Source organism: Sturnus vulgaris, chromosome 4 (assembly GCF_052056855.1).
Source record: "Sturnus vulgaris isolate bStuVul1 chromosome 4, bStuVul1.hap1, whole genome shotgun sequence".
Classification (NCBI taxonomy): Eukaryota; Metazoa; Chordata; class Aves; order Passeriformes; family Sturnidae; genus Sturnus; species Sturnus vulgaris.
The window spans coordinates 72,024,932-72,146,827 of NC_142246.1; the positions used below are offsets into that span (position 1 = coordinate 72,024,932).

General features: G+C 42.0%; 1 protein-coding gene across 2 annotated transcripts; it reads left to right on the forward strand.

The window, feature by feature from the left end:
• Nucleotides 1-52,586: 52,586 nt before the first annotated feature.
• On the forward strand, nucleotides 52,587-120,434 carry NDST4 (N-deacetylase and N-sulfotransferase 4). Of its 2 annotated transcripts, XM_088164241.1 has the most exons (16): nucleotides 52,587-53,209; nucleotides 57,067-57,159; nucleotides 66,387-67,618; nucleotides 86,576-86,663; nucleotides 91,239-91,393; nucleotides 97,115-97,300; nucleotides 98,217-98,345; nucleotides 109,081-109,263; nucleotides 110,143-110,239; nucleotides 110,342-110,465; nucleotides 111,341-111,515; nucleotides 112,541-112,711; nucleotides 114,014-114,123; nucleotides 116,930-117,032; nucleotides 117,252-117,759; nucleotides 119,943-120,434. In XM_088164241.1, the coding sequence occupies exons 3-15, from the start codon at nucleotides 66,638-66,640 to the stop codon at nucleotides 117,369-117,371; spliced, it is 2,622 nt and encodes an 873-aa protein (XP_088020367.1). In that variant the 5' UTR covers nucleotides 52,587-53,209; nucleotides 57,067-57,159; nucleotides 66,387-66,637; the 3' UTR covers nucleotides 117,372-117,759; nucleotides 119,943-120,434. The 2 variants fall into 2 exon arrangements, with proteins under 2 accessions (XP_088020367.1, XP_014743424.2); XM_014887938.2 differs by lacking the exon at nucleotides 57,067-57,159.
• Nucleotides 120,435-121,896: the final 1,462 nt, after the last annotated feature.

Here is a 121,896-nt window from a genome sequence, read left to right on the forward strand (position 1 = left end):
TGGAGGAATCTCATCATGAAGATCATAATTGCAAATTGCCCACCACACACATTAGGCAGAAGTTGGATTTATTTTAAATTAAGAAGTAGCATTTCTTCTACCCCACCAGCATACTAGAAGGGTCATTAAAACATTTTGGAAAGCTCTAGTTTTCGTTTGCCTTCAACTTTTCGCAGTAGAAAAATAAGTTACTTATTTGAATTAACATTCTTGATACATTATGTTAACTCTTTTCTGGCTTGTCTTTTCTTGGGTTATCAGAAACACTTAAATTTATCCTTCTACCATAGAATAACAAAATAAATTTAAGACCCTACTGTTAAACACAGATTTGAAAAAAAAGAAATATTTTGATCAGGTTAGGCTTCATTAAATTTTATGCTGCAAGGAAAGGAACATATGCATCCAAACAGGTTCATAAATTCATAAAAAAGACACTAATAGCACTGACCAAGTGTAAACTATTTGATAATCTGAATTGTGTCAAGACAGGTAGAACTTTTCCACAAGACTTGGCAAAAACACAGAATACTTCAGAGAACAAAATATTGCAGTTGGAAGGGACCCACAACCATCATCTAGTCCAACTGCAATATATATCACCTGCAATTTTTATCCCAAGAGCTTAAAACGTTTGTCTGACTTCATGCATAAGAATCACTTAATCCACTGAAATACAGCAGCTAAATTAATTAGGGCTAGAATTGAAGAATAGGGATAAAAATTTGAGAGAACGTTGTCATTGTTTAGAGTCTATAACATTTGTTAAAGCACACAAAAAATAACTATGGAAGAGCACTTAAAAAAAACCAAACAGGAAAATAAGCACTAAAAATTAGATATGAAACTGAAGCAATATACTCTGGAATTCAGTTTCAAAGCATTGGAAGCGAATCAGTGCCTAACATGTTCTGTGGATCATATGTTTAATTTTTAGCAATCCAGTGAGACATTCTTCCAAGCATGCATATAAAAAGATCAGAGCAAAAACTTATTTTTTAACATTTAAATTTCCAGGAAATTTTTTACCATCTCTGTTTGGCTAAAACCGGAAAACATCTCTGTGACACAGCAGTTTGACCCTCAGAGTGTGTAGGGTGTGATCAATTTGTCTAATGCCATCTTAACAATTTTTCTTTTAACTTAGTGCTACAAGTGTCAAGGAAACATCATAACCTTGTCTAAGTTCTCATGGTGTAAAATGAGACGAGGTACGAAAAAATTCAACATAAATCATAAATACTGAAACATCAGCCAAGTTCAACTCTATGGATGAAATTCTGCTCTCAAAGTACCAGGTAATTCTGAACAAATGCTAATGGAAAATGAACCACCACAAACTGTTAGCTCAATCCCTTTCTGGACAGGGATTTTTTTGTGAATTGTCCCTGTGCTGCCTTGGACAAAGGTAGAGAAGAGATTTCTCACTTTGAGCAGTCAGCCTTTAAAGTGAAGGGATAGCAAGAGGAACAGAAATCAAACCCCTCTGCACACAGCAAACACTGTCCTGAATGTCACTGCAGCAGCCCTTTGCCAGCAAAGCACAGCTTACAGACTCACTGAACAACAGCCATTAGGGAAAAGCAGAACCAGACAGAGCTAATTAACAGGGACAAACTGGAGTGGCACTGGAAAATAAAGAGAGACACGGATCATCATGATGGACAGCTGACATGGACACAGGAGAGTCACTGTCAGGATTAGTTCAGTTTAAAAAACGTGCCTGAAAGGATGAAGTACAGATGTTTCTAGAAGCTTTGTCACATATAATGTGGGGTCAAGATGCTGAAAAAGTACACAGAAGGGTATTTGAGGGAAATGGGCCTAGGCAGAATCCAACCTATGGGTAAATGACAGTGTGGAAAGTGGAAAGGGAAGTAAGGTTCTCTGAAGGTCGAGTTAAAATGTTTGATGCCAAAGAAAAATGGGAGCCTGCAGAGGAACAAAAGCAAAGTTAAAAATGATCAGAACCACCAGCAGTACACAATCTTTTGGCAGTGTTCTCAAATCATACACGAATTTGTTATAAAAATTGAGACATTATACTTTGAAAGTCTGTTCAGGGAGCAACAGAGCAAAGCAACATCTTAAAGATGCTTTGGAGAAACAATCTGTAATGGTTTGAGGTACCTGAAGAGACTAAGCTAAAGCAACCAAAAAAAAAACCCTGATAATGGAATGGCAAAGCACAAGAGAAACAAACCAGTGCCAGTGTTCCTCAGAGGAAAGGGCAAAGACACAGGAACCTGTCCTACTCACTCTGAGCTGGATCTCATGGCAAAGGGATGGGCAGTGGGGTACACAGACTGAGAACAGTTCTGAAAGAGAGCTGTATCTAAGGGGAGTTCACATGAAGGAAATCATGTGCACATGTTCACAGCAAGGTTTTCCCAGAGCTATGATTCCAACTTTGCTCATAGACAGCAACACCTGCCTACAAAAGATCTTACTTTGAGACACTGAAACGATCTGAGTTCTGCATTTCCTTTTCAGATGGCTCACACACCTCATCTGCCTCTCTGCCTACAACAGCACCAAGGAAGGAAGGACATGGATATCTAATTTCTGGGCCTTCTGCATAAAACTCCCCAGAGCTACAGCACACAATGGCACAAGGTCTTTTTTCTTGTCCAAATTCGGTAAAAACCAAGCACCCTGCAGATTGCAGTAGTTTCACCTGAAAGATGAAATTCTGCATAAGTTTTGAAAGGTTTTGTTGACCTCAGAAGCTGTGTTTTCATGTGGATGTCAAACCAGCACAAATACCCTCCACTCAGCAAGTTCAAGATTCTCAAGGATGTATTTTCAAGAGCTCAAACCATCCTGATAACCACAGTGTTGATTATGGTGATCTGTTTTCTTGTTTAATTTCCTGTACTCTGAAACCATTGCACAAACCTTGCCCGTAAATCTGAATTTCCTTGGGTTTTAACCTTGAAGATCTTTTGATGATTTTAGGTAAAGCTTGAAGCCAACAGAATGCTCTGCTCAAGCCTATTTTCAAGTATATAAAAGACATTTATCACTTACCACTGCTCTACAAAGACACTTATATCACTGCTTTACAGAAGCACCAGAAAACCACACACCCTCCTCCTACCAAAGCACAACACCACACATGCACAAACTACCACAAGTCACAGGAATAATGTTCCCTTTGAGTATTTACCAGTGTCACAGTTGAAAAAAAAAAAAAACACAAAGCAAATCACAGTATTTAGCCTGCTTTGTCCCTAAGAACACTCAAATTCTTTCTCACCAGATTTTGTTCCCATCTCAGCTGGAAGCATCCTTTCCCCTTTTTATTTTCCTCCAGTTTTATCACTGGATGACAACAGGATTACAGAAGGCTCTGATCTCTGCTAAAGTACCAGGCAGACAAGTACTCAAAGTCTACAGGTGAAACATAATTCTTCCAGTGCTTAGGGTTGGGTTGATGGTTGTTTTTTTTCTTTGGGGGGTTGCTGGGTTTTGGCGTGGGTTTTTTAAAATTGTTTCAATTTTGCTCTTCTTTTTAAATTCATTTTTTCACATGTCTGAGGTAGTGATTATTAGGAAACTGCAGTGAGCTGTCTGAATTTTTCCAAAGTTACCTAGTTAGCTAAGTAAGCACCCAAATGCAGGTTTCAGCAAGGCAAATGCTTTAGCTGAACACAAGACAAGATTTCCTAAGCGTGTTTCCTGTGCAAATACTCAACAGAAGGAAACCCACACAGAGCAAATTGGTTTCTCTCCAGGCTTTATCCACACTGAATGAGTGCACTGTGGATAGCTGAGGTGGACCTTCAGGAGTGCAAGATAACACTCAGAATTATTCTATTTTGCTGCCTATTTGCTTTTCATCATTTCCATTGTTGAACCAGTTAGACTGCTAACCTAGAGAACAATCTTGTTTGGCTGCATATAACCAAATATTTGGGTTTCTGTTTTTATGCAGCAATATTTTCCAGTTTACAACCAACACAGCAGGCTGGAGAGGCTCAATTAGTACAAATGTTATGGCCAAAGATTATCAATAAAGTCAATGCTTCAGAGTTCTGCAGATTTCTGTTGTTTGTATCAATATTCACCGAGCAACACGAAGTTCACACTAAGAACAACTAAGAAAACTCAGATATTAGGTATTTTGCTGTTTATAACCTAGTCTAATGATTTAAATGGAACTTTAACTGTTTTCATGATGAAATGTCTTGTCACTAACAACCAGGGCATCAAATTCAGTTTTATTTTCTCTAGAGGAGTGGCAGTGAGCTGTTTCAATTATAGTGAAATTGTTTTGTCAGCACACTGTTTAAAAGAGCAATAGGGCTGTGCTGTACAAAAATACAGATGCTGCTTACTGTGACTTACTAAAAAAGAGAAATTGCATAACCTACCAATCTCTTCAGAGTGCTCAGTACTATAAATATGTCAAAACTCTTGAAATCTCCATATTAAAGTATTTGAGAAGGTAGAATGTGAGTAAAAGACACTCACTCGGATCAAATTACCACAAAGAGTCTTTGGAGCTACTTTTTACAATGTCATTCAATGAAAAGCTAATAGAGATTTTTATCTTTCCATGATTACTAGATCATTACATTTAATAAATGTAATGGTGTTTAACCCTATTGTAAATGAAATGTACTCTTCCAATGGCCTGAGTCACCTTTTGCCTTCAGCTTCCTCTTCAAAACACCACTTGCTTTGGACTGACCGTTGTGATTTCATCTATAAATAATTGAGAGGAAAAAAGCTCTGTTCCCAGTCAGAAATATAAGCAAGTTTTTACACTGAAAAAAAGGCAAACCAATCTGGTAATGCTCCCTAATCTATAAATAATTAGATCTCAAGTGCTTTCTAAAGGTCAGTGATATTATCTTTTCCCTCCTGAGAGGCAAACCAAGGATGGAGCAGAGCAATGTGGCTTCTCCAGATCCACCCAGTCAGTGGCAGACAAAAACAAAATCAAGTCTCCAGAGGTCTGATGGACTGCTCCACTTGTAATCATTTTCATACACCAGATGTACCTCAGGTATGTCTGTGGCTTTGGAGATGAAAGGAGCCAGCTCTGACTCATGTAACTTTCAGATTAAATGGAGCATGTGAATTAAATGGAAAACCTAAAACATTTTGAACATGTAATAGGAAGCAGTGATTTTAACCTCTCAGAGATGGCAGGTAAATTTTTATGCTCACAGTTAGGCACAGACCTAGCTAAAGAAATTAAGTTTGTAATTGAACAAGGCACAATGATGCATACTCTTAAACATCTCTTGAAAACACCTGATTTCATTTAAATCGACACTCTTTATCCCTCCTGGTTTTGGCTTCTTTTCATTATTCAGAAGCAAACCACCTTTCCAGTTCCCTGCACTTACCCTGACTCTCCCAAACCTGACTGGAAATGTCACTTAGAGCAGGCCAGGTCCTCAGAGCATGCAATTTTCACTCACTGCTTGAATTGAAGACCAGCCTTCTCATTTGCAAATTTTTAATTAGATTAGCACTTTTTGTTTCCTTTGGATGCAGAACTCTTAATGAATTAGCTTGGTTACAGCCTCGTTTCTAAATTTAACAATTGATCAGGGTGGTTGGAACTGGATGATCTCTAAGGTTCCAATACTAGCCAAGTCCACTTCCTCTCCCCAAATTGTGCCACCTAAAGTGATACACGGTGCTCTAAAACACATTTACCTGTGGTTTGGAGACCTCTGAACTCCTGAGACAGCTCAAAAGAAGCAAGACCCAGAGCAAACATGGATTATCTAAAAATAAGGTCTGAAATCAGCTGTCAAACAATATGACAGAATTCCAGCAGAAATCTATTTCAAGTATTTCATCAAGTAGGAAAACAAATAAAATTTCCCAGCAGGTCATCTGCAGAAACTGTTGTTATATTAGTACCAGAATATGCTGATTGAAACGAATTCTTTCTTTTAAAAACAGGAAAATTCCAAATGCAGAACTCAGACTGTTTTTATCTCATCTTAAGCTTTCCTTTTGCTCATTTCAAATTCCCTTGTTCCATTTATCTTTAATCCTCCTGTATGCATTGATATGAATTATTCAATTGCAGTGAAAAATAATGTTTTCCAAAGTTCATTTGATTATTTCAGTCTTTCCTTGAAATATTTTGAGACTTTGATTTTTCACTTATTTCAGAGTGAAACCACTAAATTGCTTGAAAATTTCCCTGTTATTTTTCCAGCTCATGAAATAAGAAAATTATCACTGGGGAAAAAGAAAGAATATTCCTTCAACCTGTTAGCAATCAAAGCAACAACGTGGAAACAAACCATTTCAAAATAAAACCTACATGGCTTTCTAGCATGATGAAAACCTCAGACTGCCAAGGTCTAGTTCTCCTATGAGGTCGTGTTAGCTGAAGTTAAAATAAAAACCAATAACGTTTTGTTCACGTGTGATCTTCAAGACCTAATAGCCCCTCATGTTGTGTCAGGTTAGGAGGTTCAACCAAAAAGAATTGCTTGATGAAATGCTGTGAGGAACTCTACTACAGGGGCTGACCTCACATAGCTTAAGGGCAGATGCCAGTGAAGCACTGTCACCACCTGAGGTGAAAATTCACCTCATTTCCTTAACAAACCACCCTGATTTAAATCTTTTTTTTCCTGGAGCTGTGTAAGAATGTCAGGACCTGACCTACTCTGAACCTGCTGGCTGAGGGACAGAGTGCCATTTTTTCTTACTGCAACTTTCATCTCTTGACATGAGGAAACAACCACTAGGGATGTCAGTTTTATGGCACGTCCTGGAATGATGTGAGACAGGAAGCTCTTTTCTGAGATGAAAAGGCAGTTTTCTACTCAGTGTCCGAGGCCAGCTACAGGAAAAGGGTTATTAATACAATAAAAATCATGAATGGTTCACAACCATATTCCAAAGTCAGAAACGGCATCTGGATTTATGAGCTATAAATGCTCTTGGAGTCAAAGGAAACCCAGCATCCTCTGACTCAGTCCCCATCAGTCTACCTTTTCTCCTGGGGAAACATGTAATAGAAATAAAATGCATAACTGGGTATGGAAAGGCTTTCTTTTCACATAGGCCTTGCAGCTGGGTGTCATAGGCAAGTGTCATCTTTAATTATTATGAGCCAGTACAGGTGCCACCATATTCTGGCAATTTCTCACACCCCCAAGTCCCTCGGTTCACCCCAAGAAAAGCTCTTGACAGGAACACCCAGCTTATGCTAAGAAAATTGGCATATGCAGGCTCACTCCTCTGGAAGTTTAGCTCAAGCTGATTTAGGGCCACCTGGATATCCTGTCAGATCCCTCACTGATGAGAATTGCCAAATTAAGCTCTTCCCTTCAATTGTCACGAGTGCCTTATTTCATCTGCAGCCTTGATTGCCCCCTTAAAGTACAACCAGGGAAGTACTTGCTGTGCACATCAAGCAGGAAGATGGAAGAGTGCAAAACACAGATCTAGGGTGATTATCCAAAAATCAGACTGCTGAGAAATGAAGCATAATATCAGTTAAAATGTCACTAAAACAGAGTTATGAGTATAGTCAGGTAAAATACTTGATAATTGCTTATAATTTTCAGTGTTTGGAAAACAATTTCCTGGCCAGATGTTTTCACATTGTATTAGATGTTTCACTCCCTGTCAAGTGTTGTACATTTTCCCTAGTTTATGATTCAAGGTGTTAATCATATTCAGTCTTTCAAGATGATTACCTGGTAGCATTAACATACAAATGTACAGTGATTATCTCTTCTTTTCAGAATTCTTTGCATTTTGCACAAGGAAAACAAATAATAAAAGAAATAAATCAGTCTCCTTCAACTTGCATGATGCCTATTACAAAATGAAATTACTCTGAATTCAGAATCTATGAAAATTAGCTATTAATCAACTTCAAAGTACAGCAAACTTTCACCTAAGCTTGAAAGTAACAACACAGAGTTAGTCTTTCAATAGGCTGGAGCTGACAGGCATTGCTGTCTCATAAAACAAAGACATTCCTAACCTCCAGGAATCATACCTTTCATATCCTATTGATCAGACTTAGCAAGTGCTGAGTATCTGCAGCCATTTCTCAGGAATATACACCAATTTACAGTATTCAATCATACAAAATTAGGACACTATTTCAGAGTATAGAGGAAAATACTATCAAATGTCCAGGCTTCTATCATGAAACACTAAAAATTATACAGTTAAATTGGGTCATGTTCAACAACACCTGAATCTAAAAAAAAAAGAGGTTATTTACAAAGGAATTTGTTAAAGGCAGTATGATGGGAATACATGTCCAGTTTCCACTGATTTCACATGAAGTATGGAAATTTGTTCCTAGTGTATTAATACAGTCATTTTTCTATGCCTGAATTCATTATGTCCTGCTGCTTAAAGGAAACAGGGACCATCAGAGTACCACTTCTGTGCAGAGTCATGGCAAGACACATTTATGCAAGATTTGCATTTTGAACCCTTGTCTTGTTCCATTTCTTAATGAGTTCATAAAATAAACGTTCATGTCCATAGTGTATTGTCCTGTAACCATGAGATATCCAAATGGCTCAGGACAGGTATTCAGAGGGATAGAGCACAAGTCTCCTTCACTCCCAGCAGGATTCAGTGGTGGATCCAAGTGACCACAGCCCAGGCAGGAACAGCAGATCCAGATTTACACACACCCCCCCACTGACATGGACTAATGCCTTGGCTAATTCCCAGTGTTGTGCTCTGCTCATTGCTCTTGCTTCTGCTTTTCTGTTGGGCCTTTCATCTTAAAGCATCAGAGCTGAGTGATTTAAAATGAAATAAATCCGATTAATCTCTCAATCACTTCAGTTCATTTTTATTTCTTTATCCTTTGCTCTGATACTCCCCCAGTCCTTTTGACCCCTCCACAGTTCACAGCTCTGGTACTGAAAGATATTATTTTCAAAGAATATGGGAGAAAACCCCAGAGGGAAACATCAATGCATCCACATTTCCCTTTGTTTTTCTTCACTAAACTCATACATATTGGTACTGCAGACTAGCAAACAGCTTCTCTTATCAGGCAGGAGCCAGGATCACCTATTTTGGAGTTTTTTCACTATTATCAAAACACCTGGACTCAAAACTAGAACTGATAAATCATCAAAAGCAGCAAATGAAGGCAAATGTTTCTCTAGGTTCAGAAGAAAAAATATAAATGGGAAAGTTTGTATCAAATCCATTACAAATGAGTTGCAGCATTTTGCCAATAATTTATTAGTCCTGATTTCACTATAATGACAGTGCATCTGCTCCTGCTCATTTCTAGTGCTATTAGACAGTTTGCTTCTTCACACTGAACAGGATCTTTCTTTGCAAGCAATGCCAACTTGACTTCCAAGCCAGATTTCAAGCTCCAATGGCACTGATGACTCCAGGATTTTTGGGGTGAGGTGCCACCAGTATCACCTATAAGTTTCAAAAGCTGTGCTTAAATCCCTCTCTTATTCTTGTGTTCCAGGCTGCTTCTCTGAAGTTAAGGTAAATTCCTGGTACTTTGGGCCATTTGCCAGTAATTTGCATGAAGACAGGATGTCACTTTAAATTTTGCACCTCAGCCTCATTAAACATAGAATATGCTACTGAAAGAAAAGCCATAAGGACAGTAGGAGCCAAAAGAACGAATCCTGCATTTTATTCAAGCCACAGGCAAAAGGATTACAAACTTCATGATGTGAAATGATGTCTGCACAGAGTAGGAATGACAATTAAGAGCTGGGCAAGGGATTTATATCCAACAGGCACAGTGATGACTGCCTAATGTCTTCAAGCCTACATTCTTAATACATTTCTGCATTTAATTTTGTCTTCTTTCTATATCAATTCTATAACTTATCTATACACATTTGATTTTATTTTTCTTCAATTTTTTCAAGTCTAGCTAAAAAATAAAACCTATGCAGAAATTGCACCAAGCTTTTCCCCTGGTGACTCACCAAAATCCCTCAACCGTTTCAGAAAACCTGCTCAAGCTTATCAGTCCACAGCATGTTCTTTTCTTGACATATGGGCTTTTAAACTTCTTCTGGTGCACACCAGTGTGGTCTACTGAGTTATTACCTTAAAGGCTGCTTTTTCAATGAAGGAGACTAACTTTTGCTTGGCTGTAAGGCTTGTTGATTGACAAGGGTGAAAAAAACCTCACACAGTGCTTTAAGGGCACAAGCCCCCATCACTACCTTTGCTAAACCTTGTTAACTCTTCCTCTGTGAGTTCCTAGAGGTAAATTAGCATCCAAGGAAAAGATCGAAAGAAGTTTTTATAAAGGTACCGCAAAAGAACAACCACTGGCCCAGCATGTATTCTTCATCTTCCACCTTATGTTCTGAATGATGCATCTTTGATTCTGTATGACCTTGATTTAGTTCTAAGAGTGGTATCATGTAATGAAATCGGAGGCAAACAACCTTTAACTAGCTCCATTTTAAAGGAATAATTACTTCAGCACAGAATTTGACTTAGAATTGCAAGCACATTAATCTATATTTACCCATGTTGTTATTCAAAATATTTTTCTGTTAAAACTTTACTGATTAGTAAGAAAAAATGAAGGAAAGTCAGTGTTATTTCTGGAAAATCAACCATCTTTCAACACCAGCTAAGAGAAAGTCCCAACAAATGTAACTGTTTGAGGAGTAATTAATGCACTTGATGTCTATTTTTATTGCAGGACTACGTGATTAATGAGCTGTCATATTCTTAAGGCATTCCCTGGCATGTTTCTGTAAGCTTGTTCAGATAATAAGCCTTAAGAGATGAATGAAGCATGTCCTGCCAGATCTGCTGGGATGAGTCCCTTGTACAATAACCGGGGGACATGAAGAATCTCAGCTATTCCTAAAAAAATAATGTCTGCTCATTAATCAATCCTGTCTCCCACTGTGTGAGAGCCATGATGAAGAAGAGAAGCACGTGACAATGATGCACACACAGGATCAAACAATCTGGACTCCTCAGTTGTGTGGGCTTCTCCAGGTGAAGGAAAGGTGTATACAGGATGTTGTCAGCCCTGAGAGATCTGGTCCACAGGGCACAGTGTGCATGACCATCACACCACAGCTAATCCCAGAGAAAGCAAACAAAACTTACCTCAACCTGATGAACCATTTTCTAGGAGCTTTGAGAGCAGGACTTCTGTTGGGACGTAACACAGGGCTCCAATGGTCATCCTTTCCTGTGGGCTTACCTCACAAAGAGTAGGGGCAGACAGGACTTGGTGGCATCACTGCCCAAGGACTTCCTCACCAGTACATTTTGCTCTGTAAAGCAGGATCAGGATGGTCAGCTGGGTACTCTTGGCAGATTCTTCTGTAGAGACAAAGTCAGGAGGTCATGAATAAGTATTTTTAAAATAGAGGTATTCTACAGCAAATACAGCATACTTTTAAAGCCTCTTTGTCTAATCTGTGGGAGTTAGTGTAGTCTTTAGGCTGTTTTTTCTGTTTGTCTTTCTTCAAAACACAATCTGAACTATGACTTCCCTGACTTTGATATTGCATCTAAAGCCACATGGACAGAAGGCACTGCCCAATAGTCTTTGCTGTCTTAAGTTATTTGGCAAATTCCTGAAATGCACCTGCTGATATTATTGTTATTATTTGGATAGCTTTAAACAAGTGTGGAGCTAGACATATTGAGAGGTAAAACTTGTATCCTGAAGGTCCCTCTGTATCTACTGACTGAAGGAGAAAGAGTGCAGCAAAGAAGCCATCCCAGCATCTATAATAATAGCTCTGGGTTATTCATCACTAACACCAGCAACAAATGCAAAATTACCAATTAGAAGTGAAGCCCTATCACCCCCTGGGTTTCTTTTCCGTGCTGTCATGAGCAGAGCTTTAGATTGTCTGAACAAAAAGGATAGCTTGCAATACAAGCTGTAAAATTTCACATCACTGTCACATCGAATGAATTTAGAGAGAAGCTTGTCTGGACTGCAGTGTATTGCGAGAAAGTTGCCAGGAAACAAAGTATTCCTCCTTTTTTCTCTTATGTTTCTGTAACCTGGTTTTCCTTTCCCTGTTCCTATTCATCAGATGCAATGGCTTGTCCATCTTATTTTGTACTGCAATATTTTGACAGACTGCAGGTTTTTGATAGTCAGATGGTAACTAGGTTTACTAGTTTTCAATTGCAAAAGAAAATAAATCCCAGACCAGTCAGCATTTCTAATAACTTGTCTCTTTTTGTTCTATTTCTTTAATTTGCCAAGCATAAAACAAAGACGGAAACTACATTAAGAGAATTTTCAGTTTGTTCCAGCAGAGGACCAGCAAGTTATGATGCATTCTCTCAGTTCCTAAATACCTAGAAGACAGGATTTGTTTTTTGTGATTTGTTGGTGTTGTTCAGGGTTTTTTTAGAACGAGAATTAAAATCTGAAGGATTCATTTAAACAGTTATTGTTAGGTTAGCTGCAGACAGTCCTGATAAAGATCAGGGAAACTGGATGCAATGATTACAGCTCATCTCTCTACAGAAACCTAGGCCAGAAACAGAAAAATGGAATCTTCAAATTAGACTGCTACTTTGGCAACAAAACCATCCTATACTGGTGCTTATTAAACAGTCCATCCACACCAACTGAAATAAATTTCTAATACCTGAGGTAATAAATAGAGGACAGGGGAAATCTCTTCCTATTCATTTTTCAGCTAATTGGGGGGATAAGCTTTACTAGAAACATTTTTGCAGTAAGAGGTATGGCTTAGTACATTGATTTATTATGATGCAAGGGAATGCACATCTAAGTTTACAACAAGAATTAAGTCCAATATTATGGGATAATTAATGTGACATTGACAAAGCAGTTTGCTGTATGCATACATTACTTAGCAAGCCTGAAATATATTTGTCCTTTCCCGATAACCAGCTGTGTAATAAATCACAGAAGCATTTTTGTACAATTCTGCCAGCTACAGCTTAAGGACTGACAGCATTAAATCAGGCAACTTCTAGCTCCCAGGATCCATGCAGTTTTTCTCAACTGGGCAGGGCCCTTATTGGAATTTAACCATGGTAGGCACCTAATCCTAAACACAGCAAAACATGGCACCATACAGGCTACCACAAAGAAAATTCCCTCCCTGCAGCCCAAAACAGTACAACTCCACACACGCACGATGGCAACACCTATCATACAAGGTGGTTTCAGCTCTGAAACCTCAATAGCAAACATCTCCCAGAACAAGAGAGACAGGCTCAAGAAAACCAACCTCTTCTTTGTTCAAATGACAAGGGGATTTTTTTGTCTGTGTGTGAGAAATAATGCCCTGTAGTCTGAAAAAGAAAACATTAAAACAAATTACATGGAAACATTGCTTTCTTTTTGGAATTTACGGATGGCTTTTCCGTAGGTCGCCTTTCAGCATCAAATTCTTTGTTAGACTGAAAAAATAGAGAGGTACTAGAGTCTTAGGAAGTTTTTTAGAAAAATAAAACCAACAAAATAAACCAAAACATTTGCTAAAAAACCCCAAGCTGCATCAGTTCAAGAGGGTAAAATAAGGCAAATCTGTCTGGGGTGGACACAGAGAGAATACTGTTTCTGTCACTCCTTAGAGCAGGGTTAATCAGGACTTGTCACCAGAATCACTTCCCAATCAGTACTAACATACTGCATGCAACTCAGACCATTAGGAGGGGAATATACAAATGCTGGAGAATATCAGAGCTCCTGTGTGAAGCTGCCTGGAAGGCTCACGTCTTGTTCTGCTTTGAGCAAGATCATATAAAGTCTGCTCCTAAGAAAGCAGAAGTTTGAGCGCACTTGTGGTTGCAGCGCTCCGCTCGCGTTCAGCTCTGCCGTACACAACCTCGCGCTGTGCAGAAGGTAAAACTGAGTTTATCACTCCTGTACCTCCCTGAACTACCCCAGAGAAACCACTGCCACCACAGGGTTTGTTTCTGTGCCGTGTGCCCGAGCACAGGAAGCCCAGGTGGGGCCGAGCAGGAAGCGGTGGCCTGCAGCAGGCCGGGAGCCGCGCGGCGCCGCAGGCACGGCGGGCAATGCAGGAGCCGGCAGGAACTGCCAAGAGCCCCGCAGCTCCACAGTAAGTACCCGGCATTACTGCCTGATGGATTGCAGCTACTGACAGGTGACACAAGCATTTGTCTCTTATTCAACTCCAGCGCTGAATTATTGCAAGTCGGAGTTGTCTGTGGCCTAGAGGGAGACATTGTGCCGGAGTTTCATTTGCTGTTATTGAAGGCAAGAGGTTTATAAAAGTTAATGAAATACAGCCAGCAAAGAGACTGCAGAGGGTCTCAATCTCAGCAGCAGCAGCATACGGATGCCTCTTGCTGTTACACAGGGCAGCAAAAAGGCACCAGTCTTTTTCCACACTCTGGTGCCATAGAAAATATTTAATGCTTTCACTGGAACTGCTATTTTTCTATCATTTGACTAACTGCTAGAGCTGTTAATTTTCCTGTCATTTTTCAGTATTTTAAGTCATGCACAGCAAGCTTATAGAACAGACACTGAAATGGAGACAACAGTCCAGTGCTATTGAATATTTTCATGCCTTAAGAGACTGTCTCAAGCAGTCCACAACTATAATTAGCACGCTTCAAGATCTGCAATTAAAGATGCGTCCTGCACCAGCCTTTGTTAGGGAGATGGTCTTTACCTAATGGACAAGTCACGTGTGGACTCTGACTACCAAAAGTGCAAATCATTTCCAAAAAACTTTCTGACAGTTAAAAATTTAATCCTATATGAAGCACAGAAAGTCATATAATCCTAGTGTAAGATGAAAAGCACTTTGACAGGAAAAAAAATTAACATTACTTTAGAGCCATCACCAAAGGACTTAGCACCTGTTTACACTGCTTGGTTGTGTGGGTTTAAAATAAATCTCACTAATACTTTGGGAAAAATCATGATGCTATTTGCTTTCTGGGATATAAAAAGAGATTAAAATGTCAGGAAAAGCATCAAGTTTTCTAAGATGCACTATTTACTGATAATGGCTAAATAATTTTCTCTCATTACAAAGGAAAATGATTCTGTAGCAAAATATCCATGGATATCCAGTCTGATGAACTCTATCTTTAAAGCAGCAGTGCTTTTCCACTAGAACAACCTGAGGAAAAGAATTGCTTGCACTTTTCTCTTTTAAACAAAACAAAGTCAAAAAGATTGACCTTGAGTGTGACTTGTATCACAGCAGCTCCTTCAGCTTTGTCATAAAGCTGCAAGGTTAGCAGTGCTCAGGCACCCAATGACACTGTACATCACCACCTGCTGAACCATTCCTGAGCTGGGCACGGAAACATCAGGCAGCCTCCAAGAGCTTCTCACTGCCTTGCCTGTAAAAACTCAAAGCCTGTCTCTAGGATATCAAAGCTGCTGCCTGCACAACTGAGCAGTGTCTCAAGGGAAGATCCTCCCCTGAACTGCACTGAGATACTTTTCCTCACCTCAACTCTCCCTAAATCTTCACACTCTGCCCCTTCCACAAGCACCACAGCAGAGCTCCTGCTGGAACACCACCTAACCCCCTTCCCATGCCCCTGCAGCTCATTTCCTAGGGAAGCTGAAAGCTGCAGTAATTCTCGTTCTGCTTTTGATCATGTCAGTTAGAGAGGCAAATGAATCAACAGAAAAAAGTAGTGAAAACACAGGGACAGGTGTGTAGGAGGCCAAAGGGGACCACAGAGGAACAACTGCTTGAAAGAAGAGAGGTGAGAGGAGGGGAGAGTGAGAGTGTCGGAGGGAGGGGAAGGAAGTGGCTGAGCAGCACCTCAGGTAAAGCTTTCCTGTTGCTTTTCATTTCTGCTGTGAGCAAAGCTTCTCTCCAGTTAAAAAATTAGTTTTTTCAAACTACTACAGAATAAAGCCATACCCACATAACCCTCTGAACTTCTCATTTGTCCCTGGGTGAGCTCTTAATTCTACTGCAGCCAAGTACTGCTGTACAGCACCCTCCAGTCAAAACCCCTTATTCGTATACATATATAAAAATATAAAAACAGTCCCATACTTCCAAATTTATTTACAGGTCCCTTCAGTTTTCCTTCAGCGTTAGTAGCAGTGAGCTATCAAGCATTATGGTTTTTAACTTGAAGGCTTCTGTATGTCTGAGTAAACACACTCTTACCTTTAAAAAAATTGGAGGCTGTTCCTCACCTGATAACATTAGGCCTTAAGCCAGGACGAAAATTTCCTTTGCAAAGAAGTTCCGAGGCAAACAAATTTTATGTAACTTGCAAGACTTGCAGAAAGTTAACAGCGTATTAAGAGCAGAGAAAAGTGAAAATTTTTCTACTGAAAACTGATGTAAAAACAAAAAAAAACCTTGAAGAATAACTTTGATGTTCTAGGAACTATTTTCTTTCATCATTATGCTGTGTTGCAGATTCATTTAGTACATACCAGCTACTCTTTGCTCTGTGGAAATGTAATCCTATTCCCTCCAAGTAAAACAGAATTTTTTCCCCAAGAATAAGCAGGATTGCACCCTTGCAATTACATCCCCAAGAGTTACCAGTGTACATTAAGCACTCTTGTTAGAAGTAGTTTTATCAGTATGTCATTTCATAAAAGACTAAATGTTATATAAATCCCTGGAAATGATTGTGCTAAACATTTTAATACTCTCTGTACTCCATTTTCACTGCACTGAAGAATGCTGCATGCATATTTGCCCACAGTGTTCTGCCTGAAGATACTCACTAGTTCTGCACTGGTGGAGAAATATGCTCAGCTTTCTGAAAAAAAAAAATGTTTCTCCCTAAAGTTTAAAGCATTTTTTTCTTCATTCTTGTTCATTCTTTGATATATCATCTCTATAAACTACCTGCTTTTATGCTGCTCTCTAATCTTGTTCAGGCACTTGAATAAGTTTGATTTTGGGAAGTTTAGGGGGTTTTTTTGTTTCTTTCTTTCTTTGATCAGTTTTTTTGTATTTTTTTAGAAAATCTGTTTAGTTGGTGTGGGGGGGTTTTGGTGTGTTTTTCTTTGTTTATTTGATTTTCCTTCTACTATCCCAAACTTGGATTATTTATATCTTTATTCCAAATTATCTAGGTTCTCTTTTCTCAAATTTCCCCCTTTTCTTATGCCACAATAGAAGCTCTGAAATCATAGGAGACTCCCCTGGAAGCTTTTATACAATTGTACAGAATTGTGTTTGCCCTCAAGACTACTTTGTTAAAAATTCTGAAGGTTAGAATGTGCTCAAAGCTGATGTGATGTTCAATTTTTTTTTTCTGCTAAGCCAAGCACAAAAACATTGAAATGCTTTTCAGATTATTGAGAAAATTGATAGTCTTCAACAAGCAAGACTCACCTTTCAGAACCTCACCATGAAAAACAGCCCTACAGGATTCCTATCCATTTAACTTTGTTTCAAAAGCAGGAAAAACAAGTTTCTATAGCAGAAACAGAGAACACAGCTTTTCTGTCCTAAAAATGACATAGGAAAACATGATATGCACACAAATTTGAATACATGTCATCAACCAGACACTATACACTGAACCAGCCATGCACAAGGACTAAGGTTAATCCTATGTTCCTCATTTAATCTCATTCCAAACACTGTGCTGATGTGTAACTGTGGACATCAATAGGAAAACCAGAAGAAACCTTGCAGGAAAGACAGCAAAACAGGTAGTAATAATAATAATAATAATAAAATGCTTTCCTTTAATAACCCCAGCTTTTAGGACTGCCCAGCAGTTTGTCCATTTCCACCTCTGCCCTGTGCCTGAGGGAGCTGTTTAAGGGCAATGTTTGCTGTGCCATCCTTGTGCAGGAGGATGGGAGTGCAAGGTTTCAGCTGGAGCACTCGCTGCTCCCTGTGGCTAATACTGACTGACACTTCTCAGTGCTTGCTGCTGATGATAGTTTTGCAAAAGCTAAACTGGTTGGAGTGTAATAGTCCATGCTCGACAAGTGCCTCAGGCCAGTATTTCAGCTGGAAGTTCCTGCTAAAACAGCCTGTCATTTTCAAGAAACATTATATTTTTCTCTTCACCTTCTTTGCCTTTCTCCCCACCCTGGAAGACTTTGTTTCATCCATAGTGAAATACAGCTATTTTTATTCAGCTATCATCAGATTTCCATACACATGCTCAAGGCACTGGAGTTTGATGGTGTATGCTAAAGGTCATCCAGCTACACATTCAACTAGTTTTTATGTCTATAAGCATTCCCTTATATACAGAAAAGCCAAGTGTTTTTGGATTTTTTTATTAGTTTTATGTCTACTGTCACTGATTTCCCAAAGCACTAAGCTTTTTTAAAAAATTCATATGCACTGAACATACAATACCTTGAGGTTAATCAACATTATTTGCACTTGATTCTCCCAGGAAATGAGGGAAGGTCTTACAGAAAAAACTTCTGCATGATCAACAGAATCAAGCAGAGCTGCACTTACATTGCCCAGGTAACATACTAGTTCATAGTTCCCACCTAGACATGTGTCCATGTTTCAGTTCAACATCTGTGTGACTTGATGAGTCCTGAAAAACCTCAGCTGTGGCTGCAGCCTGTGTAATGCTGCAGAGCAGTGGGTGCTCACAGCTTTGTTTCTCTTTTCTCTCATTTCTTTCGTCTCTCTGCCTTTCTCTGCCCTCACACCGCTGCTCATTTCACCCTCCCACACCGTACCCAAGTGCAGGAACAGACACACCTGGTAATTCTGCACTAGGAACATGGTGACTCCATACAGCCTCAGTGCCTCTCTGCCCATTTTTACAAGACGGAGGAACTGCAGGATCCCTGAAGGAAAAGAAGTTGAGAGCTAAGTCAGAAATCAAACAGGAGCAATACTGTTTTCTTTTTCGGCTGCTATTCAGCCTGTCTAGAAGTTCCCACACTGCACTGGGTTTTTGACTCTTCCACACCTACTGGCTGAAGCAGACACTGGCCTTGTGAAAGAAGGTTTTTCTGCAGTCCACACATTCATTAATTATGAGAAAAATTTCAGACTTTTATTCACATTTTCTCAGAGCAACTGAATGAAGAGTACCTGAAGAATTTTATTAAAACGTTGCCACAAGGGAAAAAGACAAGTGACATTTCATATTCCACCAAAAAACGTGCTGGATTTCTCTTCTGTGGCACGCAAAGAGAAATCACAGAACGGTTTGGGTTGAAAGGGACCTTAAAGACCATCTAAAGTTCACTCCTCTGCCATGGGCAGGGACACCTTCCACTAGACCAGCTCCAAGCTCCATCCAGCCTGGCCTCCAATACATCCAGGAATGGGGCAGCCACAGCTTCTCGGAGCAAAAAAATGGAGAACACCAAGAGAATTGCAAAGTATTCCATATGCATTTGCAGAAAAGTCATGAAGGAAACTCTCTCCCTTTAAACTTTGCATTAAGTGCTACACCTAGCTCAATTGAAAGCCAATCTCCCACACTATAATGGACATTAAATTTTCAGCTGCTGTAGCTTTTAGACTCCTGGTCACAGGTGGGAACTCTCATGACAGACATTCTGTGTGGCGTTGCATGCGTTGATTTTTTACATTCAGCCATTTACAAACACCAGTGTAAGAGTTTCTCAAGTGGATGTCCCTGCACAACAGAAACCACTGTCACTGTGGCAATTAAGAAAAGTCTTTAGCTTCAGGCTTGTTTAAGATGGGAAATACTCAAAATTATATGGCATGCCTTTCCCTGTTATGGGTACTGTTTAGGGAATGTGGTCAAAGAGCTGTCAGCTCCCATTACAGGAGTATTTCTGCTGCAGTCTGCTTGGACCATCTCCTTTCAGCAGGACAGAAAAGGAAAGGGTCAGACGCAGACACAAGTTTCTTCTAGCAGCTTTCCCATGCAGGGATTTGAAGCATTTTATCACCACCCATGACTGGTTGGGTTCAGTCAATACTTTGTACTCTAGCTCTCAAAACTGTATCCAAAAGAGAGAAATGTGCTTTCTTCAGATAAAGATTCATTTTGCTGTGTCAAACCCAAGGCCTTGTCCCTGCTGTGCACAGATCTGAGACCCAGCACAAAGTGGGATTTGTAACAGGTCCTGACCACGGGGAAGCCAAGCTGCTTTCAGAGAGACCCTCAGATTTGGGAGGCTGTGAGCCGAGCAGCCAAAATCTTAAAGGCTCCTCCCCAACATCTTCTGAACTGTTTTACAAGTCTGACTTGAAAAGTCCCCAACATGCATTTACAAAGGCACTAATAACCCTTTATGGGATCTGAAATGGTGTTACAAAACCCAGGGCCCAGATATTTCAAGGCCCCAAGATAGAGGCAGGCTGGCATAAAATTTCTTGTACAAAAAGCTTTACAGACTTTCAAAGCTTGCAGGAAACATTTGCTTTTATTTCTTTCCCTACACCTTACACACTCCAGTGACTCCTGCTGTTATCTTGTGCTTTAACTACTCTATCAACAACTTGTTTCAGAAAGAAAAACAGTTTCACAGTCATCACAGAAAATACTGTGTCTTCTGCTACCAACACCGAAGTTTTGTCTATGCTTACACCTTTCATTTCCTTTTCTCCTCATTTTTTGTAGTTACAGAGTCGGGCCTAATCCTCATGCCTTTTGCTTGAGGAAACATTAAAACTAAGGTATTTCTAAGCAGATGTTTGCCAGTTTACAGAAAACACAGAACCTCCCAAAGAACTTAAAAGTATTTGTATCCATTAGAGGTAAGTCTGTATTTCAGAGCAAGGACTAGGCAAAAATGTAACTCAGTTAAGATACATGCAAGTCGGTAGGTTTTTGATGAAAAAACAAGCATGGATTTTATACAGTAACCCTGAAGTCAGTTGAAAAAAAATAACAGTTCGAAGATGCTTCAGAATTACCCAAAAGAGCGGTAAAAGCTCAAAAGCAACATAGCTGAAATGCCATATTTATTTTACACAGTAAGCCTCTCTCAAAAACATTTTAGTTTTTACTTCAGGAACTATAGGCTCTCTAAGAAAAGATGTCAATGCAACTGTGCAAGTTTAGCTGATAAGAACCAAGACAATGGTAATAAAGAAGCCAGGATAAAGGAATTCTTAATTAGCCCTGTGCCCTTAGAGCTGGAAAGGGCAGCAGAGTGAATACATGGACGTGCTTTTATCTTGGATTCACCTGGAACACCTGGTTGGCACTCAAAGGCATTTCATCCCCTGCCTTCACAGCAGCACAAGCACTTCAGTATTGAAGATGAAGATGCCAAACTAGGACATATACCCCAGAATTCACATAGTACTGCAGGCTTCAAATAAATCAAGACGTAAATAATGCTTTGTCACTGTTTTCAAATACATATACAGTGACACATAACACGTATACTTCAGGGAGCACAGATATTTTGGAAGAGAAGTGTCAGGCTGCCCCATGGCTGGAAGACATACCAGTGTCTGTGTTAACTGGGAAGTGGAAGGAGAACCAACCAGGCTGTTCAAATAAGTGAATTAATGGCATCCTCTCAATACATTTTACATCTCACGCACACAGCCACATTTCTGCCACAGCTACTCTGCCGTTAAGACATGTTCAAGTGGGAAGGAGGGAACCAAAAATTTCAGTACGAAGCCAAAAAGCTCACTTTAGCCCGCAGGGAAGGAGACAGAAACCGCATTCAGCCCAGACAGCCCCAAGAGACCCTGGGGTCCCTGGCAGCCCTGAGCGCTCCCGCACTGTGGCACCACAAGGCTGTACCCACGGGAGAGGCTCCAGAGCCCTCAGCACCGAGCCAAAATGGCCTCCCCACAGCAACCCTCCTCCTTCCCTGAAACGCCGACAAAACTCACCTACCACGCTAATCAAACACCCGCACCTTCAACACTGCAGAAAAATGCCGTCCATCCTTGTCTCTCCTCTGACCAGCTCCCCTTCCCCGCCCCAGGAGACCCCGGTCCCCCGACGCTGCCCGCACCGAGCGCCTCCGCCTCAGCGCCCGGCCCCGCCGCCTTCGCACCTCGCCCCGCCCTCAGGCCCCCTCACGCCGCCGGGTTGAAGAGCCCGAGCTCGCTACGACCTGCTGAAGCTAATTGAGGTATTTTAATACTTGCCTGCCCCGAGCCGCTTTGTGTCCGTCTCTTACTTTGGAGGTTTTTACAAGGAAATAATACGAATTTACACAGCTCCTCCCGCTCGCCCCTCGTCCCAGCCCTCAGGCGCCCTCACGCGCGGATCCGCCATTTCCCGCCCTCAGGCGCCCGCGCGCGGGATCCGCCATTTCGCACCCTCAGGGGCCCGCGCGCGGGATCCGCCATTTCGCACCCTCAGGCGCTCCGGGCCGGGGGCTCCCCCTCAGCCCAGGGCTCCCCTTCAGCCGCCGCTCCCGGCCCGGCCGTCCCGGTTCTCCTCCCCTACCATGAAGTGTCCAAGCAGGCAGATCAGTGAGAAGGGCCGTGGGAAGGAGAGCGATTAAACACCAGAGGCAACAGTGGCGACCGACTGGAGATGGCGGAGCTGTGTCTCCCACCCCTTGCTGTGGCTGTACCTACTGAGGAGTTGCACAGCCCTGGCCAGCTGCTTGTTCAGGTTATTTTCCAAGAGTGCTGTCTCTGTGACTTACCTGGTTTGGTGGACAGGCTGCCACTAGATTTTGGAGATCCTAATTGTAGGCAATGTCACCAAACTATTTTATTAAATCCTAGTTAGGTTTTTAAAACCCTTTTTCCTAGACTGTTATACCACGTGGTCATTAGTAATAATATTCTCAATCTTACTAGCTGTAACCTCACCCATTTAACCTGGAAGTATGAGTGATCTCCAATTAAAGTTTGCTAAGTGGCAGCTGACTGTAAAATGATGGATAACCCACTCAAAATCCAAAAATTCGCCATGCAATGAAAGGGTTCTTAGCTTTAGCAGAGAAAGTTTGGGGAATTGAGAACTCGAGTTTTGCACCAGGGCTAAACCTAGTAGATTTTCTACTCTATTTTGCAGCGCTTTGCACAGTGAAGAAGAGCAAACTTATTACCAATTTCCAAAAGTTCCATCTTGGAAATCAGTAGTAGAAAAGCTAAACAGGATTACATAGGCCACAATAAACCCAAGAAAAACGTGTTATATGAAGATTAGAAAAATTGGGCCCAGTTTTGAGGGAAAGCTTTACCAACCCTTCAATCTATGCTTTTCATGGCAATTACCACCATAGTTTTTGTGAACATCTTGAAGATTAGTTTCCCTCAAAAGGCCCATCCCATTTCTTTGGCGATAAAGCTGATGGGATTAAGAATAAATCCATTACTGTGAATAATGCATCATATGATGAGTTATATTGGTTGAGTCTGAGTAACCTCTCTGTCAGAGGTAAATTTAGCGCAGGAAACGCTGCCTACCCACTTTGCAGAATCCAGTTCAGTCACATTAAGCCTAATGTGTTACAGCAGAAGACATGAGGCATGGCTTTTCCAGCAAAACACCGAACAGGAGGCTGCAGGTTATGAATGTTTCACAGAAGTCAGGTTAACTGTAGCATGAAGAATCGGCTTTTTGTTGGTACCATGTGCCACAGCCAGACTTCAGCCTGCGCTGCCCTGGGTGTTGAGATGTGCAAGGAAACACTCCATTAGTCAGCTCCCAGTAGGCTTCTGCCTTTTCCCTGTGTTAAAGAATTTTTAGCAGCCTATTTCTAAGCACAGCTTTCTCCCAGCCTTCAGAGCAATCCAAATTTGCAAGCCAAGCAGGAGTTGAGAGGTTAACAATAACTGGAAGAAAAAGTTTATCCATTGCAGTTGCTAAACGTGGGTTTGTTTCACTTTAGTTACCCATTAGTGTTGAAACATTATTTGTGGGCCTCTATATAATTTATAATGTATAGCTCTATACTTAACACCTGTATTTAAAGCAGATGTATAAAAATAATTCATAATATATAATGGTACAATCAAGTTTAGCTTCTGAAATGAACAGTTCATTTACATTTCTACCAGGTACCTGACAGATATTTGGAAATGCTATAGATTAGCCTGATCCACTTTGACTCATCTTATTTATGGGATGAGTAGATGGCAGCCTGCATCCCCAGTGATGTGAAGTACAGGGAAGGATCTAGCACACCTCAGAGTGCTTTTGTTTAATTCATGCAAGTCCATGGGTCTCAAGAATTGGTTTAAGGCTTTCTTCATCTAATTTTATGTAGCTTCCTCCTGTTTTATTGTGTTACTGTGCTCATGGGGCCACAGCTGAGGGAAAAGTGGTTCTGTTCTGTTCGTGGCATTTCAGGCTTAAGGCCAAGTGGAGCTACACAGGTGTAAATAAAGAGCAGATCCTGTTCCCAACGCCCCTTGTGCATGACTTGAAGCCTAACTCTGAAGAGAAAGGAAAAAGTGAGTTCCTGCCTTATTTAATTCCCCTAATAACTACTCCGTTCTTTAATTACATTTATGTAATTGCAGAACCCAAGAAAAGATTTAAATTTAGTCCATGTGACTGGAGTTTGTGCTTTTAAATTTAGATCACTGACTCGTTAAATATGTCCTGTAGTTGTATGGCCAGGAATTGACTTACTGTTAATCTGTTTGACATTATAATTATTCCTGTCATTGAGTTTACAGCCTCTCCTTCAAACAGGGCACTTCAGAACAATCCCTGCTCAGAGACCTTTCTGCTAGACAGGGCTATAGTTTAGAAGGTCTGAATTAGTGCTGATAAATGAACTAGCAATTAAGGTCTGATAATACACGTACTGGAAGCCATTGGTTCATCTTCAGCAGCACAGGGTGTAAGTCTGTACTTAGCACACATGATGATCCTTTTTCATGGATGGGCAGAGTAGCAAATGTCCATTTATTTTTCCCAAATGGAAAAAAGGATATCAGGAGAAAGAGGCTTTTTTAGGTTTTGCCTCCCAACTACGTTTGACTTTTCAGTTTCAGAGAACTGATCCTGTTTTTCCTGAGGAAGGGAAGTTTAAGAGCAATCATTCTACGCCTCCATGCAACTTATCCTTGTGCCAGTTTCTGGTTCCACTAAAGAAGGAAAATGTTCTTGTATTTTCGAATTTGCTCATTAACCACAATTATGAGATAGAGGACTCTGAACTTGAGCTGTAAAGGAAGCAGAAATGGCTTTGACAACACCCACTGCAGCAATTTTGCTCTGTGGGTATTAATTAGACAACATGAAAAAAATGCTTAAAAGTTCAGGGCTGAACTTTTCTTGCCCAAAGAAGAAATTTAACTGTGAGAGCAATTAATCACATTTTCAAAGCTGGCTCCTGGTCGGTACAGTGGAAAAACACCATCAGTGTGTTCTTTAGCCAAAAGGATGTAGTCAGATTTTCTAAATGTGAATTCCTGCAGTCTCTATTGAGCAGGTACCTGGGCTGCCTGGCATGAGAGCACATGAATTGGTTGTAATGCAAGACATCTTCATCCTCATGCACACTGTTAATATTTAATTTAGGCATGCCCGGTGAGCAAATACATGAGTGTATTAATTCCTTTGCAGTCTCCTGATGTATACAGCAGCTCTGTGATTTGATTTGAATTGATTTTGCTGCTAACTCTGGTGACCTCCAATAAAAAATTGTTGCATTCGCCACAAAGTGATTTATGATGGCAGAACTCTCTATTATATAAATACTTTCCAATGCATTAGTCAGAAATCCACTATCTTACTTCATTAAACCAACAAATACAATCAATTCTTATCTGATTTACAGTTTTTATGCATGGAAAAATGATTTTACCTTTATGCCAAATGGAGTTGAAATGTAGATCATATAATAAGAAATGTCTCTGCCTCAGTGTGGAAGTGCCACTAATCAAAATCAGAGCCCGCAGTTGAGGATTTAAGCTCTGATCACTCTCTGGCTCGCACATTACAGGAATGAAATGCATATGCATGTTTTGATAAACAGTGCTGAGCATTAGCACTGTGCCTTTTTGTAGCTAAACACCCACCTAGTTTTAATCACAATGGGAAATGAAAGGCATGGCTTGAATACCAGCATGGAACAAATGACATTAGGAGACAAAGTGTTTACCAGCAATACATTAGTTATGTGCCTCTCCTGGCAAAACATCCCCCAGTGCTTTAATAGCTGTCTTGTGTATGCTGATGTGTGTATCCAAAAAATATTGCACACAGGACTCACTTCAGTGGGACTTGAAATGCAGACCCAGGACTTGCTTCCTATACGTATGTATGCAGAAGAGCACATTTTCAGAAGTAATGCATCTTCTAATTTAAAAGGATGGATGTACTACTGAATCTATGGCTCCTTATTACAACACAGAGTCAATAAAAAGAGCTCTCATCCAACTGCTCTGCAGTCCATCCATAATTCTGCCAGAACCACTAAACACTACATTCCCCATAAAGTCTCTCTGTCCCAGTTATTTGCATCATAATTTTGAAGTCAAACTAGTTGGGGCAAGGTTTTTGGTCATTTTTCCCACACTGACCCTGGCCCCTTGTGTTTACAGTGAGGGGAACAAAGACGGTTTTAAAAACCTAAAGCAGAAAATGAAAACAGTTGAACATACTGTGTGTGTGAGTGATTTAGTTATTGAGATAAGTACTGCAGAGATAAGTAGCAGAGGGAGAGTTCTGTGTGGTGTCCTCTTCCTTTGGAAGTTCACCAAGAACTGGGTGAAAGCCCCTCTGCCCTCTGGAGATGATCTCCAGGCTCAGCCAAGGGAAGCTGGCACTTCCTAGAGGAGTACCTTCAGCACAGCTAAGCTCACCATGTCCTGTACTTGTGATGGCTCCCAGTGAGTGTGCATGGCCAGCCTGATTCCAGGGGGCTTCCCTGGTGTGTTGGCTGTGCTGAGCCCCTGCAGCAGTCACAGCCAAATGCAGTGCTTGGCTCCCATGGCCGTGGGAGCTTTGCTGTAACCTTGCACTGTCTGGAAAGCCGAGACAACCTGCATGGGCTCTGCATGCTAATGCCCGGGCCTGCTACCCAAACACGAGGCACGCTGGAGCCTCAGCCCTTGTTAAGATTCTATGCAAAGATGAATGATTAATAGCAAATCCAAGTCATGCTCGAGGTTCTGCTGATGCACAGCCCTCCCACCCTCCCACACTGATGGAGGCAAGGGCCCTGCCCGTGGCTGCTGCTGCGAGGGCTCTGCATTTCTATAACATTTCTGTAACATCTGCAGAGACACATCTCAGCTGCATGTGGCAACTTGTGTGAGTCCAGGAGAGTGAGCAGCTGCTGCCTGCACACACACACACCTGCTCCAGGCTCAGCAGGAGTCACCTGTGTGACTTTCAGCAACAAAAAAATCCATTCAGCCCCAAGATCTGGACTAAAGGAACAGCTCACACACCCATCCATTGCTAGCATTCCTGTTCTTTGTGGGCACAGGTTAGACGTCAGTGGGGGACTCTTATCAACACACCTCGCATTACATCATTTGCTAAGCAAATTATTTTTGAGCTTTTAGGACCCAACACTTCCAGTTCCACAGTAGGCTTTTTTTTCTGTAAGGACCCTGTATAGATGCCTGGAATGTCATGGGACACATGCAGAGGAATTAATCTCTCTATGAGCCCCTCAAGCTAGAGCAGTAACTCTGCTAGCTGTCAGGAAATAACAGCTCCCTGTCTCTCTCTGAAGCAAAACATCTGATCTTGATCATAAAGTCTGTGCCCTACATCGTTAATAGAGAAAAAAAATCCAGGAAATACTTGATAGCTGGGAAGGAACAGAACCACAACTCTTTGTGGCATCTAAGAATAGTTTCTGTTCTCTCTGTGATGCAAGAACAAGAGGGAAAGGATAAAAAAACACTGGTATCAAAGGATTTTTCTTGTCAGAAAGGGTGCATTATTGTCCTTACTGAAGGAATTCAAAGTGTGTTTGATTCATCTAGACAGTTCAGTGATATCTATACCTGTCATATCTATGGACTTTTTCCAGCTAATACATTTTTTATCAATCAGCAGGTAAAATGTTGGTCTGTCTTCCAGGAGTTCCTAAACAGTAAACTGCTGTTTCTGGAATCAGAGATTCTTTTATATGTGATACAAGAGGCTGGATTTCCACAAGTTCTAAGAAACCTGCACAATTACACTGCAATATACTATGGAACCATCTTCATAAAGATGGAATTAAGAAAGACATCACATGAATACATAGACAAAGCCTGACTTTCAAAACCAAAGTCCATTTAAGAAGATATTTCTCCTAAGCAAGGAGATTTCTCAGCCTGATGTGCTGTCAGAGCATTTCCCTGTAAGACTGCATTATTTTTATGTTAACTTCATGCACAACTGAGTGCATAATTCATAGGTCAAAGCTATTTGTTTCATGTTTTGTTGTGTGCTCCTTTTTCCCTTTGCCCCCTGTTACACGGTGGCACTACAGAATCTGCATGCAGCAATGTCACACGGTGTGTGCTGGGGTGGGACAGAGACCAGTGACACACTCTTGATTACAAGGTACCTGAGGAGTGGGCCAGGTGTAAGTGCAGCTTTTTAAAGGCTGACATTTGGAAAAAGGTCAAAACAGAAACTTACTTTGAACTTGGCATCTCCAAGTGTGCTGAATGGTAAGAATGAACAGCAATGACATAAATAGCCCCCAAGGCTCTTTAAGGTGAGGCTGACCAGCCGTTTCAGACATAGCTGCTCACAGGCAGAGGGGAATGAAGAAAAGGAGAGTTTTATAACTGCCACAAAACAGCCTTGATGGTTGTTCATGTGGCTTTACTTTTCATCTGTGCTTGGGAGTAACAAGCAGTGCCTGAGCTCAGAGCCTGACACCTGGCTGGCTGTGTAATGGCACTGATGGAAGGGAATTACCCAGGGTTAATTAATAAACCCTGTTTGGACAGAGTGCTTTTCTGGCTGTGCATGTGCTCCAAAATGGAACTTGGAATAAAGAAATGTTTGGAAGGTCTTCTTGGTTATGACAAAAATAAGAGCTTGCATGTGTTTTCACTAAGATGAAAGCTTAAATCTTGCCCATCTCCCCACTGAGAGCCCAGTTTTAGGGATGTCTGCCCCTGCCCAATCTTTCCAGAGTGGGAAAGCCACTTAGCTTGTATACTTAAAACACCATAGCAAAATATTGAAAGAAAAAAAAAAAAGTGGTATAAAATAAGTTTCATGTCAGTTGCAAAACCCCCAAGTATTCATTCTGTGACTAGGTGAGAAGCTTGCATTAGCAGGTACAGTGCTCTTACAGAGAAAAATGGTATTTTGAAATTACAAGCCACCTGCTTTCTTCAAAGCAAATAGTCAAGGGCACAAAGAAAACATCTCAATGAATAATGAACCTCCTGTTAGTGCAGTGTGCCTTGTGTTTAGATATTTGGCTGGAAGGGTGAAAAAATCACCTCCTTTGGTGGAGCTTTCTTAGCTCAGTGCCAAAAAAGTCAGACAGAACAAACTTCTTGGTGGCCTAACAGTAGGCAAGCCTTGCTTAAATGATATTTAGCTATGTGAAATATATGTTTTTAGGTATTACCTGTAGATATTTCTTTCAAATGTGTTTTCTGGAGGAAGGATTTTGTCCTCAGAATGATGTGAGACCATTTATCTATGAGTTTCAGGCCTATCACACAGAATTAAGCACCAGAATGCTCAGTAATTAGAGACCTCACCCTGAAAAATGGATAATGACAGAGTCCTTGAAATCAATGAAGGTTAAAGCTGCCTGTTTATAACAACACTTCTACAAACCCAAGATAAGATGTTGATTAGGATATTATGTCAGCCACATAACAATTATATTTAATGCTGTAGGGAGAGTTTATTTTGAGCATTGCATGACCTCACAGATTTATCCAGCAAATAACTCCCCTACTCGACAAAGACAACAAATATTGTGCTTTGTTCAAACTTGTTCCATTTCCATAGATTCTTCACAAATAATAATTTAGGGACATAAAGTACATGTGAGGGGTTCTTGAAAAGAAATGTCTGCAGAAAATCAACAAATCCATTTTTTTTTTTCCAATAGGAGTGTGTAAATGAGCCATATGTCAGCCAAAGCTCAGACAAAAGTTCCTAATAAAACAGGTACAAATTGTATTTAGATGAGTTTGGGATCTGCTGATAGTTAAAACAAATTGATGTGTTTTCCTCTAGTCCTGCCTGCCTGAGAGGCTGCCTAGCAGGTGGCAGATGTCCCAGCCCTGGAAACACTGAAGGCTGGGCAGAGCTCTGAGCACCCTGATCTGGGTGAAGATGTCCCTGTTCAGTGCAGGGCAGCTGCACTGGGTGGTCTTTAATGGTCCCTTCCAACCCAAACCATTCTGTGATTCTGTGACCTTCCCAAGGGACTCACATGGGTAAACAGAAACTATTCTTGACCTTTTTCTCATGAATTCTCATTATTAAGTAATTACAGCTTTTGGAAATATGTTGTTTTTTAAGTTCTGCTTTTAACAGAAGTTTTATAAATATTTTATGATTTTTCTTTCATATAAGAATTTTAATCTCACAGGCAATAAGGTTCTCCAAAAGGATCTGTACAACCTCATATTTACCCCTGAAGAAGTCTCACCCAGGCACTACCTAATGCAAGGTAAGCCTACATTCTAATTTCTCTGTTTATGTTCCTGCAGTGCCCTTAAAATGTTAGGAAAGATCAGGCTTCCTTCAAATGTGATGCACGCTATTGATAAGGAGTTAAAGGTTTCAGGGGAGGTGGAGTTGTTTTAGTCCTCTTCAGGACTTACAAACATTTGGGTGTTTGCAACAAGATGTGTTTTGTTTTTCTGGTCAAGAACTGAAAAATAAAATTAGGAGGAAGGAGAAGAAAATATCTGACCTTCTCTAAACACTGCAATTTTTGTCACCTGAAATCAGATCTGCCTTCCATTACATCCACACAGCACTGTCAGCATGTACATGACTGGAAAGATGAGCTCTAAATCCTTCTGAAAAGTTCAAGTCTGCAGGTTTCAAGTAGATCTTCCTCTGTGCTCTTTTGTCTTTAAATTTGCTCTCATAACGAATCCATGAACTATAGAATTTGATATATTCTTTCTCACTTCTGGCTGTATTCAGCTTTTAAAGTCGAGGCCCTGATCTAATTTTAGTGGTTGTGAATCGTTTCTTTGAGTGAAAAGAAAATCACCAGAGAATTTTATTGTATTGCCCTGTCTCCTAATGAACAAAGCTAGTGCTGCTCTAAAAAGTTCCAGATTTCCAAGGGCCGAGGTTTTGAGTTTAAAAAGTCTATATTGGCCAGTGAAAGACTTCTTTCTGGCAGGGTCAATAACCTTAAATTCTGCACATCTCTAAGTTATGGAACCTGTTAGAGGGGAACTTACTATAGACTAATTGTTGTGAAAAGTACTGGATGATAACACTTTCCAGCTCAGCCTGACTCTCTTATTATGCCTTGTTTATGGTTTTAAAGCCAAGGCTCATCTGAGATTCTAAAGTGAATGAAACTCAACACTTGCAGCTAGACAAAAGGGGAAACTTTCTACACTGAGCCTTGTTTCTGTGCCAGAGACTAAATAACCAAGGATTTCTTTCTCAAACATCTCATGTGGAAGGTTATATTATTTAAATAACAGCTTTAGACCCAGACAGATAAAATAAGGCACATCTGTTATTTTTGCTTCTTAGCCTTAGTACCTGGGTAATCATAAGATTCATTCTTTCAACTGAGTCAAAGCAGCAGGCTTGTTTCTGGTGATTTTTCTGCTTTTGTTGGAAGGTAAGTTAGCAGCATCAATTGTATTAGTGTTCCTGTCAACACCCACATTAAATATGTTTCTTTATGGGAGACATCACATTGCAGCCTACTCTGGACATCTAAATTTATATCTTTCATCACATCCATATTGAAATCCAGCTACCACCTGGATTCCTGTAGGGTTTACTTAGTGAAATGCTCAGAATATTTCTGTTCCAAATATCAAATTAAAAATTAACTGAAGTTTATATTTAGGCAGGACAGCCAGTAAACCACAGACACACTCTCTTTTGCTTCTATCTTTCTGCTTTTCTGTAGTGTCAGAGCAAATTCCCATAATCCAAATCAGAATTTGGTACATGCTGTACTTTTTTGGTATTCCTTTAAGCTGCATTTATTTTCCCTTCTTTTACAAGTTCAGAATGCCTTAGTGGCACTGCAGCCCTTGGCACTCTTTTCCACGTCCTGTGAAATTTAGAAATGGATATGTGATTCTCAACAGGGTTTTCTGGGATTTTCCTGGCTGGAGAGCTTAGGGCAGCTGTTTCAGCTGAGGGCTAAATTCCCTGATGTCCATGCAGTCTCTGGTCTGCCTTACAGCCTTATTGGAGGGAAAAATACACTGGTTTTAGGAGCTTCTTGCTAAGACTGAACTCAATACCCACATTTCCAGAATTTTTTTTTCTCTCCAAGTTATTCACATGCTTCAGAGTGATTCTTGTTTCTAATTTTACTCAGAAGGTCTCACAGGTTGCATTTTTCTCATCTTCCATTATTACAAACTAGAACACAAACATCACAACACTTATTTCAAGGGGCATTTTCATATGGGCAGGGCACTTTCCTCTGGCAAATAATCACAGTTTCTACTGAAACAACCTCGTGTAATCACTGAAAAATACTCTGTGCCTTCCTTTGGATTACAGCTGCATTTATGGATCTACAAGCAACAGGAACCATTAGAACAAAATTGCATTAACCCCTGCATAACGTGTTAATTTGGCACTGAGATCAGCCAAGTGCTCCCCTTGGCAAAGACAATGAGAGACATGAACCAGTGAGGGAGTTACTTTATCATCCTCCAAGTGAGGAAAAACCAATATATAAACAATATATAACAAGTGTATTTGCATGTGAGTTTTGTGAGCTCCAGATTTGAGCTGTATTTTTTCCTTGGCTTTGTGTCCTTTTTTAAAGAACACTGTGGGATCAGATTTCTTCTCTTTCTACAGGTACCCAGTTATGTTCAGACCCTGCTCTTTGGACTTTAGGGAGAAAATGTGTACCCTCCACCCCCCTACAGCCAGCTGGGGTCTATTCTTTGCATTTCACATGAGGCTGTTACCACTTCTGTTCTATTTCACTGCAGGTGCCATTTATTCTTCAACTCGAACCAAGTTATCTCATTCATCTGATACAGCCCCAGTTGTTAACCACATTTATGCACAGACTCCAAAACCAGCTCCAAAATGAAAATATTGCTGCATATAGTTTTGTTTGCTGATTCCTTCTAGTTATTTGTAAGACAAGACACTGATTCAGGCCAGGGAAAGCCATGACAGGATTGAAACTCAGGTGTAAATTCTATAAACCTATTAAAATCCTAGCTGAATGCAAAATTTAGCACATGCTCAGCTTTAAACATTTAAGCAGACTTGTTTTGCTGAACTGAGGTCTAATGCTCCCTACTTATAATGGACAACATAATTTAACTTTAAACTCAGGATCACTGTGAATGAGCTAATGCAGAAATCAATGGTAAAACCTAATGGAAAGTGAGAAGATTTGAAGTTTCACTTTTTCTTTTCTTTCCTTTGAATAGAACTATGCCCTTTTGGTGCTGTTTTTCCCTCAGTCCTCCTCACTTACTATGGCATACCTATAAATGCACATTTAAGAAAGCTAATTAAGAACATATTCAAAGCAAGAACAGTAGAAGGGCGGACACAGAAAAAGGGTTCAAGCACCAAAGAGCAAATTAATACCCATAAAAAAGAAACAAAAACAGGAGAGAGAAAATGAAAAGGAGAGAAAAGAAGATAGTTTGCTCTGTGCCAGTAAATAAGCTGAAAATTACATTCCCAGATGGATACCAATAGCCTTTTCTGTCAGCAGTACACCAGTATTACTGCTACATGATTGAACATTATATATATTTCCTGAAGTTTACAGGACTTTATGTAAGCATCTAGCAAAATAATTAAGGAGCCGCTCTGAGCTTCACCCATAAAAGTGCTGTGGTATCTGGTTTTGCAGAATAATAGGGTATTAAAACATCCATGGAAATGCCTATTTACCTGCTAAATGGATGTGTGCAGCTCTAAGTGTGGATACAAATTCTCCAGGAGCAGCTTTTCAGCTGTCATTTCAGGTGATGTTTGATAACAGCACAGTGTGGCTGGGCAGAAGCACAATTGCCTTGAGTAGGCTGAACAGATTTGGGACACTGACAACAATTTTCCTTTTGTTAAGGTCAAGTACCAAAACTTCTAGTGTAAAAAAAAAACAACCTCATTGCAGGTAGTCAAAACATCTTAATCATTGTAAACAGCACAGCTAATGCTCAGAAATTCAGATGAAAAAAAGTAGCCTTTCAATTATCTTTGAATACTTGCTCTGAAGTTTTGTTCATGTACACAGGTATTTGTATCCAGGTATGTTGATTTTGCTAACATGGGATTAGACTGCTGCATCATGTGGTTATTAGCATTTGGTTAATGGAAAAATAAAAATATGATGGGAAGAAAGCACAACCTGTTTGATCCTATTTGATTTCAACTTGTTTTTCAACAAGCCTGTCCAAAAGTATGACGTGCCATATCTTAGCTGCTCATGTAATCCAAGGGATTTCAGCTCAGTCTTTGTTTCACACAAGATTTGGAGGTGCAAAGTGGCATTTTGTTATGAGTGCCTGGCAAAATGCCTAGAAGCAAAGAATAATATGTAATGTACAAAGAGTGACTCCTTCACGCTCACCCAAGTCGGTAACGGGCACTTTCAAAACATTATTGTTAATTGTAATGCCTCTGTAGTCTCCAAAACAATTTCATAGTAACCATCAAAAATTCATTAGCTATAACAAGATAAAACGGAAGGTCAAAAATTAATGGATTACCTCTAACAGATTATGAGTATGACCAAGGTAATTTTTACACACTTTTAGGGATCTATTCAAGAGAGACTAATTATGAGAGGCACTGCCACCGGAAAACGCACGAGCAAAAGAACAGCATGCTGTAAAAGGTTTTAAAATGTGTCCAAGAAAACACTGAAGGGTTGGATTAGCATTTGCCTAATGGCTAGAGCTGTGAGCTGTCAGGAACCCCTTCCCCCTAACTCCCTGTGCCTAAAGTTCCTTTAAGATACTGGTCCAGCCAAAAGAACAGCATTGGCTGAGTTGAAGCTGTGTCCTCAGCTGGAATTAAAACTGGAGGTCCTCCTACACCTAAGGAGTTTTACTTTAATCCCAGTTTCTCTGGGAAAAATAGATGAGGAAATTGCCTTTAGGGCAAGGACACCTATAGGCTGAGCAGAGTAACAGATCTTACTGCATCCTATTGCAGCTAACTGATCCAGGAATGAGCTTCCTCAGGAAGGCCAAGGCAAAGCAAAGAGACCCTGGCAATGAAAGTACAGCCCTCCTTACTGACACTCGGCACTTCCCCCACTGCTGTGATACATTGTAGCTCATTTTACAGGAACTGACACTGTCTGCAGCAAGTGATGGCTTTGAGTCTCAGAAGTATTGATGTTGTGGAAGCCATTCCAAAGTGCTAAGTGTTCATTTCTTGAAAACCAGCTGCTTTGAATATGCTCCAAGTTGAGGAGCCAAAACCACAACTGTCTTATAACTTCAGATTTGTCTTGGTGAATGCCAAACACAAAGCTTTTCCAATCTTTACAAGGATTTTGTTTCCCTGTTATATTGGATGCTAAGCCTGGCTTTGGAGAGCCTGTAGAACATAGAAAAGCCATAGCTAAAAACCAAACCCTGATTTACTCCACGTGTAAGCTGTGCTAAGTCAGACACAGAGAAAACACAGCATCTCTACTATTTCCAGGCTCTTTGCAGGAGATACCAAGCAGCTCAGTTTAAAGTTAGATATTTAGTATTCTGTCTTATTTGTTGGATAAAAGGTTTAAATTTCTTGGCTTGAGATTATTCATGAGCAACCAACATTCGACATGAAGAACATTTTGATGGAACATTTGGTGCTCTCAATATAGGTTGCTTCTTGATTGTATGCAAGTTCTTGGAAAATCAGAGGCATGATGCTTGCATTGACAATTCCAAATTTAATTGCTGTAACTGTTCTGCAATTGTTTCTTTAAAAGCTCTGGTTTGACTAATGCTCATAATCTCATAAGATGAAGTAACATGGTTCAAATACAAAAGAACTTGGTGATGGAGGATGAGGAACAAAAAGCTCTCTCCATCAATTTTCGTGACAGGTTTCTACAATGAGCCCAAGGGTCATAGGCACGAGGGCTGGCACAGGAATCCCATCCCACAGCTCCAAGGACAGGCTCCTCTCACCTGCACTGCACTCCCTGCACTTTCCCTGTTACTCTGTTTCCCACTTGGGAGCACCTTTTGCTCACACAGGGAAGGTTCCCAGCTCATCTGTCCTTCTGCACTGGAAGCTGCTCTGTCTCATGTCTGGGACAGCAGCAGCATAATTTTGCTGGATGGCAATCTACTACACTTCTCTCACCTGTACCATTCAAACATGCAAGTAAAGAGGAATAATTTGGAATAGAGATCCTTTATTTTTATTTTCTTTTCCCCCCCTCTCTTCATTGTGCTTTATTGATAGGTGAAAGGCTAATTTAGTCTCAAGAGTGTTCTGTGTCCACCCCAACTATTTCATTTCAATAAACAACCCTGCTGTGAATACATTTTAATTAGTGATTTCATACTTGGAATTGTGCAATTGTAATACAGTAGGCGTGAGGACCTATTGAAATAGTATAAAAAAGGCATAATTATTTTCAAAAGCTCCGTTGGAATAACGCAGGTAAAAAATTCCCCTGCTGGCATCTGTTTTCTGTGTCCAATGTATCATTAGCACTTCACATTCTCTCTGTATTTATGAAAGGGTAGACTACAGGTTGTGCAGGATGCTCCCACAGTGCTGGAGATTTTTCATTCTTTGTTTGCTGTTCCTTGCTGAGGTCATTATATTGAAGACAAGATTTTTACTTCATTTGACAATTCCAGTCTAATTGAAAGATATTACAAAGAAAAATGGGAACAAAACCCAGAGATTCAGAAGGACTTTCCTGACTCTATGGGCCTGGCCTGGGATTCTTTCATACAATGTGGAATAAGTAAAGTAGGGCCTAAGAATAAAAAATCAAAACCTTGTCATATGTGTTACTGCTGAAGGAAGGCTGACGAAGAAGGGCTTTCAGGAGTGAGCAGAAGAAAAAATCTTAAAAGAAGCATAAGCTCATTTCAGACCTGAATTCAGACTTGCAAACAAGATGCTGGGCTAGAGGAACTTGGTACAAAATGAAGGGTAATCAGGCACTAGTTACCTTTACTAGGGTGCAGCTCAGTTCATTTGGCCATTGCTCTCAGGACACACACTGTGGCACAGAAGAAAAAGAGTGATAAAGGCCAATTGGATTTTTAAAACAGGCTGCATTTGATTTACACACTCCCTTGAAGGCCCTTTTTGTCTTTTCTGCAAAATTATCATGTTTAAGAAAAATGCCAGAACTTCACTGGCATGTCAGTGAAAACAAGAAAGTTGTTCTTAAAATGTAGGCAATTTACACCTACTTGGAGTGACTATAGTTAAGGAACACGTCCGTGTAAGCTGTCATATCTGCTCCCTTCAACTCCCCCATCATGTTGCTGTGGACATTTTGGCAGGATTCCTGACCTGCACACAGTCTGAGGGAGTGGGCTGCCTTCAGCTGTCATGTGTGCTGGCATCTGAGCCAGCTCTGCCAGCCCTGGGAAGAGCAGGGGCTCAGCAGCACTCAGTCCCTCTGCAAAGAAGGGAGCAACGGGATGTTCCCAGGCTGCCTCTCATTTCTGGGAAAACTACCATGCTGGTTATTCCCACCCTACCTTTGTGTTCCCATGTCCCTTTGGTTTTTGACTGTAAATCTCAGAATTAAGAGAGGAAGTAGCTGCAAAACTTGCATACAGTCCGTGTCTAGGCTCAGCCCTGTCTCTGACACAGGCACCAAAGGCTCAGTGGGTTCTTGAGCAGGATGGCATTTCCAGGAAGGAAATTGGCTGCCACATTTGCCTCTGCAGAGGGAGCGTGGCAGTCCTTAGCTCTGCTTTCCCATGGGCCTGGAAATGGCAGCTGCCACTTAATGGAGTGTGGTGGCATAATTAAAATGCAGCTGACTCCACTCGTGTTTTAGCCAGTGGCATGGCTGCTTTGTCAGAGAACTGTGTTCACAGCTCTGCTGAAGTACCTAACAATAGTTAATAGGGAGAGAAAAGCTGGTGGTCTTAAAGCCAAATTCCTAGGAAAAGCAGTGAAATGAGAGTATTGATATTCCATTTGAAACTTTAATAATTCAGAAAATAAGACTTTTTAAATCTTGTAAAATTAACAGATTACAAAGGCAATTCACTGAACCTGCCATGCCTTTGAATGTGCATCTCGCTGAAAAGGCTGACAGTGTCTACTTTTCCTCTTGCAATGCAGACCTGGCCACTGCTTTTTCATCCCTCATTTGTGTTCAATTGTTTCACAATTTCTCCTGACTAGCTCTTAAATTTCTCAAATCTTAAATATCAAACGAGAGGAGCAGGACTGACAGATAAAAACTTTCTTGTGTGTGGCCTCCTGAGCACAGCACAGCAGCATCTCTCCCTGTGGCAGCAGACTGCTGCTAATTAATTACCTGTACATGGCTCTAGGCAGGAAGGTGCTGTCATCAAGAGCACCAAACAATAGGAGTCCTGTTTCCAGAGAAACCTCAGGGTAAATTATGTACAGGTGTCATGAGATCGCCTGAATTCATCAATATTAAGGGCTTTGGAAGAGGAGGAGGAGGTTGAAAGATGGGGACTGGGAGTTCAGAAAGCAGTCAGGTCATCTGAAATGCAGTATAGCCTTAAAACCTAGAGTCAAAAACAGGGGAAAAGCCAAAAATTAAAGAAGAGTCTAAGTATGAATGTTTAGTCAGTGATGCAAGAAATTAAAGACTGAGGTGTATTTGCCTGTGCTTTTCCATAGAATGCTTGAGAAGTCTGAGCAACCTGCATCAACTTGAAAGGAACATACAGTAAAGCAACTCAAGAGTAGAGAGTTTAAAAACTAGAAAGGGTGGATGAAGAGTTAAGATATAAAGGTCACTGTGCAAGGACCTTGCAAACTCTGTGTTGTGTGCTTTCTTGGCTGAGTTTTAAAAGGGGAGAGAAGCACACTGAAGTTGCAAGTGGGATCGTTTTGTACAGAGTAAGCTCCCAAGATGTTGTGTATCACTGAGGAAATCAAGGCAAAAAAAACAAGTCCTTCTGGGAAAAATAAAGACTGAAATCAAGAAATAAACAGAAAAAAAATTATCCCCACCTGCTGCCTTGCAGTTGGTGAAAATTGAACATCTTGGATGCATCTGTCTGCACTGGACAAATAATTGCTGTTTACCATCCTAGAGGAAAGCCAGGAAAGCATATGGAGATCATAATCCTCAGAGCATACCCCTCCTTTTGATAAAGTGTATTCAACAAAGCTGTGATTACTTAGAACACCTGATGAGATGCCTCCCCTGGTGACCAAAGCTCAGCTTTTCCAGATATGGCAATCTTAGAGAGAGAAGAGGAAGGAAATTGTCCACTCCATTGATATTGCTGAAATCTGAGTTAGAACAGGGACTTGAAGCTGCTCAAGGAAAGGCAGAGGGATGCACTCCGTGTTTTCCACCTCCCTCTCTGCTGCATTGGGCTCACTGTGCACATTAGTAGGAAAAGAGGCTGAGTTCTATTCCTTCCTGATGTTCCAGAGATCCAGAGAGGAGCAAGTACCCAAGGCTGCACACCAGTCCTGCAGAGATTGCACTCTGGTCCTACAGAACAAGTGCCCCCTTCTCCTTGTACTTTATGAATGGAAGAGTGAGATGTTGGCACTGTGTGGTTGAACAGAGGGAAAACAGACTGCTGAGACACTCGATATTAGCACTACACTTTTTGGGTCTCCAAATTAGGATGCAAAAGAAGAATGCAGTCCTTGCCTTAGCCAAATGTAAAGGGAACATTTTTGCATATTTTTGATATGTGATCTTATCAGCAGACAGCTTTTTCTTTTCAGTAAAATAAATCCTTGTAATTCCACAGTACAGAAATCTGACAGTACAGAAAGTAATCTTTATGATGGCTAAAAGTCTTTGCACAGCACATATTGCAGCTTACGATAATTATTTATTACTGGTGTTACCATTACTGAGCCTTTAATGCTCTTGTGGCCAGTGGGCAGAAAATGAGCAATCCCTGGTGACAACAGCAAGAATGCACTTCTTCCCATGGCAAGTAACTTTTTAAAGTTCCTGTCAGGCTGTAATATTTTTCCCCTCCATGCAGGGGTATTAAAATAAAAACTTTGGATATATAAATCAGAGCAGGGTGAGTTCACTCCTGTGCCAGGAGGGAGCTGAATGAATCCTGTGGATGTTAAAGCTGAGAGGGGCCTCCTAGATCATCTTGTTGTGCCTCCTTTCCCCTGGCGATTAACAGCTGCTGCTGTCACTGGAGCAGAATCCTAAACAGCACAAGGATGGGCAAGGAATGCTGGGCTCTCCCCTCAGGCTGCTCATTAGTGCATTAACATTTTCTACAAACTATTTACGATTTATTTTTCTATACCTCTCTTATTTTCTCATGTACCTTATCAATTACTCATATCATGCCTCTACAGTCATGGTGAAGTTTCTCTACCTAAGTTATTGTAAGACTGACCTTCCCTCAAGAAGGCCTTTTTCTCCTAAAGCATAAAAAGAACTTTCCTTGTTCTGGTTTCCATCCATTACATCTTTTAAATACTCAGTAATTCCTGAGCATCTTTATAGTCACTACAGTTAATATATTTATAGACAAGCACATCCCTCCCTCTCTGCTTGAGTATGGAGGCACAGAAGTGACAGCCATATGATAAACAGCCAAACTGAGGAACCACGAGGGAGCCTTTCAGAGCCATAAAGAGGAATTATCAATCCCAAGTGCAAGCATGTGTGTACACACACGGGTGTGCAAAGGCAGAAGCAAAGAGAGCAGGGATTTGCTGCATGACTAATATCCCTCCTCCAGGAATGATTCTTCTAAGGTGCTTTCAGAGCAGTGAGATGGATCTCTTGCTATGCAATTTTTTCTATTTCCACTTCATAGAAACAATCACTCTGGAGGTGAAATAAGTCACATGAGGTGATGCTGTCCATCTCTTTGCCATTAGGCACTGCAGAATAATGCCTCATGTTTTCTGCATTTAGCTGCCCAAGCCTTAAACAATAGGCTCTCCTTGCTTGCCTGCATTAGGAGCTGAGGTGTAGCTATGCCACTCTTCCTTAGCTGGCTGAACCAGGACCAGAGACCTGCCAGTGCTCAGTAGGAGCTTCATCCCCTTTCCCTCTAGGTCTTCTCCAGCCACAGCACCCAAGTTAGTGACCACCATTCCCCTTACATGGAACTCATCATTCACCCTCCTTCCTTCTGCTTCAATGGTACCTGTATTTGCACTAAAAGGGCTATTGCAGATGTGATCTTGAAAGAAATCTGTCTCAACAATTTCACACTCACAGCTGACTGCATTTTCTGGTTTTCCAAAGGGTGCTCTCTCTTTGCCATATTTCTTCTGTCACCAATATGCCTGTTACAGCTTTTGAATATCTCTAGACCATTTACCTGGTAGCACCTTTCTGCCTCCTGAACACCAGAGTACTCGCCTAGCACTCCTGTGATGGATCATCTGAATGCAGGCTGGTTTTTCCCATTATGCAAATATTTATTACTGAGAATTTGATCCATTTCCATATATATTAAAGACCATAACAATTATTGCTGTTATCAGTAGCTGCAACTTGCATATATCCTGAAACAAATAGTGTAAATGCTGGTAGTGTAAGCTTAGTAAAAGATAAAACTTAGTAAAAAGCTCTGGAAAACCAAAAAAAAGTCCAGTAAGTTCAGAAGACAAGGCTAGCTGAATCCTCAGAGTAACCAATTTAAATTTGCTAAATATAAAGTTTTATCCACTATAAAAACTTTACAGGATGGTCTCACATTGGATTTCAGTTTAGTTCAGGCCTGTCATTTTCAAAAAGACTTCTTTTGCTATAGTTCAAAGCTCCATAAAGTAGGTGCAGAGATGGTAGCATAGCAACCACAAGAAAGTGAGTTTAAACACTGAGAAAATGAGCTTTTAGCTTTCTAATAGCAGAGCTTTCATATTCATATCTTCTTGCTGGGTTTGAAACACCTGTTTCTATTTCAGCTGACTTTGCTTCATTCTATCAGTACAGAAAGCTGCATGACATTATTGAACTACAATTAAATGAACCTGTTTTATGTGAATATTCTTTGGTCATGGACAAACAGAAAACTGAATTGTGAATGGTGAGGAATTAATTTCGTTTTTAAATTAAATTAGCATATCTGAAACAGAAGAAGCAGGTTTTTTTGTATGAAGCAGAACTGGTTCCCACAGTGGGGACAATAATAAACCTACTTTTTCCTGCTGACTTAGGAAAATCAAATAAATCCAAACATTCACCAGTGTGATTTTAAAAATCAGTTTTGAGGTTAAATATGCCCTGTCTGCACAATAATGTGAACTATCAGAACAGCTGAGGGACCGGGAGTTCAGTGTTTTGGCACCTTGGTGACTTTTCCTGTTCACTTGAACTGAGTTTAAAACTGTGACTGGTCTTGGATTTGCATCTTTGTTTGAAAAGCTCTTGGTTACTTGGAGAAGCAGATGTGAAATGCTGATTTAAATAGCATCTCCAGCTGGTAACATCTGCATGTCCGTGTAGGCACATAGCAAGAAAAGCAGTGGATAATAATCAATGAACACTCCTAAACCCTAATTTTGAGTCTTTGTTAGTCTTGAAGCCTTTTGCCTTCTCCATTACATTTTTAATGAGGGTGTTTTTTGCTGCAGACACATTAACTGCAAGGGACACAGAAGATCTGATGGGAGGTATATCACACCAGGCACACCCTCCAGCTTTGATTTATCCTGAAATGATTTCTATCCTACTGGAATCTCACTATCCCCACACTGCACTTAATGACACGGGATCTTTGGTCAGTGCATTTTCACCTGATCTCTCTGCTGAGCAGTCAGCCTCACAGGCACACACTGGAACACATCTAAACCTCTAATAGACAAAATTAGTTCCAAATACACACTGCAGATTCTGCAGTTGTGGGTGATCCTTGTTAACGTGGGAATGCACGAGGTGGAGGAGACATGTCTGGGGAATCTGGATCCCTGTCAGTCCTACTGCAGTACCCTAGAAAGGCAAGGGTTGGGATGAAGGGGCAGGAAATGACTGAGCAGCCCTGGCTGGTAATATGATGGCTCTGCTTGTGAGTGGCCTGGAGGGCTTCCATCCCCGGGGCTGTGTGAGAGGCTGAAGAGCCCACAGCTTGCTGCACTCATCCCCTCCATTTCCCCACTGCCAAGGGTGCTCAGAGCCCCCCGGGGTGCTCACACACCCACAGCCCCTGTGCCAGCAGAGCCCCAGCACAGCTGGCTTTCTTGTGGCAGGATGGAGAGCTTCTGGAGTGCCCTCAAACAGGCTTCCACCTCCAGGCTTGCACAGAATGAAAATAATTCTCTATTCTTACACCCTACATGCAAATATTAACTTCTTCTCCCACTTGTTCCATTCCCAGTTTTCCACAAACAGTCAAAATGAGAAGTTCTTGAAGATAACACCACCACTGAGAAGCAGCAAGCTGCTAGCACTTAGGCACAAAACCTCAAAACTTATATCTTCAGTCCATCTTTTGCATGACTAAACTTCTAGGACGCACTTTACTATGGAGTTTTCCATTTCTAACCCAAACATTAAGTTTTCCTCTTCCAACAATAATTCTGCTGGCAGCATTTCAATAGTTCTGGAAGGGGTGTTGTCATTCTTCTCACCAACGTGTGCAAAGCCTCTCAAATTATGGAGCTTTACAAGGAACCTGAATTCTTGCACTCAGGTTACGGGGGGATTATCCAAACCCCGGAGGTTATGCAAATGGGCTGCAGTTATGCAGAGCAGAGCTCTGAAGAACATACTAATGTCCTTACCCCACACCTCATTCCTGTCTGATGGAAGGCAGATCCACTGCCATAATCAGTACTCCTATTTATGACTTACATCAGTTTTCAATATATGCTACTGACTCATCTTCATTTTCCATAAACATTTTGCATTGGAATGTCATTGCCAATGACTTATTAGCAGCAAAATAACAGCAATACAAAGAACAGCTGGGTTGGATAGTTATTATTGAAAAATGTGTTATTTAAAATTTCAAGTGTTCATGTCATTCTAGAAAGCCTCAAATAAATTTACCAGAGCTCCTTTCTAACTGTTCTTATGGGTCTAATGTATGTATTCTTGTATTTACCAATATAGAGGTGTGCTGGGAAGTGTTTATTTTCCCCACTGTGTTTATAGAGTCTGGAAATGTTTAATTATTTAACCAGTGTTAAACAATATATCTATTGAGAGCATACAAATATTGAAATCCAAGAAATGGTTGTGGAGAAACAATCCACCATGTGCTCCATGTTAAATAAGGATAATATAGATTGATGGATACAAATGCAGTGAGGTGTCATTAACTCACTTTTAAATAACCACTGAATGTGCAAATTAATGGGACGCGAACTCCACAGAAGTGCAGAAAAACTCACTCTGCCAAATATCACATTAGTTAAGAGCTGAAAATTGTCATTTACAGAGCACAGACCCTTACATTAACTGTGACTTTCTTGTAATTCTTCTCTTACATTGAATCTACCTATTTTGGGACCCTGACTGTACAGCCAGCCACAACGTGCTCTTTCCCACTCTTTGCAGATTCCTGAAGTAGCAGAGAGCAGAAAATGAGACATATGGCTCCAGAGAGAAGGCACTGGCTGCCAGCACACACTTCCACATCAGCAACAGGAGAGCCCCATGGGATGCATCAGGAGGGGACCTGGCTTCAGGTACAAGACCTGGATGGAAAATTCAATTCAGAGTGAAAAAAACCCAAACCACTCATACACCAAAATGTTTGATAGTCCATATTCAAATCCTGGACAAAGGGGTTTGGTTTTTTTACTCCTTTTTTGTATTCCTGGTTTCTGTTGCTTACTTTTCTTTACTATTCTATGAAGGATTCCAGGATGCCAGCAACAAGAAACTGCTGTAAGGCCCCCTGGATCACTTCTGTTGGGAAAGAGACAGTGAAACAAATAGTGCCATGGATTTAAGCCTTGCTGACTGAGCTCCAGGGTTGAGTACAACATTTACAGTGGGGCTTGTCATTAGTGTCACTACTGGAATAGAGAGCTAATAAAAATAATTTAACACTTTCTCTACTTCCACAACTTAGGCAGCATGGCATAGGAGAGATTTCAGGCAGTAAATAAATATTGGAGAGAAATTCAGGGTATGAACTTGTTTTAAAGGGGCACAGATCTTTCAGTGTTCCAAGTACTGGGCGGCTGGGACAGATGGAAGTCAGAGCCTTATGCTGACAACACAATAAAACCAGAAGAGCACAAAAGTAGAGGAAAGCATTATAAAACTTTGCCCACGTGTCCCACAGGAAAGAAGCACAGGATACACTCAGAAATGCAGAGGATTTCATGTACCCCAGACATAACTCTCTACAAACCTCTTTCCAGGACAGACAACACCAACTTGGGTCCTTTCTCTTACGGGGTTGTTCAGGCACACTTGCTGTGACTTGGTGACTGAACAGTACATTGTAAGCGAAAATGAGACGTTTTCCCCCTACAACCTACAATTAGGTAATGTACAAAATTAATTTCCTTTCACATTTAACGAGGCTCTGTTATGTGGTTTGGCGTGCATTATCGTGTGTATTAGTCACAGCCTGACTGAAGGGAAATGCGCCATCAAATTTACTGTAACAGCAATTTTCCTTAAGGTACATCAACACAGATGAATTGGCAGACCCCAATACATGGCTTAAAACGATCTTTTATACAATATTGCCCTCTATGGGAGCCCAAGATGTAACAGATTTACAAGAGAAATATGCACGCTGCTGCTCTGTGGACGGATTAATTTTTTTTTTAGCATAGTATCTACTTTCCTAAAATGCTTCTCTTTAATATAAAAGCTTTATACCATCAGGAGAAATCAGCTTCCTATCATCTCATCAGTTAATTTATTTATTTCAAGCCTACACTTCAAATTGTAACAGATATCTCTCTTCCTAGTATTTAGCTTTTACGTGATAATTTCAGTTCACAGAAGCCCTGCTCCAAGTGTGTCAGAATTTCTGTCATGCTTAGAAACAACAAATAAACAAAACTTAAACCAAATGCACACAGGACAGGAGCCACTTCACTGGTATGAACAGGCAAACGACATTGGAATATTATTTCTAAAGTGCCCAAAGTCTTCAGAGAGCAAAGATGCTGCTCCAAAATATCATTACAGATGTTTTCTAATGTACTGCTGAACGTTAGTGCCACGAGTAAAGTAGCGATGGGCATGATAAAGTACAATGGGTAAGTAACAAGTTCTAATTCACTTGGAGTGCTTTCTCAATTTTTCCATCCATGTTTTTCTTTGCTCATTTTAATTAAGTCACCTCTGTATTCTTTCCATGAGAAAAAGACATTTTACAAAGAAACCTCAGCCAAAAGACGATTGGAGAGCAATGATCACCGGGCATTATTCACATTGAATTGTATTGCATATTCAAAACAAAAAACCCAGCCATTCCTTCTGCTACTCTCCTAATATTCTAAGGTTAGGGCTGCAAGTCTGTAAGCAATTCCTACCTCAAGGAAAGGGAATCAATAGCAGTTAGACATTAAAAGCATTTCTTCAGCTTATTAAATGTGTTCTAGCAGATGCTGCAGAGAGATTTCACATCTCCAAAGAAGGGCAGTTCAAAGTAAATATAACATTATAATCTTGATTTCCTTTGTCAGACTACAGCATTTTCAAGTCTTTAGCCTCCCTTTTGCTGAACCCAGGTTTGTGTGGGGTTTTTTTTATATTTTATTTTGAAGCACAGCCTAGCCACATCAGTCTAAAAATAAACCTTAGGGCATACTTCCATTTCCCATTTCAGGATTTCCCACCCTACTGGAGCATTAGCATGAGGCCTCCTCCTATAGCACCAGATACATTGGAAAACCAATTATAATAGGATGACCTAAACCTTTTTTTTAAATTGCTAGGAGGTGAAACAAAACACTGTAGAACAGGATCCATTTATTACAGAACTTCTAGAAAACCAGTTTGGAAGTGCGTTGGTAACGGATTTTTCACTTTGAGGGTTTTTCAAGTTTTAAATTATGGTATATAAAAACCTCTGCTTGTGCATGCTAACCTAGAAAAAAAGTCATCCTTAGAATGCAATGGAAGCTTGATATCTAGATGGCAAGGACAGAAGAGCAAAAAGAGAAAGATAAATGTTCTTTGTAGTTCCTCCTTTGAAACTACAATTCCTGGTTTCACCTTTTATTCAGAAGTGGATTAGAGTATTAAAAGAATCTCTGCAGACATGTTAAAGGGGACTCCCATTGGAGCTCTGGGCTAATTAAGCTACTTTATGAATCATTCCAGTTTGACTAACTCAAAATTTCTTAAACAAAAAAATCACTTAATACATCAAACCAAGAGTTCAAGCCCCTTTGTTTTGTTAATAATCAAAGAAGAAATGCTTGGGCTTGAGAATTGTAAGCTATCACTTCATTTTATGGATGATACTCTTTATGATAATTGCTTTGCCAGCAGCTGGCCTGCATTGCTCTTTATTAGAAGCTCCCTTTCCCCTGCCCATCTTAGCAGCCCTGCTACAGCTCAGACGTGCAGCTGACATGACAGGAGAATGCTGCTGCTACACGGAGACAAATGTTCCAATTCATGGAAATCATCAGTCAGCATTTTGGTGGTGGTTTTGCTGGAGATCGTCAGGAGCTGGTGAACGGCTCTGCTGAAGCTCATGCAGGGAATAGCAGAGCAGTGCCCTGGAAGGAGCCCCTTGCAGGTGCTGTCAAGCAGTGCTGTACAAAATGTGTTAGCACTCCAATGCGTCCCTCACCCAGCCTGCACTCGGGCTGGGAGCAGGGATACCACGTGTGACACCACTTCTGTCTGCAGCGCTGGGACCAGACAAGCCCCAGGATGGTCTCTGATGAAACACAGCCTTTGTGAGTCACACAGCAAATCATTCTCTATGCTTTCACAGAACGGGGAAATGGGGGCACAACCAAAGTTCCTACATCTGGATTTGTGACAATTTGCAATGCAGGGGGGCAGCAGTCGGCTTTTCTGGGTGAGGCAGTCGGATGAATGGGACCTGCACCTGCTTTTAGCGCTGTTTTTGCAAGGATTTACAAAACTAGACCGACTTGCTTATCAGCAGGGAGGTCACAAGCAGAGTCATCATGAAAACAGACCGAAGGGGACACAGCTCTTACACAGTGTCACATGCTACAGGTGCAAATAACAACTCACAAGGGGGCTGAGCAGAGTTTAAATCTACTTGCTGCTTTAGCCTCTCCTGCTACATTGAAGTGTGGCCTGGGTAAAAGCTCTTCTTTCTCTAAGCTCCAGTCCTACCCTCTTCTACTTCCCAGGAGCTGTCTGCTGCTTCAGGCCAAAGCAGAACCTGGGAAGGATTCTGTTAGGAAAATTGTGGGACAGAGACCAAAAGGCTTTGTGGATACACAAAGACATCCATCTCTCACACGTCACAAACCCTTGTCTCAGTGTCACACGGTGACAAAGATCAGCCTGTGGATTAAGCACAAACTCTTTTTTTGCTTTGATGCTATCTCGATAAGAGTACTTAAAACACTGCAGTTTATATTTTCATAGTTGAGTAAGCACTTAAGACATAAAACAGTAATGTAATTAGAAATATGTGGAGCAGCTCTAATGCTAGATGTAAATGAATGTGTGTTGGTTTAACAGATATTTCCACATTAGTTTCTATCAGCACACTCTCTGAAACTAATACATCCAAAGCCGTGCAGGAACAAAGCCACACTAGGATATCAAAGTAATCTTACAGAGGAATAAAAGTATAAGATAAAGGTCATTACAGAACTGGGATGCACTGATTTGCCTTTATCATCTGTACAAGTGTGTCCAGACATAAAGAGGGGATAATAGAAGCTGCAAAAGAGACTGTAGAGCTGGAGAAAGTCAGCAGTCAGGGAATCTAGTTATTTTTTACATTTTGTAAATTTATTTGAGGACTGAGCAGCATTTTTGCAGTTGATGTTGTTGCAAATCAGCACTTCATGCCTAAATGGACCACTAGCAGCATATTCTCCCCTGACATCTGAGAAATAAGAATAACTCACAACAAGGGAGGCACTGGCAGAAGACATGAGTGCCTTAACTGAGTTCTAATGCATCAAATTCAGCTCCAAGTATATCCATATTTGATCCCTACATTTCTGATTCTGTAAATCCTCTAACACATTTTGAGCCAGAGCCAAAATACTCAGATGAAAAACCCTAACAATTCATTGAGAAATCAAGACAACAAAATAGACTTTTCTTAATGAAATATATGAATACTCAAAGAAACCCAAACCACATTCTGGTATGCCTTTATGTTTCTTGCACTTTTGATGTGAGTATAATTAAGTTCTGCATATCTCAAGTTGCTGCTGGAGAATTAAGACTAATCTATAACTCTTATAAGTTGTCATAATTTCTCTGAAATCAATGGATGTTTTGACAGTTTACACCATGTGAAGAATTGCTCTGTGTGTCTAATAAGACACACTGCTGTTTAATTACAGGGAGGTTCAGAAGGAGTCTCCACAGCTCAAGAAAAAGCTGATTCTTCCAGGAATAGTCATTTTTTTGTTCTCTTGGACTCATTATGAGCTTCAGTGTCAAAAGCCATCTTTCTTTTGGTAAAGACCATAAATGTGTCTTTAGCTGAAAGAAAAGGTTCTGTGTATTACAATATCAATTTTGAAGCATGACCCTGGTGCTGCAAGGGGTTTTTTGAGAGGAGAAGTAGGGAGTGCCTATTCCAATGTCATCAGAGTGCTGAAATTACAGGTGGGGAAACTGGGAGCAGCCAGACAACAGCAACTCAACACAGGAGCAACAGAACATTGATCCAGATACTGCAGTGAAAGTTTGCAGTGAAAGGGGGGAAAAATGAACCAGGGGGATACCAGGGGGTTTACACACTAATATCTGAGAGGATTTACTTGCTCTTCATCATATTTAGGAACGTGATTTAGTGCTAGGCTTGGCAGTGCTGGGTTAATCGTTGGGCTCTATAATCTTAAAGGTCTATTCCAACCTAAATGGTTCCAGGATTCTGTGTTTCTAACCACAGAACTGCAGTAATTAGTGTTTTCCACATCTGGTGATGTGAACATGAATATTTTTAAAATGTGTACAGACATTGTAGTGATAGGTCTGTAAGCTGCAAGATTTGGACAGAACAGAGCAACACACAGTTTCACCAAACCAACAAAGAACAACAACAACCAGCCACCTCAAAAACTCCACAAACCTAACCACCATCAAATCCACATTTCCAAAACTCCAAGTCCAGAAAGTCATGTTTTTCAGAAAGTTTTGGCCAAAGTAATGGCAGGTTTCATCTGTAGGTTTTGCACTACCAAAATAAGTAGAATAAGCGATTGTGATTGGGAGGAAATAAACCACATGAGGATTAACAGGTACAGAATAATGTACAACACCTAGTGCAAAATCTGTGCTGCAGGTTAAGAGCCAGAAAAACATATCCTGTGGCAAGGATCTCAGCATAAGTGTGCTGCCTCATTAATACAGTATTTAATTACTAGAATTTATCTTATTTTCTTGTTTCTCTCCAACCACTTAATTTCTGTTTCTTGCTGTCTTGTTTTCTTTCTTGTCTATTTTTCCCTCAAGCAGAGCTTGAGAATTACACCATGATCAGAAAGACATTGTAGGGAACTCGAGTGCATTTGTGACCGAGCTGAAGAGTTCAATTCTATCTAGTACCCAAAGGAGAGGGAAGTGAAAATTCCAACTGTACTCTTTCCTCCCAAGGGTTGGTGTGCTCTTTCTGTTACACAGAGTTGGAGCAATTCTGCCAACAGATTCCCACACGTTTCTCATGAGGGCAGACCCTGGCACAGTCATTCCCCTGATCCTGCACTTAAAATGAATCACCAGCAGAGCAAACAGCTCCAGAAGCAGCGTGAATCCACAGCCCTGCTCCTTCATGTGGAGTTCACCCAGCACGGTAGGGCTTAAGCCAAGGATTTCAGTTCAAAGAGCGACTTCAGCAGCTGAATTAAAACACACTCAACAGTTTGTGCAACCACTTGGCCTGCCCGGGAGCATCTGCAGCAGTGACTTCCAAGGGGCAGAGCGCTGCTCCCACCACATCTGGAGCAGCACAGCTGTCCCACAGCCAAACCCTCCCCTCACAGGCACCTCTCCAGTGCTCAAATGCAGCCAGGAGCCAAGGATGGCAGTACAAAGAGCAACAAACAACTGGACTTTTCACACCATCACATCAGCAATAGGAAGCTCTGGCAGTTTTTGGACAAACTGCACCAGAAGGTTTCTTTGTGTTGGGAAGAGGCTCCCTAAGTTAATTTGGCTATTTTAGTTTACAGCCTGACTGAAGCTCTGACAGTCACACAGGATGCAAGGAGGCACCTGCTCACCACCCAGTTGCAGTGGGATCCCTGTGCTCAGCATTTACAACAGTCTGGAAAACAAATCCCAAATCCAGAGCCAGGCCATAGGTGCAAAGCATTTTTTAAAAGATCTCCCAGCAAGTGCTTTCTAATTAGAAGTTGCAGGAAATTACTCAGACATAGTTTGAATTTTAATTTTCCCTCAGTTTCTAATTTAGCCAGAAGGAATCAATTAGTCCCCAGTTCAGAATCTCTACAGTCTTTGAAACTTGGATATTCACAGAGAGAAAACAGCTCTTCATGTAGAAGGTGCCAGCTGAAGGATGTAAATGGTGAACTGCATGGAACACCATTTATTTACACTGTTTTGGAAACACGAAAGGTTGAGCTGACCCTCCTATGATTCAAATCTGAGTTTACAGCGTCATTCATCATCTCAGAATGGGTTTGTTCCAGTCTCCTTGAGCAAAACTATTTTCTCCTCACATTTGCTGCACAGAATTGGCTGAATTTCAATTCCAAGGTGTATTGTACAAAGAACAGTTTTGGAGTGAAAGATGTCAAGCTGGCAAAAATTGAAAATTAGATTGGAATAAAATCTAATTCTTTTAATATAGAAAGTGTTTAGTTTTGCCTCTGTAATATAATTTGAAGTCACATAGCAATCATGTTTCTTGGCTGCAGAGGTAGGTTTCATCTCTAGCTGGATGAAATAGAGGATTTTAATAAGAAATTATGCAACAAATAGGTGGAACTTGTGTCACATACAGCAAGAAAATACTTTTCGCCTCCAAGCACCGAATATTTGCTGGTGCCAAGGAGGTCATTTAACAAGTAACAAACTTGCTGGGTGACCCCTGCTAGATTTTGGTTATACTAAAACCCACCTTTTATTGTACCAGGTGATCTAATCACTGACCTAACAAGAGTAGGAACCAAAAAGTCTTCCAGTGCTGGGATTCTGTTAAACCTCTGTTAGCATCTGGAGACGGTGAGGGGTGATAGGGGGTACTGGGGGCACAAGCATCCTCCTGTCAGAAAAATGATTCTTCCAACTTTTCCTTTCTCCTAGGCTTTCGGCTGCAGGCTCCAGGTGTAAAATCGGGAGCTGGAAGAGGCGCTTCCCTCCCGCATTTGGGGCGGGCAGGAGGGGAGGTGGTCCAGCCGCACAATGACAGATTATGCAAATCCTGGCGGAGCACGGAATCCAGCAGGGCGCCGGGAGAGGAATGCAGCTCATCTCCGAATTAGCCTCCGCCGTGGCGTCCTCGCCAAGCATCCCCCCCTCGCCTGAATGACATCAGAGCAGCTCCGAGTCCTTGAAAGTCTGCGGCTCCATCGGCGGCAGCAATCGGCCGCTCCTGCCAATCACAGCCCTGCCAAGCCGCCTCGCTACTCCTGGAGATCCGCGGGAGACGGAGGCTGACTCGGGCACACGGGAGCGGCGCCGGCGGCAGGACCGCCAGAGGAGCAGCTGCTCCTTGGGTGATTCCCGAGTTCTCGCAGCCTTGCTGCTGGAGCCTGGCGGCTCCCCGCCGTAATCCCCGTGTCCAAGAAGGAAGCTGCGTTTTGAACGGCGTGCCGAGCAGAGGTTTCAATCATTCCAGCCGGCTGCTCGCTCTGAAAAGGACAGGCTGGGTACAAATGAGATGTGACTGTGCCGGTAGAGTTCGGTGACCGGGACTGGAGCAAGAGGAGCCTTCCTGGGATGCTGCTCAGACAGCTGCTGGCAACTAAAAACTCTCTGTAGTTTACCTGGAGCCCTGTGAAGAGCCTTGAATAGCAGATGTCTCTTTGCTGCACGCTAGGAAGAGAAATTCTTCTCTAGGTAAGCGATTGTTCAGCTTCTCAATCTCTGCTTCTGGGTATATATTCATACAACCACATAGACAGTGCCTATACTCAGAGCAGGTATAAATATCCAGAGCATGTGTCAAATGATCTGCCTAGAACCTATGCATAGTAAGTGCTTCCAAAAGCTGCCTAGAGCCTGGCATTCCAAGGATTATTTGGAAGTTTGAGATAGTCTTTGCCACGTTTGCATGCAAGTGCCCCTGATGTAAAAGGATGTTGTTTCCGAGGGAAACAGCTGTCTGCCTAAATATATGAAAGACCACAGAAGGGAGAGCATGGGAAGTTATGTGAGGAGGAAAAGAGGATACAGTTGCTTCTGTAGTCTACTCCACATCTTTTGCTTTTATTTGCTACCACCTAGCAAAGTTCAGCAGAACTACTGTATAAAAATGACATGGTAGAAGCTTTCCATGGATATATATTAAATATACACCAAAATTAGAGTAATTGTACTGTGAGGAAGCCAAAACCTACAGATCTACTCTCTTCCAGTAGTTCGATAGCAAACAACATCTGTCAGCAACATTTTTTTTTAAACAGCATCATCATTTATAGAGTGGAAGCAAGGATTGTTAGAGGTAGTAAGAGGAAAACTGAAGAAATCAGTATGGGCTCGTCAGATCCTACAGAGCCCGAGTCCAGCAGCAGCCCAGCGTTTTTATCCTACAGCTGGCACACAGGCTCCAAGTCCCTGCTGCTGGGAATGAGCACTCACAGGAAAATGCTTAGAGGTGAACAAGTCTCTTCCTACAAGCACTGCACTGTTGTGACCACATACCTATGAAACCCACTCTCATGAAATTCTCTTTTCCCCAAGGAATTTACCAGGTCATTTTTTACTAACTCCTGCAGGTCTCATTCACATTGCTGAAGCCTCTCTCTTTTCCTCCGTGTGAATAAATGCTGCAGAATCTGGCCTATCCCCTGTAGCAGGTTACTCTACCTTTGCTAGCTTTGAATGCTCTCAGAGAACAAGACAAAAAGAGAAGTAACTCATTGTCACCCCATTTCTTCAGTAGTTTGAATCACGATCCTCCTGCCATAAATGTTCAGTCTGTGGAAGGACAGCAGGATCTCCTTGTTCATAAAGTTTCAATAGTTGGCAACATTTCCAGGTGCTCCCTGTCTTGCCCCATCCTGTCTGTACACTTTTCCCATGGACCTTTACCCCTCCACCAAGCTGCACTGTGTGCCTTGCTTTTGGAAATGCTGCTCTAAAGGAGGGGCTGGGGATGGGGTGTGAACTGCCAAGGCACATTTAACTAAGGAAATTCTTGGCTTCGAGTTTTCTCCTGAATTGTATCAGTCAGATACTATGATCTGCTCAATTGGATTAGATGTTCCTAATGACATTGCTCTGTGCAGAAGTTTAAGACTGTCTATTAGGTTTTGTGCCATTTCCCCAGAACATTGCCATTTTTTTTTGATTCATAATAGATGCCTAATGTCTGAAAGCCTCAGAATTGAAAGCAGGAGTATCTTAATGTCTTGTTGACACCACTCACTCCTGCAAGGCTGGGAAAATGCTCCTCTAACATGCATTTTATCAGAGCAAATCAAATTCGAAGGGTTACATTTAAGCAGAGAGCAGGATGCTTCAGTGACTGACCCCTTGCACACACACACACACATATATACCCCCACACATAAATCCTGTTCAGCCTGAACAGCCTGTTAACTCACACTATCAAGTTCTGGAAGTCCTATTAAAACTTTATGGGTGTTTAGAGACTGTGCTATCTGCTGTGTCACTCTTTGTAATGGCCATGATCAGACTTAGCACCATGCAGGAATCATGAGCTGCTCTAGAGTTCAACTGTCATATTCACTATGAGCAGGATAAAAATATGCTAATAGTAAAGATGGCTTTTTTAAAGGTTGCAGTACAGGAATTATCCCAGCAGTATAATGAGATACTTTAAGGAAAATGTGGCCATATATTGCAAACCCATGGCAATACTGAGCAGAGAAAATGCTGATGAGTTACTATTAGTTCTGACTATGAGTTTTCAGTTAGATAAACAAAAAATTGCATTTAACTCTATGTCTCCAGAAAAAGATTCATCATCTTTCTACAAACAGTAAAGGAAACCATATAATGAACTTTTTCTTAAAAAAAAAAAGTATTATTTCTGTTCCAAATCATTCTGATTTAGCCCACAAACAGTTTTGCTTTGATTGCCTCTATGACCATAGGGCTGGCTGAGCTTCACCTGCATGTATACAATGCTGTTTGCTCCCATCCAGTGTTTGCCTTGCAAAGCTTCCATAATCACAGAATCTAAGAATGGTTTGGGTGGGGAGGGACCTTAAAAAGTATCTTAATTCCAGCCCTTTTTCTGCAGTTTCATAGGTGCATCCAAGAACTTGCTTTCCATACCCACAAAATTGGCTTTTCTGAACAAAGCAACCCCTGGGCTAAGAGCTGCAAGGCATTGCAAGCAGGGGCCTGGATGGCTGAAGGAGAGGTTGACTTGGAATTGTGCAGAAAGCTGCACTTTGCCCAGCCTGGGGAATCATTTCAGGAGCAGGGCATTGAGCTTAGGGTGAGCCAAGGGCTCTCCACACTTTCCAAGGTGAAGGGAGCCTGGGTTGAAACCATTTGCAAGTGTTCAGCAGTACAGGGAAAGGTGGCAGTTAATCAGATCCCTTGTTCTCAGGCCTGGGATGCAGTTGAGGACCATCAGAGCAGGTGGAAAGGCTGGACTCTCAGGGAGGAGGAGGATCTCTGTTGAAAATTGGATGGAATGTCCAAGAGTCCTGTCTCCCATTTTGAGATGGGCAGAGGAATGCACATCTCACAGCAACAAGTCTCTTTCTCCTATTGAGATGTTAAAGCAATGCCCCTCAGGAAGGTAAGCCACCCAGAAGAGCACCAGATAGAAATTCTGAATCAATTCTCCATCTATGTCAACATCTAAATTAGAAAAATTGAGCTATTAAAAGCATCGGGTGCTGGAAGAAAATGAAAATCATGCACGTCAATCCCAAATATTTATTACAACTACTGTCAGGAATAATTACAATGGAATCAGAATTTCTACTGAAATTAACAGTTGCTATAGAAAAATAATAATATTTTACCTAAACAGCAATGCCACCAGAATTACATGGCAACAGCACACCAGCATAGAAACCATGTTAGTACTTGATGAGGGAAACACATTGGCCCCAGAAGTCATGGATGGCCATTTAGGCTCAATTCTGCAAGGAACACGAAGCTATCTAAACCTATTTCCTTCCCTCTGGCGACAGGAGGGGTCGCAACTGCTCTCCCCAAGTGGAGGCAAAGGGAGCAAATCAATCCTCCCTCCTGTGCTGCAGGGATGGGTTTTACAGAGCCAGAGCAAACACAGAAGTAGAAGCCAGGGCAGGGTGGCCTTCCTTCATGAGGAAGGAAGCAAAAAGGAAGAGATTCCCTGTTCTTCCTTGGATGCTGGTGACATAAGAGCTGTCCTTGGCTTACTTAGCCTGGCCAAGGGAGATCAGGCTGACACCCCCACGGTACAGACTCTTACCAATGGCTGGGTTTTCATCCCCCATATGTAAATACCATTACCAGGCACAAGCAGAGAGAATAATGTGGACAGGCTCTTCCCTGAGCAGAGCTCTGCACGAAACCTCCCCTCCTGAAGGACTATCCCAGCTACTTATTCCAGCCCCTGCTCTGCCAGGCTCCACTGAAAGGATTGCATTTAGCTTTTAGTGTATAAATAAGTGTTCTGATAAATAATTAATAGTAGCTGCTGGCCATAAAAGAGGCGGCTGTTTGGAAAGTTAAAACAGTCTGTCATGAAATATGCACCCACCTCCTCTGTGTTCTACTTTCAGGGGCTGTTTTACAGCACCAAGAACATCTTGTCCTTTTCCATGGGACCATATTGTGCAAGGAGGAGGCCAGAGCTCAAGTTCCAGACCCTCAGGGTATTCTTGAATTTCTTTTCTCTCATGGGGATATAGATCACCCCCTAAACCACCAGAGGGGAGGGCAGGTGGTCAGTGATTCACAGAGGAATTTTTGGAAATTAGAGGAAAATGCACTGTTCTAGGCTTCTGGGTAAGATACAGAAATTAGACTTATTGATCACTTTTGATTTTAAAGCCCTCATGGCTTTTTGGGTTTTTTTATTTTAAACCAAAAAAAGCAGGGTCCTCTGGCTTGATATTTTGCCAGACTACTTGCCCTCTACCCACCTAAATAGCTGGTATAACTATAGGGTATTTTTATTCATTACTACTCAGTAGACTGTATTTGGGGTGCAATTTTAAATGGCTTCACTATTCTGCCCCCATACAGTCCTGCTGTTTAGGGTGGAACTGTACATTAGAACACTGGTGAATTAATCACCTGCACAAGGGCATGGTAGTATTACTTGTACCTCAAAAATCAGAGAATTCTGTGATATGCAATGTCCACATGGCAAGCAAAGTGAGCCATGCATGCCTCCAAACACCTGACAGACCCATCAGACTAACCCTCCATCAGCCTTGGTGCAAGCTCCATGTGCCTGCATCAATCACAGGCAGTCATTCTGCATACTCACATTTTTAATTGAAGGGCCTCCTAAAAGGCTTTCTCCTCCATTAAAAAAAATATTTGTGTTCAAGCAGAAAATAAAGCCTCTATGTATATGTTAACTAAACCTGAGCTTTATGGATTAAGAGATATTGTGTCAAATGATGAGACAATTTTGTAAGCCCCTTCCATAAGCCAGAAAGGCCAGGCTGGATTTGCTTGTCCACAATGCACCCTGGAGATTCTTACTGAAAACCAAGTAGAGTTATGCAGTGAGGCCCCAGGAGAGGACAGGAATGTAAAGACAATTCCAGCCTGATTCAGGGGCAGTATGTTCAGAACGACTGACAACCATTTGGTTTTGGTTTTTTATTCCACATTCTCCCCCCCAACAATAAGTTAATGCCTCAGTAGTTCAATAAACAGAGATTTTTCACGAAAGCAAGAGGTTAATCAAAGCCTCTCTATTCCATCACAGAGCTCTAATGGTATTAGTTCTAGTTCCAGTCTCTGAGCTCAGCGTGACTCAACAAAAAAATCCCTTGAATTCCCAAGTAGGACCCTTATCCTACTAGTGGCACTTCCAAATGGAACTTTATCTCCACAAAACAAAGAATAGATCTTTCAGAAGGAAACATTTGTTTTTATTTTGAACCAAGAGCAAAACAGTATCTATAGGTCACAGATGACACACCAGAAACCTCTGAAGACATCTTTCATTTGCCTGACAAAGTGGCTCCTTTTGGAGAAACCCCATAAAGCAGTGGCAGGAATAAACACAAAGGACTTGAACCAGGGTACAACAAAAAAGAAGAAAAAAGAAGCAAGCACAGCAAACACATTTGCCTACATATGAAAGTATGAATTTTGCACTGGCTTTCCCAAAAGCACACTTTGCAGTATCTGTGCTATACACATCTGAACCATCAAACATGAATCATCTTAGAGCATTTTACAGATAATGCCCATATAAAGGTAGAAAAGACTAGTATTCCCTCAACAAAGACAGGGAAAATGAAATACTGAAAAAAAAAAAAAATCAGTGGCCTCCAGAGGGCAAAACATGATGGTGGCAGAGACAGAAATCAAAGGGTCTACTCCCTGCCTAATTTTTTCACCATAAAGCATTTTTCCTCTTGATAGGCAAACAGTATCCCTCCAGTCATTTCAAGGTAAGAATTTCAATTTATGTTAATAATCTTGGATAAAGCTTTCTCTGACTGTCTTGTCTGCAATACTTAAGTACATTAAAGGGAAAGTCTCTTGGATATTGTAGTATTTTTGTTACATGACCAAATATCTCTGCCTAGGTTAGTTTTACTGACAGCAGTCATATGTGCAGCCCTAAGTGGTCCCCACAAAAAGCTCATCTTGCCTGTAAACAACTGGTACTAAGACTCCAAATTTTCTTGAAGGACTGCCTAGAACCTAGTCTAGAACTAAGACTAGGAAGAGAGAGGAGAGATATTATAAGCTCAACTTCCTGCTCCCCAAACTGCCATGCAATAGAAGCAGTGATATGTTCAAGTATTTATGAGCAAAGTGGAAGTGAGTGAATTTTCCCCTTTAGAAGCTGTTTGGAAGTCCAAGAAACACACACACACACACACACACACACACACAAAGAAAAGGCACACATGGAGGGCCTCCCTGGCTTCATTGACTCTCCTTGCTTCATTTTGTTTCAAAGACACTTACTGCTTGCCAAGCCCTGCCAGGTTGTCACCAGCACTGGTGGCTTGCATGATGCTCCAGCCCACACATCTGCTCTGATCAGAGACTGGTGGGACCAATCTCTGTGTATTCTCCTCCTTTTTCTGTCAAACCCTCTCAATGATAACAAAATCCTTCAGCCAGTGAGGCCAAAGATGGGGAAAGGAGACTCCAGCAGAAATTACTTAAAAGAGTAAATAAAGGGAAGCTTTTAAAATGAGAATTAATGTATACAGAGCTTGGGAACTGTGTCTGACTGGCTGGAACCAGGCTTGAGCAAACTCAGAACAAACCTCTGTTTAAATTTCATGTGGCAAACGTGCTGTACTAAAGATTTAAGTTACAAAGTCTTTGTTATCTGGGTTTAAATAGACTTCTTCTGCAGTAGCAATAGATCATTACTATGTGACAGCAGTAGTCCCTCTGAAATAAGTTAGTGGCCTCCTTTTAATTCCTAGCACAGATGTGACCACATCTGACTTGCTCACAAATAGTCCCTGTGACAGGATACAGACACCACACAACATGTTATTCAGTGAAATATATTGGCATTGGTATAAGAGTGGACACATTTTAATTATCTCACATGGTGGCAAACATTTTTAGCTCCCAGAAAAGCTATAGGACAACAGAAAGTGTGGGAAACAATTATCTACTGAAAAAAAAGCATAAAGACCAAATAGTTTAGCTTCTAACAGGCTGTTCCAGAGCCTGGGACTATATCTATTTTTTGTGTATAAAAAAATGTCCAGAAAGTAAAGTTTTAGTAATCACCCACAAATCTGTAATCCTTGGTAAATTTTCAGAATCAATACAGACAATCTGCAGTTATTTGGTTGCTAATAGAACTATTAAAAAGGGTTTTAGCAATTTTTTTTTAATGGCTTAGCTTGTCTGCCCGATCAAACAACACGTACAGAGTTTGGCTACTGCATTGATTGACTTGAAGGAGTCCTAGTTAGGCAGCCATTCTATTGCACAAATGTTGTCTCTCAGCTGAGTTCACAACACAAATCATTCTGTTGGAACTGGATAGCTAATTGACAGCCTCATCAAAGTGGAAAACAGTACCAGAATAGATGGACTGTAATAAAACATCTGATACAGCATCTCACAAAAGTTTTATTTGAAGAGTTAAATGAATTCAAATTGGCTTCCATTGAAGCATTAAACTATGAATTGAAAAGTGATGAAGAGCCATTAACCAAGCGAGAGCAGGAGATTTGTTGCAGCAAGTCAGGGGGAATGTTCTGTAGGCTGCCTCTGAGCACCGTGCAGAGGCTGCTGTTATTCCCCACCTCCATGCACAGGGGCTGGGGCACTGCCAGCACGGACATTTCACCTGCACTCTCCATGACTGCCACCGGGAAAGCAGAGCAGGGATCAGTCCTGCAGGGCACACACATCCCTGTGATCACAGGCCCAGCTCCCTGCCATGACATTTTGGCTCTGTCATCATGGCTTTGGCAGTGAGCTGCTGACCTTCAGATCATCTCTCAGCACCACCTTTTCAGCCTTTTCACTTTGCTACCCACGTCATGAGGGTTGCAAACAGCTGCTGAAGGACATTATGCAAGGACAAGGGGCTGTTGCTTCCAGCTCAGCCACGGGTGTCTGAGTGACCTTGGCAAAGTCAGGCTTGTACCCTTTAATGCTATTTTAGTCTTTTGCATTTTTGGTGAGTTACTGCTGAGAAGTGGTAGATCTTAATACCATCACTCATGCTAGATGGACACATTTATTAGAAACTGCATTGGCAAGGTACATTTTAAATTATCATTAAATCATTTCAAGTATGGCCTCAGAGTTAAGATGTTTTGCCTGGTGACATCAAAATATGTGTATTGTGATAATTTTGCTATCACCACACAACATCTGGCACAGCTCAGAGGGTGAGTGTGGTCACTAACACTTATCTGTTGTGATGATCACTAGAGCCACTCTGTCAAGAAACAAAAAATACATATATAGCTTCTCTCTTCATGCATCAAGAGAGACTTCATGCACTCCTCAGACTATACCTAAATTACTGATTTCTAGGAGCTTGCACTCCAGAGAAAGCACGAATCAGAAGTTTCTGAGGAAATATTACAACTACTCATTATATTCAGAAGTACTGATGCATTAGAGATCCATAAATTGTGCCATTTGGAAGAAGCCTCACTGAAACATCCCAGATGGGATATTTATGGGATTTTCTGGGTGGTCCAAATGACCGTGGGACTGCTGGGAGTTAATGGGTCAGAATAAGGAAGCAGTGAGGCTGAACATCAGGCAACACTCACCAGAAATGTGGTCTGGCTAAGTCTTAAAACACATTTCTGCTAGGAGCTAAGCCACAGGAAACGTCACATTTGGGCTGGGGAACCAAAGGATGTGCATGTGCATAGGTGTGCACATGTGTGAGAACATCCCTGTGAGCAAAACTCATCTCCAAATCACGCTCCAGCAGGGAGCCTTTTCACCACTTGCTGAAACCATCTGGGAAAGTTTAAAGCCAAAGAGAAATAGAAGTCAGAAGAGGCAAACAGCTCCCTTCCAAGTATTGTTTCATGCTAAAATCACACCAGCTTTCATCAAGTGCACAAGTTGAAGTATTTCGAACTCTTTGCTTTATATTCATTGATTATTGACTTCACCCTTTGGCATCATTTAACTTTCTGAAATCACACAAGATTACACGTGCACTATAGACTTGATCAAATGGCTGAAAATACTAAAAAATTGGGGGTTTAACTTGCACATGATTATGCTTTGAAAAGAAACAAAAGAGGTGAAAGTACTGAGCAGCCTCTCCACTCAGAAATGATAAAATAGAAGTCACAAGGTCTGCAACAGCCTTTATCAGCTGAGAAGCTGACCTTATCCTAGGTAAAAAGAGTTTTCTAATATCTTGTGATGAGCTAGGAGAAGCTGGTACCAACACCCCTCTCAACACCCCACATTTACAAACACAAAACACGTTGCAGCTTTGTTAAGTTTGAAAAAATATAATTACTTTTAAAGAGGATGTAAGTTTTGTAAGCTCAGTCAGAAAATCTCCTGGAAACTTTTCTGAGAGAAGGAAAAGAAGAGCACTCTTTTTTTCTTCTGCAGTGAACAGAAATGCTGAATTTTTGCTACTGGTCACCAGGAGTCATTTATCACTCAAATCAGGTTGCTTGTTTCTGTAATGAATGAGGAGTCCCATGCAAGGAGCAGCAAGGCAGGTACCATGATTCATTGGGCTGCTGGTAAGTGACAGGAGTCATACAAGCTTAGAAAAGAAAGAAAAGAGGCAAGGCTTTACATTAGGTTTTTAGCCCTAAAGGGAAGTTTTATACATAGACAATAAAGACATTGTGACTTGTGATTGATGCTGGAATAAGGAGGGGAAAGCTCTGGCCTGCCTCCAGGTGAATTGCTGCCAGCAGTGCACTCCGGTGCAGACAGATCATCAGCAATGGCCACACTGCAGTGGAACAACGAGGGTCCAGCTCCTCTGCTCGGCCCTGTCAGCACTGACACTCTTCTAAACCCACTGCAGATGTGAAGTCCATTAGCTCCATCCTCAGGGCAAATGAACACAGCTGATGGATTAATACCAATATTTCTACTTCCCATAAGCTCAAGCAGCTCAGAGATCCTTCCTACCCATGATCCGAGGTAAGAGGAGCTCCCCAGCCCACACCAAGTCTGCTTGTTCAGGCACCAGGAGCCCTGGGGGAAGCTGTGCCCGTGGGAACTGGCCCGTGGGGGAGTCAGCTTTAATTCCTGATGCACACTTAACACATGGCATTAATAAGGGGCTGTTTCTCTTGGCTGTCGTGCTATCGGTTTTAAATAGTCAAATCCTGATCTCCCAATCAATCATCTTCAAAATCAGTACACTTTAGTCATCAATCAAATGCATTTTTGCAGGCAAGCAGGAAGTGCTATTTAGCAAGGAGGCAGCAATTTTTAAACCTACATTTTTCTTCAGCTGCCTGAATTAAAGAAAAATTAGAGTCCCTGCAGATGTCTCTGACATCACAACAGAGTTGTACTGCTCTTGCTGGGGAAAGGCCCCACATTGAGGAAACTGGCTGAATGGACAAGATCTACTGAAGGACCAGCTCTGAATGACTGGAACCTTGATTCCTTGACCAAACATGCCCAGCTTTGGGCTTTACCTCCCTGAAGAGTCAGTGAATGCTCATCAGTGACCACAGGACCTCAAATACCAGTTACCAAAATGCAACTCCATTAGTAACACTAATTATGAAATATGGCCTATTTTCATGTTTTTCAAATTAATCTAGCACAGGAACTCTCCGAAGATAGTAGAATTCTGGAGCGAATATAAAGCTGTTGAACTTTAAGGGGGAGAATTTCAAAGGCACAAATGGCACTTAACTTCCAATTATGCCTCAGAGAAAGTTCCACTAATGGCTAATATAGCTGATTTATTTTCATAACCTTTAATTACTTCACACCATTCTTTTTTTTACTGAACAGTATAATCACTTCAACAGAGCAGTTCAGAAACAATGTGCAGACTAAAAAAGGTCTGCTCCAATGCCAGGTTTCCTTACACAAGTTTAAATTCTTTATCAATTGTATATAATTATACATCTCAGTAAGTGGGAATACTTGCACTTAATTATAACATCTACATACAACAGGCAGTAGCTGACATAAAATCTGATTATTAGTATTTTATCTTCATGAGATTTTACCAGTGTTATTGGGAGGAAATAGAGATGAAGACCATAGTTTTGTTCTGACTAGTATAAAGTCAAGGGCTTCTCCTATTTTACTAATACAAGCTATAATATTCGTGAAGTTTATTGTTTTGGCAGCTTGCAATACCAGTACCCAGGAGATGCAGCAGGGCCAAACACTGAGGGAAAAATGTGCAATTTTAGGTCTTGTCACAAGCTATTCCCTTGTGCCACAGGTGGAGGCTGAAACATTTGCAAAGCATCCAGGGTGATCTAGCGGCACGTTTCTTAGAGCAGAAGCCCTGGTTTTGATTTAATTTTAAACACAGGAGTCTTAATGAAAGTGTTTGACGTGCCCTGGGGATTTCCGAAGCCTTGTGGCCGCAGGCAGGGCTGTGCTCTCGGGAGCCCGGGCACAGCAGGGGCTGCCTCGCAAAAGCGAGAAGCGATTGCCCTCTAGTGCCCAGAGCAAGCCGAGGATGCACAGTCCGGGGAGGGGGAGTTGACGATTTTTTCCAGGTTACCTGCCTGTGTCGTGCTGCCCGACCAGGCTTTTTGCAATCAGCTGTTTGTGGGGGGACACATCACCCGGCCCTGCAGGCTGCCCCTCCCACGGAGAGCGGGAGTCCTGATCTGAGACACCCTGGGCTCAGTGACTCATCAATGTCACCCAAACTCCTGCGCCGTCTGGCACAGGATGCTGGCTACATCCAGTCTTATCTTTTAAGGAAATCTTAATTGGAGGTTTAATAAGAAGTGAAATCCCGCCAAGCAGACAATTGCAGAACAAGGGAAGCACCAAAGCAGGGCAAATACTCTTAAGCTTATCAGGATGACTTCAATTTCCTAATGGTAGCTGTGATTTATTTTTTATTTCTTCTCTCGCATGTAAGAAAGGAGTAAACGCTTATTTCTGTCCCTACCTCACTCCCCTCTTGGCCAGCTGTGTGACACAGCAGGGTCACTGCTGGAATAGCCCACAGTCCAGGGGTATCAATCTGCTTGCAACCTTCCAAGTGAGGAAGGTAAATCAGATAAGAGCTTGAACCTGCCAGAGCCACAAATGGTCTCAGAAAACAACTCCTTCTCTCTAAATGCTTCTTACAAGCATTTTCCTGTTTTAGGTGCAAGCCTTAAGATGAATGAATAGTTTTCAGAACACAAGTCAGAAGTGTAATCTGAGTTAATGGAAGAGGACACATCAACTGATAAGTATCTGCCTGGAAAAATCATTTCTTCCCCGCAGTTCCAAAATCATTCATTGTTTACTGTCTCACATTGTTCCAATAGACAAACAGTATAAATAATTCAGAAAGATGTTAATTCCTACTTAAATCCATAGAGCAGCATAGGCTATTTATTTAGTTAGCTTTAACTGCTTCTGAATCATACACTTTACTGTTACCAATGGCAGTTTTTCTTGAATTTGGGCAGAACTGCCAGGAATTGCACGAGGGCTTCAGAGCAATGAGGTTGAAGCACCTCGTACTTCATCTATACAGGGACAGACCAGAGACCAAGGGCTTTAGCTGGAAGTGTCATGGACCAGCACACACACCTACTTGCCCACCTGGCACTGAAACAGCTCCCTTGAGCTACTTCTCCTGCTACATAGCACTTCCCATTGATGGAGACAGAGCCGTGCACAGCTGCACCCTGCAGTTGTAGCAGCCTGCTCATTCACTTGGAAAATCCCCATAGAACCTTTAGAGATCCTAAACTGGACCATGAAGTACTGACTGCTCTGAGTGCAGAATGCAAACTGGAGAGAAAGGCCTACAAATCTTTCCTCAGACTCTTGTCATGTCTTTCACTTTGGTCACATTAATTTTTCAATCCCACACACAGTTTATCCCTCACGCAGTTTGAATTTGACATGGAGAACGATCTCATATTTAACAAAGATTCACTTGGTCCTCATTTTGCCCCTAAAATCTTCCATTGTTCCTATTTGCAATAGCAACAACACATTTTAGATAAGAAAAGCTGATAAGTAGATGCACATGCTCAAAACGTTATGTTCAGAGTTCTTTTCTGTATCCTAAGAACACCGGAGAGCTGTTTAATGCAGCTTATCTTAATGCACCAGGAAAGCAAGTGACACTGAGTGCTCCTTGAACTACTCAGAAACTTCCCTCTTTACTCACATTACCAGTACCAATCACCGGCCTTATTAATGTGTGTTTTTAATTGCTTTATGGATTTTGTTTTACTTACTCTCCTTTTACTTCATGTTGCAGATAATGTTAAGAGTCCTCTTCATTGATTATTGGCAGCTGCTGCGTTCTGAAAAAACCACTTTATCTTTCCGGATCCTTTGACTCCCCACCCCAGCAGCTTTACAGCCTCCCCGAATGTTTCATCAATGCACTGCAATGGTCACATGAACACGTTGGAAGGGGAACCTCCACAAGTCCTCGTTCCTATGGCACTTTAGGAAGAGCAACCCGAAGAGCAGCAAGTCCAGCAGGAGCTGGAAGCCCTGCGAAAGATGAATCTCATCGGGAAGCTCCGCAGAAGCTTCCGAACGCTGGTCATTCTCCTGGCCACCTTCTGCTTGGCAAGCATTGTCATCTCTGCCTATTTCCTCTACACTGGCTACAAGCAGGAAATGGCCCTGGTGGAAACCACTGGACAAGCAGAGTGCGAGGACCTTAAGCTTCTGCCCTACAGGTCTGCAGAGCTGAGAACACCTAAGCCAATTGATCCCTCTAGGACTGATCCCACTGTGCTCCTGTTTGTGGAAAGCCAGTACTCCCAGCTGGGGCAAGACATCATAGCCATCCTCGAGTCCAGCAAGTTTCAGTACCACATGGTCATTGCACCAGCCAAGGGGGACATTCCCCCTCTCACAGACAATGGGAGAGGGAAGTACACAATTGTTATATATGAGAATATTTTAAAGTACGTGTCCATGGACTCGTGGAATAGAGAACTTCTGGAAAAATACTGTGTGGAATACAGTGTTAGCATAATTGGTTTTCATAAAGCCAACGAGAACAGCTCCCCCACTGTCAGGCTGAAGGGGCTGCCATTACAGCTGTACAACAACGTGGCCCTCAGAGACTGCACGGTGAACCCTCAGTCGCCCCTGCTGCGCATCACCAGAGCGCCCAGGGTGGAGAAGGGCGCCCTGCCCGGCGAGGACTGGACAGTGTTCCAGTTCAACCATTCCACCTACCAGCCCGTGCTGCTGGCTGAGCTGCAGCCTGCCAGGCCCACCCCTGCCACGCTGCCCAGGGCTGCTCTCTATGCAACCGTCATCCAGGACCTGGGCCTGCATGACGGCATCCAGAGAGTCCTGTTTGGGAACAACCTGACCTTCTGGCTCCACAAGCTCATCTTCATCGATGCCATCTCCTTCCTGTCAGGAAAGAAGCTCACACTCTCCTTGGAGAGGTACATCCTGGTGGACATAGACGACATCTTTGTCGGGAAGGAGGGGACGAGGATGAACATCAACGATGTGAAGGTAAGGCAAGAACTGGGGGATACCATCCCAGACACGTGTATGTGCTAACGGGTGTTCAAAAAGAGACAAAGCCTCAAAGAGATGAGAAGCTGCTTTTCCTGGTAGGGGCTGGAAGTGCACAAGCGTAGCCAGCAGATACATAAACCACAACCTGAGATGAAAAGCCATTTTTCCCACATACATACAGAGATGCACTTAGGGATGTGTATATGTAGGGGCATACACATGTATGTTGCACATATATATATATAATATTTTCTAGAAGCTTTTTCTGTATAATTTCTCTCACTACTGCTGTAAAGTAGACAGAACGATACAAGATGGTTTCCTTCTTAAACCTCACCACCACTGAATTAAAAAAGAACAAAAAGACAAAAGGAACAAAAGAACCTGAAGAAGCTACATCCCCGATGTGATGTCTAAGAGTTAACAGGATAATTTTCATTACCAGGCTAGCAGGTAAGCATTTAAAGTTACCCGTGACAAGGTGGAAGCACAGCACGCACTTGAGCAAGTGACATAACTATCTGATAGAGTGAAAGGCCCACAGACTACTCACTGGGGGCTCTTCTGCACTTATTTTCCTGATCTGTGGTATCCAGGGACACCATTAAATTTGTTCAGAGTAATTTTCAAAGATGTGTTCAACTTGGAAAGAATAGACAGAGCTCAACAGCATGACAGTTATTTCTTGTCATTTTCCACATGTGGGAATCATAGACAGAGATTAATTGAATCCCTAAGCATGCAATATCACATTCTCCAGCCTTTATTCTGGAGGGTTTTTGCTGTAAATACCCAATGCTTTCAAGGACAACAAGCAAGCCTTTTGTTTTTAAAAGCAGACTTCTATTTAATTTCTAAACCCTTATTTTCGTTTCTACAGTTTCTACATTCATTTGCCTCCTCATCCAGACCATTGAGATATCCAAATACCCAGCAAGAGCAGTAGTCTCCCATACAATTGGAACAATTTTGCACATCAGAGCACTTGGGGTAATTCTATTAGCCAAACCAGGCATATGAATGCTCATCAGGGCTGATTCTGAGCACCAGGCACTTGGAGTGCCTGGTGCCTTTGAGATGTGAGTACTGCACACAAGCTCCGTGATCAAGTGCTCTCTCTCTGGAAATATATGGGGAAATGCTCTGAGCAAGGGCTCCTATACAAGAGGAAATGAACTCAGAAGGCAATTGTGAAAGCAGTTTTTCAGCAATAGCTTCCCGCCTGCGCCTTTTTGCGAGCATCTTTCTGACGTGGTTTGCTCCACTAAGGAAGCAAATTCAACAATTCCACAGCGGTTCAAGAGCCCCCAGTGCCAGCAGAGCAGTGTCCACACAGAGACACTTGGAGATTCAGAGCAGAGGTCTCACTGCAACCATCTCATTATGCAGGAAAAAGCCCAAATCACCCCCATTACCATCCAGCAGTCAGTAACATGGCTGGGCAAACCTTTCCAGCTGTGCCTGGCACAGCAACCATGCTTCCATGCTCATTCTGGGAGACACAGCAGAAAACTCCACATCCAGGGGCTGCAGTAGGAGCTGGATGCTGTTAAAAGCATTCAGAATTATATTTATGTGCTGCACACATTTATCCATCTGAAAACCAACCAGTCCACACTGCTGAATAGCTAGACAATAACATCTGCTAGGATTCAGAGATTTTAAATTTATTTTTTTTCAAGCATGGTGAGCTTGCTTTCATTCATTATGTTTGAGCCAGGGCAAAAAGGGAAGCTTTCGTTCTTCCCACATTTCTCCAGTGCCAAATTAGCAGCCCACTTTCCTCACAAAAACACCAAAAGTGCCACTCACAGGATAAATCCCCTGCTCACCTCACACAAGAAGTCATGTAACACACACAAACCACAAGGAGAAATCTTCTGCAGGCACAGGCTCACAACCTTCCCCCCAAGCTCTCTTTCCGGGACAATAAAAAGTTTATCTCCCCTTTTTGGGTGAATGTTTCACACATAAATCCACCCTGCAACTTGAGCACCCATAGATACTCTGTCCTCAACATCATGGATTCCATTTTGAAGCAGTTACCCGGCACAGGTTTGTTCCTCAGGGTATTTCACAAACACTTGCTACACAAATCAGTCTGTTCTTACAGACTGGACATTCCCAGAATACATTAACCCACAGAACCCTGTTAATGAACATAACACCGAAAGCAGAGTGCACTTTGGTTAGTTTACAGAAAAGGATAATTACAGCCAGTTAGAGAACAATCTCCCAAGTCACTGGGGAAGGAGGCAATTAAGAAGCAGCAGAGCTGCCTTCACCCCAAAAGGATAAGCTTCACAGCTTTGCCTGAGAGGCAAAAGCAACAACTACTTAGGAGGCTGATATTTCAGTGGTGGCAAAGCATTGCCCTGCCTTTGGGAGGAGTGGCTGTGGCTGCTCACAGAGGGGTCACTGCAGAGTTAGGGACTCTCTGCTAGGCTCTCCAGAGGTGCCATGCCCACCTAAATATCTTGGGAATGCTTCAATACACGGTGAGTCCTCTGATAACAATATTGGCATGCAGCAGTAATGAAACAAGTAAACCTGTGCCTATGTAATTACTTCCTGCAACCTGAATGGTTTTGTTCCCTCACAAAGCCCTTTCTCAATTAGGTGTCTCAGGGAGAGATATAAATACACATACACTTTTATAAAGAGTGGCATCAGCTACAGACACAGAGATTAGAGAACAGGGTTATTATGGACTCTGTTTACCACGGAACATCTCCTAGTCCCTGGTGGTGAAGAAGTTGTGCAAGGTCATGTCTGGCTAAGTAATTAACAGGAACTCAGCAGAGCCACAGAAAGCTGTTTTTCCAAGCTTTGTGGAGTTCTGTCGTGAGCCCAGCGAGCCTCTGCAAATGAATTTGTCCCTTTCCTGCCTGCCAATATATTATCTCAGTGCTTGATTTTAGAAAGTGAAAGAATTCATCAGTTAATTCACAGAAACAGTGAATTTGTGTACTTGTAAATGATGCTGGTTCCCAGCCACACGAGTCCAGTATCACTGGCATCTATGATTAAGCAAAAAAATCCTGGAAATGTCTTTTTATGCTATGACTGAGAGAGCCACACAGAACAAATATAAGCTTTCACCTCTAAAGTTTCCTTTTAACTGAGCACAAAGAGGGCTACATAACCCAAACAAGGAGTAAGAACTTTTTGAAGTATTTCTATTTTTTCTGTTGCCATAGTATGAGCTAGTACAATATTTACTCACCCAGGAAGAGCTCAACGCAGCCACCACGTCCTATTATTAACTCAAAAGCCCTGCAAGAGCACAGTGCCAGCTAAGGCATTTACTCTTTAATAAATAAAACAAATAAAAAAACTCCTCCAAATGAAACAAAAAGCTTTAGCCTTCCTACCTTCCTCTTAGCTCTACAATTTAGACTGCAGCACACCTTCATGTGGGTGGACTCAGGCACCACCTGTTCCACTCTCTTCTCCCACTCTCCCAGCTGGAGCTGATAAGATTATCAAGGAGAAATTGCTTGTCCCAGCACCATCTTATCCCACAGCTCCCTTCTCTAAAACCTTTATTTCTCCTTTCTGTAATCCCTCTAATTGTCACTATAGGGATGGGAGCATCCTTGGACTTTCTGAGCTGCAATAAAATTTTGGAGCCATGTTTGGCCATGTCCTTTGTGTTAGGTACTGCAGGCCTTCCTTCTCCTAGCAGCCTGTCTGCCTTCTCCTGCTGCCTCCCCCTCTGAGCTCCAGTCCACTTCCTTCCCTGGAAATAAGAACTGCATTAGTCTGACACCTCCTCACTGCCACAGTCTGCACTTTGTCTTTGACCTTCACCGTCATTAAAATTCCTGGAACACTTAAAGCCTGTGATTTCTGGCTCATTTTAATGTTTTAAAGACAACAATTCATGTTGGAGTTGCATCCTTCCTGGCAATTCTGAATTAAAAAGTATTGGCACAGCAGGGAGGTGAGCTCACCCACTCCATCTCTCCAGCATATGATTATCCGTGATTTTTGTGCAAGGACAACTGCTTTCAGGTGGAAGTAGTGGAAATGCCTGGGCCACATCACCAGGCATGGCAGAGTGGTCAGTCCTGAGATAAAACAGTCACCCTGATACCTTTTTAATAATAATAAGCCCCAGCCAGTAAAGTAACCACACCCATGGCCAGCCCAGGAGGTGTGTGAGCACAGGAACCAGAGCAGACAGGCAAGCATTGCTCACTGCAGGCTGGGTGGCACCTGTGTCACCTTTTAAAGCACCTGAGAAGGACAATGAAGAGCACAATCAAGTGGAGTTCTGGAGCTCCCACTTTTGGATGGTCTTAAAGTCTTTAAAAATGAGTTTTAAACAGAGCTGAGAGGCATTACATGAAAACTTTAATAATCTCCTTTAAAAATGGGAGAGCCTGCTCCATTCTGCTTCATCAGAGATGACAGTTCATTCAATATTTTCCTTGTTCAGGTCTCTTGAATCACCCAATTCTTTCTGTAATAATTTGAGTGTTGAGGCACTGCTCAAGTGCCTTGTCAAGACACATCAGACAAAATGTTTCATACTTCTTTTGTTTCAATAAGGTCTGTTCTTTCATTCAGAATTTCAGTTCCAGTGTAGTTAAAAACCACAATTCCCTTGCCACCAGCAGAACCTGTATTCTTCTCCTTGGCAGCCTGATGGATTGACTGTCTATCCAGGTACTCTCTCTGAATTATAATAGATTTGGGATTCTCTCATCTGCCAGGTTCCCACTCAAGATTAGGTGGTCTTAACTGTGTTTTATACAGTCTTGCCAGAAAACATTCTGGTGGCTCAAATTTTCTACCTCTTGAGTTTATTAAACAGTTACATCCCTAGCAAGATTTTCCTGAGTGTTTGAAAACTCACTTGGTATTCTTTTGTCCCAGAGAACACACTGATTTTTGGTCTGTAGGGTTACATGACTCCAAGGAGTTCAATTTGGTATACTGTTTGTACATGCACCACAGAATTATTTCAGATGTTTGGGGGTTTTTCCCCAAGGAAAAAAAAAGAGAAATCATCCTTCATTCTGGCTATAAGAACTCAAGATAAATTGATCTTGAAAAATATTTTTAAAATTTGATGTTTTAAAAAATGTCACAATATATTTTAAAATCTAGAAATGGCAGGTTTTCCAGGTCAAATTCAGAAATTTCTAGTGCTCACATCCTGTGCCAAGCACCACTGACTTGTGACACATTCCTCTTCTACGCTTGCACTGATTTCCTGGATTTCTTTTTATTTCTGGAATCCTTTCTCCAAAATAATTCTGAAGTCATAGGTTGTATCAAACTGGAGTATATTTCCAGGATACACGTGGTACTCTATTTAATTTAGCTTCACTTAGGGAATCCATAGGAGCCAAAAAACACTTCTGCTTTATGCCAACCCCTCAAGAGACCTGCATTAACCTGAGCTTTAAAACAACGCATATTAGTTAAAAAGGAGCACTAACAGTTGCTTCCTGCACAGAAAACAACACTCTGAAATGATGGAATAGCCTTGTAGAAGGGCCAGGCAGTGCAGACTGCAAGAGCAGTCATAATTATTGCCTTAAAAGCACTTGAAGCAGCAATAAACACATTACTAGGAACCCATCTATAATGCAGCTCCTTCAGGAGCAGCGTTACTTAAGTGACTTTAAATATGCCTTTGTCATCCAAATGGGAGCAGGAGGAACACTTAGAGCAAAAGCTCAATTCAGCACTGTTGGCATTATTCAAATGATGTACAAGTGGCAGTGCTCAGGAAAAGGGTGGGTACAGGGAGGATGGACAAACAGGTGAGGAACAGAGAAAATCTCCAAGAGAAAAGGAGAAATTTGAGATTTAAATTATTGAGCAATAATTTACTAGGCATTTTCTGTCCACATCTGTGTCACAATGCAGTATAAAACCAAATATTTGACTAAGTCTGGCTTCAAATCCTTAGACATATCCATCTATCCATCCACTCCATAGCTTTATATACATATCCTCACAGAAATTAAAACTTATGGTCTTTGTCTTTCTATGAATATGGCCAAAGGTCCCTTCAATTATTGCTTTCACTTCTAATGTTCTACACCTCCATCCATCTTCTTTCCATCCAGGCAGACAAAAAAAGCAAAGTACTAAAGAGTTTTTTCACCTCAAGGGAAATGCTAATATAAGACTATTTAGCAATTTAATTTTGTCATTTTGTGTCAACAGAATTTCTAATGTTAGATGCATTGGCTTATAACTTAAATAGTCACACCCATTTTATAGATAAAATCTTATAAAAGTTAAGAATTTGTGTCTAAAAATGTCAGGGAGAAAACAAAACCATTTTTATTTAATTCCATTAAGAATTTAATTCTCAAAATTCACAAAAAAATTCAAGGAATTTTTTGGAAGAATTTCCTGCAAATCAATGTTTTCGTTAAAACCCCCTGGGGTTTTGTGGGCAGCGTTTTTGTTTGTCAGGGTTTGATTTAGTGTGACACATTGCCTGCACTGGAGTGTCCTGATCCCAAACTGCAGCGTTTCCCATTGGTGAGGGGAGCGCAGTGACAAATTCCTGGATGTGCCACACAAGGCAGCCTGGTGTCCTTGCAGCCTGACAGTGCTGGGAGAAAAGTTCCTCCTTTCAGAGGCCAGGCTTGGCCTTCTTCAGCAAATAAAACCATGCATTAAGTATTTTATTCCCCTTCGGGAGCACAAATTATAAATGTCTTTTACCAAGCTATGAAAATTTCTCTTAGTATTTGTAAGCCTTACTCTTCTCTGTGTTTTCATTCTTTCTGCATTTTTCATCCAGACAGCACCCAAACACAAGTGGGATCTGTGGGGTGGTACCCACTCAGCTTCTCTAGCACATGACATCCCTGCTGGTTTTAACACTTCTCATCTCAGAGTTTAATTTTTTATTGGATGTAGTTATTGAATTGGCATTTTAGCATTTAGTTTAAAAAAACCCACAAATTAAATCTATTCAAACTAATACCACCTTCCCAATACTTTCTGACCAAAGAATGGAAAAAAATTCACAGAGTTAGAGGTTAAGATTTTAATTTTCCTTCCATCCTACTTGTTTAGCCATTTATCCTTATACTAAATGGGTGGAAAATCCCTCCAAAATGGCAAAGTGACAAGGCAGAGGGAAATGAAGTTGATATTCCTGTTACTTGATCGACCTGGATTGCTCCAGTGAAACAGCTTCCTGTGGCAAAATGTTGATTTATGAAATGCAGAATGTTTCACTGGAATATGATTCAAACAAAATTGTGTTCTGCCAGCTCATCTGCTCTGGCAGACTAAAGGAAAAGAGGGCAGTTTGTAGACTATTAAAAAAAAAATAAATTCCAAAGATCATAATTACATATAGCTTTGGAATTGCTGATCTTCCAGAAATTAAAAAAATGCAAGTAATTCACACTTTGCTGGGAGACTTCTTTAATACCAGAATTTCCCAGGAAATTGATATTTCGGGTTTTTACTGCCTCTTCATTTTGCGTAAAAGCCAGAATTATTAAAGTAGCTTTTACATTACATATTAAATCTAAAATACCAACACTGAAGCAATTCCTAGAAGTTGTCTCAATATCCCACTGGAACTGCCTGGCTTGAATCAGACTGAATTAAAGCCATGGGTTTAATTCCTGTGTGTTTTTCACCCCTAAACATCAGCCCTTCGAGTAAAAAATGGTATAAAAAATGATGGAATTCACTTTTTTGACAGGAGACTGTATTTGCCTGCCTTGCCCAAACCTCATGAAATATTGGCTCTTAAAGCTGTCAGTGATTCTTGATAGCACAAGTGCTTTTTTGGTGGAGACCCAATTGTTTTAAGAGGGCAAATCACGTGGGCAGCAGGTTGTACCTGGGGAAAAGCAGGACAAGGGAGAGAGGCTCAGGGGATGAGGATCCAAGTGCTTTGTCCATTTTCCAGTAATATTTAATCCCTGAGAGCTACAAGACTGAAGACCTCCTTTGTAATAATATTTACTGTAGGTTTTTCAACAAATGAGCACAAATGTTTGGAAATTAATTGAATATACATGCATAAATAAGCATTAATCTATATGAATCTATAATTAATAGAGATTAAATATTCTATAATCATATTAATTTAGGATTTCCAGGCATGAGTGTGAGCTTCTGAGGTTATGGTCTGCATGGTTAATAGCAACAATAATAACAATAATAATGCATTACTTTAAAAAAAATAGGTTCAGCTGCAGAATGTGAATTCTATAATAAAAAAAGCTCTGCATGTGTCTTCCTAGTAACATATCCCAAGATTTATGTGCATCATGAACAAATATGTCTGTGGTATTATAAAGTGTAATTCCACTGTATTTGTTATTAGGAAAGGGAATACAGTTTCCCATATGCTTTCACTGTTATTTCTGTTCTAACTGGGAACAGGCTGCCAGTACATTATCAGGAAACAAAAGCTGCCCATCCCTGCTCTAAATATTCCAAAGTGAGTGTTAAAGATCAGAGGGAATTTTGGGCAGGAAACTTGTGCCTGGAAAGAGCCCACTGTGGGATGGTTAAAACCAGCCTTCTAAAAGGCTTCTGCTTGAAACTGCTCAAACCCAACTGATATTCCACATCCAGAAATAATCTGGATTATTCATTTCACTGGTGGGGTAACACATGGGGTGTGCTGAACCCCAGCAGAGGAGAGAGGGCCAAAGAAGGGAGAATTCACAGGCCAAAGAAGAGCTTGAGGAATAAGGATGGTTTTCCACAATGGAAAGATAGCAACCAGCTTTTAGCTCTTTCTCATCTTACAGCTGCAAATTATCTCCAGGATTTGGATGTACACCTTATCAAACAGTCCTGTTTGACTAGCAGAGCATCACCCAAGCAAAGGCTGTCACAGCAATTCAGGATTTGTGATTTTTAAACAGCTACTCCCATATAAAATAAAATTATGGCATTACCCTTCAGCTGTGAGAGTAATAGAATCTCTCACTTCAGAAATGAGTGGAAATTTAGTGTAACAACTATAATTAAAAGCTTGATAGTTTGCTGAACATATTTTTCCCAGTTTAATGATCCTGTGTTACATGAATTCATACTTTACACTGCAAATAGCTACAGTTTTCAATGGGAATATTTAGAGAGAAAAGTACTGCCTTTAATGATTAAGATCAAAAGCAACTGGATTTAGAAGTTAACTGCCTCAGTAATGCCACTTTCTGGCTGCCACCAAAATGCATCTGAATGGCTCTGAAATAGCCATCTGTTTCAAGTAAAAAAACCAAACCTTCCCACCCCCCCAACACCTTTCTGTGCTGCTTTTGTTCTTTATTTTTCACTGGATTATTATTGTAGTCAGCCATTGTCACTCTTGGAAGTCATTGTCACTGCTCCTCCTCTAGGGGCTGCTCAGGGGGCTTGGGACCAGCTGGCCTGCTGGGGACACTTACATAGGGCTAAGCTGGGAAAGCCATGTGGAAGGGCTTCCTGTTATCAAAACTTTCCTTCTTAGCAAGGTACTGAAAGGGCTGCAAGATTTCATCACTTTTCCACAATTACATTGGACTACTTGAGTTTCTCAAGGGTGCAGGTTGGAGGTTTTTGCCAGTCTCTATTCCAGAGTGATGTGAGGAAGAGCAGTATTTCAGTTTTGCTCTGAGTGTCATTTTCCCACTTTCGGGAAAGGTGTGGTGATACTTTTGAACCTGAAACATTTCCTCTGACTGTTAAAGAGATTTGTTCTCAATTTTACCTAAAAGAACCTAATTTTTATGGAAAAAGTAACCTACTGGAACTTTTAAAATTGCCAATTTCAAATGTGCCAGCCTCAGTTGGTGATCTGGATTGATTTTATTGGACAACATACTGGCCTTTCATGTTTCTATTCAAGAGAATTGAGTAGAAATGTAAGGTGGGCATTGCCATTTTACTCTGGATCTTGCAGCCTCCTCCCCTGGACAGCTCACTATGCTGTCTTCATGCTGGGAAGGATAATAAAGCAGTGGTAAAGGCAGGAGCATTTTCCAGGATGGAGGGATTTTAAACCTGGCCTGGAGGACAATAAAAGTTGTACAGCTCCCTCTGCTCTGAACCTGAAGGAGCAGGGGGTGGCAGAAGCATTCTGATCTCTGGTGAAAGAGATGTGGTATAAAGCAAGAACATTTGCCTTGAAATTCCCTTCTCATTCCACAGGAACATCCAATTCTAGTTATCAAAACACTGAGGTGAGCTCCCTGGATAATGGAAGAGAGCATCACAAAGAAGGAAGAAAGGTCAGGGAAGTTAAGCTCTGCCAGACAAGTATCAAACATCTCAAAAATATTAAAAAGCAACACTTAATCCTAGTGGTTTTTAAAGCACACCCTTATTCATCAAGATTTTGCAAACAGAAGGTTTCACAATAACCTAGAAAAACAGTTCTCCAGACTTCCCTGGCTTCTGATTTTTTATGGAGGGTGGGCAATGGGCAGACTGGCATAGAAAAACACCCCCAGACATAGGGAGGCACTCTCTTAAAGCCACAAGGCAAATCCATCATTGTGCCAACACGCCCATTCTGAGCCCTGAAGGACAGACCTCAGTTCAGGATATATCACCTGCTCCAATCTCTGCCTTATGATTGAATGTGTGCTGAAAAAAACCCTTAATTCTCCCACCACAAAGCTTATACATCAGTTAGTTTTTAGGCAGTAAATTTAAAGCAGGAATTTGAGATTGCTGGTAGGTGCTCAGCATTTCGAGATAAATGTACATGATGAGAACTTGAAGGAAGTTTTATTTTTGTGACAAGTTATCCAAGTGAATGATTTCCAAGGGCAGTAAAGGAACAGAAAACCATTCTGATTAAACTTTAGTAGATCCAAGTCCATAAATTAAAGAAGATAAATAAGGTAGCCTCCATTAGTGTAGCCTTTCAATAATTTATAGCAACTGAGTACCCACCTGTAACAGATTGTAGAGTTTTTTGCAATTCCTTTTTTATTTTTGCGTAAGGAAGCAAGCCTGAAGCACCAAGACACAAGGAGAAGAAAGAATACACAATTCAACCAACATGCAGTTGTTGGTGTTACTTGTCTTTTACCCTATATTTTTATTGTGCCAAAGAGAGGGAGAGTTTGATCTTTTTTTTCAGCATGGCCTAAACATGACCTGAGCTAACTAATGACCAGTCTGGGGTTTCTGTCTGTGACATGCAGCACAGTGACTGACACCAGCACAGTTTCCTGCAACAGGACCATGGTGCATTTTTTTATTAACATACTGTTTTAGACCTTGATGTGGTCCCTGTAAAGCCTCGAGCTGGTTTTGCTGTTCAATACTTATTTTAGGGGCTGTTTTTGTCATTGATCAGAGCTGACATGAGGTTCTGTCCCTGCCTTTTCGGCTTCTTTCTTGGTAGCTCTGCAGTGGAATTAGACAAAGCCCACGTGCCTCATGCAGATGTGGATATGGGGAAACAGAGCATCTCTTCTTTATTTCGTGGGGCTGTTGTGCTGGCCAGGCTGAACTGCAGCCGTAGGGAGCAGAGCCACTGAAATTAAAACAAGCATTCCTGATCATGTTGTTTCAAAAACTGGACCAATAATCCTTGATCTCCCACTGGCAGATTGCCTTCCCCTGATTCCCCTGCCTGAAGAGCCTTTCTTCAAGAGATTTCTTTTGCTGAAAATACTTAAGCTTCTGCAAAGTCAGAACTGATAAGAAATAATCTCTAAGCCCCTTCACTGCTGTCCCTGCTGCATGAACCTGCAGGGAGGGATCCTGCTCAGCCCTGGCCTTGTGCCAGCAGACTCCCACAGCCCAGGGAATTGCCACCTGCTCTCAGCTTGGCCACGTGCTGGCTTTTCCCCTTGCAGGACTTGTCAGCAGATTTGGTTAGTATTCCTAGAAAATCCTTCAGAATCAGGAGTGATTGATGCTGGAGACCCTCAGTGCTTTCCCAAATAGGCTGTAAATCTTCTCAGCAGGTAAGGCAGCCACAGAGCAGCAATCACTGCTGGCAGGAAAGCACTGCAGCCATTCCCTGCTCCTGCAGCTCCAGCAGCAGCTCCTGGGGATGCTCCCAGCCAGGCCTAATGCCTCTCATCTTCCCCAGAATGGGGAGCAATTGCCTTAACTCATCTGTGGTTAAAATAAACCCTGCTTTTTATTCATGCTCTTTCTTTTCAATTCATACTTTTTGCCCTGTTAGACTGTCTCCTTGCTGTTCATTTGAGCTTTTTGCCACTAGATGCTCTAACAAGGCCAGGAATTCCTTTTTCCAAGAGGAGAGACTGGATAATTGCCAAGGGTATTTTTATGCATCTGTGCACCCACACTTGTGCAGTTGGTCAAGGTGCTCTCACTGCTGGGCTATCTGTGTCACACTCAGCATCATCTCTCTTCTAACACTAACTCAAAAGCCACCTCCTGAGTTCTCAGGGATGTTATTCACCACGTAGTGATGAGTGAGTAGTAGGTTTGGTGCACTATTACCCCATTCATCTCCTTCAGCTGAAACTGGCTCAACCTCTGCTGGGACAGATGCACTCCTCTGGATCAAATTAAATGCAGGTAGGCTCCTGAGAGTTTTCTGACTTTAGGACAGAGTTACAAAACAGCAGCAGAAATCGATCTGTTAAAGTGGGTATTCCATTCAAGAAGGAAAAATAATTTTTTTCTGTTTGCAGTAAACATACCACACAAATATGTGCAAATCATCACCTTTTTCTTGCTTCAAAGAAATCCACCTATCCTGTCAGACCTCACACAAAGGCAGCCAACTCTAGGGAAGTGCTGAACAGACTCAAGTAATAGCTCTAAAATAAAAAATAGATATGCAGACAGAGTTGGCTGTGTTCAGCCCCAGCTGAGAGCTCCCTATTAATTATTTATATGGCACTATGGGTTAGCAGGGTTCTTCACAGAAATAAATGCATGAGGAAATGCAGTCCCACCCCTTGGGAAGGCAGGGCCAAGGCCTTGCTCACCTCACTGGCTGTCCCCAGTGCTCTGCAGCCAGCAGTGGCAATGGCACCATTTGTGGGAAGGTCTGGGTGGAAAGTGGCTCCAGGTCTGTCAGGTTTGGCAGTTTCCCTCTGATCCAGGCCCTGCTTTTTCAGTCAGGTTTGGGATAGGGTCTAGGGCAGGTGATTACAAAATCCCATTAAAGATTTGACTAACTCGAACCCCTAAACTGCTTTCAAACTCCAGCCAGTAAGTCAATAATGTAGATTCTTCCTAATTCCTACACTGTGATATTATCTACTATCAGCATGGGAAGTGGGCTAAAATCCTCATCACACAGAAATCATCAACTCGGCTTCACTGGGCTTATAAATTCCTCACCAAGCTGAGTTTTAACCAGTGCAGATACAGCTGAGTTGATTGTCCCCCTTCTGACAGAAATTTACACTCCAATCTAAGAGCTGAAAATAAGGAACTTGGAATCCCGGTCCTGCAGTGACCCCATCAGTAATGTCAGCCTAGAATCACTTTTTTACTGACAGCTTTCCTGTCAGAAAATAGCAGTGGCTAGTTATTTCACACCTTCCTTACAGTCATTACTATGATTTTAACTGCTTTGTGGTATTCCTATCAATTCCAATTCCACAGGCTTTGAAAATTGCCAAGACCACAGCAGGCGTAGTCAGATTTTTTTATCCTAGCATAGATTTCAGGGAGGGAGCAGGAGCAGGAAGAGGCAATCAAAAAATCATATCCTGACAGCAGCTGCTTGCAGTGCAAAGAAACATTGCTGAAAGTACTCTTTGCTTTTTCTTTTTTCCTCCCAAAAAATTTCAGCTGGAAATTTAGAGTAAAGCTATTACTTTGTAGTCCTGCAACTTTCCACAGACCACCAGCAAATTGCTGCACAGAACAGCTTGAGAATGAACCTCAGGGCTACCTAGCTGCACAAGCACTAAGGACAAATGCTAGGGACAAAAATGAACAAATGCATTAAAAGACTTCTTGGTATTAATAATAAGTATGTGCCATAGAAGCCAGAGAAAACTGTCTGGAAATGAAAAACAATTTTGGTTGGAAGGAATTTCTGGAGGTGATCTAATCTAAGTCCCAGCACAAAGCAGAGGTAATGTCCAAGTTATATATGTGCAAATATTTGCACGTATTTTCTATCTACAGTATATATAAATAAAAAGTGTTGTGTATATAGCGAGCAAATCAATATTTTATACACATACACATGAAAGAGCAGAAACCTGCAGCCGTGGAATCACTATCCAGCACTAGGATCTGCTCCCAAATGAATAATGACTTTGAGTAATGGCAGGTGAGCCCATTTTTGACAAGATTCTCAGTCATGTCCCTCAGAAGGTGATGGGACAGTGTAACCTTGGCCAGGCACCCCTGGGATGCTGGGCACTGGCACATCCTCCCGTGCCAAAAGCACTTCCTCAAACGAGTCTGTGCAAGTAAAATAACTCAAGGTGACAGCAAATCAGAGATACACTGCAAAGCAGGAATACCTAACTTCCCTCCTTCCCTTGATCTCCTTCCAGACTGAGTGAAGAACTTCCTCACCCACTCCACACATTGTGCATCCTCTGTAGTCACTTGGGACGGTGTTTCCTTGGGCAGCTCTCCCTTGTGCAATGCCCCAGAGGCTGAGCACCATGAGCACACAGATCCTGCCATGGACACAGGGACCTCCAAGATCTGGAGCTTTTGCTGCTTCCCAAAATTCACATTGACAGCATTGCCTCTGGAAAGTCACAGGTATGAGCAGGAGCCCTAATGAAATGTCAGGCTTTTCTGCTCCATACTGGGGAAAGGTTAAGTCCTACAAATCTTGTGTCCCTCCTGCACTTTTCCTGATGCTCTCAGTTCCTGGCAATGTCCCTGAGACACCTCCATGTGTCAGGAGTTTGGTTCTGTTTTGCAGAAATAATGTTTGGAGGTGTCATAAAGATATTCTGACAGCTGCAGTTTTCAAGCTAAACAACGTCTGTGTTTCAGAGACTCTTTGGATTTTCCTCCAAAACTAGATATTAAGTTGTCACCAGCTGATCTCACAGACACTGGTCCTTTCTTTCCTAAGAACCCTTCTTGTCTCTAATGCTGTTACCTGCCGTGGGAACAGGATGAAAGGCACATGAAACAATATTGGTTAATAGAATACTAGAAGGAGGACAAGGATCTGTGCATCAATTCCCATAATCAATCATTTTTAGGTTTAACTGAAGTTTCAGGGATCTCCAGCCCGTGTCTGTGCACTTGCACACACACAAACCCACAGCTGCATTTACATCTGCCTCCTTACAAACAGCCCCAGTATTTGCCTCACTTTCCCCTATAAGAAATAAGATTGCATTGTGTTGGCTCAGTCCACCTGGCATCTGTCCTCCTCACCCCAAACACCTCTGCACATGCAAGGAAGGGCTCATGCTTTAGCAGCTCTATTGATCCACACAGACCTTTGGGTGAGCAGGAAAGCCTCTTTAATTTCTTTGGCTGCCTTTCAGGTTCTGTTTTGCCTTAATAATGTCTTCAGAAATCCAGTATGGTGTTTTAGCGTTGTTATCACTTAACTTAGATTTGGAGTTTTGCTCCCCAGAGAGGCACCTTCTACCTCAGCCTGGCCAGCTCATGCTTGGCATCAAAATCAGGAAAAGTCATTCATTTGCCTTCTCTAAGGATTTGATAACCTCTACACTTCCCTCAGCCAGAGGTGTTTTGACCTTTAATTAAAAGGAAAATTTGTTGTCTTCCACTCAGAAGGCAGCAAATAATGAACTCATTAAAATGAGGTTACTGTTCAGGCCTTAGAGCAATAAGAGCCAAAGTCTCATTAGCAGCTAACAATCCAGAACATAGCACATAAATAAACCTAATATGGCAGAGCAAAATGCCTTGGTGCATTAAAATTGAGCAGAATCAAATGTTTACAGTCAATGATGTCTGGGGCATGAAGTTTTAATGTATTTAATGAAGGAAAGCAAATTACTTCCTATTAGGCATGAAATGTTCCTGCAGAAATTGCCCCAAAAAGTTTATTATGTAAATGAAGGATAGAGTTATAATTAACAAGGACATAGCAGGAAAATATCAACTTCTTCCTAATAGATGCACCAATTATGAAGAATAAAGACACGGCAACTTCAAATCTACAAAAGGTAATTATATGGATTAATGTAAAAGGTTGCTGAATGCAATATAATGAAGAAACTGTATCTAGTGGCTGTCAGAGAGAAGCTTCACTGACAAAGCAAAGAATCTATTAATAAAGTTAAATCCATGAGGTTTGAGAGGTTCCAGGCAATTAAGGGTTTGTATTTGAAAGAACAGCTTAGATCACCTTAAAAAAAGCCCCTGTCCTTGCTTAGTGTGGCACAGACATGTGCCTGTTAGTCCATGCACAGTGTGCTCCATGGCTCTTCCCTTGCAAAGTCATCATTATTAAGCATGATCTATTTAACCACCTGTGGGTTCGACTGGGAATGCTGCTTCTATTTCCACAGGCATGCAATGGGGACTGGGATGGGATGGGAGCCACTGAGCCCCCAGGGAAGGGAGGATAGCTGTGGAGCCAGGGACAGCAGGCAGAGTGGGAATAGCTGTGTGACACCTGGCCTTGGAAAGAGAACAGCTTTCCAGCTGTTAAAATTCAACAGCCCTTCTCCATCGTGCTGAACCTTCAGAATGAAATAAAATAAAATAAATACCTTCTGCCTCACGTGGAGCCTATGCAAATCCCACAAAGGTTTCTGGCACTTGCTGCCAGGGATGTGCAGCCTCTCTATCCTTTCATTAAAGATAGGAAAGGCAGACCCTAATCACCTAAAAAGTTTTTTCATATTAAGGGTGTGGAAGATATTACTGCCCTTCCCCCAAACAGACAAGCAGTGACAGAGTTAGTTTGGACTGGCTTAGCTGACAAGATCTTCTTGGCATTAAAAAGAGAGGAGGTCATGACAATAAAATTCAGCTGCATATTATATAAATTAATATGCATATATGGAAATTGAAATGGCAGAAAAAAAAAAAGGTCTTTAGGACCAAGCCAAATCCAGTTTGAGTGACAAGATTTGCCCTTTAGGCAGAGGAAAATGCTTGACACACTGCAGGTTGCAGGATTTACATCTTAATCCTCGCTCTGTGTTTTTAATGAGACCTCTCTGGGCTGGAAGGCTCCTGCCTGTCCCTGTCATCTTCCTGAGATGTGAGGGAGCAGCAGAGAGGAGCCCAGGTGATGAAATGATGTTTGCTCCATGCCCCTGCTTGTACTATATGTTAAATGATGATAATTTCTCAAGATGTTCTTCCCTCAAAGGAAAATTAAATTGATTTTGCTCAGCCCATCAGTCTTTCTCAACATATCTAAAATGCTCTAGATAGCTTGGGAAATTATGTTCTAAAATATAATGACTCAGATTCTATGCTTCTGACTTTAATGGTGTCAATTTAGTGCCAGTTGTTACCAGCCAGGGATTTTCCTCAATGTCTCAGCTAACAGTGGTGTTCATCTCTGAGGTTTTACATTTTAGTGAACATTTACTTGTTATATATTATGTAAATATAGTCCCACATGAGAAATTGTCACAGGATTGAAATCACCAACTTACTAAATGTCTGGCAAGATAAGCTGGAAACCATACAGCTACCTTCATATTTAATGCTAAAGCACAAGATTCACTGTCATAAGATTACTTTATTTCCTTTAGCAAGGAGAGGAAGTTGCTTGGTGACTGTTGTAGCTGATAAACACTATCTCTGTTTTACATTTTCCTTGCCACCCAATGTATGCTTCTATTAAAAAAAAAAAAAAAAAAAAAAAAAAAAAAAACCCCAAATAATTGTACCCTGCCTGGAAGTCTCTTGTATTACACTCACACATCTCAGCTGCTTAAACCCTGGTTTCATTGTTTATCCTGCACTGGAGATATTTTTGGTTCCTGGTCCTAAGTAGGGGTGCTGGTTATTGCTCAAATTAGACCAAAACCCTATTTTTCCTGCCAAGTGAAGTGAAATTATGACCATAGAGAACATAATTTTTTCAAATTAAGGACAATATTAACTGGGCTGAGGGTGTGTGTAAACCACGGCAATCATTTCATCTTTGATCTCTGCAAGAACATGAAAGTCTAATCAATAGAAGTGTTATTAATAGATAATAGGAAAAGTTCTCAAGAGCCACATAATGGAGACAGGGAAAATTGACGAAAACAGAGTTTATAACCTATTCAGCATTGGCAAGGCAAGAGGGAGGTAAAGGCACTCCCCATCTCACATGCAGCACACCCACATTCCAGGGGCTGGGGATGCCAAGCAGATCTGTGCACAAGGAGCAGCTCTGGGAGCAGTGCAGAGCTAACAACCACTAGTTAACAAAGCAAAGCTGGCACAGGCTGACATCTTCTCTTTCCCTACAAACTGGAAATATGTCCAAAACAAAAACTGGACAAGTGGCCAAGACTACTTATTTCTTCTATAAGCAGCACCCTTTCCTTCCATTTCATTTACAGTGGGCTTATCTTAGCTTGGAGATAATTAATTAATTCAACATTAATTAAATTAAAAATTAATTTATGACATGGACACTGCTTCTAGCATGGGTCAAACCTGAAGCTTTGCTCATTCACACTTGAGCCTGAATTTGCTATTCAGACACAGCCCAAACTAGTCCTGCAGGTAAGTAAATCCCAACATCTTTATGCCTAGATGATGAGTAGTATTCCTAATTTTATTTTAGGTTTTAAGCACATTTTATCAGGCTTCACTGATAACCCAGAGCATGGGTGAGCCAGTGATCCAGTACATTGCTGCCTCTGAGTGGCTGGATCCAAATGCTGCCATAATCACTGCCCCAATGGAAAATATCCTGGGCCAAGCCACAGAACCATCACCTCCTTGGATACTTAGGCACTCTCACTGTCTTTTCTAGTCCATCAAACTCTCACAGAACAAATTAAGCTCTCTGTAATAGTCTGATAAAAAAAAAGATAAGCCTAAAATAATAATAACTTTTCTAAATCCATGTTAATTTCTTATTTATTTCAGGCTTTACTAGAGACTCAAAATTTACTGCGCACTCAGGTTGCAAATTTTACCTTCAACCTTGGATTTTCAGGAAAATTTTACCACACAGGTAAGAAGGAACTTTGTGCTCTCAGGTAGCTGCAGTTAAATAGGTGACAGAATTTGAAATATAGCTTTAAAAAATATCTGTCTAAACAACCCAGTGACACACTGGGAAGTATATGTTCCACCATTTCAGTGTCTAATTCAGTGTCCAAAGGGGTAAAGACTCACTGTGGTTGAGCTGCTCAGGTACACCAGGATGCCCTTGGTGTTTTCCTGAAAGATGTGTGGTGGCAAATGTTAGTGTTATAAAGGAGGCAAAGCAGTTGCAGAGATCTCTCTAATTCCACAGCAGACAGGCCAGCACAGAAGACAGAGTAAGGTTTTTCTGGTGTGATAGGTACGATAAAATATAAAAGATGGGGAAAATCACATCTCAGAATCTCTGAGGAGGCAGAAGCGTTTCAATGGGATGCACCAGATTTTGTTATACCTGTGAAGGTAATCTGTCTCAGTGATCTGCAAATCAGGAGGGATGATAAAAGGAAAACATGATGAAAATAAATTTGTACTGAAACCTTGCCCTTTCCACATTCAGTGCAGTTACAAGCTGCACACTTGCACTGTGCTTCTGTACAAGATGAGACACTTCCACATCTCCTCATCCTTGTGACTCCTTTCTCATTTTTGCTCCATTTCTCCACAGCACAATACCCCCTTTTTAAAATGTTCTTTCTTTTCCTCTTCTTCTTCCTTTCCCTTTGCTGCACCTCCACTCAGGCTTCCCTCTGGTGCCACTGACTTGTGCTGCTCCCTAGTACTGCTGAGGCAAGAAAAAACTCCTTCCAAGGGAGAATCTCCTGTCTGTCTTTTCAAACCCCATCACCCTTCCCACCTCTGGAGACCAGCTCCAAAACCTTCAGCTATCAGCTCATTCAGCCCCACTCACTGAGTGATGCCAGGGAAACTTAATCTGGAGCATGGGAGAAGGCAGCAAGAGGATGGGAGGGTGAGTTTAAAACCTAGGAATGATGCTGTCCCTGCTTTCCTAGACCATGAGGCAGGTCACCCTGGGAGAAGGGAAATGAGGAAACATCTGAGGGATGAGTAGGCAGAAGGCAAAATCCTATATTTGTATCACTGTCACTAAGTCCAGGCTGTTTTCCCCGTGTGCAAGCACTTAATGCTGAGCAACTGCTGCCCGGGAAACCTCATGGATAACAGGCTGGAGAGCCTGGGAAAAATGAGAGGCAGGCAGAGATGGAATTGCTTGCCTGGACTCTTATAACAAGGCAGTGGCAGACCTGTGGTCAGAGAACAGCTCTGGAGACACAAGTGCAGTGTTCTCCTCACTTCAGGCTGAGCTGTCTGTGCAGCTGCTCCTTCTGGACATGAACTGGACTCATGTGCAATGCAGCAAAACAAACAGCAGCAGCCCAGGGCTCTGAGCTGCTCTAAAGCAGGCTGCTCTTCTGGGGCCATCTCCAGAGCAGGGCTGGTACCAATCACTCATGTGCACTGTGGGGAAAGGTGATCCATGGAGGGGAGGAGATGAAGAGCTGGATTTACTGTTAATATTAATGACAGTGGGCAGTGGCTGGCAGACAACATGCAGCCTTTGTGAAAACCCCACTCCCTGACCTGCCACTATTTTTCCTTCCTTCCTAGTCCCTCCAGGTTTTCTGATGCAATGCTGGCCCGTTTCAGAGTTGCTAATACTGTAGAGAGAGAAAAGAGGAGGGTATACATGTGTGCCCATCTTCCTAAGGCTCTCCAGGCTCCCCAGAATAGCACAGAACTATTTCCCAAGTTGAAGCATGTTCGTGGCTCCATTAAGGGGCCTGGATGCAGCCGGGTTTATAACAGAGCACTTCATTTCCAGGGTGGGGATGGTCCTTGGTCATCCCAACTACTGCAAAGGTTTCAGCATATTCTCCACACAATTTACACTTCATTGACTCATTTTAAATAAAGCATGAAAGGTGTTCTTTAATTACTGTACACGTGGCTTGCTGATCCACAGAGATTTTTACTATCAGATACTCAACGTGTCCTATTAGTGCTCCACAGCTGCCATGCCTTAGTGACTTCTTTAGTGTGGCATTGTGCTCTCCTTTCCAAAACTTGGATCAGTTTAAAACCACAGGAGGGAGATGAGTGAGGATGTGTTGGCAGATTAAACTGTTACACATTTTCATGGAAAGTTGCTGCTGACAAATCAGGTATTGCAATACATCAGGCCACATCAGCTGGTAAACTCTGCACTGCATTAACACCATTAACAGGAAGAGCAGACCCTGTCAGTTCTGCAGCTTTAACAAACACTTGCCACTTGTTCATGCTGCAGCAATTGCAATTAACACCTTCTCAGCATTTGCCTTTGAGATGTACAAGATTATTGGTAGTAGCTTCCAGCTCTGCTTCAGTTTTGAACTCCAGAGACCTCTAAGTAAGGTTCTAGTTTTAAAATGCAGGGTTAAATATTATGCACAAACAAACTTTGAATTATTACCTGTGTAAAGTGCACTCAAAGCAGACACATGCTCATCCTGTTCATAGCTTTTATGCATTTTTCAGATTTCACATTTAAATGAAGAAAGTTACAGAAAGGATGTTGATTGTATAAGACATTAAAACCTCAAGATCCCTTGTTTAGCCTCCAATACTCTGAATAAACAATATAAGCACCCACCAAATGCTCCAATCAAACTTGGCATGAGATATTTTTGGCAGTAACACTACCTAAGAATTCATAAAATCAAACAGCCTTCTTTTCTAAGCTTTGTGAGAAAAATTAACCTCATAAGCAATGCCACCACACAAGTTTAAACTTGAACCTTTCTGCCTCACCTCTGGCATTTCATAGATCCCATAGGATGGGGTTATTCTTTGAAATGGAAAGCATTATGCTTCATCTTGTTTGGTTTTTGTTACAGTAAAAGAAACACAAAGTTTTATTAGGTGTATATTTAAATTTACAAAGAAATTAATGGGGAAAGTAGGATTTATTTCAAAAACTCCACTCTACTTCAAAAGCTGATAAGGCACTAAAACATACTTTGACCTAAATCTACTCTGATTGCACTTCTTTACGTATTTCAAATACCCACTTTTTTCCTCTTCATCCCTAACTTTGGCTTATCAAAGAGATCCTCAGTTGCCTCACAAACACCATTGTCTCCCTGCTCTGTCCCATTTTGAAAGCCTGTGTTAAGTTTCTTCCCTTGCCCGTGCCTGAGTGACTGCAGGTGAAGCACATAGCCCAAAACCAAGCCAGCAGTCACTCCAAAAATGCAGGGCACAGAGGGAGCAGCCATCAGGCCTTTCTTTTCAGTATGCAATTCCCTAGTAAACAAGGTTGTTTTCTTTTCCCAGCAGCACTCCCATCAGCAGGAGCAGCTTCCTTAGAACTTGCAGAGTGCTGCAAAGAGGGGAGCAAAGGGATTCAGTGACTCTGGGAGAAAGTTTCAAAGTACTGCTCTCCTTGTGTAGTGGCATTCTTCAAAAACCACGGCAGAAATGAAAAATAAAAGCCAAGAGCTGAAGTGCAGGCACTGAACAGGCATCTCTGGATGTTCCTGCCAAGTAAACAGTGACATCCGTGGAGCATTTGCTTCCAATGAGTTTCGCAAAACATTAAAGGGCCTGCAAGAAGACAGGATTTCTATGTTTGCATCAGGAGACTGATTTTGGCAATTATTTCTTAGACTGAAGCAAAATAAAAGCCTTCAAATGGCAAAGACCACGAAGGAAATCTGCTAGAAAGCAAATATTGTTGGGTAGTTTGAGGGTGAAGCTACTGCAGCGTCACTTTGCCTTTCCAGGCTGGAAAAGCAGGGCAGACGTGTCTGCAGATGGTGGGAGCAGCGTTGTGTCCTTTGTCAAATGGAAGTTTGCTTGGTTACAGCCACGTATATTCACTTCTGCCTGCAGCAGATACCCTTCACTAACACAGGAGGTTTTATTGGGTTTACTTCAAGATTAAATCTGGCCAAAATTGAATACTGAACCCTAAGAAATATTTGAAACCCTTTTGCCATTTCAGCTTCATGCTTTCCACCTATTTATATTTTAAAACTTGTTTCACACTTTACCTGAAATTATCAGATTTCAATTAACCAAGACCAATAAAGCTGTAGTTACAAGGAGGATAGAGGGGGAGCATTGATAAGATTGCATTTTTATCCATATGTTGCCTTTATGGAGAGTATTTTGTATTTAACAGTGGCATTATTATCAGTACAAAATGGAAAATAACTGATATATACTGAACCTTTTCTTCAATACTGATTGAACATCATCATTTGTCCAGCTTTCAAAAGATTTGGAAAACAGCATTAATATTCCTGACACTGTTTTTGTCACGTTACATCCAAGCTGCTGGGTTATGGCAATGAAAAGATAGTGTGGCATTAAAATAAAGCAAATAGAGAAAGTGGGGAGGGGGTAGTTTTTATGATCATATATGTTAAAAAAAAAAATCTTACTGTTTAATATTCCTACAGTTTATAACCATGACAGTAACATAGTGAGACAGGCCAAAGACACCAGGGTTTTTGGCAGACTCTTCTGTGTTAAAAAAACAATTATGGACCATTTTTGCTTTTCTAGTATCTTTTTTCTCCCTTTCTTCCCTCTGCAGGGACTGAGGAGGAGGATGAGGGTGATGATCTGCTGCTGAGATCTGTGGATGAGTTCTGGTGGTTTCCCCACATGTGGAGTCACATGCAGCCACACCTCTTCCACAATGAGTCCTCGCTGGTGGAGCAGATGATCCACAACAAAGAGTTTGCAATAGTGAGTAAGGGTTCCCGAGGGATTTACTACCATGCCTTCACTACCCTGGCCATGCTTCCCACACTGGTTTCAAGCTTGCCCATACAATACCTGTATATTTACTCAGGCATGCAAACAGAGGCAGTGAGGTTAGAAACTCATCCCAAACCCAGCCTGTTTGTGACTCAAACTGAATTTTGTCTTAGCCTTTCCCAGTGGCACAGGCTCTCTGCAGAGGGAGCAGCCCTGCCCCAAGTACCCTGGCAGGACCAGAGGGACCAGAATCAGTGAAAACACAGCAGATACCAGCTGGCCTTCTAAACTTTAGGCAGCAGTTTGTACCCAGGTTATCAGCTTCCTAAAGCCTGCTGCAAACATCCTCAGTAAGGCAGGGAGGAACCCTAAACCTGGGCTATGGTCTGGGACAAATCTTAGTGCTGACAGAGCTGCTGGATTTCACTGTGCCTTTTTTAAATGACTGCTTGAAAAATGCTCTTTATAGAGCTAACCTCTTGCTAATATTGATAGATAAAGGTGCTTCCCTTTTCCTCATTTGTGCTCTGAACTTGCACAAGCCATCCTCCCACCTTGCCCAGGCCTCACAGTACTGGTACAATTTACAGCCCTTCCAGGATCATTCTGCTGGCTTACTGCACATGACAAAGAGAACCTGCAATCTGTAAGTGCTGGCTTTGGAAAAGACACTGTGTGGTGAGGCACAGAAATGCCAGGCAACCAGAGCTGCTCACAGGAGCAGAGGGACACAGTGGGGCTGCTTTGGGAACAGCAATCCCAGCCTTTCCCAGCTCCAAAAGGCCAAGCCCCTTCCTCCTATCCCTCACACCAGCCAAGGCACATCAGGAAAAAGGCAGAGACAAATGCTTGAACAAGCAGTTGGAAGCAATTTATTCCCTTGTTTATGGAAACATTTTCCTAACAACCTTTAAAGAAAATTAATTAAAAATGGCTTAACTGTTTACTTGTTATGCCAGACTTCCCCCCCTTCCCATGTCCTGCTTCCCTGTCAGCCTCATTCCTGGCATGGCCTGCTCATGCCTTTTGGGTAGCCTGGCCCAGAGACCCAAACAGAGCTGAGATTTTAAAAGTAAGAGTAATTTTTTAAACGATCCATATCTCAAAAAAAACCAGTCCCTTCATCTTTAAACCTATGGGGAAATTCTCCAAGTATTTTCAGGAAGCATAAAGTCATCCAGGTCGAGCCACCTTTGGGAGTAAAATCTGTAGCATAGCCTGAAAACAGAGCTGGTAATGGAATCTGTTTGCAACTTCAACTCCAGAAAGATAAAGCCCGTGTCCTGAAGGGTAGAGACTCCTTAGGGTGCCTATAAATAAGGAGCTGATGTCAGTGAAAAGCTGCTGTTATTACACTTTTATTTCCTGCTAACATTTGGACAGGGGTTGTATCAACCCCTTGACCTTGAATCTATATGAGCTGTACGATTTCCTTATGAGAACATTTCTTTTCAAAAGGCTTCCTCTGAAATTCTCTCTTGTGGGAGAAATTTATCTTCCCGATATGACAGCCTTCCTGATAGCTATCACAGAGGTCCCAGCCATGACTTCAGAGTGGGTTTGGTTCCTGCCTGCCTTTCTCATCCTCAGCAGCATGTCTTATTTGAGAAAGCAACTCCCTGTTCTGCAGCTCTTCTCTAAGCCCTCCAAGTTCAAGCCAAACACTTTCCATTATTCTTTGATTTCACAACGTGGATCCAAATTTAAATCAGACGTCTGGAACAACACATAGAAATTTTGCTTGATGTTACACATGTTTTGTTTGTTGTCCACTGTCTTTATTTAATATTATACTCAGGAGAAGACAGCTTGATGCTGGTGCCATTTTCTCTTGCGTTTCTCATTTATTTACCATATCTGCCCACCTCCTGTTTTGGCTGCACATAGAGGTGACACTTTGTGTCAGCTTCTGGGAAAGCTGCAGTAATTATTTGGAAGTGTGATCACATTAATTCTTCACCTAAGGTTCTATTTCTTTGTTCATTTTTTTTAAACATGGCTAAGGAGGTAACAGAGTCTTCGGGAAGGGAGAGCACATCATTATTTCCAAGAACAATACTCAAGGTTGCTGAAGATCCCAAAAAACACACAAAAGTTCTGTTTATTAAGACCTTTAGGCTACTCTGGCTGGTAGATAAAAGCCTTGGCTGTGTTTCACATGGCTTTATCCACACCTCCTAACAAGGCTCTATAAAATGGGAGCTTACAATTGCAGCCTGCCTCAAACAGCTCTGTCACAACACAGAGATAGAAATCAGATATCTGAACAGTTCTGTACACACACAACTAATTGCTAATTAGGTATCTAATTGCCTTGATTTCAGTGCAGATATGGACACCTCTGTGCATCTGCCTTCAAGGATTCCCTTCCGTGTACATTGCTTGTGAGCCAGGAGACTGCCTTCACCCAGAGCCCTCCAAATTGTTCTATGTATCACTGAGACACTTTTCCTTTCCACTGCCTACGTGGTGAGAGGAAGAAACTTCCTCACATCTTGCATAAATGTCACTGTACCATTGCTCTGGATGTGGCAGGCAGCAGGGCAAGTTTTGCCTGGCAAAATCCTTATCTATGTGTCCCTGAGTGATGGGCCCCACAGCTGCACCATCCATAGCCCCATTCCCAAAGTCCTCACTGCCAAATCTCTCATCAAGCACGAGATCCTCAGCCTCACAGGAACAAGAGACAGAGATCTGAACTGTGGTAAAGTAAGTCACAAGCCACCCAAAGCTTTGCTGTCACACTGGCATCCTGTTTGTGTAAACATAGATGGTGTGTTCCAGAGGCTGCCTAAGGAAATGGGAAATTACAATTCTTTTGATTATCAGTTGGATTTGAGTTGATCATGTTTTGTGGTTTGGGGTTTTTTTCTCTGTCAGAGGTTCCCAAAACACTTTAGAGACACTAATGAGCAAAACCTCAGATTAAATTTTACAAACTGATAATTCCTGAAGTATTATTCTCCTTGTTTATAGGCAATGCAATGGATACACAGGCAAAAAAAATCACTCAAGCAGAAGTCTATGCTAGCATATTTTCCAGAAATAAAGCAAACCAAGTTTTCCCTGCCATCAGTAAGATATTCCTCCTCCCCCTTTGTACATCCTTATCTGACAAAACCATGTAGAATGTCTCTAATCCAAAGCCTGTAGCTCTTTATTTCATCCCTCCGTTTGTTTGCTCGGTGATTATCTTCTGTGCTCATTTGTGAGTACAGAGCCCAAAGCACAGCAGAGACAGGGCAAAAACTGTCACTGCCTGTACAAGGCAGCTGTGAGCTGATAGGAAGAAGAAAAAGATGTAAAACTAAACAAATCAATTGAGGACCTGTCTAATAGCACTCCTTGGCTCCCACCTCCTGCTTAAACCAACTGCAGGTGCACATTAGCACTTCCTCTGCCTGGAACTCTTGGGCTGCTCAAACCACAAACACACCATGAGCTTTTAATACACCAATTAAATACCAACAATATGAGGGCCCAGTGACCACATAGCCAAGGCAAAGCATGTACATGTGATGAAAAGAGTCTCATTTGTCCCATTATTAATACCTGTACTTAATGGAGGGAAGGAGAGATGCCCACTGGAAATTGACTCTAAAAATGGGCTGTAAATACAGGATAACATCATCCTGTGCAGCACGATGAGATTTACTCTGCCTCACCTTATTTTCTTCTGAAACACTCATTGGCTGCATCACCTGTTATCAGACAAAACCAAAAGGTTGGGCAGATTTAGCTGAGGTTGTATTTAGCTTTTGCATCTAATAAAAGCCTTCACACCTGCACCTTGGCTGTGTGAAAAGATCTACAGCAGACATAAAATCTATTAAATTAAAAGTTTGCTTTCTTGTTTTCTCTGACCATGGCAAATCACACATACATTCCCAACTAAACAAACAAGCACAAATTTCGAAATTAAAAAACCCAATGTACATTTTGAACGTAAAAATCAGGAAATTGTTCCTTAGAATATACAAGGAAAAATGCCCAGTACAGGTATTTCTCATATCTTGACACACCAATATACTCCTTTAACACATGAGTTTTACTCCCAAAGTAAGTTTAATAACAAAATGAGAGGAAAAGAAGTGCAACAGAAAAGCACTGAAAGGGAACACACAGTATTTAATCTTCCCAGGTAAATTGCAAATAGAACTGCCCAAAGAAAATAGAATTATTTGATAGTTGTTTCTTCTTAAATCCATATTGGATATCTGTGTGATGAGCTATGTAGTAAGCAGGTTTTATTATTATGTTTTTTATGTTGAGAACTCCTGAAAAGCTGCCTCGTTTTATCTGTGAATGGCAGATTGGCACTTCAGCATTCTGTTGCTATGGCGATTCCAGCATCAAACAGTAAAGAGATAAACAGGATCTTACACATACTCATCCAGATCCCTACTTTGGGATATGTCATCAGAGCAGTGTTCATTATCAACCCCAGGACACATCTGCCTAACATCTGTGTGTCTGTGTACCCCCTACCCCACATTTGGTGAAGGTTTGTATGTTCAAGCTGAGACAGGATATTCAGGTTAACAGTTTGACATTCTGAGCATCACAGACCTCTCAGGCACAGCAAAAAATGGCCAGCTTTAAAGAAACCTTTTGATACAGCTTTTTCCTTTCTACATGTCCATGGCAAAAAAAAAAAAAAAAAAAAGAAAATAGAGAACAGGGTGATTTACAATCGCTTATTATAGACCTATCCCTCATTCCACCCTTAAACTGACTCATGCCTCTTTAAGTAGGTAACAGCATTAATAAACTGAAATTACATTTTGTTCTCCATAAATTACAAAATAGAGAGTTTGGGTTTCTCTTTTACAAGATCAGTCAGTAACCTGAGGTCTTTGCTATAAGGAATGGATAATTTTAAGTGGTTGCATTATGTGATGCAGGAATGAGAAGTCCCTACAGATTTAACTTAATTTTTGCCAATGAATCAAAACCCTTTCTTTGTTAAGTACTTGAAGATGCCAAGCAGAATTTGCTGTTCCTGGAATTCAAGTAATCAATGGATAATGTGGGCAAGGGGAAGGACAAAAAAAACCCCATAAAATAATCATCTCATATTTTAGTTGTTTCCCTCTGCACATCAGTTTGAAAGGAGTAGAAAAGAGCTGACATGTCCGGTACTACTGGGAGCAAGATGAATTTGTGTCTTTGAAAGAGATTTTCAGCATAACCTATAGATTATATTCATGAAGATGCACGTATTTCCACATAGAAATGGAGCTAAATATAAATATTTATAAGATGTAAAAGTAGTGCAAGCTATTTTTTGCTACTACCTTAATACCATGGAAAAAAATAAGGAGGTTCAGAAGATATGCCAGATATTTATTTATTAAACTCTGAAGGCAAGTTGTGCTATGTCAGAACTAGGAAACAAATCCCATCTATGTCACTGCAACGTTTCTTTTTCCATCTGTTTACTAGCTTAGTAAATAAGCAGCACTGTTAGATTACCTTGAAAAAGACCCAGACAGGTAGGATGCACGTTAAAATACGTGCAATATGTAATGGAACGGGAGGCAAATCTATTCTGTGCAACAGCAATGGAACATAATCCAGGAGGATTACTTCTCACTGTAATTCCAACTGTAATTCCACTTCTCCAGTGCCAGTGTGTGCAGGAAGAAAGCTTTGAATAATCCCATGTTTGGTTTTGTGTGTGTGTTCCACCCCCGTGGTGTGCTGCAGGAGCACGGCATCCCGACGGGCATGGGCTACGCGGTGGCTCCGCACCACTCCGGGGTGTACCCGGTGCACGTGCAGCTCTACGAGGCCTGGAAGAAGGTGTGGCACATCAGGGTGACCAGCACAGAAGAGTACCCACACCTGAAACCTGCACGGTACAGACGGGGCTTCATCCACAATGGCATCATGGTACACTGCATTTCCATGTTCATAGCAATTGTACTGCAGGGACCCCAAAGGGAGCTGCTTTTACTGCGTGCCTCAAGTGGCACAGCACCCTTAATATTCCCTGGGATCGAGCAGGATAAGGATGCCAAAAGAGTGCATTTGTTAGGCAGTTTAAAAGAGGGAAAAAAACCAAGTCATACAGACTCAGGCCACTGCAGAAATATTCCTTAGAAACTAAATGTGCTCGTGGTCCCATCAGCTACCAAGCGAGTCATGGCTGCACTCTGCAAAATCATTAAACTGCCTAAGACCTCTGTTCCCAGCTCTGCTTCATCTTTATGCATGAAAGGATTAGAAAGCCACCACCTGGGAAGGTGAACAGGTGTAAGTAATCTCCTTCAGCACTTCTCTAAGGCTGAAGTTTCAGCTCTGCTCCTGAAATTCCCAGAGCCAGGACCAGGACCCCGCCTGTCTCTTACAGCCTGTGCACGTGTGCCAGGGAAGAGAAGGCTCCTCCCATGCACTTCAAAGTGCACAGGGGACAGGAAAACTTACCCAGTCCTTTGGCCTGTCCTTCCAGCCTGCTGCAAACCTTTAGTTTGGGTGTGCTAAAGTGAACTGACAACTATTCCAAGGGATGATTTCAAGTCCCAAAAGCTGATCTGAATATTGCCCGTGCTTACCAAGTCAAAATTGTGATCCCCTGAACAAGGCAGAGGGAGTGTTCAAAACCAAACTCTCACAGAGTCCAATTACCACTGGAACAGGCTCAAAATCAGCAATGTTTTTCCAAATGCTCTACTAAATGTAGGTTTTGGTTGTTGTATTAACTGAGTAAAAAATAAAAAATACTGAATTGAATTAAGGAAAACAAAGTCCTTCTTCGGGTGGATTTTGTTGCTGCAATACCTGTAAGCTGCTGTTCTTTTGCTGCCAGGTGCTCCCTCGACAGACCTGTGGCCTTTTCACTCACACTATTTTTTACAAAGAATATCCTGGTGGTCCTCAGGAGCTGGACAAAAGTATCCGAGGAGGTGAACTCTTCCTCACCATTCTCCTGAATCCCGTAGGTACCTTCTTTTGCTATTTCTTGGATGTTCTGTTTAACAGGGAGGAGGGAGGGAGGAAGGGAAGGAGATCAGGTTGGGAAATAAAAACCAGGACCACTTGCTCAGAGGTAACAAGCAATTTAAGAAGGAAGGAGAAAAATGTCTTCTGCCAATTTCCAGCTACAACTATATGTGCAACAATCTCCTGGAAAATGCATTAATTCCAGCTCCTTATTGTTTCCCAGCCTGAAGCCAGGTCCCCCTGAGAGACTTGTCTGAGGCTGAAACTAACTCATGAGGGTAGAAAAACTGATTCTGTTAATTTTTTCCCTTTTTTTCCATGAGCTTGGCTCCTCGGGCACTCCTCATACAGCTCAATGGAAACCCCAGGGCTCAGGCCTGCTATCATTCCTCCACCACCAGCTCCTAAAAATAGGCTTAGAGCTGCTAAAAAAATGCCTGGTGCTATTTCAGACAGGAGCCTAGAGGTTCAAGGAGGAAGAGAAAGAGCCAAAACCCCCCATATATCAAATTCTTTTTCTTGCTATTGTCCTCCCTCCTTCCCATTCCATCCAAACAAGCTGCACTAGGCACAAGATAAATATCCCTTGTCTTGCCAGGTGGCCTCGTTTTCAATGAGTTTAAACTGCAGTGCTCATTGACTTCTCTACAGAGCTAAAGAAACTTCAGGTGGAGCTGACTCTCAAATCCAGGTCACTTTTATTTAGACATCTAAATATAGATTTTTGGTATTCTACAGTTAGATGCTTGTGAATTTTCGTTGGGTAAGTAAGTTGGTGTCCGAGTCGGATTCAGTGGTCTTGAAGAAAGGGGACATTTCTATCAGGAATTTTTCTATAGCAAACCCATGACACCTCATTTGAGAATAAACCAGATCCCTCTTCTTTATCCTGTCTCCCTATTACTTGCAGTTCTCTCAGGCTGGCTTTTCTTCCCCATACTTTCCTTAAGTGTAGCTTGGAATTCACACTGAGCTTTATCATACTTGGATGAATACCTGTGCATTTCTCACTTATGTGAAGATTTGGGCAGTGCAGTAGCCTGCAGCAGATCATGTAGAGCTCCTTACCCCATGAACAGTGCTTAGAACAGTCCAAATTCCTCAGCCAATCTATGTCCCAATAAATTGAGAGTGCAGTAGCTATTAGTGGTGGTATTTGAAAAAGCTGCCGTGATCAACTTTTGATTAAACAGTTTTTTCAAGAGCTTTATAGAAACTCTGTCCCTTCCTCAGGTCGTGGTTAGCAATTTCAGCAAATGCATTACAAATACGTATTAAGCTGAAATACCAAAAATGTTTGTGCTTCCATGAAGCAATACCACACAGATGGTTAAATTACAAAGTGCCCAAGGGACACTGCATTGGAATAAAGTTTGCAGAGAGATTGTCAAGGGGATCTTCTGATGGAATTTTTTTGAAATGGCTTCTACTGAATACTCTGTGGCTCAGAGAGATATTTTCACTTTCTAATTTATGAATCCTAAAGATGAGTCATGTCTGGCAGAGATGATTTAGTAGTAGGCAGAGGAGGGATAAATTCCACCAAGACAGACAGAAATCAAACCAACTTCCTTCGAGTTTTAATGAGGGTTACAAGAATCCCAGGCAGACCTTTCCAGAATCCAGCTAAGGCAGCAGGCTGCTCAAGCCTGCAGTTTGGGCTACTTACTCTTTGCATAAACACTTCAAAGCAAAGCTCATTAAAGTTAGTGGGGAAGGCTCAGCAAACAGACTGGGCTTGAAATAAAATCAAATAATGAAACTCTTTCAAAGGTATCAATCCAGCTCCCCTCTGAAGAGTTTCCTTCATTTGGAGGCTTAGAGCAATAACAAGGAGCTTCAGATGTGTGTATAAATAAGAAATACAAATACAGTTTGGGGCAGAAAATGAAATGTTATCTTCTTGGACTTTTTGCTTTACTATTTGATACAAGTAAGAAAAATTGCAGTTAAAAGTTTCTTATCTCCCTTGCCAGACCAAAGCTGGATGTTCAGAATTAAGTTATAATCATCCTTGATGTTATTTACTGTGTGGCTTGACAAACATCAAAAAACAGTTAGTCACTAAATCTTAATTAGGACAGACCTCCCAAAAGCTGTAGCATCAGCACTTGCACAGCAGCATTGAAAAGAGAACAGCAAAACCCCCACACTCACTAGAAAGAAGGGAAGAGGAAAAAATGACATCTAAAACGTCAACCAAAATGTAAAAAAAGCTTTACAAAACTGGTTTTGTGCCCAGTCTAATCTTGGTAGCAAAATAAAACTTGTCCCAAGACTAAGATTCTTGTTACAGAATAAGTATCTCTATTAAGATCATAAGCCAAGAAAACACGTTATTACTCAAAAAAGTACAGTGCTACTCATGATATATCTTCAGGAAAGCAATACCAAAGGGCATCAGACAAGAACACCACCATGTCCTGAATAGGAATATAACACTACCCAGCCATGTAAATACGTTAGAAAATTCTCTGGTTCTAATCAGCATTGTGAAAAAATATTTAGGTTTTCTGCAGGTGTGTAGCATTCCACAGCTCCAGCAGCAGAAGCAAAGTCAGCCTGAAACTCGTAAAAATTTATTTTCTGTTTAAAACCATTTTGAAGAGCATCATGTCATTTTTTTCTATTCCTCAACCTCTCCAATACTTGACTGCTTTTTACAGTGCTTTGAGGTGCTTTCAAATTTTTTTTTTTAACATTTGCTTCATTGGGTTATATAAGATGAAAAAAACCTGGCATTTCACGGAGTTCAACATTTCAGTTATTTTCGGCCTTTTAAAAATTCTACCTCTCATTATCTGCTTAGCTTAACTGTACTTGAGAATAACTTTTTCTTCTCACAGAATAAGTTCTTAACATCTCCCTTCCTCGTTGTTTACCTCACCACTTCTGTGCCACATTGCTTTCCTTTTAAACCTCTTGCCATCATCAGCTCTCCAGGCACTTCTGGTTTTGCCACACTCCATAAAGACAAGTTAACCAGCAGTAAAACCAGCCTGCTTTAGAGTACCTGTTTTTTAATTGGAGAAGGAGTTTGGTGTGGAAGCTGTGGTGTGCCCAAGGTATTTTCCAAGGATCCCAGCATCTTCTCTCGTGACCAAACACAGAGCAGGAGGTGGAGAGAGCAAATGGGATGAACAGAGCAAACCCCTCCCTTTGCTTCGATGTAACCCCTGAAAATTCAGAATTAAAAGCAACCCATTTGTAATATACAGTCCCCTAAACTGAAATGCTTTCCACAGCAAAAGAGAAAGAGCAGGCTTCTCACAGGAGAAGTTAGAGAACTCCATTGGATTTGAAGTTTTCAGGGGGAATTTTCCACATCCAAATGTCAGACTCAAAACCAAGTGGGTTCTGTGGCCGCTGCCCTTCATTCAGCCTCCCGGGAAAAGCTGTGACATGTTTAATGCTTTTACAAACTGTTCTATTTATCACCTCTTCAGCATCCACAAGGTCTCCCACTATCTGTTTGATAGCTCCTCTCCTTTCCTCCCCTGCTCCACAGGCCATAAACAACAGCCATAAACATTTAACAGCCAAGATAAGCTAATAAATACAGCCCTAAATATTATTGCCTCTACAAACAACAGCGAGAGAGTCATTTCTCCTAAAAAAACCACCTCTTTAAAGCAGAGAGCTTTTTATTAAGGCAGTAAGTGACAGCACAAAAGGCACCTCAGTCGAACACTACAGCAAAAATCAGTGCATGGGGCTTTGAGAAGCAGCAGCACCCACTGGCCTGGTTGAGCAGCCAGTCAATTGGATTTATTTGCCCATGTGAGGCACATTTTCCCATTACCTGTTCCCCTTGAAAAGCTTTTGGAGAACCTAGAATCCTGCTATCCCTTTCCTGCAGCACCCTTCCTGCTCTTCCTTTCTCTGCTTGTTACACAGGAATTTGCCTGGGCTGACTCTTCCTTTCCCTTTCCTCTCACAGGGTGTTTTTATTCCATCTCCCACTGACTCTTTTCCAGAGTTCCACCCTAAAAACGGGCACAAGTCATTTTTATCCATATTTCTATATATATATAGCCCTCCCTACTCTAGATTTACACCTGCCTCACCACATAGGATCTAGAGTGAGGCATACCCTGCACAACATTTGGCCCACAAACCCACCGAAGTGTCACGTATTTGCAACTGACAGATCAGGTTAAAAATGGAAAAGCAGCAGAAAAAGGGAGAAGTTAAACACTTCTCTTCCCACTTCAATCAAACACCCCTAAGAAGCTTTAGCCAGAGGTGAAATGTGGCAGATGAATTTCAGGAAGATTAGCTTTTTTTGTAGGAATTTGGTTGTGGAGAGCCAAATCAGACTTGTGATTGAAAGGTAACTTTGAACTCCCCTCGGCAGAAGCTACAGGCAGCCCATAATAATGTACATTATTATTCCAGCTCCCTCGGAAGTGGCATGGGACACTTTTAATTCTGAAGGCCACTTAAAGGCATTTCCATTTTTAAACTCTCACCGTGACTAAAGGGTTATTGCTCATTTCCAGCCTGTTAGATCTACATTCTCCACGTCCCGCATGTGCCACACTTGGAAGATTTTGTTCTTGTTCCCTGCTCTCTCTCATCACAGAGACAGAGGAGAATCACACGTTATTGCTTCAGAATATTAAAAGTAAATGCAGAGAGGGGTTAATTTATACCTTCCACAAGAGATTTGGGAATGTTATTATGGAACATCTTGAGTGTTGATAATATTTTTCTTTTTATTTGCTTTGTTTCTCTGAGCATAGCTATAGAAAGAATAAAAAATAACCTTGGGCATTGTAGGCAATGTGCTGCAATCCAAAAGTAATTCACATCACAGTTCTGCTGAGGGCCCTGTGAACTGAGCATCTCAGCACATTTTGGGTACAGGGAAAAGCAGGCAGGCATCCTCCCCAGTAAAAAATGTCAATATTTGTGGAGCTGCAATTACGAGGGTGTAGCTCACAGGGACAGACGTGTCCCTCTCCAACCTGACACGAGGGAAAGGGTCATTCTACCAAATTAAAAGGGAGTTTTGTTAACAAGTTACATCAGAATTTATCTTAGTGGTCATAAACACACCAAATCAAGCCCAACCTTCCTCACGTTTCTGAGTCTTTTTCCCCCTTAGTAAATCATTATTTTTCCCCCTCATCCTACATGGCTGCACAGAGCTATTACAGGGAAATATCCCATGGAAACTCAAGCCTTCAGCAGCATATTTAGAAACTAATTAGCTTGAAACACAGAGCATGAGGAAAACATTTCAAGGATAGCACATCTCCTTTCCTATTTTCATGACATTTTCCTGCTTTATGAAAGCTCCTGCTCCACTCCACACGTTTTGATATTTTACCAGAATTCTTCCCAGCAAATTGGGTGATGGCAGAAATAGCAGTAACTGTGTGTCAACAAGGGGCTATTGGGGAAAGAATCTGTTACCTTCATGCACACACCATGCAATAATTTATTCAGGTGTCAGGAGCAAGCCTTTCAGGGCAAAACAAGCTGACTCAGAACTCTCTGATTATTGAAAATGAATCCTTAATAGAAGTAAATGGACAAGAACAAAATTTCCTCGCTGTGTTCGCCATTCAAAATTAATTGGAAAGTGGCTGATTTGAGAATATTATATCCTCTAGTGAACTGAAAATGCTGCTTTTTTTTTTTTTTCTCTGAAACCAAGAGCGGAGAATTAAATTAACTCTGAGGTTTGTTTGCTCAGAGTAGGCCACCAAACTGGATTAATTAATCATCATTTATGAATACTCTATAATCCAGAGCAGTCAGAAAACTGCTAAGATAGCAACATGACAGTAGAACTGTGATAAAAACAAATGATAAATTTCTTGCATCTCCAACCTATATCAACTTGCCAGGCATCTCAAAAGAAAATATCCAGGTGAAAACTCTTAGTGTTTATAGGAATGCTCCGAATAAAAAGAATGATTTACACTTGTTCTCTAACTTAGTGTGCAGGGTCCTGGGCAGTCATTTCCATAGGGAATGCCAGGATTGCATTTCCTTCCTCTACCTGGAGATCACAGAGTGTCATGACAAGGATAAAAGACATAATTCATCCCATGCTTTCAAGCACAGTTAGAAGCAGATCTTAATTTACCACATCTCTAAGGAGAAATGGCAGAGAAACTGTCATTTATGGGCACTTCTCCAAACTCATCATCATTTGGGCTTCTTTTTGCCTGGATGTTCCTTGTCCTCCATAGCTCTGCTTCGTGTTCAGCCTGACCTAAGCCAACACTACCCAAAACCATTGCAATCTGCTTTATTTCCTGAATTTGAACTTGAGTTTATTCTTAACTCTGAACTGAATAAATTTATTTTCTTCGAGAGAGAGTTTATAGTCTAAGGAAGTCTTTTCAATGAGAAAACACAGATGGCAAGAAAACAAATTCCTATATCATGAATTTCACTAGAAAATGGAAATAACAAGAGCAATGAATTGCTGTAGAGTTCTGCAAAGGCTTCCTGGGGCCCACAGATGTGAGTGGCAGCAGTGCATTTGGGCAGGATTCATTCAGCTTTGGCCACAATTAGCTGTGCTGCTGATCACTTACACCAGGGTGACAAATGAACAGCCAGAAAACATCCATTCAGATTTTCCACCCTCACGCAGCTCCGCACCAATTGCACAGATTCATCAAAAGCAGCAGTTATTTTTTCACAGCCTCTGAACACATGTGCTAAGAGTAAAAAAAAAAACCCTAAAAACTCCTTTTTTTTTTTTTTTTTCTAATTGCAGGCTTTGGGGGAAAAATGTGATACGCAATTAATATATATAACTAATGGATTAGAACCTCCCACCCAGTTTTCTTCATCTGGGACGCCACACACCTGTGGTGTCAAAAATGACCTGGGGAACAGTGGCTGTGTTGGAATGTGCTCGTGATTTAGCCTTTATTTTAGAAGCAAAACTTGGAGAGATAATGGGAAAGAAATAAAATATCAAACCTAGCAACTGTATTCTCAGAAGGGAAGGAACAAGGCACAGAATTGTTCTGTCAATACTAAGGAATTCATTTAATCCTGCCAACTAAACAATGGAAAAGTAGAAAGCGTTCCCGGGTAAATGAGAAACAATTTTGCTCTTCCAGTAGGGAATTTTAAAACAACATAGAGGCTCTACAGCATTTGTACAGCTGTCCCAGGGCCACTTCCCACCGCTGATGGACAGCAGCTTCCACTCCCACCCTGGGAGCACTCGAGGTGGAGAGCAGGCAAGGTAATGAATATGGGCACAGGAAATAAAATGCCATTCAATGGTTTTGTTTCCCCTTCAATCAAAGACAAAAATGTTTCTGTCCAAACATTGACTTTGTTGCTTTCTTTAGAGATATTATATTTGGAAAATATTTGATTATCCTGTCAAGAACATTAAAGTATAAACAGATGTGCAGAGTGAAAAGAGAGGAAGAGAAAAAAAAAAAAAAAGAAAAGTGATTTTCAGGCATATAAATGATTTTGCTTCAGCAGCAGAAGGGTCATGAATATGAATAGTGCTGAATTCTAGAGGAGCCATTTGTCATTATTAAAATTAGTGCTTTGTCAACACAAAAATCTCCCTCCCAGCTTCCTCCTAGGCGCACGAAGAGCTGCATTAGGGGATTCGTTATCAGGGAACGGGGCCGCGGCTCAGGAGGGACGAGGCTGCGATCCATAGCGGGACTGGCTGGGAGAGGGATGAGCCGCTGCCCGGCCAGCCTGGCGCGGAGCTGCCGGGCATTAACACACGAAAAGCTGGCAGCTCTGCATTGCACAGCCCTGCCATCCCACTGCCACTGAAATCCACGGGGCCGCCATCCACATCCCGTTCCGGGACTCTGCGCTCGGAATTCCCTGAGCACGGGGGAGAAGCGCGGAGGAGCAGAATTCGTTTTGGTGGGAGAGGAGGCGAGCAGTAAATGCATTTCACACTCCTGCAGGAACACCAGGAACAGCCCGGCACGGCTCTGGCATGCACAGGGCACAGCTACGCCCCTTGCATTAATTCCTCCCTTCTGGCAAATCTTACTAAGGGGTGAGAAGGCAAGGAAAAAAGCCGCTAAAGACAGTAAGCATCAATTTCCTCTCAGAACAGCGGAATTCCCACATGGCACCCATCTCTGGCTGCTGGGCTTTCCAGCAATGGGCCAGGGCCAGACAAGCAGCAGGAGGAAAGAACTAAAAGGGAACATTGATCCTATTTAATTATGGAATGGCTGAGAGGATGAGGTGGAACACATTTATACCTAAGTTTGCTAATGGATTTTTTCATTGCAAGCGCTTGATCGATGGATAGGGAGAGTTTCAGATATCAGCAGAAAGGAATCAGCCAATATTTTTTTTCCCAACATGGGATTGCCATCCTTGAAATTGTGCTGCATTTCAGTTGTGCCCTCCAGAGGCAGTTGGCTAATCTTTGTCCAAAAACAAACTTTTAGCTAAAGCTGTGCTGGGTTTGGCAATTACAGATGGTTAAAAGCTCTTTATTCTGCATCAATAGGGCATCCAGGGCAAGCACACAAACTCTGAGTACAGAACGCAGTTTCAATGAACTGCAACAATTGGTTTATATTCCAATATTTTTTTAAAATGCCTTTTTTTCCTCTCTACTAGGTACTATAGGTTTCATTTTCTTTGTAACACAACCCTGTTTCCACATGGGGAAAACACTGTATATCTAAATTCTAGATGTGAGGTGAAATAACCCTAGAAACAAAAACCACATAGTGAAATGGTGTGATGGTCCTGCCATTAGTTTACAAACAATCTGATATCATCCATGCTCTAAACATGAACAGTTAAAACCCATCACCTTTCATCCCTAGAGATTTGGAGGTAGATGGCAAAGAATTAAAACCAGTTTTATCCATTAATAATAATGCATCATATTTGGGGATTTTTCACTTCCCAAAAGACCAATGGAGCAAAAGAAGTCAAAAGAGCTGTCCAAGATCTTTTGACTCCATGAAGAGTGATTAATTGGATCTCTTAAATTGGTTTGCAGCCTAATGAAACTCCTAGAATAAGCTAATACTCATCTCCTACAAGTACATTTTAACATTAAAAACAATCTCATCCATTTTCAAGTGTAAACAAAGCACAAAGAGCACACAGATTTACTTGCATACTTCATTTGCTGCAGTAATATTAAATGTCATTGGCAGACCCTTTAGCACTCATCAAACAAACACTCCAGAGACGAGGTGATATTCTCCATCAACATTTCCTACCAGTGTTTTCCTTTTTATCACTCTAAAACAGTTTGCAGGAAGAACTTTTCACATTTACAGAAGCTGAACTAGCAAGGATCTGTTTCTATTGGCTAGGGGTTTATTTTGTGAGGAGAGAATGATTTATTACCTTCCTGATAAGTTTCTGGGGTAGTACATAGAGACATGCATCAAGTTCAGGATAATTTTAAGATTCACTGTTTATGTCAAATACTTGGGGTCATAAAATGCACAGGCACTGGAATCCACCAAATCAATCCACAGAAAAAAACAACTTGTACCGTTTCCAATCTCTGTTTAGCTGATGCCCAGAGCAGAATAAAAGCAAAGAATAAATTACCTTTTGTGGCCTAAAGTGTGCAGAATGCAAACCCACTGCAGAGGGGCCATGAGGGACACGTTCTTCTAAGCTCCATCTGTCTCCCCCTTGGAGGAGTACTAAAAGCCTTGTTAATAATTTAATGAACTAATGGACACGTTTTCAGACTCTGGGAGCTAATGGGTAAAGAAGCACCACCTTGGCACAGCAAGGGGGTGAGAGTGGGAATTGGTGGCTTCTTATTCCCTGATGTGCTAGGGACAAGCCTGGGACAACAGAGCAGGAATGGACTGGAGGGAAAGCTTTGAGTCCAGGTGGGTCAGTGCTAACAACCTTCCTGAGACACACACACAGGTATTTCAGAGCATATCTGACCCACACTCCAGGCTCCAAAGGAGTGCTGCCTAAGCACTGCCCCCCATACCTGGGTTGTGCAAGGCATCACTCAAACCACATCCAGCAGCCCTCCAGCACATTAATTCAATTAAATTTTAATTCAAAAACTCAAAATTCACTAACCTGAAATGACTCCTGTAGCAGCTTTCAGAGGAGAAAGGTGCAGGTGCTCTGCATCTTTTATAAACTCCTCCCAATTTCTGATCATCCCAAGTGAGGCTCACCTGGACACAATTAACTCTGCAAAGCAAAACGTTTACCTGGGAGTCAGGTGTTCTCACTGTTCACAGCTCATTTCTGCAGCATGAGGTGCTTCAACCCCCCCAAGTCTGTAATCAGATTTCACTGTCAGTCCATCCACAGGCCAATGCACTGACTGAAACAGCCAAGTGACAACGTTCAGTTTGGTGCCATCTTCATAAAAGTAAATAATGACAGTCTACAGCTAACCTAGCCACAAGCATGAGTTTAATCACCTCGTGGAAAGAAAATGTTGCGAAATACATTTGTCACATTATTCTTATAAAATCTCTTTATCCCTCTGAAATAAATCACGAGATCTACAAGGCAGTGGCCCACATAAAGGCTGATAAAAAACCCCAGAAGTTATATCAGCTTTAAGGAGAAAAAAAAGAGATACTTAACTGAGATACCATCGTTCACAAAGCCTGGGAGTGTTTCTGTGTCAGAATTTATTCCCCTGCTTACAGCCATGCTATTCTAGGCAAACCAGGCAGCACTGGGGGGAAACAGCATATTGGGGTTTTTGGTGTGCTCTGCCTGAAAGCTCCTCTTGCCCCCAGATCAGCATTTTCATGACCCACCTGTCCAACTACGGCAACGACCGCCTGGGCCTGTACACCTTTGCCAACCTTGCCAGCTTTGTCAAGAGCTCCACAAACCTGCAGCTGCAGACGCTGCCCCCCGTGCAGCTGGCTCAGAAGTACTTCGAGCTCTTCCCCGAACAGACTGACCCTCTCTGGCAGGTAAAGCCACCTCCTCTTCCTCCTCCAGCTGCAATCAGCTCGTTGGAACAAGCATCTTTCCTCTAAAAAGCCTTTTTTAAGCATGGGAATGTAATGGTTACACGTACCTGCCTCTTCTCTGAACCGGATACCGTGAGCCACACCGTGCTCTTGGCTACACTGCCATAAATCCAGGGTGGCACCAAGGAAACCTGTGCAGTTATTTAGGGCTTATACTGGCAAAAAGGTGCAGAAAATTTCCCCTATTAGTTTTGGCCCAGCTACAAAGGAAGCATAAATCTATAATATTTCCACTGGGCTGCAGCAATTCCCATCAGTTGATGATTTTCTCCATCATATTTTGTTAATTTTATTCACCAGCAAAGTGTCCTCTGTTACCAGTCCACACTATGGAAAAGCAGCATCTGTATGATAACTGCTTTGAAGAGCAGCCAGTCCCAACCTCTTCTGCGTGGCCTTTTGTTCACAGGTTTTTATTTTGCATTCATAGGTAGCAGAAAGATAAGGAGATGAATAATATTCCACTTTACTATTTTGTCCTTCCCTTTTGCATTCTCACATAAATTAAAATTGGCACTAAGCCCCATGCATCCAAAACCATTCTGACAGCTCAAAAGGTAATGCCTCGAAGCTATTCAGAGGTTTCCATTCTAACCTCAAATGGAAACGTGATTAAATCAATGTTTCAATCTTTTTTTTCCCTTCTTTTTCTTTTCTGCTAATGACTGAACCTAGTTCTCAGTCATTCAAAACCATTGTACACACACAGTGGGATTTCACTACTCAGTGTAGGGCTCTGGCAGTAGTGCATAACACTGAGACCCTGCAAAGATTTGAGACCCCCCAGTGTGATGACAACAACCACCTTTCCTCCTCCAGAACCCGTGTGATGATAAACGACACAGGGATATTTGGTCCAGAGACAAAACTTGCGACCACCTGCCCAAATTCCTGGTGATAGGACCCCAGAAAACAGGTAAGAAGCACAAAAAGAGCTTTTAAAAAGTTTCTACAAAGTCAAAGGTGCTTTTTTTTTTTTTTTAATATTTCCTAATGGCATCTCTTTTTGTTGCCATAGGAACAACGGCCCTTTATTTATTCCTTCTGATGCATCCTTCCATTATCAGCAATCTCCCCAGTCCAAAAACTTTTGAGGAAGTTCAATTCTTCAACGGCAACAACTACCACAAGGGAATTGACTGGTAAGAAGAATGATAAAAACGAGGTGTTCATTCTTAATACATGGAAAATCACAGTGGAGCAGCTCCAGGAGCGAGTGTGACATTGCCTTAATTACTGCATGAATTCGTTATGCTTGGAATTATCAGACAGAAAGAGAATCTAATTGGTAATGATGGGACATTTAATCAAGCCCCTAATTTTGTTTAGATATTACAGTAAGAATTTTCTGAGTTTTCACACAAATGAATGCAAGAGGCAGCTCTGTCATGAGTTCTGTCTTCATGCTAAATAACATCTCTGTCTTGTCATCGCTGTAGCTGCACTCACTTATGCCCTGTTCCTCCCAAAGTGGCTTTTCATGAAGTAAGGTTCCATTTATCTCTTCACGAGAATCCATCCAATCAATTTTAAATGGAAAAGACCATTCAAAGCCAAAATTCAAATCTTGCATTCTGAAAGCGTCCAAAAGCAAAGATATGTCAGTTCCAAAATGAAGTACTTCAACAATGTTAAAATTAAACAGTTTGACATTTAAATGTTGACATTAAATGTTGACATTTTGAAGCTTTTCCCATGTTTTTACTGCAGCTAAAACTGAACTCACTCCAGACTGGTGAAAGATATCCCTTTGACACTGAAGTTATTAGCAAAAATCCCATCTATCACAGGAAAAACCTAATTACCAGACTTCATGAGGGCTTTAGCTATTACCAGCACCACCTAAGAGCCAAGTTGCATTCCCATTATTCCAGTCTGGGCTGAGCTGAGAAATTCAATTTTGCTCCTTGAGAATTATGTCTGAAAATTCACCTTCTCAGCCACCATGAGATGGGAAGCACAGGGCCATGACCCTTTTGTCCTACTGCTAATTCTAACAAGTCTCTTCCCCTCCAAGGTACATGGATTTCTTCCCCACTCCTTCCAACATCACCACCGACCTCCTCTTTGAGAAAAGTGCCAACTACTTCCATTCTGAGGAAGCTCCCAAGAGAGCTGCTTCCCTCATCCCCAAGGCCAAGATCATCACCATCCTCATCGACCCGTCCGACCGTGCCTATTCCTGGTACCAGGTACACAATTCTTTGCCTCAAGGAATGCACAGTGGAACCAGTGGCAGGGGATGGTGGCCAGCATCAGTGGGAATCTGTGTCCTTGAGCAAATAATTGGAGTTACTGCACGGCATTGGCACCGTGTGGAAGCAGGAGGATGCTGGATGCCAGCTTTGGCAGTTGGCACCTGTGACACCGATGTCAGAAATGATGAAACTTCCCAGCACAGAGCTGCCACCAGCTGGAAACAAACAGTTTAATCTCAATTACAGCTGACAGGGCAGACAGGGAGAGCAGTGCTCCTCGCCCAGGGACACACAGGGAAAAGCAGCGTGGCCCAGCCAGGGAATCAGAGCTCTTGATGCTGAGGATCTGAGCCCACATACCTGCCCCCAGCTCAGCAATGTGCAGCAGTGCACAAATGGACCCGGTGCCTCTTGAAGTTTCCAAGGAGTTTAAAAGGGCTGTGTCTGGAGACACTGGCTTTTTTCTCTCCTTGGAAACAACAGCAAGCCTCTTGTTTCCCCCTGGAAACTCCTGGATGCTCTTCCTTGCCTTTTCCTGAGCACACACCCTTCCCTATCAAAACCTTCACTATTTAAAAATTCTATTTGTAGAGAAATGTATAGGCATGCCTAAGAAATATGGCATAGGCAGACACATAAAGGAAACACTAAATGCAGTGTTAAAATAGACTGAGATCAATAATGTTGGAATAAGCATGAAATACATCATTTCTGATAGTGCCAGGAAGTTTTGCAAGGAATAAAGCACGGCCAGGGGCTGCAGTTTGCACCCGTGTAATATCTCATTGGCAGCTTTACAGCTGCCAAGGCAAAGCAGTAAAACTCCTCACTCCCCAGGGGAGCCTGGACTGAATGGTGTCCCCACTCTGCTTCCTTGTCCCCCATCCCCCTCCTGCCTGGCAGAGGTGGCACTGAGGGGGAGCTGAGGGTTGCCAGCACAGCCCTCCTGGCAGCTCCCGCAGGATTTCAGCCTTCATCTCCAGCCTCCTTGTGAAAAACATTTCAATATCTCCCCCCAGCACCAGCGCTCCCACGAGGACCCCGCTGCCCTGAAATTCAACTTTTACGAGGTGATCACGGGCAGCCCCCGGGCGCCGCCGGAGATGCGGGCGCTGCAGCGGCGCTGCCTCACTCCCGGCTGGTACGCGCTGCACATCCAGAGGTGGCTCTCGCACTTCCCTCCCTCCCAGGTAAGGCCGGGCCGGGCCCCACCCGGCTCACTGAGCCCTGGCTCGGCCCAAAGGAGTCCCCAAGGTCCTACAGCCCGAGAGAGCTGCGGCTGCAGCAGGAGACAGTGTGGCAAATTCATTTAGAAAATGCCAGAGCTGCTTCTAAGAAGAAATTTCATCCTGCTTCCCACTCAGTCCCTACCATAAAAAGCTTTACTTTTATTTGATGCTGATACAGAATTGGCCTTTCTCAGGGCTGGAGCATAGATTCCTTCAGATATTTCATTGAATTGTCTTTTATAACCTTTGCCATGAAAAATTTACCTGAACACGTAGATCTAAAGAATATTTCCATTGTTGAAGTAATAATAATAAAATAACCTAAAGCAAACATTTTAGTACGACAAAGTACATGCATGGGCACTCTTTATGACATGGTCATATGTCAGTTCATATCTGCATCTCCTGTAAGACAAAGCTGTAAAAGGCTGTTTCGTGAGTGAGCAAATGAACAAGGATCCCCAGAGACTGCTCTGGGTGGGACAGAATTTTGCTGAAAGGAGGCAGAGTTGAGGGTTGCCAACTTTCTCAGAGATCTGGGGGAAAAAAATAAACAACAAAAAGAACTAGTTCTGCCTTCTTGCAGTCCTCATTTTTCTTTTTATACAGCCTCAGCTGTACTACAGAGGGGAGAAACAGGTCAATCCCATTTCCAGGAGAAGGGAGAAAATCACAGTTAGTCATTTACTTCCTCCTTTCATCTCTGCCCTTTCTACTCCTTCATAAATGGGGAGGGAGTCCTGCCCAGAGCTGCTGAGCTGGCAGCAAGGGCAGTGTTGTTGCCCTTGGGAGCAAACAGGCCACGTCTCCTCCTCACCCACCTCATCCCAACTTATTCCTCCAAAGGAGATCTGGCAAACTCTGAGCATGCAAAGGTTGCTGAGCATCCCACGCCCTGTTCCCTGGTCTCGTCCTCTGCTCTCACCTGGAGCTGCTGCCTTCTCTCCTCAAGATTTCCCACAGACACATCATAGACCTCAACAATATTTTACATTCTTTCCTTATCTCTTCTTCTCAGAATTGTCTGAGACTCAGGTTTGGCTTGGGAGGTTTAACTCCTGCATTTGAACAAGGTACACACTCAGCGTTACAAGGTGTCCACCTATGTAAATACAACGCAAAAAACTAAAAAGTAAACCTAAAAAGGAGTTCATCCATATGAATGTTTTTAGCACTGTACAAAGTCATGTGCTAATTTAAATCCAGGTTGTCACAGAAGTGACATTTGTGACAGTGCATTTTGTGCCATATTTACCCCTGCAGTTGCTCATTATTGATGGACAGCAGCTGAGAAGCGACCCTGCTACTGTGATGGATGAAGTGCAGAAGTTTCTGGGAGTGTCTCCTCATTACAATTACTCTGAAGCCCTAACGTGAGTGAATTCTTTTTTTTTTATCTGCCCTGTGGGATCCCAGGGTACCTCCCCTTCCACCAGGATCCCTTGATTATTAATTACGAGCAGACAACACATCAGGACAACGACACCTTTGAAAAGCTTGGGGTTCTCTTCCATCAGTCTCCAGGGAGTGTCAGGTGTGGGAAGTTTGGCTTAAGCGTTTTTATCATTCCAGTGGGAGCCTGGCGGCAGAGGTTGGCTTAGCAGCACTCGTTCCCTAATCCCATTTTGCATGTACGGCTGGGACTCCTGCAGGGGTGGGAGTGGGCTGAATTCCCCTCTCCCCTCTTAGTCCAGCAGAAAATTCTAAGAAGCTTTTGCCCTGAGCCTCTCTGTGCATCATCTTACAGCCCCAGCCCTGGGATATGTGTGGGCTGGAAGCCTGCCACTGCTTTTGCCAAGTCCCTGTGCAAGCAGAGAGCACGTGGAATGGGAAGCAGAAAAGCCCCTACTTCACCTTCCCTGCAGGCTGCTCCAGAGGGAAACACAACCACGGGCTTTGCAACTGCCCCACACTGCTCCTCTCTGCTTACAATTACCAGTTATTTAATGTTTCCTCTCCTGGGAGGGTGCAGCTTATTTTTATCAGAGGTTCAAAGTAAGACTTGAGTGCCTAAGGAAGTTGCTCTGCCAAAACCTTTTTCTAGGGGAAGAATTTTGGATTTCAGAACGCAGTTTTTAAAGTCACTGATTTCCAAAGCGGATGGAGGGGAGGAGGAGTCTGATCACAGAGCTGAGCTATTGATGTTTGAACAACTCACAACTGCACATCTGCAGTGCCTTCTGCTGGGTTTTTAAAATCCACACCCACAGACATACATCTTCCTTTCTGGAACTAAATTAAAGTCAGTGGAGTCGCACAGCATGAAAAAATTTGGCCTCTCATACTGGTTTGGACAGGAAAAATGGATTGTAAACAGATCCATAAAATTATGCACTCCCTGTTTAGAGGCATCAAGAATGCAAATGTGCTGTGGAAGCAGACACTTCTGCACGGATTTGGGATGGAAGGGGAAAATGCATTAAAGTATGTAGCTGCTTTGTGGTAGGGCTTGTCGAAGGGGAAAAGATTGCACAGGATTGTTCCTGGTCATTACTGCCTAACGACTGCACACCACACATTTTTAAAGGTGTCAGCAAGCAGCCTAAGGGCCCAGTCCTGTGAACAGCACTGAGCAACAGGTCCATCACCCTGAGTGATTATGTGAAAATCTAGCAGGAGAGTAAAATCAACCCAGGCAGAAGGGAGGCACTATCCAGAGCCATGGAAGGGGAGCAGAGGGGACACAGAGGCAGGGCTGGAGGAAAGCACAAGGTGAGAGGAGTGTGCTTAGGAAAATGTTCTCCCTTGGAGGGCTGCTACATTCCGTCAGAGAACGAGAGAAAGATCCTCATGATGGCACTGCTTGGCTCTGCCCTCGCAGGCATTCCCTGCCTCTGGCATCAGGTACTGCCTTCCCAAAACCCTGCCTCTTCCCCAGGCTTACTCTGCAGGGAAGGGAAGATAACCAGGCCTCCAAAGATTCCTGCTGACAGCTCTAAAACGCTCCCCTGTAGCTTTAGCCTTAGGGCTATCACTATTCTAAAATAAATATTTCCACTGTGCCCAATTACGTTTACAGAAGCCCTGAGAGTTCTGTGATTTCTGAACGCAGAGGGTTGAATTCAGCCCGAACTGTCTCAGCCTCTTTTCCCCTTCCCAAATTTGCACATCCTTTTCATAATGTTCAATAAGCTCCTTCTGAGGCAGAAATATTGTTTGGGGCATAGTTTTGCAGTTTCCCTTTTACCCAGCACACGATATTGCTGCTCCTCTTGGGAAATTAATGCCAGGCAGCTCAAGCATTTCACCGTGCAAGGAGCAGATGGGAAAGGCCAAAGCAGAAATGAATCTATCATCAATATACCCATTTAATCAATGATTTATTTGTTTTTAATTGATACAGCTACAGACACAATTTAGGAAACAAAGGTCAGGCCTGCATTAATAGGCTGGGCAAGAAAAAGCCCACGTAGAAGGTTCACCCTTCTCCTGAAACTCGCTCACTTCTGTACAGCAGCAAATTGCAGGTGCACCCATGTCGTAGGGACAGAGCAGGGGCAGGAAGGTGGTGTGTAATTAATTAACTCCATGTCCCAGCCAATTACCCTTCATCCTTCTCCAACATCTGCTGAGCAGCAGGAATGTGCAGTGTTTGGATGTTTTATGCCTGCTGCAAGTCCCATAGCAGTAAATCCCAAACTTAACTCCACGTGCTGTTTGTTCCTCAGCCAGTGCGTGTTTCCAAGCCTTAATCTAAACCTCTTCTATCTCTGCATTTCAGACATCACAATCAAATTGCATGTTTCAGATAAGGGCTGCTAAGACAGTGTTTATGCTACAATGCCATCCTAGGAACGAAAATGGTATTTAGATGCAGTGATAGGGAGCAGCCAGCTTCTCAGGCAGGTTAAATCATCAGCACCCAACCAGCGCTTCCTTAGGAGAGCTGCACATCAGCACCTCACCTTGTGTGCTGGACAAGTGCAACAGAAATTAGCCAGGGCAGGTAGAGCATAGTTGGAAAAACTTCCAGCCTTCAGGCACTTCCAAGGCAGATTTGTGGGAAAAAATGAATCCCCAGAGCTTGCACAGGAGAGGAAAGGTGTTTCCCAACCTGTCCTCAGAATTCCAGTCATCTAGAGAGATGTGTGCAGCAATAATTGTGGGCTAACACTGATGTCTCAGTAGCCAGGAGATGTTTCTGTAGCAAGGTCTTTTAAAAGAGATGATCCTCTACAGGTTCGACCCTCAGAAAGGTTTCTGGTGCCAGTTATTGGAAGGAGGGAAAACAAAGTGCCTGGGGAAAAGCAAAGGTCGGAAATACCCACCAATGGACCAAGAGGTAAGGGCTTTTCAAAAATCTATGGGAGCAGTTTTAATATTGGCCCGAAATAAACACAGTGATTTTCTTTTTATTGTTGTATTTTCACTGGGTTCCTGCTTTTAAAAATCAGAAACTCGAGCTTTGAAAGAGAAGGCATTGAGTGCCCCCTGGAGAGCAGATCCCTGTGGGGTGGCTTTGCTTTAACCTGATCTCGCTTTGTTTCCCCCCCGATCTCAGTCCCGAGCGTTTCTGTCGAGCTACTACCGAGAGCACAACGTGGAGCTGTCCAAGCTGCTGCACAGGCTGGGGCAGCCGCTGCCCTCCTGGCTGCGGCAGGAGCTGCAGAAGGTCAGGTAGCACCGGGGAGCCGGCCAGGCACATTCCTGCCCCCCAGACCCCCCCGCTCCTCCGGCTCACCCGGCATCGTCAGCACAGGACCTCAAGGACACCGCTCTTCGCAGCAAGAACTGAGCAGCCAACACAAGAGAATCAACCAAAAAGTCCCGAACCCAAACGCGACAACGCTGCCGGTGGAGCAGCACCGAGCCCTGCCGTGAGCGCCCGGGAAAGCAGGCGGAGCTCCGCCGCTTGCCCTGGGTGCTGAGCGGGCTCCGCGCGTAGCCCCCGCTCCTCCCTTCCCCAGGACGGACCAGAAACTCTGTAGGACGGATGGACCTCGGATTGACACATTGCAGTCTGTCAGGACACGGGCAAAGGATGGGAGCGTCTCTCGCTGGACTGGGAGGTTGGTCATCCGCTGGGCTTCGCCCACTTTTGTTTCCCGATCCTTTTAACTTGCAAGCAGTGCACGGTCAGTAGCCTAAAGCTGACAGCTTTGCTTCTATGTGCAAAGCAGCGCTGCTGCTCGGAAGCCTTCAGACCCTGGCTGAGTCATTTAGGGTCTCAGTCTGCAAGCTGGTGCAGAAAAATAACTTTATTGGCCTTTTTAGAATGTTTTGGACACAAAACAGTCTGCTGAAGCACAAACTCTGTGTAGACTTTTCTGGAGTTAAAAGGACAAACACAGCCAATGTATATCACATATACATGTATGACATATATGTCTTCATTCCTGAGTATCTACCTAGTGTACCTCTAGATCAGACACACACTTAGTTTTAAATACCTGCTTTTTGTGCCCACAAGGAAATGAAAGGGTGGTTTACCAAAAATATGACATGAACTGTGCTTGGTTCTCAGAGCTGTGGGGGGCAAGGTCAGCAAAGCTGGGCAGAAATTCCTGACTTGTCCTGTATGGAGGTCATTGCTCAGATGTGGAAGTGGTAAATACATGTTTTTCTATGTCACATACAAACCCAGCCTCCCTTATCTTAGAGCACTGCTAACACCACAGAGGACTGCAGTAATGAGAGCTTTGGATAAGTAAGGCTTGGTCAGAGAAGAATATCTAAATGGACCATTTGACAGAATTATAGCTGCTAAAATTCATTAGAATTGGCTCAGCTTTAATTAAAAGAGGACTGCTAACTCTTGATTAAAAGCTAAATAAACATGACATTGATATCAGGAGCTATTCAAAGAAATGAGACAAACACTATAGAATCCAGAAAATTATTTCTCCTTCTTAGCTTTTTATTTAGAAAGAAGTCTGTCTCTCCAACTCTCAGCTCTGTAATGGCACCATGTCCTGAAAATACACCGGATATTTTTATACCTCTCTGTTATTTTTTAAGTTTGAATGGGCCTCACATTTCCGAGAGATCTCGTGTTCCATTGAAATCTGACATTTGAATTGACTTCTTTATATGTCATAAAGATGAAATACCAGTATTTCCAAGTTTCATTCCCTCCACTTGTAACAGGACCCATCAGCACAGAATTTCTCTGGACCACCGTGTGACAGAGGAGCCTTTGTGAAGTGTCTGGAAACGATCTCCTTTGCTTTTATGCCTTTTTAATGTCACTGACCACATAAATTGTTGGGATTCTTACAGACCAGCAAAACAAAGGCAGCAAAAATGAAACAATTATTCATGGCAAGAGGGCTGTGGCTGGGAAAGATCGTGCTGGTCCTTCTTTCCTGTGTGTAAGGCACAGGATTCCCGTCCTTCATGTGCTGCACTTGGCTCCCATTCCCCTGGAAATGCAGATGCCAGGAGCCTGGGCACACAGAGGATGTGACCCTGTGGGCCAGGCTCAGGAGTCAGATTTAAAGCAGGGCTTTGGCCCTGGCAATGCTGAGCTCATCTAATTGAGGTTGTCTTTGAGCGAGAAGCAATCAGAACGGAATCCAAACCCCTCTAAATTATGCATTGACCTCTCAAGGTCTAAAATAAAGTTGTGGGATTAACTGCTCCGAGATGTTGTCTAATAAACCAAATTTCCTCTCTGATAGGGGAGCCGAGTGTCCCCCAAACAAATTAAAATGGCGGAATTAGAAATTCTTGGGGGAGGAAATGGTTGCGTAATGAAAGCGCTGATGGGTCTCTGATGTGATAATAAGGCAGTGGGGATGTGCCCTGAATACAAAAGCAGGAGCTGAGTGTTTTCTCCTCTTCCTTCCCCTGCTCCTTTCCCTCCCCATTCTGAGCCAGGGACATGGGGGAGCTTTCATGCCCTGAACAAATCAGCTGAGAACAAATGGGGTGTGGGGTGCTCATTTCCCCTCTGCTGGGCCACCCAAAGGGGAGACATCAACCACTCATTTACCACTCATTAGTTCCCACCAGTAACAAATTATGTTTATAAAAATTGATGTTTCTAACAGGAATAGGAGTGTGTGACACCTGTGTCAACCAGGTACAGCACAGGGACATGAATCAGCAGTGACCACATGGCTAATTCTATTGTATTTAAAGAAGGCTAAGTTTGGGGCTTCTTTTACATGACTCTGGGTTCATGGAACACGAATTTCCCTGTCAGACAACATTTCTTACACTCTCTTTATTTCTCTGTTTGTGCTTCCAGTTCATCCTTTTAGTGTGACTGCAAAGGTGTGGACCTGCCCACGGACTCGATTCCTCCATCACTCTCCTATCTAGAAAAGCTGCCAAAAAGAAATAAGAATTTGCAAGCGACACAGATTCTGAAGTGTTCAGTGCTCCATGACTGGATAACTTTTATAAGACTTACTGTGATTTCTGTAGTATTTCAGAACAAAGGACACCTTGTTGATAGAGCTGAGGAAAAACTTCACTGTCTTGTCCAAGCTCTTTTTTTAAAAAAAAATTTTCTTTCCCCTCCTATGTGACGACAGCAAATCCAGTTGAACAAATACTTGGTGTTGAAGCAGAAGGAATCAAAATAAATTTTGATCAGTCAAAGTATTTTTGTTGAGGGGGGGTGGTGAGGGAGGTCAAGGGCTGTATTTGCTGGAATTGTTTTAAATAATTGATGTGCACACACCTGATTATGGGTTCTTCTCACTGCCGCAGAATAAACACTTCTGATGGTGCATTACAGAGAGAGCTTGGCTTCTTTCCTTAAACTCTCCTTCCCATTTCCTGAGCCAAAATCTGCTCTTCAACAACCTCTGCCATGTATTTCCAATCGTGCACCTCCCCAAGGCTTCCAAAAACGTGGGATTTCCTGGCAGTGCTACTGACCTCCTCCTCCTCTTCCTCCTCTTCCTCCCACGTGGATCCAGGCAAGTCTGTCCCTTCAGTGTTTGTGACATTCCTGGGCCTGCCCTCCCAAGGTTTGGCCTCCCTGAACCTCACAGGACAGTGACACGTGGCAGCCCCAAACAAGCTCTTGCCCTAATTAAAAATAATTTCCTTCTGTTCCATTTGAGGAATCTTGAAAGGCCCTGATTCCAGCTATTGCAAATTTCTCAAACTGTGCACTCAGAAGTAGGAGACAGAATTTTCTCCCTCCCTAAAAATATCATAAAGTTTATATTTTTGTTACAAAATATTAATTTCTTTTACTGATCTGTGTCAGAATGAGGTTAAATCGTATCAGAGTCAGGGATTCTTTCTACAAACCTTCCAGAAGACCAAATTCCACCTCCTGAGAGCTTCTATCATTGAGGAAATTAGAAGTGACACTGCAGATATCTCACCACAAGTTTTGGCTTTTTCTTCCAGGTCTGCCTGGTGCTTGTAGACAAAATTTTCAAAGTAGCTAAAAATTTCAAAGTATTTTAGGAGTCTAAGTCAGTTAAAAACAAACAAACAAACAAACAAACAAACAAACCAACAAGCTTGTAGGCACCTATACTTGTAGGCCCTAAAAATCATCAGGCTTTCCAGGCCCAGGCAAGTTTCCTGCCTCAGTCTTATTAAATAAAACAATAGCAGAATTCTCCCAAAAATTTACTACTTCCACAAAATTCATCCATCAGACTATTCCCTCCTAGAACCTGGGGACCTGAAAGCACCAAACAAACTTGTGAGATGATCCCTCTGTGTAAAGAGCTTTTTCTACATGCAGGGTGGGAGAGGAGAGGAGAGGAGAGGAGAGGAGAGGAGAGGAGAGGAGAGGAGAGGAGAGGAGAGGAGAGGAGAGGAGAGGAGAGGAGAGGAGAGGAGAGGAGAGGAGAGGAGAGGAGAGGAGCTCCTCTTTGTCAGGCCTGTAAATATCCAAATTCCAGTCAGAAACTGATTTACAGAATGGCAGAAATGAATTCTGCATATAATTTATACTCCTATTTCCGCTCATGAGGAATGAAAGACGTCCCAGGAAACCAGATTGATATTTGCATTTCAGTCAGCTGCAGCTGCTGGGTGGGGAGAAAAACATTTAAAACATCTCAATAAACCCATATCTGCCACTCGGTGTTTGCAAAGCTGTTTGTCCTGCTGCAGCTCCCTCCAAGCAGACACGGGCCAGTTTCAGAGTGCTCCTGTTTCTTTGGGAAGGGGAAGGTGACACGTTAATACACAAATCTGCCTCCATCACAGAAGGTCAGCTGGGTCTA

Coding starts and splice junctions, on each gene's coding strand:
- NDST4 (XM_088164241.1), top strand. CDS start 66,638: ATGAATCTCATCGGGAAGCTCCGCAGAAGCTTCCGAACGCTGGTCATT. Junction 110,240..110,341: donor GATAGGACCCCAGAAAACAG/GTAAGAAGCACA, acceptor TTGTTGCCATAG/GAACAACGGCCCTTTATTTA. Junction 114,124..116,929: donor AATTACTCTGAAGCCCTAAC/GTGAGTGAATTC, acceptor GATCCTCTACAG/GTTCGACCCTCAGAAAGGTT.